General features: G+C 39.6%; 2 protein-coding genes, 2 long non-coding RNA genes and 1 other non-coding gene across 9 annotated transcripts; 3 read left to right on the forward strand and 2 right to left on the reverse strand.

Moving 5' to 3' along the window:
- Nucleotides 1-8,496: 8,496 nt before the first annotated feature.
- Nucleotides 8,497-69,701, reverse strand: LOC129649918 (uncharacterized). Of its 2 annotated transcripts, XR_008713432.1 has the most exons (5): nucleotides 68,754-69,701; nucleotides 42,299-42,396; nucleotides 25,808-25,929; nucleotides 10,457-10,599; nucleotides 8,497-10,279 (listed from the first exon to the last, which is right to left on the reverse strand). It is a non-coding gene; the product is annotated as an uncharacterized LOC129649918 (long non-coding RNA). The 2 variants fall into 2 exon arrangements; XR_008713433.1 differs by lacking the exons at nucleotides 42,299-42,396; nucleotides 68,754-69,701 and adding an exon at nucleotides 26,367-26,529.
- CDKN2B (cyclin dependent kinase inhibitor 2B) lies at nucleotides 65,541-68,768 on the forward strand. The gene is made up of 2 exons (XM_055577913.1): nucleotides 65,541-66,042; nucleotides 68,292-68,768. Exons 1-2 carry the CDS (start codon nucleotides 65,908-65,910, stop codon nucleotides 68,550-68,552), a joined length of 396 nt encoding a protein of 131 aa, XP_055433888.1. The 5' UTR covers nucleotides 65,541-65,907; the 3' UTR covers nucleotides 68,553-68,768.
- A 10,596-nt stretch (nucleotides 69,702-80,297) lies between the features above and the next one.
- LOC129649916 (cyclin-dependent kinase inhibitor 2A-like) lies at nucleotides 80,298-104,909 on the forward strand. Of its 3 annotated transcripts, none has more exons than XM_055577911.1 (3): nucleotides 80,298-80,534; nucleotides 101,576-101,882; nucleotides 104,525-104,900. In XM_055577911.1, the coding sequence occupies exons 1-3, from the start codon at nucleotides 80,346-80,348 to the stop codon at nucleotides 104,548-104,550; spliced, it is 522 nt and encodes a 173-aa protein (XP_055433886.1). In that variant the 5' UTR covers nucleotides 80,298-80,345; the 3' UTR covers nucleotides 104,551-104,900. The 3 variants fall into 3 exon arrangements, with proteins under 3 accessions (XP_055433886.1, XP_055433887.1, XP_055433885.1); XM_055577912.1 differs by having other exon boundaries at nucleotides 80,330-80,439; nucleotides 104,525-104,899; XM_055577910.1 differs by lacking the exon at nucleotides 80,298-80,534 and adding an exon at nucleotides 97,902-98,393 and having other exon boundaries at nucleotides 104,525-104,909.
- Nucleotides 104,910-110,709: 5,800 nt separating this feature from the next.
- On the forward strand, nucleotides 110,710-135,600 carry LOC129651484 (uncharacterized). 2 transcript variants are annotated; one of them, XR_008714176.1, is made up of 3 exons: nucleotides 110,710-111,000; nucleotides 112,112-112,206; nucleotides 135,305-135,600. It is a non-coding gene; the product is annotated as an uncharacterized LOC129651484 (long non-coding RNA). The 2 variants fall into 2 exon arrangements; XR_008714177.1 differs by having other exon boundaries at nucleotides 135,371-135,600.
- Nucleotides 117,833-117,905, reverse strand: TRNAC-ACA (transfer RNA cysteine (anticodon ACA)). The gene has a single exon. It is a non-coding gene; the product is annotated as a tRNA-Cys (tRNA).
- Nucleotides 135,601-144,179: the final 8,579 nt, after the last annotated feature.

A 144,179-nucleotide genomic window follows, 5' to 3' on the forward strand; every position in this document is an offset into this window, starting at 1 on the left:
AAAAAAGAAAAAAACTGAAAAGCAAGCAAGTACAAACGCTAGAGACTGCATTAATAGAAGCACGGTATCTAGATCAGGAAGATGACTGCCCTACTCTACCTTACACTTGTCACATCTTATCTTAAGTGCATTCAGTTCAAGATAGTGTAATTCAGAAACAGAGACAAACGCAAGAACACGTTCACTTGACAAGAACCATGATAGTGAAATTAAAATAATGACCTGGGGAGGGGAAGGGGGAATTGTGGAAGGAATTAGAGTTGGTCGACTTATTTAAGAAAAGTTTGCATGAAAAAGAAGATCAAAAATATGGAGGAAAATCATTTGGCCTGTGGACAAGCTTTTGAGAACCAGCTATTAAGATATCTGAAGACCATTCAGACCCCATAAATTTGTCATTTAGGACTTCACTGGATCTTCAGAGCATCTTTTGCAAAACCCAACAAGGCAGAGAAGCAGGTGTCATTCGCCTCAAATTACAGGAGAGCATGATCAACAATGGAGCTTGGTCTAGAGCAAGGTTTTCTGAGCCTTTGTCTAATGTACTTTCATCACCCAGCTTGCTAAGAAATTCCTACTTTGGTAGTCATTACAGAAGAAAAGGAATGAAACATGACCCAAAAAGTTTATTTTGGTTTTTTCTTCTATGCTGTCCTCCAGATACAGTTGCCCCTGCCTCATGTGCCATTGTGTACCTGACACACGGAGAGTAGAACCGAGGCACTGACATTTTATTTTCTTTTAACTTAATTGAAAAACTATAATTATTTTATTTAAACTAATATTTAACTCAGTTTTGAGAAAACTTTAAGACATTTTAGATACATAAATTTAGTTTTTCAACATTACGAGATCTAAATATTATTTTCAATGACAATTTAGCACCTAATTGATGTGGGCTGTATGTGGAAAGTATGCCCCAGATATCAAATATTTACATGGAAAGAAATACAAAATATTTCAGTATTTTATATATTTTTATGCTAAAACATTTTAGATATATATTGAGTTAAAATATATTATTAAGATTAATTTCACTTCTTTCTTTTTACTTTTATGATGTGTTTATTAAAAACTTATAATGATCTATGCAGCTCACATTATATTTCTATTAGACACCCCTGTTCTGTGTCATTCTGAAAAAGTTTGAAAAGGAACTCAAACCTCTCTCTCCAAGCTAAGGCTGCCAGTAGTTGACTTTTCTACCAAACATGCCTGACTACATAAGAAAAGATGCAAACCCCACTGAGAAGAGCACGCTCTCCAACATTTGTTTCTCCATCACCCCTCCAAGTATTGCAGAGGTTTGAGACGAGTCCCTTAGGAATGCATAGTTTCCTTGCTGTGAGGCACTCTCAAACAATGAAATGAGACATTTCTGGAATGTATTAAATATAAGGAGAAATCCCTTCTCATTCCTGCTCCTTAATTTCAGGTGAGTGGTGATCCCTTAGATGATTCACCTCTTTTGCTACTTCCTTGTCACCCCTTGGGTGAAACTGGTCATAGAGGAGATCACCACCCTGTTCCATCCTCTGCAGGAGAATCAGTAAAAATCAAGCTACATACACTTGAATAACAGGAATGAAGTTACAGATAGCCCAACTCTTCCCATCTCCCCCAGACAAAGCCCAAAAGCTCACAACTGGGAGCTGTGACTTAACAAATAAGCTTAGACTACATCATTCCTTTCTTCTCCACCTGGCTAACTCCTGCTCATCCCAGTAAAGATTTCTTCTTTCAGTAAACATTTCCAATATCCCAACTGCTAAATGTCAGCGTCCTTTCCTCTACCCCTGTTGCGACTCCTTCTTTCATATTTATCACCATTCTCTATTGTCAAAGATCTCCTAGAATCTCCTGAGGTATATTTCCTCATCATTGCCTGACATTCTTAAGGTAAAGGCCAACATGCCAAGGACATGCTGATTTTTGAGAGAATCTGACTAGTTTATGGTCCTAAGGGTATGGGAATATATAACAGTGCTTCCCAAACCTCAAGTAGCTACATGCCAATTTCATGTTTTTTACCATACCTGAGATCTTATTAATAAATATCTTTAAATAACTCATTTTTTTCATTTAGATGTATTTAAGGAAGGAACTTTACATCACTGCCATAAACGGAAAACTAATATATTTATACACATTGATAGTATATAGCAATTAAACATTTATCTATTACCACCTAAAATTTTCTCTTCCACCATCAGTGGTATACCCATTGCATGGAGGAATAACGGTATAGAACCTCGTGGCAGAACAGACGGAAGTCTGAACTATGGATACGAGCTCATGAAAATTCCACAGAAAACTAATTTGGCTTAGGATATCAGCTTTTTCAGAACGAAGATTTTCTCTGAACCAAGATCCATAAGTATGAAGATCCTTTTTCTGAACTCAGAGCTGAGGACAGGATGGGGCATAGGGAAGTGCAGGAACCCAGTAAAGTCCAAGAAAAGCAAAATGGTCCCAAGAAACTCATTCTCCAACACATTCTACCCCCAGGGTCTAGCTCCCAGCAGTGGCATCTGGGTAAGCAGCAGCCTGCGAGTGTTGGCATGGAGAAAGAGTTTAACTGGGAGGCAAAAAGAAGCAAATAGATGAAGTCTAAAGTTTAGAGTGTGCCATGTATCCCAAAGTGACCAGACAGGTTTCTCAAGTGCTTCACTTCCTCCTCTATCAAATCCTTTTTTTTTTTTTTTTTTTGTGATAGTTTCATAATCTCCCTTAAACCAAGTTTTGCAGATAAAATAAATTCAGCTTGACTTTTTCTTCCAAGTTCCCCTTTCTTATTTGGGAGTTACAATTTTTACCAGCACAGTTTAGTTGTTCTGTATCCATGCACATGGAATGAAATAAAGCTTCTCCCTTCAGAAAAATCACCTTAAAATTCTAGGACCTCAAACTTTATTACAATCCTCCAGGTATGTATAATGACTTTAGATCTAGACTACATGTAGTTTTCTGTACATGATCTTATTTCAGCCAACTCTCAAATGGGAAAAAAAACAATGGTATTAAAAAAAAACTAAATAAACATGGATTTTACATAGTATATCCGTAGGGATTTAGGCAATTAGGATGGCAAAGAAAAAGAGCTTCTGATAGCTAAATGGGTAAGAAACAAGCAGTTTCCTTCACAGCTAATAAAACTAAGGGTGCTGCAGAGGTTATTTTGAAGGCAGATTTCCACGAACTGTCAATCACTTTCAGTTAACAGAAATTACACCCATATATTCTTAGAAATCTCTGTTTTCTTCTTACTACACAGTGCTAGTGTGATAACGTTCCTCTTTGAGGTGGTGTATATTAAATACACGTGGCTTGACATGAAAATGCTAGGGGATTTTTGCATACTTTCCTAGCCTAGATGCACATATGCTCTTAGAAATATTTTGCAGAGGGAAATGTTTTATGATTTAACACATGTTCCACACAATCTTTTTGAGTAGTAAAAATATTTTTCTAAAAATTAATGGCTCTTTAGAAAGAAAGGATTATTTTCTTGGTAGAAAAAACATATATTAATGATTGCTATGTTTAACATGTATAGCTATTCCCTTTTTACTCTTTTGCCTAAAATATCTGACAAATATTGCCTTTCTAGGACCCTTTATAAAGTATGAAAGCAATTTAGTCTCACAAATTGAGGCTAAATTTCTTATTACAGAAATTAATAAGCAGAGCAAATAATATTTTAATAAACAGTAGGGCCAACACATAAATATAACTTTTTACTATGCAAAAAATGAATGACCTGTAATATTATTAACTTTTAATGTTAATTGTACTAATAATAGCATGCACTTTCACATTTACATTTTCTAGTCTCATAGAGCGGAGAAGGCAATGGCACCCCACTCCAGTACTCTTTTTTTTTTTTCAACCTCGGAAAATTATTTATTTTGAACAAGATATTCATTCATTACATCAAATGAATTGGGTTAATATTAGTTTTATTGGCTTCATGAAAGTGAAAGTGAAATCACTAAGTCCTGTCCAACTCCTTGCTCCCCTGTGAACTGTAGCCCGCCAGGCTCCTCTGTCCATGGGATTTTCCAAGCAAGACACTCCAGTACTCTTGCCTGGAAAATCCTATGGACAGAGGAGCCTGGTAGGCTGCAGTCCATGGGGTCGCTGAGGGTGGGACACGACTGAGCGACTTTCCTTTCACTTTTCACTTTCATGCATGGGAGAAGGAAATGGCAACCCACTCCAGTGTTCTTGCCTGGAGAATCCCAGGGACGGGGGAGCCTGGTGGGCTGCCATCTGTGGGGTCACACAGAGTCGGACATGACTGAAGTGACTTAGCAGCAGCAGCAGCAGTCTCATAGAGACTTTCATATTCATTATCTTCTTTCAGTTTCTATGAAATAAGATAGCAATAGTATTCTCAATATAACTATGAATAAGTAAAAATCTAGAAAAGTAAAATGGGCTTTTCTGGTAGCTCAGATGTTAAGGAACCTGCCTGAATACTTTTCCCAAAGTAACAAAGCAAGGGAGTAATTAACTAGGACAAATTCTACCAGTTTATCTTATGGTCAAATGAACTTATCAAACTATGGTGCATCTTCATACTGTGTATCTACCTTGAAAATTAGACTGTCTCATGCTTCTGCCATTTTTCCTCTTTGGAACCTAATGTGTCACTTGAACACAGTCCCAAGAAAACCTCACTAATAATCTATTACCCAGTAACATCCAGGCTATGCTGTAAATGATCACTGTGTTGGACAGTCTTTTGAGGGAAATATCATTATTCCCATTTGACTGATGACAAAACTGAGGATTAGAGAGCTCAAGTCATGTGTGCATGGCCAGACAGGCAAGAATTAGACAAGAAATGGAATCTGACTCTAGTAAACTACAAAGCCAGCCAGCATCTTTGTCCCTCCCTATGACTCCTCAAATGAGGTCACAGAACTCCAGGGTCATCTTCCAGCCAATGGAATTGTTAAAATGGGGACAAGCTAAGAAACTGACTGAAGTTGGTCTTTATATAAGCTGGAAAATTACTTTGGTGAATCAAATGAATCATTATATTACACAAAGATTATCCAAAAGAATTCATCAAGCATTAAGTGTTCTTAATATCTTATAAAGAAAAATATTAGCAAGTTGTTGTTAACTTCACAGGCAACTGCTCTGAAAGTTATCCACAGTGATCACTGGTGCAGATCTGCGGAAGACTACAGGTAAAAAAAAAAAACACAAAAAAAAAACATTCTGTGTGGGCAAGAATGTGCTTTTGTACACATGTGTGGTTCCCAATCTGCCTGTGCTTCTTGGGACTCTGCTCTGTTCCTCCTTCTGACTGCTGAACACTGTGGCATCACCTTTCCAACTGATGCACAGTGATAGGTCTTTCCTCTGTCTAATACCACTCCTATCTGGAATCACACATTTCCTGGATTAGAAGGCATAGTTTAGTACTTTGAAGCTGCCAACAATATCAGATTGCATATGAGAATATGAAAGTACATAAGCAATACTGCTTAGAAATATTCTCTTTTGCAACACCTATCCCCTAATTAGTATTAAGTAAGTATCTGTGAAGCTAAACCCAGTAATATCAAAACAGTTCAAAAGGAAGCTTTCCTCAGGGAATAGAGCCATATGTAACATCCACAATGGATAATTGAAAATTGGGTGTATTTATGCTTAGACTCATAGAAATGAAAGAAGATTTAGAGATAATTACATCTCATGAACCACTAAGGCCCAGAGAGATAAGCCCAAGGTCACAAAGGTAATTAGTGGCAAAAGTGGGCCATGAACCAACAATGTCAGTGTCTTGGTTGAATGCTCCCTCTAAATCAGTTATGTAGAAATGCATTTTTAAAATAAACTCGGTCACACTCTCAAATATGAGGTTACTGCAAAAAAGATTTCTAAGTATATGCATATTGAGACCCTCACATTGCAGACAGTTTTTAAATGCTGGGTGTTCCTAAGTCTGACCTAAGTGAAGAGACCTGAGTTCAAGTCTCAATTTTTAATGAGGCCCTTAACAACAAGTGACTTTGCCATCCTGGGTATTAATCTCCTGAACTATAAAATGAAGATGCCAGGTTCATTAGGTAACAACTGACCAAAATGGAAAAAAAATAATAATAATAATAACTAACTTAAGCAAAAACTTCAAACTGGTTTGTGTCCAGGAGTAGACATGTTTCAGGTGAATCTTAATCCAGGGGTGGAATCATGTGGCCAGGACCTAATGTTCTCCTATCTGTCTGCTATGCTCCTCTGTATTGCTCTGCTTTCAGGCTCCATGTGTCACAAAATGATTACCAGAAACTCTAGGTCTATATCCTCCACAAGTCCTCTGAGTCAACAACTACCTTGGACAAAATGCCCTTAAGGTCACTGGCATTTGCTTTGATTCCTGGTTCTGTGAGATCCTACTAAGGTCTTACTTAGAGTATCAGGATATAGGAACTGTCTGGAGGATCTAAGTACCTCTCTGTACCCCACAAAGGAAGGAATCTGTTACACTTCCACTGCCATGGCCTTGACGTGGCTGGTGCTTCCTGGTGTGCCCCACACTTCAGCTCCTTCCAATTGTAGTTTCCTCCGTGTAGTTCATTGTCAAATGTCATTTTGCCTTTTAATACACTCTTCCCTCCGTCTGGGATGCCCTTCTTCCTTATCTGTCTGCAAAATGCTTACTCACTGAACAAAACATCATTTTTCCTCTGAAATCGTCCCTGATTACAATACTCCCCTCAAGTGAAATTGATCACTCAGTTGTACTTAGGCCTTCCTACCTACCTAGACTGGAATATATGCTATGCTATGCTATGCTAAGTCACTTCAGTCGTGTCTGACTCTGTGTGACCCCATAGACAGCAGCCCACCAGGCTCCCCCGTCCCTGGGATTCTCCAGGCAAGACCACTGGAGTGGGTTGCCATTTCCTTCTCCAATGTGTGAAAGTGAAAAGTGAAAGTGAAATCGCTCAGTCGTGTCCGACTCTTAGCGACCCCATGGACTGCAGCCTACCAGGCTCCTCCATCCATGGGATTTTCCAGGCAAGAGTACTGGAGTGGGGTGCCATTGCCTTCTCCGACTGGAATATATACCATATTGTATAGTATTCATTTATGTATATGTCTTCTCTAACGGGGCTTCCTTGGTGGCTCAGGGGTAAAGAATCCGCCTGTGAATGCAGGAGACACGGATTCAATCCCTGGGTTGGGAAGATCCCTTGCAGAAGGAAATGGCACCCACTCCAGTATTTTTTCCTGGGAAGTCCCACGGACAGAGGAGCCTGGCAGGCTACAGTTCATGGGGTCACAAAAGAATCAGACACAACTGAACAACAAATTCTCCAAGGAGTATTTCCACTGCTTTTTGCAGATGAGGGAGCATGCCTTATTTATTTTTATGTGCTCAGGGCCAAATACAGTTCCCAAAACATAACAATCATTCGATAAATTTTGATGAATCGATAAAATCTTGTTCCTTTGAACTAGAACATTACTGACTCTCATTCTGTCACCTACAATACAATTTAAAATAATGCATCTCCCTCCCACACTCCAATCCAACTATCAATAACAAATGATTTTACAGTCTTATGTGTTCATAAAGTAGAGTTAATCCTGCTTTCTAATCATTTTTAGGACAAATGTTTATTTGGTTTTCACATAATGAATGAGATTCCATCACTAAATCTGAGACATCTGAGCACTAGAAAAGGTGCTCCCTAATACCCATACAGTTATATAATGTATCTCAGTGTTGCATTCATTGTCCTAGGAGTTCTCTGATGCATATACTGAAGAATACTTTTCAAATTATTTTATTTATTTACTAATTTTTCACCTGTGCTGGGTCTTTGCTGCTGTGCAGGCTTTCTCTAGTTGCAGCGAGCGGGGGCTACTCTCATTGCAGTGGGCTGGCATCTCATTGCAGTGGCTTCTTTTGTTGCAGAGCAAGGGCCCTCAAGTGCCTAGGCTTCAGAAGTTATGGCGCACATGCTCAGTAGTTATGGGGCACAGGCTTAGCTGCTCTGCACCATGTGGAATCCTCCTGGACCAGGGATCAAACCCACGTCCCCTGCATTGGCAGGCAGATTCTCAACCACTGGACCACGAAGAAAGTCCTGGAGAATACTTTTAATGAAGTTTGTTGAGTGTACAATTTGTGTTTCCTATCAATATTGTTCAGCTATTGTGTTTAATTTGAGGAAAAATGTCTCTGTGTTTCGGGAATCTGTTAACTGATAATATTCCTGCTCACCCTCCGTAGCCAGAGGTTATTATGCCAGAGGACTCTAGGGTGCAAAACCTTGCTGTAGGGAGCTGCGGGACAGGGACCCGGGTGCAGGGTATTCACTCTATGTGCCACACCTATATTCCACTTCATTATTTTTATACAGGGAGAATTGAATTTTTTAAAACCTAGGAAAGGAAAGATAATGTTCAAAGAGGAAGGCAAGCCATTCCCCTTGTCTTCAGTTACAGGAATGATGACAGCTACTAGCAAGGGAGACCAAGGCCTGGGTCCCTGGAATAATTTGCAGGACTCACTGTAGCCCAGGAAAAGCTCCGCCTAATGGGTTGCAGTATCGACTTGGGTGTGGCTATTACTTCTTAGACCTCAATTATTAGGTTGACCATCAGTTTACTGCCAGCTTTGGAATTTAAGGAACTTAGTGGGAAGTATTATCTAAGCTCGATGAGGCTTCATTTACTTAACTCACTGACCATGACTTGGAAAAACAAGCCAACGAATGAGTTCAGAAAGCGTGTATGTTTACCAGAAGAGTTCACATGGTATTGCCATACTGATGTTATTGCCACTGCAAATCCACTTAGAGACCACCCACTACAGCACTGGAAAAGAGTTACACCCTCATGCTCCTGCTGTAGAAAGTCCACTTCTCGGGTTTCTTGAATGATTCATGCTCTCTCTCAAATCCTGTCTGCCTGGAATACACTTCTCTCACTGACATTCTGGTTCCCCAGTGTCATCTAGTCAGCCTTGTTTTCCTTCAACTCGCAAGTTCTCCAGGAATACTTCTCAAGATCTCTTGGACTCCATCATACCTCTTCACATGTAGAATTTTCCTTCCCTAGAGTTCAGTGCTGCCTCCTTTGGTTGAGGCATGTAAAGTCCTCAATGGCCAGGATCCTTTCTGTCATGTTCACAGATGTGAACAAGAAAATGGGAGTGTGGAGTAGTCTTATCAAATTTGGGGAAAATGAAGAAAAATTTCTTTTTATGTTTATACAAATGAAAAAAGGGGAATATCTGGGAAAGGAAGAGAAAATAAAAACCAAACTAACATTCCACTATATTTAAATTCCCTCTTATGTACCAGGCACTAGACTATGATGTGCATGGGGGCTACAAAGTCCAATAAGTCATGGTTCCTGCTCAATGAATTATAGTTGTCTTGAGTCAAAATACAAGAGGTTGATGAACCAAAAGAAAATTTGTTGGATTCCTGAAATAAGAAGAGGAAAACGAGAGAAAGAAGAATTGGGAGGTGAGGGGGAAAGTAGGCTTTGAATGTTTTCAAATTTCATTGATTCCTTTTATCTTCTTCACCTGCAACCCAGCAAATACTCTGAATTCAGACTTGTGTTTTGTAACCGAATATGGAAATGTTAAAGCCTGTTTCTTACACTTTATAAAGACATTTGGAGGCTCTTTGCTTTGTATGCTACAAGTACTATTTTTAAAAACAGCTCAATCAACAAACATTATAGAACCATTGCTATGGGGCCAGCACTGTGCTTACTGCTGTGGGCTGTATGCTTTAAAAGAGAGGCTTTATTCTTCCTTCATATCTCAGCTCTCCACATCCTTCCAAGATGCATAGCTGTTTACATTAGTGCATTCATCCTTTTCATTTTCCCTTTAAATCAGCACTCTGTAATTGCAGTAACACATTTTAGTGCTGTGTTAGGTGAGGAAGCTGAAATAGTTGCCTGTATGACTCAACCAAGCTCATGTTCTCCCAAGTTTCTTTTACTTGAAATTCCATCCTCATTCTGACCACACTGCCTTGGCAGAACCACTAAGTACAAAAGATGACAATGATTAAGTCCCATCTCCTAAACAGAAGATACAGTACAGATTTTCTTCTTACAGTAAAAAATTAATACTAGTCTCCATCTGAATGTTAGAGCCCATAAAATTATGCAAAGAATGCTCACATATTAAATTTCCACAAACTTACAAAAAAAGGAAGACAATCAAAAATATGTTTATCCTTGGCAATTGGGGTTTTCTTCCAGAAGATGACTCTGCAGAGGGCAACTGTAAAAAAAAAAAAAAAAAAGTCATCTCTTCCCTATGCATTGATGGGTATACCCCATGGAGCCTAGAGTAGTATGATACAAAAAAAAAAAGAATGCTGCAGGAAACCTGGGTTTGACCCCTGGTTTGGGAAAATCCCCTGGAGAAGGGAATGACTACTCACTGCAATATTCTTACCTGGAGAATTCCATGGACAGAAGAGCCTGTCAGCTACAGTCTGTGGGGTTGCAAAGAGTTGGACACAACTGAAAGATTAACACTCACTCATCAGAGAAAGACGGCAGTGGGATTTATCAGCCTTCCAGGGAAGCATTTAAAGCCTAAAAAAAAATATCAGTGACAGTTCAGAGAACTTCTGCATACAGGGTGTACTCCTAAGGCAGTTTCTACATGAAGTCAATAAAATGGCTCTTTTGCCCAATATAAAGGGATGGAGTACAAACAGATGCTGAAGAAAAAAGTATTTTCTCCTTCTATTCAATTCTCTGGAATGTTGTAAACTGTTGTAAACATATAGCTTAGTTTTTTCTCCCAAGACTGACTCACATTTTACTAAAAATAATTTGTACGCCTCTTAATAGTTGACCGAGTGTGTTATACTGCACTGAACAGAAAAGTGATGACACAACAAAGCTAATGAATTACTTGGGAATTAACACCCCCTTGCCTAAAAAAATAAAGCCTATGCCACCACAAGAGGTTCTTTCCTCTTCCAAGAAAATTTAACATCTAAAAAGTCAAGTACAGTCTCAGTTAAATTTCAAAGGGAGATAGGGGGTTTAATAAAGGAAGGACTTTTTCTTGGCTAGTATCATATCTGCCTCTCTCCAAGAAAGTCTGGAAGACATTGAACACTGTAAAACTGCAGTTCTCAGAATCTAGTACCACTTTCCTGTGGATGCCTTTCTATCAAATCATCAAGCAGTACCTCGAAAACTAGACTCGATTGGCATCCCTTGCTTAGGGTGTGTCAGTCAGCTCTGTTCTACAAATGAGCCTGGAGCTGTAGGCACCCTTAAGACTGTAGCAAAGAACTTGGTGGGTGGCCTAGAAGAGAGTCTGGGCATTGTAATAAAAAGACACAGAGATGGCGCATCTGGCCATGAGAAGCTGCTGAGGAAGATACTCAAAGGTCCAGGGAAAGATGCCAGTCCACATCAAGACTACATAAACACTACAGAGAATCAGCCCAGGTGCCAGGCTAACACTGTAAATAAAGTATCTTGGTTTTGTCCTTATTAGAAGAAAGTCCTTATTATCTTAAGGAATATGTTACAGTTACATGGAAAAACATAGAGATAAATACATCAAAGGTGTGGGGAACACTAAAACTCAGCAAACTTATTGTGATTATATTTGTTAAAGCGCTTTCCCCAAATGATTGTGTTGAATCTTCACAACTCCACGGATACAGGTTTATTGTGAGGCTGGAAATGAGATGTTAAATGACAACTACTCTGCATGTGGCCACTCGTCGCATCTTGAGACCACGCCAGGGAAAAGAGGCCGGGTCCTCCATCCTGCACACAGAAGGGGGTCCATGTTCAGATGCTTGATGACCCCAGTCCCCACACAGTGAGTTCACCCACACATGACTGGGCCAGACCCCACCTCAGACCCGACATCTTTGTTATGACTAATTCCACCTTTGGAATGTCTGTGGTCAATTAATTCCAATTAAGGCTTCCGTCCCTATAATCCTCACATGCCAAAAGGAAGTCAGTTTCCCTCCCCTGTTTTTAACCCCTTCATGCTCTCTACCTCTTCTCTCTGGCTTCTCTCCTCAAACCACTAAACCCTCTGGAATCTTCATCCTTTATGTAAAAGAAAAGGAACCAATAAACACAACATCTCCCCACACTAAACTGTACATTTCACCTACCATAGAACTAAGGATAGGGGTGACAATTTATTAACCCATTAATGCCACCTTAGAACCACCACAGCTCCATCCTGGCATCTTTGACATCTGACAATACTACTATGTACACTTACATGTTTCTATCATCTACTGACCTCTGGTCACATGCTTTAAGACAGAACACTCCTCCCCTCAAACCCAACTTCTGCCATTGTTCCAGAAAACTTCAGTGTCTTTCCAGAAAACTTCAGTGTCTTCACCTAGTACCTTCAATCTGCTGTTCCTTGGCCTCAAATACATAATAACAATTCTCACCTCCACTCCAGTTGACTTCCCCATACTGCCAGCATACACCCCGAGACTTGTCATCAACCAGAATGGTTTCATACCATTAACTACAACCACTGTAATTCTCTAACCTAGCCATCTTTCCCCCAAAGCTCTCAGGACCCTCACTTGAAGATATCTGCTCTTCAAATTCATTGAGTCCTCCAGCTCCTGGGTCTTCATCTCCTCAGAGTCCATGAGCATTCCCCTAAAAGGACTCTAAGTAGTTGGCTATCTGAACTACTCACCACCAGCACCTTCAGATAGATGTCTCTTCTTATACTGCATTTACCTGGCAAATTCCCAACACAGGATCAATGCCATCTTGGTACCTAGAAGGTTGAACCCTCCCAAGTAAAATGTTAAGCCATTCAGATTATTGTCATAACAAACATATGGTCTCTGATCTTAAAACTTTAATACATCTCAATCCTTTCACTTGATTAAATTTCCTCCCTACTCTCCTATACATCTCTATTGAGGCTATAATCTTTTTCTTCAACTCCCCCCACCTCCCAAAAAAAGATGTCCAGAGACAGAAGAGGAAAAGGAGGGGATATGGTGACATAAAAGCTAACTTTTGAGGGAAGAATCCTCTACTCTCTATAGAGTATTTATTTATTTCTTAAATAAAGAAATTCTTAGGGCTCACCCTGAGCTCTCTACTCTGCTCATTTTGAGAAGTATCTCTCACCTACTTCTACAGTTTCAATTATCTTCTTTATGCAAAGGACTTTGAAACCTCTATTATCAGTCCAGGTCACACACCTATGTATCAATAAAGTAAGCTTTAATATATCTAGAGAATATCTCAAATCCTTATGTTGAAATTGATCTCTCTCTGTCTCTGTCACACACACACACACATACAAATTGCTTCTCTTATCTCCTCAATAAAATGCATCGCCACCCATTTGTCAAGATAGAAACCTGGTAGACATCCTTGCCTCTTCTCTCTGCCTCACCCAAGTCATCAACAACTGCTACTAATATCATCTCCTGGCTTTTTCTCAAATGCAGCCACTTTTCCCTGTTCAAATAATGAACAATAGCCCTGTTCAAACAAGGAAACTAAAGTTGAGACAGGTGAAGACATTGTACAATGCCACACAAGTAGTAAGTGACCAAGCCTACTCATCTGCCTCCAAAGCCCATGATAGAAATTGGAGAAGAATTTTGGAGGGGGCTCTCAGAGCCAAAGAAGCACAAATTAGACCATTCCAACTGCAGAATGGCCCAAAATCAAGGGGAAAAAGGCACTGGGGGTAACCAGTCTTCCAAGGAAGCATTTAAAACCTCAAACAAAATCAATCAAAGAACTTCTGTGTGCAGGGGTTTCTCCTGAGGTAGTTTCTACATGAAGCTAAAAAATGGCCCTTGTGCCCAGAATGAAGACATAGGGGTTCAACAGATGCTGGGTAGATGGAGAATATATCATAGAATGTGGCCGTTGATGGCGTATGTCATGAGTGAGTGAGCACTCTTTAAGGCACTGAGATTTTGAGGGTGTTTGTCACCATAGCATAACCTGGTTTATTTTGAGTCAATCTCGTTTTGTTTTCATTCAGGCTTACGTGGTACTCTCACTGTCAAGTACAAAGATCGAAATGGCTGCAATGAATGTTCTTCCTCTGAGAAACTTTTCTAATAATTCACTTCATCCTCTCATTAGGTTCATGTTTCACCCTGGTTTCTCCCTTTACAGTTTTGAAGTCAGTGAAGTTGTCCATTAGAGAGACTGAGAAGAGATGAATGTTAAAGGAAAAAAATAAATGAATGGCAATTTTTCAGCACCCACAAAGTGAAGTTACCTTGCAAATTATGTAAAAATAGACCATGAGGCCTATAGAAAAGTGATGTAAAAAGGTCTATTTTATTATATTATATGATCTTTCTAGAGCTAATCTTTATATCTTACTGAGTGTGGCAGACAAAATATTCTTTGCATGAGAAGATTCAGTGGTTCCAAATTTTAAATTATTTTTGGCTAAAAACATGGGCTTTGGAGTCTGGCAGAAATAAGTCTGTATCCAGTTTCTCTGCCACTTTCCATCTGTGTAACCTTGGGCAGGTCTAAGATGAGGACAGTGATAGTATCCATCCCAGTGTCACTGTGAGGGCTAGACCATCAGTGAATCTACAGTGCTTTCTGCAGTGCCCACAGGTCTTAATAGGTGCTAATTATTAACAGTATTATTAATACTATTGTTGTCATCATTATTGTTATTTTTACTATGAAACAAATTTTTAAAAAGGACATATAGGTCTGTATCTAATCCACAGCAGCTAGGTCCGAAGGGTAAGAAAATATGAAGGCCCTTAAAGAAATTGGGAAAAATAAATTCCAATGCATGTGCAAACTTAAGAACACATGGGTCTTCTGGGTAATTTAGGAGCTAATTGCTAGAAAGGAATCAAGAGACAATCTCTATAAAAGTAATATTTTAATTTAATGCTTATTTTTATCAAGATAATTCATGTGTGTTTCGAGTCAAATCTTACTAACATAAAACATGACAAAAAACAACAGTCACTTGTTTGGTGTGTGGTAGAAGTGGACTCAAAATACTTGTTAGTATATGGTGAAAGGGAGACAAAAGTCTGTCTCTAGAACAAGTCTTCGTTTGGGGGTGGGGAGGAGCTAAGCAACTAGGTGGATGGCAGGCCCATTAACTAAGATGGGGAAGACTAGTAGATGAGCAGGATTGCCACAGAGGGGGCAGGCAAAGAACCAAGAGACCTGATATTTAGCCTCAAAAGTGAAGATGCTGAATAGACAATTTGATATACAGCCCAGAGGGCAGGGCATGGGTCATGGGGAAAGTTAATGAATTGCAGGTTACTGGCAAGTAGATGTTAATACTTAAATGATAGCAAGTGAGGCAAAGACCCGGGTTTGATCCCTGGGTTGGGAAAATCCCCTTCTCCAACCTGGAAAAGGGAATGAATACCCACTCCCGTATTCTTGCCTGAAGAATTCCATGGACAAAGGAGCCTGGCTGGCTACAGTCCACGGGGTTGCAAAGAGTCAGACACGACTGAGTAACTAACACTTTCAGTATTACTAACCCAGACGAAGAAAGCTACAAAAAATTGATGCTGACACCTTTCAACATGTAGAGCTCAGGCTGAGGAAGGACAGCCAGGAAGGGTAACTGAGAAGCAATGGCTGGTAAGATTGTCAAAGAGCCAGGGGGCACTTTGACTCTGGAGCAAACAATGGTTCAAGGAGGAGGGCTTAAAATACCCGATCAAAAAATGGGCCAAAGAACTAAACAGACATTTCTCCAAAGAAGACATACAGATGGCTAACAGACACATGAAAAGATGCTCAACATCACTCATTATCAGAGAAATGCAAATCAAAACCACAATGAGGTACCATCTCACACTGATCAGAATGACTGCGATCCAAAAGTCTACAAACAGTAAATGCTAGAGAGGGTGTGGAGAATAGGGAACCCTCTTACACTGTTGGTGGGAATGCAAACTAGTACAGCCACTATGGAGAACAGTGTGAAGACTCCTTAAAAAAACTGGAAACAGAACTGCCATACAACCCAGCAATCCCACTGCTAGGCATACACACTGAGGAAACCAGACGTGAAAGAGACACATGTACCCCAATGTTCATCCCAGCATTGTTTACAATAGCTAGGACATGGATGCAACCTAGATGTCCATTGGCAGTTGAATGGATAAGAAAGTTGTGGTTCATATACACAATGGAATATTACTCAGCTATTAAAAAGAATGCATTTGAGTCAGTTCTGATGATGTGGATGAAACTGGAGCCTATTATACAGAGTGAAGTAAGTCAGAAAGAAAAACACCAAAACAGTATATTAACACATATATATGGAATTTAGAAAGATGGTAACGATGACCCTATATGCAAGACAGCAAAAGAGACAGATATAAAGAACAGATTTTCGGACTCTGGGAGAAGGTGAGGGTGGGATGATTTGAGAGAATAGCATTGAAACATTTATATTACCATATGTGAAATAGATGACCAGTCTAAGTTCAATGCATGAAACAGGGCACTCAAAGCCAGTGCATTGGGACAACCCAAAGGGATGGGATGGGGAGGGAGGTGGGAGGGAAGTTGGGGAGGGAGGTGGGAGGGAAGTTTGGGATGGAGCGGACACAGGTACACCCGTGGCTGATTCATGTCAATGTATGGCAAAAGCCACCACAATATTGTAAAGTAATTAGCCTACAATTAAAATAAATTAATTAATTTTTTTAAAAAAAGGAGGAGGACATGGACAGCTGTGTGCACGCAGCTCAGAAATCACGCTATAATCCTGCTGCTGCTGCTAAGTCACTTCTGTCGTGTCCAACTCTGTGCGACCCCATAGACGGCAGCCCACCAGGCTCCCCCATCCCTGGGATTCTCCAGGCAGGAACACTGGAGTGTGTTGCCATTTCCTTCTCCAAAGCGTGAAAGTGAAAACTGAAAGCAAAGTCGCTCAGTCATGTCCGACTCTTCGTGACCCCACGGACTGCAGCCTTCCAGGCTCCTCCCATGGGATTTTCCAGGCAAGAGTACTGGAGTGGGGTGCCATTGCCTTCTCTGCACTATAATCCTAGCCACCCTTTATTTCCCTGCTTCTGCCCTTAATGGACCACTGTGCTTTTTCTATTATTATTCTCTTGCATTAGAATGGCTCTTCACCTGCCAAAATCCTACCTGTCTTTTGTGACCCAGCAAGAATGCCATCACCTTGGTAATGCATTTCCTATCTCCATTAATAAAAAATGCCCTCTTGCTCCACAATATTCCATAGCCTGTTGTATATTATAATTTATTCTGCTTTGTGCTGTATGTATAGGTGTTCTGTCTTTATCCTTCTTGTCTTCCAATTAGAGAGTAGTCCCCCAACCCCTATTATTTCAGCAGAGTGCTGTGCATGTGCTAGGTACTCAGTAAAGATTTCCACTGAGTCAAATCCAGAAATACAGAACTCAAGCCTGAAAAAGTATCTCCAAAGGACAATCTGCTTTAACACTATAGATATGTTTGCCAGCATATGTATCTTCTGCACCTAACCCAGAAATTACTTATACATTTCCTGGACCCTCTATAGAAAAATAGTGGGAAGAATCATTTCCAAAAAACAAACTTTTTAAATGACACCTTAAAAAAACATGTGATCAAAAAAGTGTAGTGTAGGCAAAGTTCCTGTCACACGCATGTCTCCTGTCACATAGTTTCTGTCGGCTGTGTATCTCCTGAGCTAATGGCTATTTTAGAAACTATTTAGACTAAGCTTTCCTCCAGATCTCAGGTATGAAAATAACAAGTTGCAAAAGTCTCGTGAATGAAAAAAAAAAAATTGTGATCCCTGAACTTCACACTAAAAAGCTAAAAAGATTGTTCTAATCCAAGTGCTGGGTTAGCAGGCAGCAATTCTTCAATCTTCTTGCTTCAAACATCACATGCTCGTCCTCTTATTCTAAGGAGGAGGAGTGTGGTAGAAAGAGGGTATCTGGAAGGTAGTTCTGGCTAAGAGCTGGAGGAAGAGAAGAGAGAAAAACAGGTAATCCATGGTAAACACAGTCACAGTCACAACTTGATATACCAAACAGAATTTCTACAGACCTAGTTTCTCCTGAGGGAGAATTATTTGCCAAGCTGCCATGTGCAACCTGCTATTAAAAACAACTGGGACTCAATGGCAAAAATGTTAATTTTTATGATTTCCTTTATCATCTCTTCTGTTTCGTACCATGTCGCAAAACAGTTGTCTTTTGAAACTAATCATTCTTTCATGGCCAATGGTGATTTACAAATTAGACCCTCAGACCTCCCCTAAAAAACTTAGGCCTTTACAGATAATCGAAGATAAACAAATAGCCTGGTGATTAATAAGAATACACATTCTTTTTCGTTTCATATGCCAGATCTACCACATATTTGTGATCATCCAAACTGGTTGTTTTTTGTTAATATTTCTATTTCCTGTACCTTCAAACCCACATATTCAGGGGGATAAAACTTTTTTGAGAGTACTAGGTGATGATTTGCAGACGCTCAGCAGTAGACCAAGTGGAGTCACTCAGTCATGCCCGACTCTTTGCAACCCCATGGATAGTAGCCTGCATCAAGCTCCTCCGTCCATGGGATTTTCAAGGCAAGAGTACTGGAGTGGGGTGCCATTTCCTTCTCCAGGGAATCTTCCCAACTCAGGGATCAAACCTAGGTCTCTCACATTGTAGACAGATGCTTTACCATCTGAGCCACGAGGGAAGTCCAGCAGTAGACTACATAAGAGTAAATAATCAACCTAGGGACTACCCTGGTGGTCCAGTGATTAAGAATCCACCTTCCAATGCAGGAGATGCTGGTTCAATCCTTGGTCAGAGAACTATGATCCCACATGCCACTGGGCAGCTAACCCTGCACGCCACAGCTAAAGAGCTGGCACCACAACTAAGACCCAATGCAGCCAAATATATAAGTTGATTTTCTAAAAGAGTGTGAGAATAATCAACCTAGCCGCCCTTTGCTGCAACATTAAATAGTCCAGTAACCTCCTTTTCTTAATGGTGGCACCAGTTCAACCACACTCTGGAAGGTATTGGTTTCCTAAAGTACAATGTGGAAGCATCAGAATAAAAGGACAGTGTGAGGAAAAGTGACAGTGGGGACTTTGTGGTCTCTAGATTCAGTTGCTCATACAAGAACCTAGGAGGGGGAACCCCCAAAAGATTAGTCACTTCGTTTTGTGTTGCAGAACTCAATTCAGGTTAACAAAGCATTTGCCAACAAAGGAGATGGGAGAATGGCAGTATTCACTTGCTCTGGCCTGAATAAACAAATGTGGAATTTGTGGGCTGACTAATGTCCTGGGATAAACCAGGCAGTCAGCCAAATCCTAGGAGTTCTGATGCAAAGACAGCAAACCCACACTTTTCTTTTTCATGGAAAGTGCTCCATGGGAGTATTAATGTCCACAAGGGCAGCCTGGGTCTTCAGCTTGCCTTAAAAATTCACAGTATTCATCCACAGGGAATTCTCAGTGCTTCCGAAATTGAAAACCTAGATCAAGTGATAGAAGCAGAATCCCTTCTCGGAAAGTGTTAAATATGCCATTTAGCTCCTTTTAGAAATGTGTTATCATGGTCCCTTTTTAAATACATTACTCGGAAAATATATAATTAGGCTACTAAAATATGACTCTGGTTCTATCTTTCCTTTCATTCATTCATTTTATTCATTGAGTACCTTCATTCATTCATTGTATACTCCCAGCATACAGAAACAATTTAAGTTTCTATGGATGAAACAGTCTCTGAGTCAGACCCAGTCCAGCTCTTGGGGAATCCTTGGGCAGTCTTTGACAATTTCCAGGGCATTGGAAGAGTATTACATTCTTATCATTTTGTTTAGCAGAAAGTATTAAAAGTTGTAATTTTTTAGTGAGAGAAGCAATAAGCTCTTAAATTAAGGTCACAGCATAAGTTTGTGGGGATGTCAGAAAAAAAGAGTAAGGGGTTTCCCTCTATTTGCCCACCAGGGTCCCTCACTATGCTATGAGGACCAGATTTTATTACCAATGACAGCTACTGGAATATCAAGGACTAAGTTTCACAGGTTCCTAACTAACTCAAGAAAAACTTCCCAGCAGCAGCTCATGCAATCTTCTTTAAACCTATAAGGCTGGTTTATCTACCCAGATCAGACCATACACGGTATATGCAGGCTAAAAGCAAAATCGCTGGAATGACTCAATGTGAATATAACACACACTAGAGGGAGAAATTTCACTGCAGTAAGTGATACAAAGGGAGTGTTTTAAGAGTCTTCAGAACACCTCCAGCCTTCCTTGTGATGTGGGGTCTTCTTAAGTAGTATTTACCCACATTGGGGCCTTCCTATTTCCCACATGAACGTGTAATCTCCATGACTTATTATTAATCCTCCAGAGTCCCAGGAGGAACCTGCCTGCCAAACTGCAAATTTATATAGATGATTCCTTTTAAGCGGCATTATATGTAACTGCCTTAAGAAGGAAATTCAGGTAGATTAGCAGAGATTCAAGCCAGCTCATTCACACACACACACACACACACACACACACACACACAAGCTGTCAAGGAGTCTGGGGTTTATGAAGTCATCGAATCAATACCAAGTTTAACATGTTTTGGTTAGTCTCTTGAACATAACTCTTTAGGAAAAAAAGTATTACAAAGTCAAAGTGTGGAAAGGGAGCATTATTTCTGCTTAATTACTATGAAGAAGGGAAAGAAGGTGGAAAGAGAAAGCTATAGAAAAATTCGGGAAAAGTGCTATTTCAGGTATAAAAAACAAGGAAGGAAAACCTGAGCCTGGGATTGGATGATAAGCAGATGGCAGAAGCCACCACAGAAACTGTTTGACCAGCAGCTCAGTCCTCGCCTTGAAGGAACAAGACGAAGTACACAGCCCACAAACCAGAGGAAGCCTGCACAGGAAGCGGAGAGGAAGATAGAGGCTAATGGACTTGGGGACAGGATGAAGCCAGTCCATGTGAGGTTCATGAAAACCAAGTAGGCAATACAAGCAGCAAAGTGTTTCCTTGTGTCATTCACTCAGGACCACAACCCGATTTCAAAACACCATGGGACCACAGATGGGAAAACTGGGTAAAATGGGGTCATTTAAAAATTTTTCTCTCTTTGCTGTTTGCTTGTCAGAAATGACCACCTTTGACAACCCCATGTGCAACTCCTTTGACAACCCCATGTGCAAAGCACATTTCTCTGGTGGCTCAGACGGTAAAGGTCCAGCAATGTGGGAGAGCTGGGTTAGATCCCTGGGTTGGGAAGATCCCCTGGAGGAGGAAATGGCAACCCACTCCAGTACTCTTGCCTGGAGAATTCTGTGGACAGAGGAGCCTAGCAGGCCGCAGTCCACGGGGTTGCAAAGAGTCAGACACGACTGAGTGACTAACTCATTTTTTCACTTGTGTAAAGCACACACTGAATCCCACTGTGGTGAGCTATTTGACAGACAGTGTCATATTTACCAGAAAAATTAGACAAGCAGTTGGACTTGACAAGTAGCATAAAATAACATAAAGAGCTTCCCTAAACAGTGCCAGAGAATTCGGTGCCAAAAGCCTGAGGTGGTTATTAGAAAATGGTAACCACCTCTGATTGTCTGCCTACAGTCTCTTCATCACCAAGAAACGGCTACAGCAGAACCCAGCCAAAGCAATCACAGCTCCCTTAGGAAGCATTCACCGTTCACTGCTAGCTCTTGCTAACATCCCCACTGTTTGCAAAGTGGCTAGACAGGGATGTGACAGCAATTCCTGTCGTCAGTTAAGAACTGCCCAACGGGATTTTAACTTTTAACTGGATTTCAGCCATGCTGTTTCCTTTGGTTACCTATCAGCTGAAACATCTCTGGCAGCCAAGCTCCAGTGCATTTCGTTTCCATGGTCAATGGAGCAGTACAAAGGAAAAAAACTGGAAAGGGGTCAGGACACACCAGCTCTATCCCTAATCAGCTGCAAGGCTGTGGCCTGGCCAAGTTGCTTCTTTTTTCCTTTAATCATAAAATAGAATAATATAAAACCTACCTCACAGGGTTACAGTCATTGGAGAGAACAGATGAGCAAAATGTTACAGAAAGTATATTCATATATTATATTAATACCTAAGTATATGTGTGTATATACATGTTTTTAAATGTTTCCCATTGCATAAAAGTGAGGTATAGATGTGGCAAGTCCCTGGATAAGTAAAGTGACATGGACCATTTGGATATTTAAGAAAAAAAAATGCCTCTCTTGATCCTAAGGAGAAAGATAATTGTCCAAATTGTTCAGACCATTTTTCTTCGCCAAGTCCTAGTCATGGGATCTATACAAAGACTGACTTTCATGATTGCTGACAAACAAAATATTTTGAGGAAAATATAATAATGGCTACTGATTACTAAATGTTTACTATATGCTGGCCAATCTACGAAGCTCTTTATAAATATGACTTCACTTCTTCTTCATTATGATCCCATGAAATATGTATCATTTAATAATATTATACATTATGCCTAAGTTTAGGAAGAAATTCATTGTTAGAACTAGTATTTAAATTCAGGTCTGTCTCACTTCAGGGCCCTTGGTCTTAGTCAGAGCCATTTTAGTCCTGTAAAGGAAATCATGTTTCTCTTTTGCCCCAGCTTTTTGCAGTTGCTATTAAAAGTTGGCCCACGTGCTCTGGCTGGTTGGTGCGCCCTTTGTATTAGAGCTGAAGGTTCCTGGAGGCCCACATGGAGGCCCACAGAGAGGGGGTGGTGTGAGGGAGTGTTTTAAAAGGAAACGGCAAAGAAGCTTCACGAGAAAGGACCTGTGGGGTTCACACTCATATCTGAAAGGCTATATTTCTTGAGTAAATGCCACACGGGTTTGCATTTAGACAGAACAGGAAAGAGTCCCAGAAACACACACACATAAACAACCTGCACCAAAGGAGGCAAGACTACACAGTGGGGGAAAGACAGCCTCTTTAATAAGTGGTGTTGGAAAAACTGGACAGTTACATGCAAAAGAATGAAACTGGACTACTTTTTTACAGCCTATACAAAAATGAATTCAAAATGGATTAGAGACAATTATAAGAACTGACAATAAAACTCCAAGGAGAAAACATAGGCAGTATACTCTTTGACACTGGACTTAGCAATATTTTTTTGGATCTGTCTCTTTAGACAAGGAGGAAACAAAAGCCAAAATAAATAAATAGTATTACATCAAACTAAAAAATCTGTTGCTCAACAAAGGAAAGCATTGACAAAATGAAAAAGCCACCTACTGAGTGGGAGAAGATATTTGCAAAACAATTATGTCCAATATAGGACTTCCCTGGTGGCTCAGATGGTAAAACATCTGTCTACAATGTGGGAGACCCGGGTTCAATTCCTGGGTTGGGAAGATCCCCTGGAGAAGGAAATGGCAATCCACTCCAGTACTATTGCCTGGAAAATCCCATGGACAGAGGAGCCTGGTAGGCTACAGTCCATGTCCAATATGGGGTTAATATTATATATATATATATATAATTCATACAACTCAATAGCAAAAGAATAACCTGATAAAACATGGGCAGGGTATCTAAATAAACATTTTTCCAAAGACTACATACAGATGGCCAATAGACACACGAAAATATGCTCAACATCATGAGCATCAGGGAAACGCAAATCAAAACCACTATGAGACATCATCTCACATGTGTCAGAACAGCTGTTATCAAAAAGACAAAAGATAACAAGTGTTGATGAGGATGTGGAGAAAAGGGAAACCTTTAACACTGTAAGTGGGATTGTTAATTGGTACAGCCTCTACGGAAAACAGTATGGAGGTTCTTCAAAAAATTAAAAATAGAACTACCACATGACCCAGCAATTTTACTCCTGGGTATTTACCTAAACAAAAACACTAATTCAAAAAGATATAAGCACCCCTGTGTTCATTACAGCATTATCCACCAATGTGAAAGTGAAAGTTGTTCAATCATGTCCAACTCTTCGTAACCCCAAGGTATTATGTTAAGAGAAATGTTAGAGAAAGACAAGTACCCCACGATCTCAGTTATATGTGAAATCTAACAAACCAAATGAAATGAAAACAGACACATAGATGCAGAGAACAAATGGGTAGCTGTAAGAGGGGAAGGAATAGAGGTTGGGCAAAATAAGCATAGGTGAAGAGGATGAAGATGTACAAATTTCTACTTATAAATAAGCCACAGGGATGTAATATACAGCATGGGGAATATTGTCAGTATACTATGATAAGCTTGTAGGGGTACAGATGGTTACTAGAATTGCCAGGCCGATTATTTCATAACCATTTAAAATGTAGCATCACTATGTTGTACACCTGAAACTAGCATTATATTGTACATCATCTATATTTCAATATATAAACAAATGTTTTTTAAAAGAGCAGGAAGGAACTTTTTCTATAATCTCTGGTCATTCTCATTTAGACCAATACTGTTCCTCAGATGTGGCAATGAGCTGTTCAGGAATTTTATTCAACTAAGATTAATTCAGTTTAGATGTCTAATAGGTTTTTGTGTCCCATCTCCCACCAGTTATCTCAGATAGTTTCTTTGGAGTTAAATACATTTCAAATATGTATCCCAATTTTATCCTCAAAAGTAGTACTGACTCAGGAAAGGTTTCTATCTTTTATAATAACACTTGAACCCTGGAAGAACCATATAACATATTAGCCTAATTATTAGATTTTATTTTAAGAGAAAGGTTGACCAATAGAATTTCAGAATTGAGAGTCATAATAGCTGTACAGCTGATATTGAGTTCTTATAGAATGGAAAGCATAGTGCCATACCTCTTATACAGATTATTTCATTTAAACCTTTACAATATCCCTATAAGGTAAACACTGTTAGGATTTTCATCTTCAAACAAAACTATATTTGTCATTAATATTTCTTATGATCCAATGGCCACCAAAACAACAAAGGGGTAAAGTTGGGACAAGAGTAACAGAGTATTTTAGCATATTCCCCTGCAACCTGCCCACTTCCCCAGCGTTCTCTCAAACACCTTATTCAGTCAACCAAGATGATTCACAATCATTTGTCCTACTGCTTCCCTGACATGGATTGGTTACTAGAAATATCCCCAAAAATTATCCAGAGGGAAAAAAACAGTAAAACCAGAAAGAGGCAATTAAAGACATTTAACAGTTTAAAGGACCTAAGAATAAACTATGACTTCGAGAAAACAGTATATGCAAATTATGAAATTGTGAAAGTTAAATATCCAATGGAGAACTGCCAGCCTAGCCCCATGAACAGACTCTTCCATGTAATTCAATGGAAATGATTCCACTGGACTTATGCAATAGAAAAGGAGAAAAAGATATATGGCGAGAAATGTAGGATCAGGAGAGTTGGGCCAATATAATGAGAAGCTTTGGTTGCTATGCACCCTTTGGCCAGCTCCCTCCCTCCGAGAGAAAGTCACAGCTGAGAGATGTCTTAGAGAGGCACACGACTGCCTGGGGCAATGGAGTTAGTACAGAGAGACATTTATAGGATGCAGTGACAAGTGGTTGTTGAACAAATCCAGCTCTAAAATATACCCAATGACTTACATCATCTTTGGAGTTTCCAGCTTAATATTTTCTTATCCAGAGTCTAACCACAGAAAAGCTGGATCTCAAAATTTCCTTAAAGGGAAAGTATTTAGGAAGGCATTACATAGTAGGTCCTTGTTTCTACTTTTGTTGTTGTTGATGTTATTAGTTATGTTTTACAATGTATCTTCTTTAATGGAGACACAATGGATAAGCTTTTCAACTCACCAGTTCTTGGAAGCATGAATTTGCAACAGTGGTGAAAGGATATCTCTTCAGTGCTCAGGTCAGGGGTAAAATAAGTGCTTTTTGTCACCGATCCACCAGCATCCAGAGCTCCCCTCTAAAACCTGTGAAGATGAGACACTTATATTAATACATAAACACACGCAAAGAATCAGGGTCTCCCTTTATACAAAATTGTAGCAACAATATACATAGACAAAACTCGGGCTTGTGAAACACTGCTACAGAAAAAATAAGAGAAAGAAAAGAAAAGGGAGGAGAGGGAGAGAAGAAGAGAAGGGAAGGGAAGAGCTCTTAGACAAATAAAAGAGATGAAAAGACTTGTTGTTTTATGTCTTTTAGGATCATGAGTTTATCTCTATTATATGCATTATATCTTTACTATAACTCTGGAGGTAATTTGGATCACCCTCAAATTTCAGAAAAAGATATCAGTGCTCAAAGAAGTAAAGTAGGTTTTGCTACTAAAAAGCATCAACCCCAGGATTTGATCCTAGGTGTCCATGATTTTAAAAATATTCATTTTCTTTTATCTCATTACCTTTCTTCCGAAGAGAATGCTCCTTTGAGGTATACTTTCAATTCTGTAAGTGAAGATAACATATATCTGCTGGCAAGAAGACAGAAGTCTTTTCATTGATTCAGAATGCGGCTATTCTTCCTCTCATCAAAAGAGAGAATGATTGTAGGAGAAAGAAGAGGCAAGTGTTCACAAATCTCGTGGCTTGGCCTAAACACAGGAGATATTTCTTAATCCCCACTTCCTAAGCCCCTTTATCACCTGGACAGTGTGCAGAGTAGAGAAATACATTGAATATAGTATATTTCCACTCAATAACTAAAATACAAGAGTTCCATCTTCCAATTTCAGCAATTTCAGCTAGTTTAAACCCATGAACAGCATGAAAAGGACATGATGTTAGGAGACTAAAAGATAGGACACTGAAAGATGAACTCCCCAGGTCGGTAGGTTTCCAATATGCTCCAGATGAGTGGAGAAATAACTCCAGAAAGAATGAAGAGACAAAGCCAAAGGAAAAACAACACCCAATTGTGGATGTGACTGGTGATGGAAGTAAAGTCCAGTGCTGTAAAGAGCAATATTGCATAGGAACCTGGAATGTTAGGTCCATGAATCAAGGCAAATTGGAAGCAGTCAAACAGGAGATGGCAAGAGTGAGCATCAACATTTTAGGAATCAGTGAACTAAAATGGACTAGAATGGGTGAATTTAACTCAAATGACCATTATATATACTACTGTGGGCAAGAATCCCTTAGAATAAATGGACTAACCATCATAGTCAACAAAAGAATCCAAAATGCAGTACTTGGATGCAATCTCAAAAAGGACAGAATGATCTCTGTTCGTTTCCAAGGCAAACCATTCAATATCACAGTAACCCAAGTCTATGCCCTGACCAGTAATGCTGAAGAAGCTGAAGTTGAACAGTTCTATGAAGACCTACAAGACCTTCCAGAACTAACACACAAAATAAGATGTCCTTTTCATTATAGGGGATTGGAATGCAAAACTGGGAAGTCAAGAAATACCTAGAGTAACAGGCAAATTTGGCCTTGGAGTACAGAATGAAGCAAGGCAAAGGCTAATAGAGTTTTGCCAAGAGAATGCACTGGTCATAGCAAACACCATTTTCCAACAACACAAGAGAAGACTCTACACATGGACATCACCAGATGGTCAGTACCGAAATCAGATTGATTATATTCTTTGTAGCCAAAGATGGAGAAGTTCTATACAGTCAGCAAAAACAAGACTGGGAGCTGACTGTGGCTCAGATCATGAACTCCTTATTGCCAAATTCAGACTGAAATTGAAGAGGTAGGGAAAACCACTAGACCATTCGGTTCAGTTCAGTTCGGTCGCTTCTGACTCTTTGTGACCCCATGAATTGCAGCACACCAGGCCTCCCTGTCCATCACCAACTCCCAGAATCTACTCAAACTCATGTCCATTGAGTCAGTGATGCCATCCAGCCATCTCATTCTCTGTAGTCCCCTTCTCCTCCAGCTCCCAATCCCTCCCAGCCTCAGAGTCTTTTCCAATGAGTCAACTCTTCACGTGAGGTGGCCAAAGTACTGGAGTTTCAGCTTTAGCATCAGTCCTTCCAAAGAAATCCCAGGACTGATCTCCTTTAGGATGGACTGGTTGGACCTCCTTGCAGTCCAAGGGACTCTCAAGAGTCTTCTCCAACACTACAGTTCAAAAACATCAATTTTTCAGCGCTCAGCTTTCTTCACAGTCCAACTCTCACATCCATACATGACCACTGGAAAAACCATAGCCCTGACTAGACGGACATTCGTTGGCAAAGTAATGTCTCTGCTTTTCAATATGCTATCTAGGTTGGTCATAACTTTCCTTCTAAGGAGTAAGCATCTTTTAATTTCATAGCTGCAGTCACCATCTGCGGTGATTTTGGAGCCCAGAAAAATCAAGTCTGACAGTTTCCACTGTTTCCCCATCTATTTGCCATGAAGTGATGGGACCAGATGCCACAATCTTCGTTTTCTGAATGTTGAGCTTCAAGCCAACTTTTTCACTCTCCTCTTTCACTTTCATCAAGAGCCTTTTTACTTCCTCTCCACTTTCTGCCATAAGGGTGGTGTCATCTGCATATCTGAGGTTATTGATATTTCTCCCGGCAATCTTGATTCCAGTTTGTGCTTCTTCCAGCTCAGCGTTTCTCATGATGTACTCTGCATATAAGTTAAATAAGCAGGGTGACAATATACAGCCTTGATGTACTATGACCTAAATCAAATACCTTACGATTATACAGTACAAGTGACAAAGAGACTCAAGGGATTAGATCTGATAGAGTGCCTGAAGAACTATGGATAGAGGTTTGTGACTTTGTATAGGAGGCAGTGATCAAGACCACCCCCAAGGAAAAGAAATGCAAAGAGGCAAAGTGGTTGTAAGTAGCTGTGAAAAGAAGAGAAGCAAAAGGCAAAGGAGAAAAGGAAAGATATACCCATTTGAATGCAGAGCTCCAAAGAATAGCAAGAAGAGATAAGAAAGCCTTCCTCAGTGATCAATGCAAAGAAATAGAGGAAAACAACAGAATGGGAAAGACTAGAGATCTCTTCAAGAAAATTAGAGATACCAAGGGAACATTTCATGCAAAGATGGGCACAATAAAGGACAGAAATGGTAGGGACCTAACAGAAGCAAAAGCTATTAAGAAGAGGTGGCAAGAATACACAGAAGAATATACGAAAAAAATCTTCATGACCCAGATAATCACGATGGTGTGATCACTCAGCTACAGCCAGACATCCTGGAATGTGAAGTCAAGTGGGCCTTAGGAAGCATCATTACAAACAAAGCTAGTGGAGGTGATGGAATTCCAATTGAGCTATTTCAAATCCTAAAAGATGATGCTGTGAAAGTGCTGCACTCAGTATGTCAGCAAATTTGGAAAACTCAGCAGTGGCCACAGGACTGAAAAAGGTCAGTTTTCATTTCAATCCCAAAGAAAGGCAATGCCAAAAAAATGTTCAAACTACCACACAGTTGCACTCATCTCACACGCTAGCAAAGTAATGCTCAAAATTCTCCAAGCCAGGCTTCAACAGTATGTGAACTGTGAAATTCCAAATGTTCAAGCTGGATTTAAAAAAGGCAGAGGAACCAGAGGTCAAATCACCAACATCCATTGGATCATCAGAAAAGCTAGAGAGTTCCAGAAAAACATCTACTTCTGCCTTATTGACTATGCCAAAGCCTTTGATTGTGTGGATCACAACAAACTGTGGAAAATTCTTAAAGAGGTGGGAATACCAGACAACCTGACCTGCCTCCTGAGAAATCTGTATGCAGGTCAAGAAGCAACAATTAGAACTGTACATGGAACAACAGACTGGTTCCAAGTCAGGAAAGGAGTACATCAAGTCTGTATATTGTCACCCTGTTTATTTAACTTATACGCAGAGTACATCATGAGAAATGCTGGGCTGAATGAAGCAGAAGCTGGAATCAAGATTCCCAGGAGAAATATCAATAACCTCAGATATGCAGATGACACCACCCTTATGGCAGAAAGCAAAGAAGAACTAAAGAGCCTCTTGATGAAAGTAAAAGAGGAGAGTGAAAAAGTTGGCTTAAAATTGAACATTCAGAAAACTAAGATCATGGCATCTGGTCCCATCACTTCATGGCTAATAGATAGGAAAACAATGGAAACAGTGACAGACTATTTTTGCACTCCAAATTCACTGCAGATAATAACTGCAGCCATGAAATTAAAAGATGCTTGCTCCTTGGAAGAAGAGTTATGACCAACCTAGACAGCATATTAAAAAGCAGAGACATTACTTTGCCAACAAAGGTCCGTCTAGTCAAAGCTATAGTTTTTCCAGTAGTCATGTATGGATGTGAGAGCTGAACTAGAAAGAAAACTGAGCACCGAAGAATTGATATTTTTGAACTGCGGTTTTGGAGAAGACTTTTGAGAGTCCCTTGGACTGCAAGGAGATCCAACCAGTCCATCCTAAAGGAAATCACCCCTGAATATTCATTGGAAGGACTGATGCTGAAGCTGAAACTCCAATACTTGAGCCACCTGATGAGAAGAACTGACTCTTTTGAAAAGACCCTGATGCTAGGAAGGATTGAAGGCAGGAGGAGAAGGGGATGATAGAGGATATGATGGTTGGATGGCATCACCAACTCAATGGACATGAGTTTGAGCAAGCTCTGGGTTTGGTGATGGACAGGGTGGCCTGGCGTACTGCAGTCCATGGGGTCACAAAGAGTCAGAGATGACTGAGCGACTGAACTGAACCGAAACCTATGCTCCAAATCCTCTTGCCTTTTTCCTCTCTTGAAGCAATTGTCTATACACAGTCAAGTCTCCATGACAACCTTAGCTGTTCTTTTAGAGGACAGGGGGACAGTCCAGTGGTTAAGTCCATGGGGTTTGGCATCATGTCTAGGTTTAAATTCAGGCTCTGTCATGGATGTGGCCTTGGGGCAAATTGTTTTACTTCTCTGATCTTTCTGTGGTTTCTCAATCTCTAAAATGGGGATAATAACATCTTATGGAGTTGCTATTAAAATTTTTAAATGATGTGCACAATATCTTAGCATGGTGCCTAAGACATTGAGAGTCAGCACATTTTTCTTGAATCATTAGTCTGATCTAGCTCAGTAAGCTGTCAAGGAGACAAATTATAGTACTTTGAAGTTGCTTTAAGGTGTAGGGAATTATTCTGATGGCTTCCATTTGCCACAGGGAAAGTTATCTGGAGGTAAAGAAGCTGTTCAAAATACTTTCTCAAGAGACCTGAAATATTCAGGTTGTCCCAATTTTTTTCCCTATGTCTTAAGTCTAGTGCAAACAAAATTGCATCCTATTAAATATTTAGTATTTAATATAGCCAACAAATTAATTTTAGGCTCGATTTTGTGATATTGCAGTATGGTATTATATTTGTGTGTATGTATACATATATAGATAGATAGATAGTGTTTAATGAATGTGCATGGTGATTTATGAGATTGTAAAGAGCTTTAACCACAATTTTGAGCAATTTACCTCATAGTAGAATTTTTTAGTGTTGTATCTTCACATTTACAGCATATGAAGGAAAACGTGTTAGACGCTCAGTTGTGTCTGACTCTTTGCGACCCCATGGACTGTAGCCTGCCAGGCTCCTGTCTTCATGGGATTCTCCAGGCAAGAATACTGGAGTGGGTTGCATTCCCTTCTCCAAGGGATCTTCCCTATTCAGGGATCAAACCCCAGGCTCCCGCGTTGCAGGCAGATTCTTGATGGCTGAGTCCTTATGGTTTATTTAACACCAATATCTTGGTGAAGAATACAGCCTCCAAGGATAACATTAGTCTTTAAATGATCTACTTTTTGACCTGCACTACAGGAAAGAGCAGGGCAACCTGTGTATTTTACTACTTCCTCCATCAAAACCACAACTACCACCAGTACCCAACAATTACTGAATCTCCAACCTATTGTACTTCTTAAGCATTAACAGTTATGGAAAAAAATTGACTGATTTAATGCGGCTAATTTATTTGTATATTTGCTAAGATAGTATGGTGTATCACCATTACTAATAATAAATACCTCTGCAAAAAAGCAAGCCATAGATTGCTTTGGATTCAAAAGCCTGTTTCCACCATTAATTAGCAGTGTGGAGTTCAATAAATCAACCAGCTCAAGCTTCAATTTCTACGTCTACCAAATCTAAACAGATTCAAAACAGTGGGCACATATTATATTAGACTGCATATTTTGATTAGATAGTGTTGTGTTCTACTTATAATGAACACTAGACAGCTGATAGCTACTCTGTGCTAGAATACAATTTACTTTCGACTTAACAATTCTCCTATTTTCCTTTTCTCTTTTTGAAAAATATACATATTTTTTCCTTTCCACTCTTGATCCTACAGTATTATTAGTGTTTGTAAAACCTCCTTAAATTCTTTGTGGAATTAGAAAAATGCACACACACAAGTAAATCAATAACATTTTTCTTATTCTTCAAAAAAAAACTTTCTAAATTGAGTATTGATCTTGTGATTTCAAGATCAGGTGATTTTTCTGCACAGTGGCAGATGATTTGGTGTTTTCCAACTTGAATATAAAGTGGTATTCTCAGGAGAGGGTCAGGAGGGTGGTACGAAGAACCTAATGAAGCAAATTCAAGCATCTTTGCCTTCAAGCCTCTTTTCCCAGCCAATAAAGAAAATGCAGGTTAAAATTTTCCACTCTAACTGACTCATCTGGCAGAAAAAGTCTTCCAAGTGCCAAGAAGACTAGGAGAAAAAAAAAAACTGGTAGTGAAAAGGGCATAGGAAGAAGGGGGAGATAGGAGAAGCATGTTATATTCCATCAAGCTATTTTTTTAAAAGAAAAGCAGTTTTGAGGATTAAAAAGGAAGATGCATTGAACTTTAAAGGTTAAAACAGACCTCTGGAAATGCAATACTTCTTATAGTACATTTCACACCAAAGTATCTCTCAAATACACATCTTTTACACTTTTATAAGGAAGATAAATAATTGAATGAGGTTTAAGTATCTAGAAAGCTTATGTCAAAGAAGAATTAAAAAGCAAGCTTTATGGGGTATATTATACAATTTAGCTAACCAAAAATAAATTCTTTCAGACCCACTAAATACAAGGAATTCTGCTGAAAATTCAGGTAAGAAACAAGGATGGTTTGTGCTGGGAATTCACAATATATTAGAAATTCAGGTATGCAAATAGAACATGTGTATGTTATAAGAGGATGGAAATAGCAATTATGCAAACACGGGAAATTTTTTCTAATTATTGCCAGGTTTGAACTTTTTTGCCTTCCATAAAGTGAAGGAGTTGTCTTAGTCTCCTCAGGTCTCCTTCAAATTTAATATTTTGTAATATGTTTATAAAAAATATTTATTTCACTATTTTTTAGCAGAGAGAGAGAAGAATTTTGCCTTTAATAAGTTAGGCACTGTACCAGAGAATGCAGAGGTTTTTGAACAAATGCCTTGGTTCAGTACGACAAAAGTATTCTCACTGGAGCAACTGGAGAAACAAAAAACTATTAGCCAAAAAAATATATATAAAGAAAACTGTTTTAATCTGATTTCTCCCTGCATTTGTAGAATGGGTTTAATTGACACTAACACCCTTTTTCTGTGATTATTATTCCATTTGACTAACAAACATAGCAAATATATTTGATTAAAAGAGTTTTAATCTACCACCATCACACTCCAATTTTCATAAAATAATCAGGTACGAAATCTCATCTAAATAAAGAATAAATACTAAAATATTATGATGCATATTATTAGCTATAGCTGCTCTAGGCAAAATGAAGCTTCACTTCCACTATTCTCTCTTTCCTGCCTTTTTATTTCACGTTGTGATAGACATGGCTGTGAGAATTGCAGAGATTAAGTAAAATAAAATTAAATGACCATGTAAAACCTTTAATAAATAATAGCTCTTGTTACCACTGCTATGGTTATTATCATTATTTATGCATTTTATTTTTTTCTGCCATTCCTCACTTTCAAAGGTAATTCCTACATGTAAAGCTTCCCAAGGTACAACACATCTAGTACTAAGAGCCCTTGAGAAGATCTGGGGATACACACACACACACAAAATTCAATTTAGAAGTCCTATTAGGGCTTCCCAGATGGTGCTAATGGTAAAGAACCTGCCTGCCAAGGCAAGAGGCATAAGAGACACGGGTTCGATCCCTAGGTCGGGAAGATACCCTGGAGGGGAGTATGGCAACCCACTCCAGTATTCCTGCCTGGAGAATCCCATGGACAGAGGAGCCTGGTGGGCTCCAGTCCATGGGGTCACAAAGAGTCAGACACAACTGAAGCAACTTAGCTTGATATATATTAAAGTACATTTGAAAATTGTACAGCTAGCACATTAACCTAGTGATTTAACAATTATTATTATTATTAAATAAATTTCATTAAGTAAAAAAACAGTATTTTCAGAAGCACAATTGTACAGGTGGTATGCGGTATGTGAATACAGCAAAATTATGAGCAACAACTGAAGTTTGGGAAACAATGCATAAACAAGAACTTTCACAATCTGAGGAGTGAGGAAGGAGTGTCACATTTTGAAAGAAACAAATCTCTCATATCCTAGATTACAGACCTCTTGAGGGAAAATTCAGTCTTCATCTATGTCAGTACATTAATATGTGCTCAATGACTGAAAGCTACCTAAATTGGAAGATAATTAAAACTCTGTGTGTGTCTTTGATCAGACCATTCCGCTTATTCAGATAGCTCTTACTGGAGAAAAATAAAAAGGCAGTGAATATGGAAAGGGCTTAAACTGTGAGTCATACCTTATTCAACACCAAGGATTTCTTACTATTGAGAAAACCTGTGAATAGGAGACAGTCTTTACCATTGTTTCCCTTGTGGCTCAGCTGCAATGTGGGAGACCTGGGCTCAATCCCTGGATTGGGAAGATCCCCTGGGGAAGGGAAAGGCTACTTACCCCAGTATTCTGGCCTAGAAGGTTCCATGGACTGTATAGTCCATGTGGTTGCAAAGAGTCAGACACGACTGAGTGACTTTACTTTTCACTTTACCAATGTTTAAAATGCATGGGATAAAAAAATCTTAACTTTCTAATACATGTAGGGAAACTTTTAACCACTCACTCTTCACAACATTGGAAAAGTCTAAGCACATTCAGTTCAGTTCAGTTGCTCAGTCGTGTCTGACTCTTTGCGACCCCATGGACTGCAGCACACCAGGCCACCCTGTCCATCACCAGCTCCCGGAGCTTGCTCAAACTCATGTCCATCCTGTTGGTAATGCCATCCAACCATCTCATCCTCTGTCCTCCCCTTCTCCTCCTGCTTTCAATCTTTTCCAGCATCAGGGTCCTTTCAAATGAATCAGTTCTTCGCATCAGGTGGCCAAAGTATTGGAGTTTCAGGTTCAGCATCAGTCCTTCCAATGAATATTCAGGACTGATTTCCTTTAGGATGGACTGGTTTGAAAAGTCTAAGTACATAGTAGCATTCAATAATTTTTTGTTGAATGAATGATTAATGTGGATATTATACCAACAAATAACCTAAGGCTTCATAATCATAATGCAGACCTGATAGCCCTGCACAATTGGTCAGGGAGGAAGCTAAAACTGAAAGAAACAGGCTGAATTAAAACCTCTATATAAAGAGTGTTATAATAGTATTACAATGAGAGCCTATTAATAGGAATAGCATAAAAACTCTATTGTAAATAGATTTTCAAAGCATGTATACATGTCATAAGAAAGGCAACACATTACCCAACCATAAAGACTATGATTCAATTGATTAGGGGAGTTTATAAACATATCATTTAACATCAATCCTTATATGCTTATGCAACAAAAGAGACTTCAGAGACTCTTGCTGAAACATAAAGGCTTTTTGAGAAGTTCAATCATAACCTCTTTTCTATTCTTTAACATGATAAGGTCAAAGTGAATATCATAGTAAAATTCTTTAATCTTACTACTGGGTCTGAGTACTTGTGGGACAACACATGGAAGACACTCAAAAACAGTGTGGGTGGAGCTTGAGAGTGGTGCTTCCAGCAGCAGCCTCTGAATATAGAAGGCAAGGTAGGGCTTACCCTGAATGCACAGTGGAACGGAAAAACAGGTTCACATATCTGTAAATTTAATGAGTTCCCATCTATAAATACACTTCTATGCCATACCTTTGTGCACTTTCTGCTTTTTAAAAGACTTGAATTATTATTTTTCACTGAGTATTGCAATTATTAATTTATAAGTCCTTAAAGGCAGGAAATGTCTGATTATATATATATATATATATGTATGTACATATATATATTATATTTCTAGAGCCTAGATCAGTGCCTGACACATTATAGATTCTTAGTAAATATTTGTTGGATGAATGAATGCATGCATTTGTAAATGAGTGCTTCAGTCCCTAGAGAGTTGGCAGAAGAAAGGGTTTGGGAGAGGAAATAGGAAAGAGAATTTCTGAAATCCAGAGCCAGTCCATTTATTTCATGTCTTCTTCCGCCTACCAGGCCTGGCAATGAGAGAGCCAAGCAGTGATCTCACCTTCAGAACCTGCTGGGCTAGTCCAGTCAGCAAGTGAGGAGAGTCCAACTACTCATGTCAAACACAGTAAACTTGGCTCATAGATTACCAGAAGTACAGTGTGACTGCTCTCTTCCCTCAAATCTGCCCTGCTAGGCTAGATCTAATTATCCACCATGGAATTTGGCCAGCTACACTGAGATTATGGTATGTTGAGAAATTTGAACTTTAACCATACATAAAAAAAAGCATGGGGATCAGGGTCATTGCTTCTGGGTGATTTTTGAATTTTTTTCAAACAGAAAACAGTTGCTTTGGAGCCTGTGAGTTTAAGTCAAATTGAACCGATTTTTGAATGTAAATTGTCCTCAGATGTCTTTATTAAAATCGCTCAAATTTATTGAATAACAATATCTGGATATTATTTCTAAATATAAATAATGAAATAAAATACAGCACCCTTTATTAATCATCACACACACAAAAAAAACATTGTTAGGTAGAGAGAATGATACAAAATAAGTAAGATATAGTCTTTGGTGCTGCCTTTTTCAGTTAGATTTCAACTGAAGTAAGTTCAAAACCCTAAGAAAACGCTTTCCTTCCTGCCTGAGCAGAAGATGCAGAAAGGTTAAGTCTTGCCAGTCTACAATAGAAAGTCATCATGCACTCATCACATGTTCCTGCAGCAGAATTAAACAAATTTTATGTTTCTTAATGTTTCTCTTTAAGAAAATCCCCTTGGTAAACACAATTTGTCTCAGGGTTGTGCTGGTATGATATTCTTAAGTTTTCTGGGTATAGCTGGGCAAAGTCCTCTCCATAAACAAACTGGAGGTTGATCAGAGTTTTCTTTACTTTGAAAAATGGTTCCCAGTAGAATCTCAACAGCTAGACAATTTCTACAATTACACTTTTGTTCACCTTAGATGCAACTCCTCCAGATGATACCTGTTTTCAGATATACAAATAACATTTGTTCTCCTCACTACTTCAGAACTAATTCAGAGGTTTTCATTTTCTCTCTTTTCCTTTCCTCCCAATATATCCATTTTCTCCTTTGCAGCAATGGACACCACTTCACAGCAAGCCTTCTCCTTATCTCTGTTTTATCTCTTGTAAGGCCAGCCTTTCTAGTACACTGTTTTCTGTTTTCATGAGAATTTCTGCCTTGCCTTTAGAGTTATTTAATGACAAGGAGGGAATGGTATAAAACCACAGAAGTGACTAAGAAAAGTCAGAGAAAGCAAAGCCAGTTCTACTGGCGATGAGAAATGATAGAAATATGCCGGGTTGACCTCAAAAACCTAGGGACTGGTTCCAGCACCAAGGATTATCTGGTGCCAGAATTGAATTCGGGGAACCTCTTGTATTTCAGTTTCCACATCTACATAATCAGCATGGCCTGTCTACTTGACAGAAATGATAACAACATTGAATCAGACAGCAAAAGAGCTTGATGTTTTATTCATTTATAAAGTGTATATCTCTATATTGCATGAGATGTGGTTTTTAATGATATTAGATACCCAGCTCCAAAGGGGGTGATCATGCACACCAGCTGTCACAGCCTTCTATTTACTTTGGCCTAGACTGGACTAACTCAGGGATATTTAGAAGTTGATTATTTGGAATGAACAAGGAATCTATTTATATGACCAATATATATGAGCAATCCTACCATCTATATTCTGACTAGTTCGTTGACTTCATCAAGCTTCTCCCAGCTTGCTTTCTTGACAGTCCAATGCTGGCCATGATCTCCTTTTCAACCCATAAGCACTGCCCACACCCCAGATACAATCTGATAGTTTGTGAGCATCTGGATTGGACTAGAATTGAGCAGGGTGATGTCACTCTGGAGTCACACTGGCACTATAATGAAACAGCTGTAACACTTTAAACTTGTTATTTAATTTCTCTCAGGCTACATTTCCTAATTTGTACAGAGAAGCCACCAGTATCTACACTGTAGATATTACAGTGGGATGAGTAAAAACCAATAAAGATATCCCAAGAGCTAAAAGTAACATATCACAAATATGATATTTGGGGTTGTCCAGATATTTGAGTTATAGTCTTAAAAATATAAGACTTTAAAAAGAAGCAGCCATGCAATTAAAGTAAGATGCACTTTGTGGCTTCTTTGAGCTCATAACTCTTTAGAAGCTTATCAAATATGTACTGTCACAATAATTAAACCTGCTGCTGCTAAGTCGCTTCAGTCGTGTTCGACTCTGTGCGACACCATAGACGGCAGCCCACCAGGCTCCCCCGTCCCTGGGATTCTCCAGGCAAGAACACTGAAGTGGGTTGCCATTTCCTTCTCCAATGCATGAACATGAAAAGTGAAAGTGAAGTCGCTCAGTCGTGTCCGACTCTTCGCGACCCCATGGACTGCAGCCCACCAGGCTCCTCTGTCCATGGGATTTTCCAGGCAAGAGCACTGGAGTGGGTGCCATTATTAAGCCTAGTAGATACTTATTTTCTGATAATTAAATGAGTAAATAATTAAGGAATGAATTCGGCTGAAGTTGTTTGCAGGACTGTTGTTTCATATCTCTCCTCTAGGTGGCAAACTATTACCTCCTACAGTGTATTGCATTTCTTTGTCTCAACAATTGACATGAAAATTGTATTTTAAAAAGTACTCAATTTTATGTCTGTCCTAGTGTAGAAGTACACAATCATAAATCTATTTCCTTCTAAAGTTATGTCTTTGTACATCGTTAAACTTTTTGTCCCCAAATAATTGTTTCTAGAAAATCATTCAGAAATATGACTAAGTACTATAAAGAAATTGAGCTGTGCAAGAGACTTTTCAAAGCACTTGTACAAGATTGTTTTGGGTACTTTCAATTTTCATGGAGTACTTACACTTAGGAAAACATTGTTTGTCCAAAGTTCATTATTATTTTTCTGGGGAATGCTTTTTCCCCTAAATAAGAAAAAATTAATAAAAGTAATTCTACTAAAAATGACTTTTATAAAACTAAGCTCCAAATATATGTTTTTTTCTTCTAGATTCATTGTGACAGGAACAGATAAAATTAAGAACTGAATGTAGTATCCTGTAAATTGAATACAGAACAATTAGATAAGTTCATCCAAATACTTTAATTTTTCTTAAATCTAGGACATGAGTTCCCTGAATGATTTAAATACTGTTCCCCAAATTCCACTCCCCTTTATAATGACATAGTCTATATTTTCTTACACAAGAAATACAACTGGAAAATATGTTGGAGTGCCAGGAAATCTAAAAGGCAAAGCTAAAAGTCACCTGGGAGCACACCAAACAGGAACAGCAGGAACTGAAGATGCCTGTCTGTTTCTAGTACAAGGGGAGGGGATAAGTAAAAAGAACAATGACATGTTATAGCCCAGGAGCTAAAATTAAATGCATGTAAACAATTCCTGTTGAAACTAGAAGCCAATGTAGATTAGGCAAACCAGGTGAAGAGTTCTTTCCTGCCAAAACACGCCAGGATAAGAGTCACCAAGCATTGAGACATGGCTAGTATAGAAGTGAGGTTAATTCTGGAAAGCCACAGGGGATTCTGAGCTATATGTAGCAGCTCTTAAATTCTACATTAAAGTGTAGTGTGTACCAAAAAGCCATATTTCTTCTTTATCCCACCCAAAAAACCTGAAAGCTGTTCAGATATGGAAATCTGAATGAGAAATTCTATCTGAGTAGTAAATTTTTAATAAAAAATTTTTTGAGTGTTTGGATTATATTACCTACCAAAAATAATTTTGTTTTAAAGTACAGTGTGTGAAAACTTTTACTATTATCCTTAAGTATTACTAGGTTGTTTTAGACACTTTCTCTGGAGTCACTTTTGCAAGCTTTATCTCTATTAATGTTTAAAGCCTTCATTCAATCTAATTAACCCGTGCACACTATAATTTTAATTCAAAAAGAAAAGTGAACTTTGACCCAACTTCAGATGTTAAGTGTGTATCTAGCCTCCATACCAGCCCACAGCATATTTGTTATCATTTGTCTTTACTCTTCATTATAAGAAAGGTAAACAAAAAGGAGAGAACGGGGAAAAGGTCAAGAAAAAAACAGAAAAGAACTGATTATCCTTTCAATAATGGGAACTGAAAGTCATCTGTTAAATATAGCCCCTACATTCATGGTGATTCAACATCCCAGGCTCCATTCTATGATTTCTGCCTTACTGTACAATTTTCTCCTTTGACAAAAAATTCTCTTTGAGTATTGTGATGACTCAAGACCCTCAGCTGTGATCACCACTTTTCCTCCTTCTAGAGAAATTCACAAAGATAAAAAGCCAGAGTCTCACTTTTATGAGCCCAATTCACCTCTAGAAATGAGGCTGCACGCCACAGAGAGAAAGCCAGTACAGCATGTGTACAGGATGTGGGATCCAGACCAGCAGCTCAAATCAGTCAATGATGTTTCACCGAGAAGACAAAGGCAAATACACAGAGAAGCAGCCACTTGGTTAGCGTCCACGTTACACAAGTAGAACAGGCATATCCACCCTCCCTTGGTGCCACAGCCCAAGCCAGACACACCCAGACTCTCTCACTCACAGCCACCAGGGCTGGTCTGAGTTCAGCCACTAGAAGCCTGCAGTACAAGGAGAGCTGAGAGCTATGTTTGGTGTCAATTGACATATACATGATTACCCAACAGGGAAAATAAAGGGGAAAAAGCACATCTATACCCATTCCTATACAATTGTTTTCAAAGATCTTGAGGCAGAGAAACTAGAACTAAGAGAGAATGGTATTAGCTCAGTAAGTATGAAATAAGCACCAACACTCTCTTAAGCAACATTCCAGTTCCAGTAGAAGAATTTTCAATGGTGAACAAGCAAAACACAGTTCCAACTGCCCTCAACAGCATTTATTGGTTTGCTGTAAATACATTAGTTAGACTGCTGAAACAACTGGGAAAAAAAAAAAAACTAAGAGAAATTAAAATAATAGTACTGTGATGATGATAATAATTATAGTTACCATTTATTAAGCAGTTATTAGGTGCCAGTTTGCTGTATTTAGCTATGTAGCTTAATCTTCATAATAGTCTGTGAAGTAGGTTTTATTTTTCCAATTTTACAGGTAAGAAAGCTACATCAAATCTAAATTAAATATCTTTCCCAAGAATACTGCTGCTGCTGCTGCTAAGTCACTTTAGTCGTGTCCAACTCTGGGCGATCGCATAGACAGCTGCCCACCAGGCTTCCCCATCCCTGGGATTGTCCAGGCAAGAATACTGGAGTGGGTTGCCATTTCCTTCTCCAATGCATGAAAGTGAAAAGTGAAAATGAAGTCACTCAGTCGTGTCTGACTCTTAGCGACCCCATGGACTGCAGCCGACCAGGCTCCTCCACCGTGGGATTTTCCAGGCAAGAGTACTGGAGTGGGGTGTCATTGCCTTCTCCCCCTAGTTAGAGTGAAAGAGCCATACTCAGATTCCCCCTGAACTGTCTCCACTATACCAGGAGTCAGCAACCTGTGACCCTTCTGTCCAATCTGTCCTGCTGTCTGTTTTTGTAGATAAAGCTATACTGAAATGCAAACATTCTCATTCATTTCTGTATTATCTATGGTTGCTTTGGTGCTGTAACAGCAAAATTGAGTATCTGGCCCACAAAGGGTAAAGAGTTTACTATTTGGCCTTTAAGAGAACAATTTGGCCAACTTCTGCAATGCAGTATGCCATTAAGTATTTTTAAAAGGTTGAGTATAATAAATACTTTTGGAGAATTATGAAATTCTAAGAAATGGGAGTACACTGCAATCAATTTAGGGCATTCTGCCTGTGCATAGATCTTTCTTCCACTCCTTAAAAACTCAGTTGGGGAAAGCATATTTGTGTTTCCAAAATTTAGAACCTGAATTTTATCAAGGAATTCTTTCACATCCTTCCCAGACCCGCTTTCAGCTCCTTCACACTTCAGGTTCTCACAGGACATCTTACCACACTGGGCACCTAGAAGAGAAAGAGAGAGAGAAACACAATGAAAAAATAGTGCTATAGTTTCAGGGAACTTCCATCCATTCTCAGACACTGACCCCCTGCCACAGGGCAACTCCAAAGGAACAGCATCCCACATTACAGGGTTCACTTGCCTTAGGCTTGTTAGCTTGGTGCACCTGAGTAGATGAATCTATAGACTAGAAGAATAATATTTAAATATGAAAGGCATATTAGCTAATGACTAATTGAGATGATAGTGTTTGTCAATTTGAAAACAAAAACTCAGCAAACCTGGGTGACTTGTCAGAGATTATGTCCAGTTCTAACTGTTGCTTCCTGACCTGCATATAGGTTTCTCAAGAGGCAGGTCAGGAGGTCTGGTATTCCCATCTCTTGAAGAATTTTCCACAGTTTATTGTGATCCACACTGTCAAAGGTTTTGGCATAGTCAATAAAGTAGAAATAGATGTTTTTCTGGAACTCTCTTGCTTTTTCAGTGATCCAGCAGATGTTGGCAATTTGATCTCTGGTTCCTCTCCCTTTTCTAAAACCAGCTTAAACATCTGGAAGTTCACGGTTCACATATTGCTGAAGCCTGGCTTGGAGAATTTTGAGTTGGACTATAAAGAAAGCTCAGCGCAGAAGAATTGATGCTTTTGAACTGTGGTGTTAGAGAAGACTCTTAAGAGTCCCTTGGACTGAAAAGAGATCCAACCAGTCCATCCTAAAGGAGATCAGTCTTGGGTGTTCATTGGAGGGACTGATGTTGAAGCTGAAACTCCAGTCCTTTGGCCACCTGATGCAGAGAGCTAACTCATTTGAAAAGACCCTGATGCTGGGAAAGATTGAGGGCAAGAGGAGAAGGGGACAACAGAGGATGAGATGGTTGGATGGCATCACCAACACAATGGACATGGGTTTGGGTGGACTCCGGGAGTTGGTGATGGACAAGAAGGCTTGGCGTGCTGTGGTTCATGGGTTCGCAAAGAGTCGGACACAACTGAGAGACTGAACTGAACCAAACAGAGAAAAGGCCTTTTACTCCACCATTCTTGCCCAGAGAATCCCATAGGCAGAGGAACTTGGCAGGCTATAGTCCATAGGGTCACAAAGAGTCAGACACGACTGAAGTGACTTAGCACGCACATCCAATCTACAGTACATTCAATAGGGTCTGGTGTAAGGCCACAGCCATATGCTATACATATATATTCACTAATATATTCACTAATTTCATGTCCTTTATCAAGGCCACAACTTGGATGGAAAGAGTACCTTTGAGGAATCAGGCAGACTTAGATCCAAACCCTGACTTGCTCACTCATTGCTTGTGTAAACTTAGCAAAATCAGTAAACCACTTTAAGCCTCAGTTTTATATAAATAAAACATGGTAAACTGTTCTCTGACTTTAAAGAAGATAAACTGAGATAGCACATTCAATGCCTAACAATGTATCTGGCACATAGTAAGAACTTTATTAATATACGGCAAACACTAGTATTGCTCTTAAAAGATGAGTAAAACTGCATCACCTCAGTCTCTTTTTGGAACAAGGTCCATAGGTATTAGCATTTGGACCAAGTAGCATCTCACTGTTCAAGTATAGATGATAACTGCTAGTTGCCTATGCTCGAGTTGAAGAATTCACCTGAGAAAGCTAACTTTTAGCTTTCTAATCAAGTCTGGTACCAGTGCATATAATTGTTGTTATATGTGTTATAATTTATGGACAACCTTGTTTTTAATTACAAGGTTTTTATTAGAGAAACAGGTTTCGGGGTGAGTCTGCCATCTGACTTGCCAGCACTTGTTGGAAGTTTTTATGTGATTCATTTACATGTGTGTGTGTATTTAGGAGTAGTGCTATTATTAAATTTTGCTGACATACAGTGAGGAATCTATGATTCAAATTTGTCTGTTTATACACCTTCCCCACCACCCACTCTGTCCCTTCACACAACTAACCCCTCCCCCATTTATCAAGGACTACTTTCAGATTATTTTCAAGGATGTATACAGATAGAATCACTTGGAATGGTCCTTGCCTAATTCGCTTTAGTAACTCGTGCATATGCTGCTGCTGTTGCTGCTAAGTTGCTTCAGTCGTGTCCGACTCTGTGCGACCCCATAGATGGCAGCCCAGCAGGCTCCCCCATCCCTGGGATTCTCCAGGCAAGAACACTGGAGTGGGTTGCCATTTCCTTCTCCAGTGCATGAAAGTTAAAAGTGAAAGTGAAGTTACTCAGTCATGTCTGACTCTTTGCAACCCCATGGACTGCAGCCTACCAGGCTCCTCCGCCCATGGGATTTTCCAGGCAAGAGTACTCGTATGAGATAGAAGTAAACACTGCTTAAAAGTAAAAATCTTTCAAAAAGAAAAAGGAGGGGAAGGGGATTTCCCTGGTGGTTCAGTGGTTAAGACTTCACTCTTTCACTGCAGACAGCATGGGTTTGATCCCTCGTGAGGGAACTAAGAACCCACACACTGCACAGTAGGGCCAAGAAAAAAAAAAGTGAAAATCTTTTAGGTAATGTGGTAATAGAAAATCCAAGGGGACTCATTATGATGTAAAGCAGGCAATGTCATTTCCTCATTCTCAACGTTGTTAATTTTGTATAAAGGATACCTGCAGAAAAAACCATCTTCACATCAAAGTCAGCAAATGATACTGACAGGCCAGTGCTATAAATCTCACACAGAGGAAAAGGGAAAAGATGATTATACAAAACCCGCAAGGAATAAACACACTCTCACAAATAGAAAACTGAAAACAAAATGGAATGGACAGTAATGAAACAACTCCATGATGATTAAATAATAGCAAGAGTTGAAGCTTTGTCAAGTACTTCCCACATAGGCGCATGAAACCTGCATATGAAGCCCAGGGCAAGGCACTGTAGCAAGGTTACATGATAATGTTTTACAGATGGGAGTTCTCTTTAGTGTTACTATTGTCTTTAAGCTTCCAACTGCTCTATTAATTTAAAACATAGGAAAGAGTAGAAGAAATGAAGATGAGGGAAAAAGAGAGGGCAAAGAGGAAAGAATGGGAGAATAAAAGAGGTAGAAAAGGTGTCCAGTGTTGGGTATCACAATCCATTAGAACTGCAAACACTTGGGACCCACACACATCCCACCTCATTGAGTCACTTCTAAAAAGGACCCCAACGGACTCATGTTACATGTTGCTGAATAGTCAATTAAATCACCCCCTCTCCAAAATGAATGGCTTAAAATGCCTGTGGGCCAGGATTCTGGGGATGGTGTGACAGGTCCTCCTCTTCACAGTTTCTCACCAGCCCACAGTGAAAGTGTCCAGCAGGGCTAGGGTCTCATCTGAAGCCTCACCTAGGGAAGGCGCTGCTTCCGAGTTAATATACCTGACTGTTGGCAGGATTAATTTCCTTGAGAGAGGGTGAACAAAGGCCTTCAGTTCCCTGCTGGCTTTAGCTGGAGACTGTCCTCAGTTCCTCTCTCCTGTGGCAACTTTTCTTCATCAGACAGAAGGAGAGAGAGTCTTCTAGCAAGATAGAAGTGACGATCTTTTGTAAACTTTTGTAATCAGGGAAATGATATCTTCTCTAAATTGCCACATTCTATTGGTTCAAAGTAAGTTATTCAAGTGGAGGGAATTACACAGGCATGACTCCTAGAAGGCTGAGCCAATCTGAAACGATCTGAGATGCTGCCGACCACCACTTGGCAATCTATTCTCAGTATTTCTGTTTGCTAATTATTTTCTGTCTGGTTGCTATTCAAATTACCACCAAATTCCAAAATAGTCATATCTAAATAAAAAAAAAAACTTTTAGTTCTAAATTTGTCTTCCTTAGAAGCATTCGCAGTACAGTAGATGCATTGGGTTGATATGGAGAAACCATGAGTTACCAGGCCAATTTCTGGAAATTTACTGGCTGTAAAATTTTATCCATGAACCTGATTTTCTCATCTTAGAAATGGGAATAATTATGCCTTCTCTTTTTGCCTCAAATAATTGTTACAAGGACTAAGGAAAATCACATGTGTCAATGTTTTCCAAACTACAGTAACAGAGCACTGGAGGTGCTTGAGATGATTTTAAGTGGCCCATGGATTATAGGAGGAACTTTCCTCAAGTGTATGTTTTCAGAGTGTATTAAAAAAATATAACATGCATAGCAAACCCATGATTTTATAGCTAATGTTGCCTAAGTGAGATTTAAAAGAAGTTGAGGAAAGTGTGAGTCAAACTGAAGAAAAATATTAAGAAAAGCATATACTAGATGGTCTAAGAATAGGACAAACATTGTGAAAATGGTATACAAATGATTGCATAAAATTTAGAATGCTCAGTAAATACACTGAATCTTATTCATTAACTTGTGCCCCTTGACTCTGGTTGAAGAAGGTAACTAGATATATCCTTATTAGTAGCAGAGCAAACCTAACTACACCTGGTAAAAGAGATGACTCCTTGAAAATCCAATCCTAAATTGTTTGCCCACAAATAATCCATCTATTAATATTTTTTAATGAAACATTTTTCATTATCTATGCCTTTTTTCTTGTCCTAGGATGTATTAATACTAACTTCCACTTAGTAGGAGCTCACTATGCTAAAAGTTGGTGATGGACAGGGAGGCCTGGCGTGCTGCGATTCACAGGGTCGCAAAGAGTCGGACACGACTGAGCGACTGAACTGACTGACTGATGCTAAAATGTGCATATACAATTTCAACTAATACTTATCCTTGAGGAAGGATATATTAATATTATCATTTATTCGAATGAGGAAATGGAATGTTAAAGAGGTTAAATAACTTGGCCAAAGTAACTCAGCAAAATAATAAAACAAGTAGAATTTATTTTTTAAATTTATTTATTTTAATTGGAGGCTAATTACTTTACAATATTGTAGTGGTTTTGTCATACATTGAGAAGTAGAATTTAAACTCAGGTCTATCTAACTTTAAACCCTGTTTTAAGTCTACTTCTGCCAGTAATGTTTTAAAGGACTGGACCTCCACTTAGTATGCCCACACCTCATCTTTTTTGACTTCTTACACTTTTACTTTTTAGCATTCTAATTTTTTTCCTCTGGAATGTGGGAAAATATATCAACACCAGGGCATTCAAAACAAGGTCAGAGAATGAGGTTTTTTTTTTTTTTTTTTTTTTTTGCCAAATCCCCAGACAGGACATACAAATGAAGGAGAATAAAATAAGCAATTGCTTCCTGGCCCAAACTCTTTCTCCCCACTTACTCCACAGGGAAGAGGAGCAAACAGAAAGGTACAGTTCAGGCACTTCTTAGGGCTCCTTCCAGGCAGGGATGTTACCACTCACCACTTCCTCTGCATGTCCTTCCAACCAAGAACAATTGTACAAACAAAGGAGAAGCACATTACTCATGGGCTTCAAATACCTGGTGGGTTGTGTAACTGCAAAGAAATCTCTCAAGAGCAGACAGCATCTGAGTTTTGCTTTTTCAGTATGACATGTAAGTTTTGACTGACATGTGATTTTCTAAGTGATAAGGGTAACTAAAATGTTTTTAATTCTCTTTCCAAGAAGAACTTTGAGCTTTATGTCTTTAGATCAAGAAAAATAGACTTGCAAAATCTACTTTGAGAAAATATTACTAAAGTTATAGCCCATGAACAGGTGGGAATTAGAATTCAAGAGACTGTACAAAATGGAATGGTCCTATGAGGAAAATATTACTTTTCTATATTATTCACTCCCCATTTTGTAACAGGAAGCACGTTTTTGCTCATTTGAATCATGGAGTATTAATACCACAAGATTCAGACCCTAGTAACTACAAACAAAATAAAATTAACTTGTAAATATACAAAATCAGAAGTAAATACATGAAAATGGAAAATTATTTTTAAAAACCTGAAAGCAAGCCATTGTGATATTCTCTAAGAATGTTCAGATTGAACTTAGAAGAAATGTCTTCCCATTAGTCTTCTCTTCCCACATAGCCCTGGAAGATGACCCCAAACAGCAGTCCGAGTGTGCCTCGCGGGCACATGTCACCCTGACTACCACAGAGTCTTATGGGTTGGGTCAGAGACAAGATGGGAGGTGCCATCAGAGCATGGCCACCTACATTCTCTCTTCTCCGTATCCTTTAAAGAGTCCTGCCAGTATTTCCGGAGAATATTCAACAATCTGAATTGGTTAGACCATCTCCTCTATGACTGGATTCATATCAAATGTTCCATCAGGAACCCTACATAGATGAACCTCAACCCGTACTCACAAAGTATACATCAAAATCAGTAACACTGTTTTATAAGCATGTCTAATACTTCACTGTTAAATTTCAAGTGCTAATTTAAAATTAGGTGCCAAATTTTAAAAACCTAACATTGCCTTTATATTGATTATGTTTCTGATAACTCTTTGAATTTGTTCTGAAATTTTCAGTTCAACACTGCCTTGGTTATAACCACATCAAACACAATTTGAGACTAGAGTGTCAAATTAAAATCCTAAAACCGCCATCATAACGATACTAAATTTTGGCTTATGATGCTTTTATAAAACTTTCAACTATGCCTTAGTATATAACCACATCTAGCTCTCCAACTGTGAATTAGGGTGACTCATTTAATATGGGAATAGCAAAATTAGTAACCCAAACCTGACATGCCTTATTCCGGTGTCTATGTCTGTTTCTTGAAACTTTTACTTTAAATCTACCAAGCTTTATTTAAGATGAAAATAACTCTGCATTCAGTTTATGATTTTTGAGGAAATGGTCTCATTATTGATTCATTCATGTAACAAAAATTTTTTTAGAAGTCTTTATATGATGGGGTATTGATTTCTCATAAGCTAAATCTTGTGTTGGAGAAGGAAATAACAACCCACTCCAGTATTCTTGCCTAGAGAATCCCATGGACAGAGGAGCCTGGTGGGCTACAGTCCATGGGGTTGCAAGAGAGTTGGACAAAACTGAGCAACTCAACAACAAACCTTGTATATTTGAGGGTATAGTATAAAATATGAAATATGTTCAATTTTAAAATAACTTCTTTTACATGTTATTTCTATAATATGATTAACTTTACAACAAAAATTGCTACCCCTCCTAGAATATAGCAGCCATGAGGATGGGGATCTTTTACTATTTTGTCACCAATACATCTAGAGTGTAAAAGAGTGCCTGTCACATAACAGACACTCATTAACTATTTGTTGAGTGAGTGACTATTCAGTTCAGTTCAGTTGCTCAGTCATGTCCCACTCTTTGCAACCCCATGAACTGCAGCACGCCAGGCCTCCCTGTCCATCACCAACTCCTGGAGTTCACTCAAACTCACATCCATTGAGTCAGTGATGCCATCCAGCCATCTCATCCTCTGTCGTCCCCTTCTCCTCTTGCCCCCAATCCCTCCCAGCATCAGAGTCTTTTCCAATGAGTCAACTCTTTGCATGAGGTGGCCAAAGTACTGGAGTTTCAGCTTTAGCATCATTCCTTCCAAAGAACACCCAGGACCGATCTCCTTCAGAATGAACTGGTTGGATCTCCTTGCAGTCCAAGGGACTCTCAAGAGTCTTCTCCAACACCACAGTTCAAAAACATCAATTCTTCAGCACTCAGCTTTCTTCACAGTCCAACTCTCACATCCATACATGACCACTGGAAAAACCACAGCCTTGACTAGACGGAACTTTGTTTGCAAAGTAATGTCTCTGCTTTTCAATATGCTATCTAGGTTGGTCATAACTTTCCTTCCAAGGAGTAAGCGTCTTTTAATTTCATGGCTGCAATCACCATCTGCAGTGATTTTGGAGCCCAAACAATGAAGTCTGACACTGTTTCCACTGTTTCCCCATCTATTTCCCAAGAAGTGATGGGACCAGATGCCATGATCATTGTTTTCTGAATGTTGAGCTTTAAGCCAACTTTTTCACTCTCCACTTTCACTTTCCTCAAGAGGCTTTTTAGTTCCTCTTCACTTTCTGCCATAAGGGTGGTGGCATCTGCATATCTGAGGTTATTGATATTTCTCCCGCTAATCTTGATTTCAGCTTGTGCTTCTTCCAGCCCAGCGTTTCTCATGATGTACTCTGCAAATAAGTTAAATAAGCAGGGTGACAATATACAGCCTTGACGTACTCCTTTTCCTATTTGGAACCAGTCTGTTGTCCCGCTCCTCAGGCCTTCCTATTAACTGAGATAAATTAAAACTACGCCAATTAATCACCTTACAATAGCCTCTGAGCTTTCAAGTAGAAGGAAGAGTTGCAGGTCTCTCACTTTAAATCAAAGCCAGAAATGATTAAGCTTAAAGAGGAAAGTACGTTGAAAGCCTGGATAGGTCAAAAGTTAGGCCTTCCCCACCGAAAGAAAGAAAATGAAATCGTTCAGTCATGTCCGATTCTTTGCAACCCTATGGACTGCAGCCTGCCAGGCTCCTCTGTCCATGTGATTCTCCAGGCAAGAATACTGGAAGCAGTAGCCATTCCCTTCTCCAGGGTATCTTCCCAACCCAGGGATCAAACCCGGGTCTCCCACATTGCAGGCAGATTCTTTACCATCTGAGCCACCAGGGAAGCCTTGTGTGCCAAATAGTTAATTTTTTAATGAAAAGGGAAAGTTCTTGAAGGAAATTAAAATTGAAACTCCACTGAACACACAAGTGATAAGAAAGTAAAAGAGGCTCATTGCTGATATGGAGAAAGTTTCAGCGGTCTGAATGTAAGATCAAACCAGCTACAGCATTCCCTTTAGACGCCTAACCCAAAGAAAGCCCTAACTCTGTAATTGTGTGAAGGCTAAGAGAGGTGAGGGGAAAAGCTTGAATGTAGCAGAAGTTGGTTCATGAGGTTTATGTCTCCATAACGTAAAAGTGCAAGGTGAAGCATCAAGTACTGATGTAGGAGCTACAGCAAGATATCCAGAGATCTGGCTAAGATAATTAACAAAGGTGACTCTATTAAACACAGATTTTCATTTATACATAAAACCTTGTATTAGAAGAAGTTACCATCTTGGACTTTCACAGCTAGAGAGGAGAAGTCAAAATTCAAAGCCTGGGGTTAACGTAGCGATGACTTTTAAGTTGAGGCCAGTGCTCATCTACCATTCCAGAAATCTTAGGATCCTTAAAAATTATGCTACATATACTCTGTCTCAGCTCTGTAAATGAAACAACAGACTCTGTATGACAGTACATCTGTCTACACATGGTTTGCTAAATATTTTAAGCCTGTTACTGAGACCTACTGCTTAGGGGGAAAAAAAGATTCTTTTCAAAATATAACTGCTCACTGACAATGCACCTGGTCACCCAAGAGCTCTGATAGAGATAAACAATGAGATTAAGATTGTTTTCATGCCTGCTAACACAACATTTCCTCTGCAGCTCATGCATCAAGGAGTAATTTTGACTTTCAAGTCTTATTATTTAAGAAATACATTTCATAAGGCTATAGCTACCATAGATAGTCATTCTTCTGGGTGAAGTCAACTGAAAATCTTCTGGAAAGGACTCAGTATTCTAGATGCCATTAAGAACATCCATAGTTTATGAGAAGAGGGCAAAATATAAACATTAACATGAGTTTGGAAGAAATTTATTTCAATCCTCATAGATGACTTTGAGGGATTCAAGACTTCAGTGGAGGAAATAACTGCAAATGTGGGGGAAAGAGCAAGAGAATTAGGATTAGATGTGCAGCCTGAAGATGTTAACTGAATTGCTGCAATCTCATGATAAAACTTTAATAAATGAGGAGTCACTTGTTATGGATGAGCAAAGAAACAGTTTCTTGAAATCGAATCTACTCCTGATGAAGATGCTGTGAAGACTGTTGAAATGACAACAAAGAATTTAGAGTATTGCATAAACTTAGTTGATAAAGCAGCATCAGGATTTGAGAGGACTGACTCACTCCAATTTTGAAAAAAATTCTACAGTGGGTAAAATGTTATCAAACTGCATTGCATCTACAGAAAGATCGTCCATGAAAGGAAGAGTTCATGAATGCAGCAAAGTTTGTTTTATCTTATTTTAAGGAATAGCCACACTCTCACCAGTCTTCAGAAACCACCAACCCTGATTAGTCAGAAGCCACCAACATGGAGCTAAGACCTTCCATGAGCAAAAAGATTATGACTTGTTGAAGAATCAGCAATGTTTAGCATTTTTTAGTAATAAAATATTTTTAATTAAGGTATGCACTTTGTTTTTTTTTAAGACATAATGCAATTTAGCACTTAATAGACTACAGTATAGGACTTCCCTGATGACTCAGATGGTAAAGAACCTGCCTCCAATGCAGAAGACCCAGGTTCAATCCCTAGGTCAGGGAAGATCCCTTGGAGAAGGGAATGGCTGCCCACTCCAGTATTCTTGCCTGGATAATTTCAGGGACAAAGGAGTCTAGCAGGCTATAGTACATGGGGCCACAAAGGTCAGATACAACTGAGCAAGTAACACTTTCACTTCACTTTCAGACTAAGTATGATTTCCCAGGTGGCACAATAGTAGGGAATCCTCCTGCCAATGCAGAAGATGCAGGAGACATGGGTTCAATCCTTGGGTCAGGGAAGATCCCCAGGAACAGGAAATGGCAGCCCACACCAGTATTCTTACTTGGAAAATTCTGTGGACAGAGAAGCCTGATGGATTAGAGTCTATGGGGTCGCAAAGAGTAGGACACAACTGAGAGACTGAGCATATATCCACTCACAGACTATAGTATAAATATAACTTTTATATGTACTAGGAAACAAAAAAATTTCTGCAAATGCTTTATTGTGATATTTATCTTATTGCCATGGTCTGGAACCGAACTGACATTTCAAAAGTATGCCTGTGCATTCATATCTTGGGAACTAGTCCTTACATATAACCAATCAAAAAAATGTTAAGCCTAAATTTTTAAAAATAAACAAAAAATATTATCAATGTAAAGAAGTATAAAAAATGTCTTCAGAATGATCAAGCAAATTTAAAATTGGAAGAGGTGGTTTCGATGTATTTTATAACTTTTTTGCTGGAAACGTTTCAGAATTATTTGCTATAACTTTTACTATTTTCTGAAAAATAAACCTTCCATGCTAAAATTGTGACATAAAATTTCATTTCTATATTTGTCAGTATAAATTAGTTTGCATTTAAAATTTGCACTCCTCTCTGAGCTCCAGACCAATGTTTTTAATATTGGACATCTCCACTCTGGATACACCACCATGTCTCAAGTTCAAGCTCTCTGAACGCAAACTTGTGATGTTTACCTCAAACTGCATCCTCCTCCAGTGTTCCTTATTTTGATGACCATGATCACCAACTTCTTCAGTTGTACAAATCTGAATAATATCTTCCTCTCTCTTATCTGCTATCTCAAATTTATTGCTAAACTCTGTTGAAGTTAATCCTTAAATATTAAATATACCTTATAGCATTCTATTTCTTTCCATGTTGGGTACAAACACTTTACTTCAAGCTACCATAATCTATCTGCTGAACTGCCAGCCCACAGGTATCCACTCTTGCTTCTTCTCCAAACCATTCTCCAATGTGCATTTAAAGTCATTTTTTTCGTCTTTTATGTAACTGAAAATCTGATCACATCACTCCTCTACTTAAACACATCAATGGCTTCTCCTTTTCTTAATATAAAGAAAAAATTCTTAACATGGCCTATACTGCCCTTCCAAGATTTTGCTGTACTTAATTTTCCAACCACAGTTAGCCATACTCTCCTCCTCCATCCCTATGCTTAACTATTGTTATTGTTCAGTTGCTAAATCATGTCCTTCTCTGCAGCCCCAAGGACTACAGCACACAGTCCTTCACAATCTCCCGGAGTTTGCTCAAATTTATGTCTATTGAGTTAATGATGCTATGCTTATGTGCTTAACCATAACTCATTCAGTATGTCCATACTTACCCCCACCTCAGAGCTTGCCACATGCAGTTCTTTCAGCCTGGAATGTTCCTCCTTGCAATTACTGCCCCATTCCTTTGATTAATTAATACCAACGTTATCTTACAGATCTCAACCCAAATATCCCTTAATTTTCTTGACCACCAGACCAGATCAATTCCCTCATTATGCATTCAGATAGCATCCAGGACTTTTATATAATGGCAGTTACCAAGTTTTGTAGTTAATACTCTCTGATTTGCTCATCACTTATACCTAGCCCATAGTATCTGATATTTAGTAGGGACTCAATATAAAATTTCCTAATGGGTAAGTAGATATTTAACAGATAGCTAATAATTCAAGATTTCACTTTGGTGTTATCACTAAAAATATGGATGGGTTAAATGTAAAATAAGAATATATTTTAGGGGACTTCCTCAGCAGTCCAATGGTTAAGACTCCATGCTCCCAATGCAGGGACCATGGGTTCGATCCCTTGTCAGGGACCTAAGATCCCACATACCACAGGCACAAACAAACAAACAAACAAACAAAATATATATACACACACACACATATATTTGTAGGAAGATGTGAACATGTTGGTATTATTTACATCACACACATGACATATTGTATATATGTCATATATTTATGAGAGGATGGTTTTGTGAGAGGCAAGAAATTTAAAAGCCACAAGAAAAGAGAATTAATCTGGATACAAAGCTGTAGGAAGAAACTATAGTCAAGTGAAGATTATAAGAAATTATAGTCAGATTATTGAATTAAGTGACAAGAAAATCATTGATTACTTTCACAAATGGTTACCTAGATTCCGAATGAAAGCCAGATTGCAGAAGATTGAGGAGTGAATTAAAAGAGAAATAACATTCCTCTTCCAAAGAGCTTACATTCTGAATAAGTAGCTTCTCACAGAGAAGGCAATGGCGACCCACTCCAGTACTCTTGCCTGGGAAATCCCATGGAACAGAGGAGCCTGGTAGGCTGCAATCCATGGGGGTCGCACAGTCAGACACGACTGAGTGACTTCACTTTCATTTTTCACTTTCATGCACTGGAGAAGGAAATGGCAACCCACTCCAGTGTTCTTGCCTGGAGAATCCCAGGGACGGGAGCCTGGTGGGCTGCTGTCTATGGGGTCGCACAGAGTCGGACACGACTGATGTGACTTGGCAGCAGTAGCAGCAGCAACAATGTAAAGAGTAATGATTTGATTGTGTCTGTGCTAGATCTACAAGAGCAACATTTTCTTGCTCTTGTAGATGAGAAAAAGATCCACTTTTCATTTCACAATAACTCATAAAGATGGAGGCTTGAATGTAGAGCTGGATCCACCACATATCAGATTAATAAAATCTTCAAGCCAGTTCATTCTGCTGAGATATGTGTATATATGCTTGTATATGCACTTGCATTTTTTAAACAAATAAGCTTTGTAATTTTTTTAAGTTTTAAAAAATCACTATAAAGTTTTATGCCTTTATATATAAAGAGTACTTTATATATACCTGCCAAATATATATAAAGAAAAAATATACTTTATCAGAAATGTATAACTATCCCTAATGAAAATTAGTACTACATATAGCTCAGAAATAACACATTTCTGAGAAAAAAAGGTTAAATATGTAATTTATGCTAAATAACAATATTCAAGAGAAAATGAAGATAAAGTAAAATTCTCAGTTCATTGATTTTTTTTTTTTTTTTAGCATATTTCAAGAAATTTAGCAACTATCTCTACTTTGAGAAAATGCTTTTCAGGTAACTCAACCTTTCATTCCCTTTCCTGATATTCCATCTACAATAGTAAGAGCTGTGAAATTCACTCGACAGTAACATTAAAACTAGACAGTCAATATAAAAGAGAACTTCATGTCACAAATAATTACTGACTCCTATACTGCTGTATTATTCATCATGTCTAACTTGAGCAGTAAGTCCTCTGTAAATTCATGTTGGTGAAAATGTATGTAAATATTCTGATCTAAGAAACTATGTTTAATGTATAAACACAAAGGCCTAAAAATATAATCACTGGCTGGGTAGCAATAAAATCCCCAGAACTCAGACTGTGTTTTTAAAATTCCATTTCCCACTAAAAAATAATCAGTGCTCCTTTGAGAAATGGTTGATACCATGTATAGTGAGGGAAATATACAAGATAAAAGTGGAATATATTATCATGCCAGAAATAAAGGATTCTGTCAACGACTACTGAAGTCATGTTAAAAAGACTCAGGAGCCAACTTTCAGGAGCTCCCATTGGCCAAAGATAGGGCTTGAGCATCAGTAGGAATGATAATTATAATAAACTGAAACATACCAATTATGTTTAAATGCCTACATCTACAATCATTTAAAAATCAGTAATCACCTTTGGAAGAGGTTAGGGACTCAACACATCATTTTGAAAACTTGAAAATAAAATATTCACTCTGTCTCTTATATGTACCTGAGGGCAACCAAGTAGATAATAAAGAAAAATATCTCTTTATAGAAGGAGCCCAGCTAGTAGATGAAGAAGTATTGAAAGGACTAAAATACCACCATTTTGCAACCCCTAAGGAAATTACAGATCTAAGAAATAATTATTAATGACTGTCGAAGTTGTAGAAAAAGAGACAATCAGATTATTTGCCTCTTGGTGGAAGTTTATAATTCTACTTACGAAATATTTTTGCCAAAATATCAGGCCTGAATGACACCCAAACTCTGGATCTAATAACAAATGATAAGAAATACAAGTGACAGAGAAAAATTGTTAAATGTCATCATGAAGAAGCATTCTGCAAAGTCCAGACTTCAGAAAACTACAAAATTAGCAACCCAATTACCACAATAAATTGAAAGAGGAAAAAAAGAAGAAAGAAAGAAGGGAGCTGATAAATTAGAAGAAACAAAAGAAACTAGTAAAAACTTCAACCAATTTCAATGCGTTGATTTTATTTTCATCCTTATTCAAATAAATTACTGACAACAGTTTTCTACAAAGCAATGAAAAGTGATATGTGTAAAACTTGGAAGAGACTACATAGGAACTGAATTGTTCATATGTTAAATCTCTAACCCCCAGTATCTCAGAATGACTGTATTTGAAGATAGCGCATTAAGGTGATTAAGTTAAAACAAGGCTCCTGGGGTGGACTATAATACAATCTGACTAGTATCTTTATAAGGACAGGATTTTTGGACACACACAAGAGATACCAGGAACTTACATGCACACAGGGTGACTACGTAAAGCAGTAGTAGGAGAGAGACCATTTGCAAGGCAAGAAGAGTGAACCAAAACTAACAAAATAAAACCCTGTTGTTAAAGCCACCTTGTCTGTGGTGGTGCTAGCAATAAAGAACTTGCCTGCCAATGCAGGAGACATAAGATGTGCAGGTTTGATCCCTGGGTCAGGAATATCCCCTGGATATTGGCATGGCAGCCCATTTCAGTATTCTTGCCTGGAGAATCCCATGGACAGAGGAGTCGGGTGGGGCTACAAGTCCATAGGCTCCCAAAGAGCCAGACATGACTGAAACAACTTAGAATGCACACACAGCCCCAGAAAACTAATACTGATGCTAAAATGATACATATGCCCATTATTCAATTAAACTTATAACCACATATGGGGATATAGAAGGAGCTGCACCGTGGGTCCTGGGGCAATAAATCTCAACTGGTGAAATAGAATTAAGTCTCCTGGTGAGATGTGGGTCATATACACAGTAGCTTGAAAAAGCTGTGAATATGATTCTGAATTTCTTTCTCTCCCAACTTAGAAACACTGTCTTAGATTAAAAAAGAAAGAGACAGTTATGAGGGCATAATTATGTCACTACTTCTCTTGGTCACGCAACTGATTTTATTTATACTTCTAAAGTGAGTTCAAAAAAAATAAAGTGAGTTCATATATAGTGTTGCTTCAATCATGTCCAACTCTGTGGGACCCTGTGGACTGCAGCCTGCCTGGCTCCTCTGTCCATGGGATTCTCCAGGCAAGAACACTGGAGTGGGCTGTCATGCCCTCTTCCAGAGGATCTTATGACCCAGGAATCGAACCTGCATCTCTTATGTCTAACTTGCATTGGAGGCGGGTAGTTTACCAGTAGCTCCACCTGAGAAGCCCTGTAGTTTCACAAACTAGAATACAAGTATCTTCACTAGGGATCTGAATTGTTTACAATATTGGAACTGATTCTACTCCTTCCCTTCTAGTAACTTCCAAAATTCTATGCCAACTTACTGTTTACTTTCTCTCCCTTCTCACTTGCAAATAATCCACTCTATTAAAAGGCAGAGATATTTCAGTTCCCAATTTCAGTTGCCCACTCTGTTCCCATCCATTTCATCTCTTAAATGTGTTCAAAGCATTAACAACAGGTTATATTTCATCCTAGAGACAGCTGGGTTTCAGGAAGAGGTAAAATGTTTCATTATCTCCCTCTATTGCCCAAGACAAATGTGCTACTGTATTATGTGTGAAATATCATCTTTGAAGTCTATTAAGGATGTGTTATGAGGTGAACCATCTGGAAAACACAGTGTAGACGGAAAAATAATTATAAACCAGTTTGTTGTGCTTTCTTTCCAGTTAAGCCTATCATGACAGCTGCAAAAAACCCTATATAGTGAAAATGGTAGAGGCTCTGAAGCCACACAGGTTAGACCATACCTCCAATGATTAGCTAGTATGCAAGTGACTTAACTTCTCTTTTGTCTTTCCTGTAAAAGTGAGACACAAGTGCATGTTGTATAGGAATTTTATGAGGATTGAATAAAATAATACTCATAAAGCATTTGCAACATAGTACACAATAAGTATAATTTCTCCTCTCATCTTTCAAGTATCAGATCAGATCAGATCAGTCGCTCAGTCGTGTCCGACTCTTTGCGACCCCATGAATCGCAGCATGCCAGGCCTCCCTGTCCATCACCAACTCCTGGAGTTCACTCGGACTCACGTCCATCGAGTCAGTGATGCCACCCAGCCATCTCATCCTCTGTCGTCCCCTTCTCCTCTTGCCCCCAATCCCTCCCAGCATCAGAGTCTTTTCCAATGAGTCAACTCTTCGCATGAGGTGGCCAAAGTACTGGAGCTTCAGCTTTAGCATCATTCCTTCCAAAGAAATCCCATGGCTGATCTCCTTCAGAGTGGACTGGTTGGGGCTCCTTGCAGTCCAAGGGACTCTCAAGAGTCTTCTCCAACACCACAGTTCAAAAGCATCAATTCCTCAGCGCTCAGCCTTCTTCACAGTCCAACTCTCACATCCATACATGACCACAGGAAAAACCATAGCCTTGACTAGACGGACCTTTGTTGGCAAAGTAATGTCTCTGCTTTTCAATATGCTATCTAGGTTGGTCATAACTTTCCTTCCAAGGAGTAAGCGTCTTTTAATTTCATGGCTGCAGTCACCATCTACAGTGATTTTGGAGCCCAGAAAAATAAAGTCTGACACTGTTTCCACTGTTTCCCCATCTATTTCCCATGAAGTGATGGGACCGGATGCCATGATCTTTGTTTTCTGAATGTTGAGCTTTAAGCCAACTTTTTCACTCTCCACTTTCACTTTCATCAAGAGGCTTTTTAGTTCCCCTTCACTTTCTGTCTACATAGAATTCTCTGTGTAGATTATCCAACAATACTTGGAAACCAGGCTGAGCAGGTTGGTTTTGTAAAAGATGTCCATTGAGCTTCCATTGGTTTCCTTTAAATTTCAGGGGAGCAAGGGACTTTGGAAAACCAAGTTTGCAGCTTCCTCAGGAATTCTCAGTCTGGAGTGGGTTAGGACCACCCAGATTTTTCTTAATGGAGAAGTGCTGTCCATGGTGCTAGTAACTGCGCATACCCCTGGCAATATTTTCCCTGTGCAAAGTTCTTTTCCAGTCAATCTGTTTAGTGCACATATCTGCTTATCGGAAGATTATCAGTCATTCTGCTCTTTGCACTTTTCCTGTCTTAACATTCTTTATCTACACCTCCTTCAACAACAATTCTCTTCCATCTTATCAACTTCAAATAGTTTTTATTTTTTAGACACTTTGACCGTGACTTACCATTTAAGAAGATGGCTCAAAAATTGGCTCAGGCTATATTTTACTAATCTTTTGTTAAATTTTAGAGAAATCCGAGGCTTGAAGCAGGAATGCAGGAAACAATCAACTTTCAATGCATTTTTAAAGACTCTCTTCAGCTGCAACATCTCTAAGAAAATTCCCTGTACTTCTTAAGTTCCCCTATTCCTAACTCCCAGGGTACCTTATATAGATGCATCTCTCAGTAAAGTTATCACATTAAATGGAAACTCTTTGTTAGTTTTGAGTGTCACTAAAAAGAGTGTCTTAAAATCTAGGAGCCTTTTTTTATTTTTTTAAGCTCTGGCCATCTTGTACCCACTTAACTCTTCCTCTGTTCTCCACATGTCATATCTACCTATTCTGATGAAGCATGCAATTTCAGAAGACTAGACTAAGAAAGTTTATCCAGTTTAAGGAAAAGTTTTTTAATATAAATTTATTTACACGTGTACAGTTTAAGGAAAATTTATGAACTGAGCTATCGTGGTCAACTGGGTTTGTAATTTGCACCATATTTTTATGCAATCATATTAGCATTTATTTTAGAATAGAGTTAAAATTGTATACTTATATAATAGCAGTGATAGTAATAGTAGTATATTCAAGCACTATTTTCATCCATCCCTACAAAGGAAATCTGCAAGTAATCTGTTGTTCTACATCTGAGTTCTTGAGTACCTGAATAATCATATCCATCACTAGTAGCATTTCCTTCAATTCCTCAATCCCAATGCTTCTTGCCCAGTTCCATGTCATAAGACAAGCTCTCATAAGAATAAATTCTATCCTGAACTCATTTTCATTGGGAACCCTAAAACTTTGCATTGGTTTCCTCTATTGTTCTATTCATGAACTAGGATTCTATTTCATCCTGGATGGCCCTCCTCTGAAACCTAGACATTGCTACCTCTCTGACCATTGCCAGAAGTAGCTTATCACATTTTGTAACCCACATGAGAAATTTATATTTTCCACCCTTACAATTCTAATACCTATGGCCTGGAAATCTAGGTTCATAGGGAGAGAACAATTTCACCATGAGATGTTGGAAGAGTCCCAATTAAGCTCCAGATGCTGCCCAATCACTTCAGACCCTTCATGCTAAGAGACCAGTTAGGATGTAAAGGAGTCATCTTTCCTACAGGGGATAATTGATCATGTTTATCAGAAGATGGGACTTCTGAATCTAAGAAAAGGAAAAAAGCATTTGATATTCAGATAATCCATTGGAATATCTCTTGATATTTATCTGCCCAACTGTGACAGTAAATATACAAATATACCAACCATGATCTGAAAAGAGCGTGAGGACTAGTCACAGCTCTCAGGAAAGGGGGGGTCTACTTGACTTGCTAAGTTAGACACCTAGATCACCAGATGTGCTAAGAGGGAGGGAATCTAGAATGGGTACTTGAAGAAGGAAACAAGGATTATTAGTAGTGGCTGGGCAAACAGCTGCAGCAAGAAGGGCTGGATTTTGTCCCCCTAACTTCACAAGTATTCTAACTTGCTGTAGGAGTAAACAAGACTTCAAACAAGAAGCTATACCAAAGGAGAAATTGTAGAGCTGACAAAGATGAGACTGCTGTTACAATAAAAGTGAGAATATATTTTTTACATTTATTTAAACAATTTATTCAAGCTAAAAAAAAAAGTTCACCCATTTTTCACACAGCCCCCACTCCCTGTCTCTTGCAACCAACAATCTGTTTTCTGTATTAATGAGCTTGATTATTTTTATTTTGTTTTTTTGAGGGAGGGATTGTGTTTCATTTTAGACTCTAAATATAAAAGAGATCTTGTCTTTGTCTGACTTATTTCAAACTTACCATAATGCCCTCAAGTTCCAGTTATATTATCACAAATGGCAAGATTTAAATCTCCTTGTAGCTTAAAATATATATTTGACAAGTTGCTTATCCATATATCCATTAGTGGACACACAGGTTGTTTCCATATCTTGGCTATTGTAAATAATTCTGCAGTGAACATGGGGGTTTATGTATCTTTTTGAGTTAGTATTTTCATTTTCTTCGGATAAATATACAGAAGTAGAATTGCTGGATCATATGGTGGTTCTCTTTTTAGTTTTTTGAGGAAGCTCCATGTTGTTTTCCACGGTGGCTGCATCAGTTTATATCCCATGAACTGTGTACTGGGGTTGCCTTTTCTCCACATCCTCGCCAACACTTGTTATTTCTTGTCTTTCTGATAATAGTGATTTTAACAAGTTTGAGATGATATCTCACTGTGGTTTTGATTTGCATTTTCCTGATGATTAGTGGTGTTATACATCATTTCATGTTCCTGTTGGCCATCTGTATGTCTTCTTTGGGGAAAATGTCTATTCAGACTTTCTGCCCATTTTCTAATTGGATTGCTTGGGGTTTTGCATGGGTGAAGTTGTATGAGATCTCTATATATTTTGGATATTAGTCCCTTATCAGATAAATGGTTTGGAAATATTGTCTCCCAATCATAGGGTGCCTTTCATTTTGTTGATTTCCTTTACTGTGAAGAAGCTTTTTAGTATGATGTAGTCCCACTTAGTTATCTTTGCTTTCGTTGTCAGAGTCAAAAAATCATTGCCAAGTCCTGTGTCCAGGAGCTTACCACTTATGAGTTTTACCACTCCTTACCACTCCTTTACCACTCCTTACCACTTCTAGGAGTTTTTTGGTTTAAGGTCTTACATTCAAGTCTTTAATTATCTTGAGTCAATTTTGGGGTATGGTGCAAGATAGCTGTCAAGGTTGTTATGTATGTGGCTTTCCAGTTTTCCCAACAGCATTTTTTAAAGAAACTTTCCTTTCCACATTGTATATTCTTGGCTCCCTTGTCATAAATTAATTGACCAGATAACTATGGATTTATTTCTGGGCTTCCAATTCTATCCCACTGATCTTTATTTCCTTATTTATGCCAATGCCATTCTGTTTTAATAACTGTAACTTTGTAATGTAGTTTGAGATCAGGAAAGTGTGATGCCTCTTGCTTTGTTGTTCTTTCTCAAGATGGCTTTGGCTATTTGGAATTTTTGTGGTTCCATATCAATTTTGAAATTATTTGTTCTATTTCTTTGAAAAATGCCATTGGGATTTTGATAGAGCTTGCATTGATTCTCAAACTCTCTATTTGTTGGTTTAAAATTTAGGACCAATATCTTGTTCAACTGTGAAATGTAGTATAGCATATGCTGAACTAAGTATTCTTGAACTAAATTTAATTGCTGAATTCATTAGAGGGAAGATCCAACACTCTTCCCTCTAATGCCTTGTTGCATCTGGCTGTGCACTAAATTTCAGAGTAATCAGGCTGTTCTGATGAAGATATTTTTGTCTGAGCCCATTTGCCACCATATCTGCCAATATCAGTTTAGTGATTCAGCTCCTCAACGTAACTTGCGGAGACCCAATGCCATTCATTTCAAAGTCTCTGGCTTCCTATTGTCCATCTTTTCTCTTCCTTCTCCCATTCAACCTGCACACCTGTAATCTCAAATACACTGTGCATGGGAACTGGCCTCTAAGACAAAAAGAGTTATTCATGTTTTTCATCCAGTAGCAGACTTCTGTTCTTCTGGCCAGACTAGGAATAGAATCATCACCAACAAATAAAAGGACAAGGTTTGTTTTTGGATTTTTTCCCCTAGATAAGGGTAGAGGTTCAAATAAGAGTGAAAGAGGTATTAAAACCGTGAAAACTAAGAAATGAGGGTGTGGTGAGAGAAATTAAAAAAATGTTATTTAATGTTGCCCCCTCCCTTTCCCCATCCAGGTGAATTTCAACCCTGTTGAGACTCCGTCAGCAAATCTATAGCCCTAGCCACCACATTTCCATGCCACCCCACCCTGTCCATAAAGAGCTCTTCTTTATTCTACAGTGGATTGAAACCAAGAGAGTCCAAAATAAGATACACTACAGAAGAAACATGTGGAGTCTCTTACTTCAATTGTCCTCCCTTTGTGTTTCTCAGCAGTCTAAACCAAAAAGGATGTTCAAGATAAGAGCTGTTAAATGTTAGGAGCATTATAATGTAGCTCCTCACCAAAGTTTTCTGTGAGGAAATACAAATACAAATAACTTGTGGTTCTCTTATTTCAATAGCGCATCAGCTGTAATTTTTTTTAATCTTTAAAGCAATGCATCTGTTAATACAAACTCACGAAGATTAGGAAGAAAAGCAAAGCACTTGGCCTTTAAATCTTCAGAAGCGGGTTTAATGACAGGTTCAGCCTGTTTAATGACAGGCCCAGCACCACACCCCTGTTTTATTATGTTTCATTATTACTGCATAATTTCCTTTATTACCCATGATAAATGGAAATCAAATACTTGCTGAGGTGGGTTTAAATAGGTAAGAGTGCAAACAAAAATAGACAGTTCAAATATCATGAAACTGAGATCTCAAATTCTTAAAATGTATATTTATATTTTTTAAGTGTCCGACGTACCAAGCTCTGCAACTCTCAAACTAGGTGTATGTGAGTGTGGCGGGAAGGGGGGGGGGGTGGGGGAGGTAGTTGGCTAAGTTTTTTGTTTTTGTGGGTTGTTTTTATTTTTTAATATTGCATCCATAAAGATGAAAAGAATAAAAAGCACATTCAAAATATGATTCGCGGGATTTTTCAGTCAGACCCATTTTTGGCTGAGTCAAATAGACACTCCCTTCGCAATTGCTAAATTTGATGGAAGATGTGAAGCAAGTGAAATTCAAGTACAGCCTGGGGATGAATTTTAACCTGCCCGAGAGGGGCAGAGCTGTCTCTTTAAGACATCTTGAGACAAGGTTATTTCAAATGCCCGGCCTTTTGATTACACAGAGTGACTAAAGTCTCCAACAGAGAGCGGCTGGGCCGGGACTGAAGAACTAGAAATCCTCTGCTCCGCCTGCTGGAAGGAGATCAGGAGCTGAGTACATTGCTTCAATTGCTCCAAAAAACTTAATCTAGAATTGCTGGATACCCCACAGGCAGTAGCACAACGGGCTCCGCTCGGCGTTGTCCGGCGCATGCGGCCGGGCACTTTCTGGACTGCTCTCCCCCGCCCCTACCCTCTTGGGCTGTAACGTCAGCCGCGGGCCAGGCCTCCACTCCGACACAGAGGGACGTGTCCAGACCCGCAGGGGGCGGAGCCTAAGGAGGTTGGAGAGTGCCTCTCGACAGCCCAGCTGGGAACGGGTTCAGTCCCGGCTGGCTCTCCGCTCCGCCGGAGGGAAGCTCCGCGGTGAGGACTCTGACGCGCCCGCACTGTGCAACCAGAGCGGGTTCGCGCAAGGTTGCTGCTGCGCCAGGCGCATTTTCCTGGGAGCCATCCGGGAAAAGCCCGGCTTTAACTACGGGCCGTTGGGCCATTGTACTGACCCCTCTAGCCGCAGAAAGACGGCAAAGAGAGGCTGAAGTTGAGCTGAGCTCTTCCCGAGTGGGGAGAGCCCTCCAGGGCGAGGTGGGAAGGGAGGGTAGGGTGTTGCGAAGTTCACGGCTAGCGGTGGATTATCCTGGACAGTTTGCGCTTGGGGGCTGCGAAGTGAGCGAAGAGGACAAGGGCATGCTCAGTGGTGGTGGCGGTGATGCGGATCTGGCCAACGCCGCGGCGCGGGGCCAAGTGGAGGCCGTGCGGCAGCTCCTCGAAGCCGGTGTGGATCCCAACAGACTCAACCGCTTTGGGAGACGCCCGATCCAGGTAGCTGGGGGCCCCGGGCCTCGCCGGCAGGGGGCGCACAAACACGGGGCCGCCGCCTCCGCGGACGCGGCTGGACGTGAGATCTCCACCAACAGACCTGAGTCTCTCTTTGCTGGAGTATGGAGCAGCAGGTTTTCACTCATCAAAAATTCTAAAGAAAGGGACTGGAAACCCCACTACTTCAGTTTGCTTTTCTTTTTAATAGGGTGGGGGTAAGGCCAGTATTCCCTCTCCCATCTCGTAAGAGATGCATGGGATAGGTTCAACTGGGCAGGAAAGGGAAAAATGAGAGGCTATTTGGGGAGAACTACTTTGTCTTATCTGTTTGTCTTTCAACAAATAGCGATCAACTTCCAACGATAGAGATAATTAAATTACAAGTTATGCAATTGGGATTGGATTTAAGGAATCCTACATGACAGCATATGAAAAAAAATCATCCTGAATTTTTAAGCTGCGATGTGAAATGTTGTATTCTTTCCTCATGCAGGCGAACTGAATACGAAGTAATAAGTCAGGATTCCTCAACCACAGTACTTAATTCCTTTTACGTTAGCAGTGTTTCTTGAGTGTTACATAAGAAAAAATATGCTTCTATAGATTTTATCATACTGAATGCTTGGATTACATAAACATTCCTTCAGCTCTGTTAAATGGCAAAGGGTCTTTATAATTAGCCTCTTCATTGTTAAAATTCATTTATTCGATATGTTTAACTATTAATCCCACTTTAATCAGTGCTGATATTTTTTTAATCTCTTTAAAATCTAAGGTAGTACTTTGTGTTTTACTGTTATCATGTAGTCAGCAGTATTAAATACTAAAAATTAGTATTCGCCTACAATCATCTTCCAGAACCAAGTTATTAGTAAGAAATCTTGTTAATCGTGCAATTTTTAAATATGTATTCATTCATTTTGAATTAACAGAAAATGTTGGAAGAAATGAGGGATTATTTAAAGCAGCAAAAATATTTTAAAGTAGTCCTTAAAGACTTCAATTATATTAGTAACTGTAAAAGGGGGCTTTTATTTGTCATTTTAGTTCACCATATTCTGAGATATTAAGAGCCACTTTTTCTCCTCTATATATGAAATGCCCTTTACATCACTAATAGAAAATATATCATGGTTTTTAAGGGAGGAGATGGATGTTTTCAATAACCATGGAACAATGAAAAAAAATTAGCATACTATATTTTGATTCCATGGTACATTTTAAAGCATAAATTCACAAGAACATATAATTTCATATTGAATATTTATCAAAAATTGTTAAAATAAAGTAAATGCTGGCATAATATACATGTACACAAATGGATACTGTAGGATTACTGCTTCAAAACATCGTTTTTCTAAGTTATGCATTGATCTGATTTGACTGCTAAAATCCAAGCTCCTTTTTAGACAGCAAAATGTTTACTATTTAACAATATAAAATCCTAGCACATTATAAAATCCTGTACAATGCAAATATAGTGTCTATTTTATATTACATCCAATGTATTATCCTCTAAACTTTATCCCTTATCTATAATGTTAAATATTAAAAGTGGTGAATCATTGATTGAAAACAAATAGTTGTTTTCATCGTCTTATAAAACTATGCACGACTTTACTTTTCCCCCCTCTATCTCCCATTGTGGCTCAAATTATGAGACCATATATACGCCCTTTATGAGCAGAGACATATAACAGTGAAAAGCAAATCCCCTTCCCACAGGGGATTTACTACAAGAAATAAATAAAGTAAACCTTGTTTTAAACGTAGTTTCTTATTTTATCTCCTAAAGCATTACTCTAACGCCTAAAATAAATATATCAGCTGACTGCCTAGTAAATTTTTTAGATGGGGATTATGGCTGGGGGAGAGGGGAGAGCAAGGGAAATAAATTTAAGACTCTAAGTCTTTAAACTTAACTCTACCCATACATCATTTAACAGCATAGATTCCCGTTTCTATGGAAATTTTTTTAAAAATTTCCCACAACAGCTATAAGCCCTTTGTTATCAGCTCTTCCGTGTCCTCCCACGTTAGGAGAATAAAACTGAACTAATTAGGTCTGAGTAAAAGTATAAACTGGGACTGCTGAGGGGGGAGAGGGGCCGGGGTGGGTGGCGGGATTTGCGTCAGCAAATTAAGCTTAACTAGACTTCCGAGGCTTGTAGGGGCCTGGATGAATAGGTATTTTTTGGAAAAGACTCTACTTGCCCCCACCCGCGTCCTGACCACTCTGCTCTCTCTGGCAGGTGATGATGATGGGCAGCGCCCGCGTGGCCGAGCTGCTGCTGCTCCACGGCGCAGACCCCAACTGCGCGGACCCCGCCACCCTCACCCGACCAGTGCACGACGCTGCCCGGGAGGGCTTCCTGGACACGCTGGTGGCCCTGCACCGAGCCGGGGGGCGGCTGGATGTGCGCGATGCCTGGGGCCGCCTGCCAGTGGACCTGGCTGAGGAGCGGGGGCACCGCGACGTCGCCCGGTACCTGCGCGCGGCCGCGGGAGACTGAGGGCGCGCATACACAGCCGCCCACAACGACTTTTTTTCTCTCCAGTTCGCCACCCAAACTTAGTTCAAAGAGGGCTGGAAACGTGGAGCAGCGGAAGTCTTCCTGGGCGCCTAGATTCCAGGCAGCGAAGGAGGAGCTGACTGGGAATAATTTTTTCTCCCCACTCCCCAGGCCCCCCGGATAACCGCCCTCGGCACTCACCGTGAAGCAAAATGAATAGAAGTGGGGCACATGGATTTCCAGTAGCCGCCGAGTGTGGAACTCCCAGGTTTGCTTTTTAGGGTTTTCTGGTGAAAAGCGGCATGTGAACAAGTCCATGAACAAACCCAAGTGCTGTGAAGCTTCGCACAGAAGGTGCTGGGGCGGAGTGGGAGGCGGCGGCAACTAGCCTTCAGGTGGTAGGCAGGTGAGAACGATCGCCCCACTGACCTTGAAGGACCTCCCCTGTGAGTCCCCACGTCGGGCGTCGGGCCCTGAGGGAAAATCTGGAGATGGAGGACCAGACAGTGATGTGGACGAAGATCGACACGGGCTCAGTAGGCGACCAACGCTTTCTTTACAGGCTTGCGGAGCGGGGCAGGTCGCGAGCAAAAAGCTACCGACTGAAAGCCTTGGAGCCTCTTGCCCAGCCCCATTAGATAGCGATGGGGAAGAGAGGACCCGGAAGTTACCTCAATTTTGCCAGCTTATTCTAAAGTGCCCAGGTCGAGGTGATGCTGAACAGCTCTCCGAAAGGGGCGCTCATTTGCTGTTGTTACGGCGAGATTCCTGCGGTGTTCCCTCCTCGCACAGACTTAAGTCCGGGTTGTAGCGAGAGCGATTGTAGATAGGCTGTTAACTGTAAAGATTTGTTTGATCTCTATACGATAGGATTCAGAGAGCCCCCTGTAAATTGCTACTTGAAAATATCTCGTGATATTTTGTACTTCTGGGTTGTTCTTCAGTAGCAGTCTTAATTCGGAGACTTTAAATAACAAAGTAACTCGCGGCCCTTGGGATGGAAGTGAAGAACTACAGCTTTTACGCGAAGCTGTGGCACAGTGCCATCTCCCAGGTTACTTCAGTCCATAACCTATTTATTTCTTTGTTAAAGTTTGTTTCCTTCACTAGAGTGTCTCCAGGGTCAAACTATGAAATATTACTAATGTTTTTTAGAAGATCCATGCCCTTATCCAGTAAATGATCTCAGGATATTTCCCAAAGGGTTGCTGAAAGAGTAGACGGAGTGTGAAACTGTTGAAAATACATAATGATGGCTCGTGAAATGTCTTAATATCTGCTGAACAAACTAAAGGTGTACTGTTTGGGGATTTAATTTCCAGTGTTGCTTGATTCATTACAGCATTGGAATAACTGGTATTTCACTGTTTTAATGTTAAAAAGAAAAGTTGAGATTGAACACCAAGGTTTTGGCTTAAAACATGTGAATTCCATTCCTAATTTAAGGGAGTTGTGGAATCTGGTGACAACCTTATATTAATAGAAAATAAATCAAGAAAATATGGTTGGGTACTACAGGGTACTGTGAGATTCATATATATATATATATGCCAAAACATCATACATTATTGGAAAATCAAGTACCACCTGGTTGCACTGAAATATTTATGATGCATGTAAAAGTAAATTCAGTTTTCAAATCCACCTGTTAGGCAGGTATGGCCAATGTGTTTTATCAGCCACACAAGAAATATATATGTTAAATCTGTTTAAGATTTTACTTTGAAGGATACATGCAAATAAATATAGCTCTATATACATGAGCCCTGCTTCTGGCTCCGTTTTACAATTACAGAAAAATATACATGTTAATTTCTGTGTCTAAATCTAAAATATTACCAAGGTTTGTAAAAATCTTATCACCTGACCTTCACTGCAAGATCTGGAAGTAAAATAAATTTATAATTCAATAATATATTCATTTGGCTTCATTTTTATATTTCTTTTTTCAGCTGAGTGAATGGATGAGAAAACGAGGATGATTTACATGAAAGAAAAATCTATTTATAATTTCCTATGTTCTAATGGCTAAAATTAGTAATTTCAAATATAAGGAAATGAAATAAATTCTGAGAGCTCAAGATCCATACAGCTCCTAACAGCTTTGGGAAAGTGTGTTCATAGGAATGCCTTAATGATACTTTATTTCTGTGTTATGACAAAAACAATATGAATATGGTGTCCAGGACCAAATAAGTTCATTTTATAAAGCTAGGTAACTGACCTTCAGCAAATAAATAAAACTAATTTAACTTACACCAATCACATTGAGATTCTATACTGCCCTTCCTTTATGGGAAATGTTAAAAAACAAATTACTTGTGTGTTACTATGTAATAGTCAATAGGGATTTTTTTTTTAACCACCTCTCTAATTTTCAAGTATTTTAAAAACCAAGACATGCTTATTTTTCTTTTCCAATGTTCAAGATGTTGCCACTCTACCAAAAAAAAAAAAAAAAAAGAGCAATTAGAATTAGTGATTTTAAAACCTTAGAAACACTCTTATGGACTACTTTCTGAAACATGGAAAAGCTGGTGTCATCTACAGTATAAGAAGACTGCTTCGGTATTTACGTCAGTAGCTAATCATAACCAAAATCTGATATGAGTACTAGGTTTTCACTATTAACAAACTATTTCATTATCTTGTGAAAACCTAGGTTGGTGTAATTTCATTGCATTCAGTTACCAATTTTAAAAAGATGGGGGGAGGTAAATACATGAGAAAATAAGAACATTTTAATTTTTTTAATTACTTGAAGAAGCAACAAGAGTTGAATCACAATACTTTCAACATCTTTTCCTGTTCTATTTAAAATTCCAGGGAAGAAAGAGGGAATGAAGGAAAGACAAATTAGGACTTGAATGGAAGGTAGGAGACCTGGATTCTGATATTGGTTCTTCAACTAATTCAATATATGATCTACTAAATCAAATGACATGATTAGCCCCAATTTCCTCATCTATAAGAAATGGGAGTGATACTAGATTATTTTTTGGCTCCCAACCATCACTAACATTTTATCCCTTTATAAGTTTGTCATATACATGACTATAATGGGGTCCTATATTTTATTAGTAATGATTTTGCCATGGTCTGTCTGAGCCAAGAAAAGCTATATAAGGGAAGAGAGAGAAGAGATATACATTTTTAAATTCTGGAGCCCTGGGAAATGGGGGATCTTTATAAGTACCACCTCTACCAGTTAATTGAAAAGTTAGAGACAAGTTTGTGGGAACTAGCACAAAAAAGATGCTTTGTAAAATAAATATGTAGTTTAATTTCAAGCTCTTTCTTACTCCATATTACCTGATTTTTTTTGTTGTCACATTGTGCGTTTATCTCATGTCACTCAGAGCGACCAAAAGAACTCAGTTCTTTAAGTGAGATAAGTAAACCCAATAAATTTATTAAAATAAAGCTGAAGTAGGTATTTACCAACTAAATGCTCTGAAAGGAATGATGTTTTTTAAGTACGCTTATAACAAGTGATTCTGACCTAAGAGGAGTTGGTATAGGAGTTAAAACCAAGAAAAAAGGTTGGGGATTTTGGAAGGAATAGAAAGTGTGAAGCATGAGAATGCTAAAATATGTAGAAATGTCATTAGAAGATGAGTAACTGTAAATAGCTGTCACGGATTTTACAAACCCATTTCTAAAGGTCTGCACTTTCTCATTTATACGAAGTTTTAGGTCCCTAAGTGTTAGTGATAGTAGGAACCAGCTGGTCAGGGAAGAGCTTAGTATCACCTGAATAGGTACAGTTCAGTTCAGTCATTCAGTCCTGTGCCACTCTTCAACCTCATGGACTGCAGCACGCCAGCTTCCCTGTCCATTACCAATTCTCACAGCTTGCTCAAACTCCTGTCCATTGAGTCAAGGATACCATTCAAGCATTTCATCCTCTGTCCCTTCTCCTCCTACCTTTAATCTTTCCCAGCGTCAGGGTCTTTTCAAATGAGTCAGTTCTTCACATCAGGTGGCCAGAGTATTGGAGCTTCAGCATCAATCCTTCCAATGAATATTCAGGACTGATTTCCTTTAGGATTGACTGGTTGGATCTCCTTGCAGTCCAAGAGACTCTCAAGAGTCTTCTCCAACACCACAGTTCAAAAGCATCAATTCTTAGGCGCTCAGGTTTCTTTATGGTCCAACTCTCATGTCCATACATGACTACTGAAAAAAACCATAACTTTGACTAGATGGACCTTTGTCATCAGAGTAATATCTCTGCTTTTTAATATGCTGCCTAGGTTGGTCATAGCTTTTCTTCCAAGGAGCAAGCGTCTTTTAATTTCATGGCTGCAGTCACCATCTGCAGTGATTTTGGAGCCCAAGAAAATAAAGTCTGTCACTGTTTCCATTGTTTCCCCATTTATTTGCCATGAAGTGATGGGACCAGATGCCATGATTTTTGTTTTGAGTATGTATGAGTCAACCATTTCAGGAGGGCAGAGAATGAGATGAAAAGAAAGGACTAGAAGGAGGAGAGGCATGTGGTGTTTTGTGGAAGACTGATCAGTGATTATTGATTTGATTAATCAAATCAAACCAAAACAAACTGTATATGATCTACACGCTGGTAGGGTTTGTGAAATATCTCCAGGCCTAAAATAATGGGAATCTGCTCATATGCTACTGTCTGGATTTTCTATAAAACTTTTCTCAGGATCAGCTTTTACAAATGGTATGTGTGCTTGTGTTAGTCCCTCAGTCATGTCCAACTCTTTGCAACCCCATGGGCTGTAGCCTGCCAGGCTCCTCACTCCACGGGATTCTCCAGACAAGAATACTGGAGTGGGTTGCCATTTCGTTCTTCAGGGTATCATTCCGACACAGGAATCAAACCCAAGTCTCCTGCATTGGTAGATGGATTCTTTACCATCTAAGCCACTAGGGTAGGAGTCCTTTTTACTTTATGGAAATAACTTGTATATATCACCCCTTTGTTAATTATGTAATATAGGAAATTTTGCTTTGAAGCCAGTACTACTGATGAAATAACACATAACTGGCATGGATTACATATTAAGCACAGTAATATAAATAATGTATTTCCCAACTGAGCACCCAATTCTGATTTTCTAATTTGAAGTTTTAAATCAATATAAACCAAATATTTTTCTGGGGGTAAAAGAAATGGAGAGAGAAGTATGAAGATGATTCAATGACTGTCTCACAGACATCTACATTTTCTTTGAAGTTTACAAAGAACCCCAAACACCTGTTAATCCCCTTCAGAAGCCCCTGACATTAGACCTCCAGTAGATCTATATAGTCAGTGCTGGCACGTAAAATGTTTTACCACAGAGTTAAGGTGAAAACTTTTAAGACCAATTACAGTAATTAAAACATGCCTCATTTCCATTTCAAATTTGGCCTTCTCCCAAAATGCATAATCTGTTTTCTCTTTGGCATACTCTATATTCTGACAGGATTGGAGCTACTTCCTTTGAACTCTTTTCTTGTGTGACCTCTGAGTCTCCATTTCATTTTAACCAAACTCCACTCTACTTCCCTATCCCATCACAAATTTCTTCATCCCTTTGCTTTAGTTGAAAACTGCATGTGACTGATAATTCCCTTTCTTCTGACAAGATAATAGGTGTGGCTAAGAGTGGGAGTTAGAACCAGTCATGAGTGTTTGCTGTTTGAGTGGTTTTTAATATACCCCTAAACCAGATAGGTAAAAATTATCCATTGTTCTTCAGTTTTCACTCATCTCTTAATATAAATAATTGCATTTTGTTTTATCAGATTAAGCTGTAAATAATTTTAGTATGTGTCATTATATATTTAATAATATGTTTATAAGAGATAACATATAAACATAAAATAGTAAGCACGTTTTCTATTAACAAAACCACAGGTAGGTCAACAGATTATCAATAACACACAGAGTTTTCTGTGAATTCTGGGAAATTGGCTTCTCATTCTGTCTGTGGGTTATGAGTTACTAAATTCTATCACCTTTCCTAGGACACAAAAGTAAGTACCTTGTACAGTCTTATGTATCTGCTTCCAACATGCCAATTTAGAATTATAAGCTATAACCTTGCCTAAAATATTTTGTCATCCTCTACTGCTCTCTAATCTCTGGACTGACTTTGATAGTTAGAGATATTATATATGGATCTATTCCAGAGCTTCAGGAGCCTTTTGATCTGTTTAAATTCCATCTTGAACAGAAGACTATGCCATCCCCTTTCTAGGGAAAAATTATATGACATTTCATTTTATATGTGCCCCAAGTATTTATTGTATCTGTATAAATGATGGTGTTTTCCCCACCAGTCATTTGAGACCAACATGTAGGGAAGTGATTCTCAACCCTGACTCTCAATCATTTGTGTTCCAAATTTTGAAGTCACTGACAACTTCAGGACTACAAAATTAGAATCTCTAGTTTTGAAGATGAAAATTTCTGTAGTTGTTATTTAAAAATTCTGGTTCATAGTAAACTTTCAAACAGTACAGAAAATAAACAGAATTAAGTAAATACCTCCTGAAATTCTCCTACCCACCATTCTCACTACCCAGGCGTAACTACTTTTTTTTTTAATTAATCAACTTTCCAGAAATATAAGTACATATAATTGTAAACACCCCTTCCCAACACACACATTTAGAAAACCATTCTACAATTTGTTTTGTTTGGTAGTAGATCTTTGACAACCTGCATTAGGAAATAAAGATGCACTTTGTTTTTTGTATAGTTGCATAGTTTACATTTTATGGATAAACCCAAATTTTTAAAAATCAGTTTCTTATTGACAAACATGTAAATTGTTTCCTGTTTTTTTGCTACTACATATGATGCTACGAAGAACCTTTTTTTCACCCCATATGAACAATCTGTAGCAATTTATAGAAGTGATATTGCTACGGTTAAAGGTAGATCTCTCTTTTTCCTCTCACACAAAGAAACACGCATACAGTATATGTCTGCACATATGTGTATAAAATCTTTCCATACTTATGTTTGTATACATGTGTGTATATCTTCAATAATATATACACATATATATGTATATATACTTCTCATACTTAAATGAGTTATAGGAGTGGAATTGCAAAATCAAAGGTTAGTACATGTATACATGTATATGTAATACGTATTTCTTTCATACACATATAAACCCTACACAAATAGTATACATATTTCCATACCTATATTTATGTATGTGTATATGTGCATACATAAACTCAGTGGGATTGCTGAGTCAAAGAGTATGTATATGTATGCAGTTTTAATAGATACTATAAAGTTGCCTTCCAAAATGAATGTACCAAGTTACAACAGTATGTAAGGATGATTGTTTTCTAACAACTTCCCCAATGTTATCACTCTTTTTATTTCTGCCATACCTTTAGGTATATGTCAGTGTTTTTGTTACATTTCTTTACTAATCAGTAAAGTTGAATATATTTTCATAGTTTTTTACCATTTGACTATTTTAATATCTTCTAAACTGCCCATTATATTATTTGCTACCATTCCTCCTGGGTTATTTTTCTAACTCACTTATGTATTCATATATTCTAAGAGTTAATCTTTTGTCATATATGTTCAAATAACAGTTTTAAAATCTTGCTTATAGTGTCCTGTGTCTTACATCTTTGGGGTTTTTAGTTTGAGCATGGAAAATTTCTCACAGAATTTTTATAATCAAGAGATACCTGAGGGAAAAAGCTAGTTGTCTCTAGGACATCATGGCTGTGGGTAGTAGGGTTGGATGGTACAGACAAATCATAAGTAAAATGCCCACTCCTATCTCTGCCTGTGGAATGAATTTGCTGATCCAAAATAGAAATCATTTTTTAAAATAAAACATCATTTTCCTCCATTCAAACACTCAGATCTGCGAAGTCCAGTTTTAGGCCAAAAATGACCCATCAATAGCTCACTTCCTGTTGACTCTAGCCTGTAGAACATCAGAAAGGGAACAAGGATTTTAGTCCAAAGACTTTCTTAGTAAGTCCAGCCTTGGCACTTGCAGATCATAAAGTATCCAAGATTTTAGTCTATCTAGGCCTCAGTTTTCTCACCTGTAAGATAGGGTAGTAATCCCAAATTCAAAGGGCCACAGTGAGGATAAAATAAGTAAAAGAAGCCAAAGTGCATACAAATAACACTGCCAAGCTTTTGGTCATACTGTTTTTGAAGAACACATAGCCAAAGTCATGTGAAACTCCAAACGTCTTTGGAATGCCACAAATTAATTGTATTGGTAAAGATTCATCTTCATAATTATATTTTGCTTAGTCTGAACATTAAAATTAGATAGAATTCCCCATATACCACAACTAAAAAAACACAGGTGTTGGGCAGCAAGGGAAAACCAAGATGGAATTTAAGTTTGAGTTTTTAATTTTATATTCATTGAACTGTTCATTCACTACTAAATAGAGCTTATTGTATAGCTTATCATTTTATCCCATGCTGTCATTCTAATGGCATTCCTCTGAAGTGGGTAACTCTCCTTATCCCCAGAACAAGTTTAGGTGGAGAGGAAATGGTTATAGGTGAAGCTATACAGGCCAAATCAATACAGACAAGTCCCTAAATTTAAACTTGGGATCTGAAGTCTAAAACTTCATTTGGGAAACTGAAGCTCAGCAGACCTTTTAGGAATAATAGGATAATGTGAGGTTTAATTTTATGTGTCAGCTTGGCAAGGCTATGGTATCCAGTTGTTTGGTCAAACACCAGTCAAGATATTGCTATAACGCTATTTTTAATATATATAATTAACATGTAAATCCATAGACTTTAAGTAAAGCAGATTATCCTCCATAATGTGTGTGGGCCTCATCCAGTTAGTTGAAGGCCTTAAGTGAAAGAGAGGTTGCCCCAGGAAGAAAGAATTCAGTCTCCAGGCTGCTGCCTTCTAACTCAAAACTGCAGTATCAACTCTTCTCTGGGTCTCCAGCCTGCCTATTTGTCACGCAGACTTCAAGTTTTCCCAGGCCCCACAACTGGGGTAAGCCAATTCCTTAAAATAAATCATAGAAACACACACATTTGGTTCTGTCTCTCTAGAGAACCCTGACTAATAATTTCAAGAAATGATAATACAGAAATGTGTAATACGGGTCTTCTCATCCTCACGCACCACAGTTAACTGCCACAGATAATAACACTACCTGGGTTCACTCTTCCACTTCTCCAGGGTTCTTAAATGATACTAAGCTGCAGTTGGGCAATATTTCTCCTCCAGGATTCTTTCTCTCATTCCCCATCTCCTAAAGTACCCCTCCTCTGTTTGCCATAAAACGAAATTCCCTCATTATAATTGTAAGTTTTTACAAGTCCATCTCTCCTACAAAGATTTTTTTGGGGGGTGGGGGAGGTGAAGGAGGAGATCATGGGCATAGTGCAAAACAGAGCAAGATCCACCTTCCATGGAGGTTGCATACTGAGAGACAAATAATTACTTATGATAACTTCTGTAGGGTAAGCACTCTAGGGGAAAAAAAAAAAAAAAATACAGTGCCTAGAGGAAGAGTCTCTGAGGGCGGATACCTGAGAAGAGACCTGAAGAAGAACGAGCTAACCTTGTGAAGAGAAAGCACATTCATTCTGTCACAAGCAGAGAAAGCACATTCATTCTGTCGTAAGCAGCCTCAGCATGGAGCCTGGATGGTCAGGAAAGTCTGAGGGAGTCCTACAAGAGAGAGGAGAGGTGTTTAGAGTGGCTATTTGAGCCTGGGGCTTCCCTGGTGGCTCAATCCTAAAGAATCCTCCTGCCAGTGCAGGAGACGCAGGAGACACCCATTCGATCCCTGCGTCGGGAAGATCCCCTGGAGATGGAAACGGTAACCCTCTACAGTATTCCTGCCTCATAAATCCCATGGACAGAGGAGCTTGGCAGACTCCAGTCCACGGGGTCTCAAAGAGTCAGACGTGACTTAGCAACTAAACAAAAACATTTAAGCCTGGCTCCTGAGTCTCACTTCAACTGGCCAGTCAGGAGGCTGCGTCCTGTGCGGAAGTGAGGGATGGGGAGTGGAAGCAGCCCGAGTGCAGCTGGACCTGGTCTCACCGTTACAGAGCGGTGGCTCGCACCATCCGAGTCCCACTTGCCTCCTCCAGATAGTGAAAAGCTCGGCGTTTGCTCCAGAGGACCTGTCGGCTTTCTCACTAGGGATCCACTTCTGCGGCTCGGGCACTAGGCTCGGGCACAAGCAAAAAAAAAGAAGCCACTTCAATGTGGTCCACCTTTCAGGCTCCGAAGGCTGGGCCTAGTCCCACACCCTCTCTTCCACGCCGAGCGACCAGGCCGCGCCTCCAGCCCGCGAGGTTCAGGGCCGATCGAGAACGATTTCGGAGCCGAGGAGCTGGGGACATCGGGTCAGCGCCGCCCGCCTGCAAGCGGCGTCCTGGGCTGGACCACTCGCCTTCAGGGAGCCGGCGAGCCCGCGTCAAAGCTCTTTCTAGCCCGGGAGCCGGACCCGACTGCGCTCCGGAACCGGCTCTTGAGTGTCCCCAGGCCGCCTCGGTGTCCTCGACTCAACCTCCCCCCAACCTCCTTTATGCGGCTCTTTCCTTTCCTTCCCCCCCGTTCCTGTGCCGGGTGGACCACAGCGGCACAGAGAGGGGGTGGGGGGGGGTGTCTAGAAAGAAAGGATCAGAGATGTGGAAGAAAAGATGGGGGAGGGAGGGGGGGGAGCGAGGAGAGAGAAGAGGGACCGTGCTGGGGAGTCGGGCAGCGATAGGGAAGCGTGTCCGAGCGTGGGGCCGAAGGAGGAGAGGGGTAAGGCTGCGGGAGGAAGGAGCGGTGGACGCAGGTCACCCGGAGAACGGGGAGCAGCCGTGGGGGAGGGGAGCACGGCGGGAGGAGGAAAGAGGAAGAAGCGTTCAGATGCTTCGCTGAGCGGGATGTCAAAACCGAAAATAAAATTTGCCTGGTGAATGGACTCTTGGCCTAGCACAGAACCCTCCGCAGCGCGTGGAGCTGGGAGGGGAAGGGGCGCCCCGACCCAGGGGGAGTTGGGGTTCGGCTCCGCCTACCTGGTCCGGCGCGGGGCCCGCCGCTCCAGCGGCGCCAGCGCCACGCAGTGTCCAGATGTCGCAGCAGTTTCCTTTAATTCCGCTGGTTTCCCAAATCTAGAAGTGGAGCGTAGCGCCATTTCTTTCAAAAACTGACATCCAGCCTCGTGAATGGCGGATAGAGCCAGGAGATGACTTTGCGGTTTTTTTTTTTCTTTCTTTTTGTTTTTTAAATAATCCGGTTTGAAGAAAGGGAGGACCTCCCGACCCCAGCGAGGGGCGCGAGGAATAAAGGAAGGGGGTCAGGGAAGCAGGGACGCGAGCCGGACCGTGGCGGTTCCTGATATGGCCGGGTCAGGTGACGGATGTTGCGAGGGGGGCGGGCTGCCTGGAGATGCGTTGTGGCGTCAGGACCCGGAGCTGTCACCGCGTGGCGCTCCCGCGCGCTGGGTGGGAAGGTGGCGGGGTAGGGGAGGGGGGCAGTGTGGACAAGGCGGGAAAGGAGAGGTGCGCGGGCGAGAGAGGAACCTAGGAAGCTAGCCTCCCGCGCGCGCGCCGCCCGGCGCCTCAGCCCGCCTTTCCCGCGCGCGCTGAGCGCAGAACGGTTCTCGGCTCCCAGGAGGTTGGGGGCGAGCGAGCGCGCGCCGGCCCGGGCGGGGGCGCGCCTGCGGGGCGGGGATGAGCGGGCGGCTGCGCGTGGGTCTCAGTTTGCGATCCTCGGGGGGCGGGCGCCGAGCTGCCTACCTCTGAAGTCAAAAGGCGGCGCAGCGGTCGCCGAGCTCCGAGGCGGCGAGAACATGGTGCGCCGGTTCTTGATTACAGTGAGGATTCGGCGCGCGGACGGCCCACCACGAGTCAGGATTTTCGTGGTGCACATCGCGCGGGCAGCGGGTGAGTGGGCAGCGCCGAGTGTGCGGGCCGCTGTGGCCCTCGTGCTGATGCTAGTGAGGAGCCAGCGCAGAGCGCAGCGACGCATCCTAGACCAGGTAGGAAAGGCCTCGAAAATCCCGGGGCGCAGTCGGCCCTTGGGTGATTTTGTTTGATGTAATCTATTGCACAGATAAGTCACCTCCGGACGAGGTTGGAGGAGGCTGTTACGGGGGTGGAGGCTCCTTCCACTTTCTCCCCATACGAGTTACAGTTTCTCCTAGGTGCAGTTCTCCCAGCATGCTGAGTGAGCCCGGAGCCCCCTTCACACACCTCATTAAGTTCCTGAAACTCTGGGGGAAACTGGGAGATTCTAAACCTACTCTAGAAGTCAGTCACTACTGAATTTCCTGACTGGGAATCAGTAAACAAACACACACATCCACACACAAGGTGTATTTCAAAAGCACTTTATTGTACCCTGAAGGAAAGTATTACTAACGGTCTTAGATTTCTGGAGGCCGCCTTTTTTCTTCCTGCCGGGTCAACCCTCTCTTCTTGCAGTAGTGGAAGAGGTTTGAGGGTGGGGGCTCGCACCCTCAAATATTACTATCACTCTCAAAATAGTAATATTGATCGCAGGATCAGTAACTTCTAAGAGGAGCAATCACTTGCTTTTACAAGTCAAAGGAGAGATTGACTTTCGTAGTGAGATGGAGATTTCTTTTTTAGCGGCCTGGTGTTATCTAAAGGAGTCGGGACAATGCCCATATGTTTAGAAGAAGCCAGAACTGCAATGCGGAGCCCAAGGATGATATCGATCATATTTTAATCATCTCAGGCCCCAACTAAAAGGCCCAAAATGAGGCCTACTTCTTGAAAAACAGAAATCTAGGTAGTTGTGTCCTCACATCAGATAATTCTTTACACAGTCGATGTAATTTCCTATGACCAGAATAGTTGAAAAATATATATATAGTTACAATATAGAGAGTCCTAATTAGAACCAGGATGAAAAATCCAAAAACAATTTAATGAGGCTTCATTTTTGTGGCCTGCTTTGTGGCGTTATTTCCCTGGAAATATGTGTTTTGAAAAAAGCAAAGGCCAACATAGGGGGGAATTATTTTTTTATTTTAACGTTAGATTTTTTGACATGTAAATGTAAAACTGTTAACACTATCCGTGTTTAATTAGGTGCCTCAATTCTATTGGCGAAAATCTACAAACAATTGATAGGGAAAGTACACATTTTCTTTTTCATATTTTTATTAAAGTTCAGTTATTTTTGAGCATTAGTAGAAGTAGCTTGTAAAAAATTTCAAGGGGTGTTGCTGGATTTGATTTCAGTTCATTTTAAAACACTAACAGGATCCCATTTTTCAAATGGTGCTTTATCTGTACCAGCAAGCATTTAGCCATTATGATATGTTTTTTAATATCTTCATTTTTAATATTATTCTCTATATTAAGCTATTTTATTTAAATTATTAAGTTGCATCCAAAAACTTATAGTAACGAAGTAGAAATTTTTAACCTATGTAAATTCTGTAATTACTTGATTTCTATTTTAGGAGTACATAGGATAATATTGCGATTATTTTAAGTTAGAGAAATATTCATTTTATATTTGTTGTATAAAGAGTTAAAATATAAAAATGATAGGTTCATTTTAAATAGCCATTTATTTCTTGTTATTTAGGTATAAGTCAATTTTCAGGAGGAAAGCTATTTAAAAATGCATTGATCATATGATATTCATATGAAAAGCCCAATTTTCAGCAAATATCTGATGTCAGAACACATGGCTTAGAAAAAATAGAATATTTTGAAAATATGTGCAATTCTCCAACTTCTTATATGAAATTTTACACATATATAAAAAACATCTGGAAGTATTCATTATAAATGGCATGTTATTCTATATTTCACAATTATATATGTCTATGGTTGTGCTGATTTAACAATATATGTGGATGGTAATTATGTTGGGACTCATACAATTCCTTGTGAGCCACAGTGCTAAAAATATAACTTGTATGAATTATTTAACATTAATGCTGACCGGTATGGTGTTGTTAGTTTAACATAGTTTTATAGTTTTGCAAATATATTCATTATGACTTTTTTATATGACTGGAAACTGTATATAATAAAATTTCATGTTACTAGTTTCTTATCCATACATGCCTAATGAATTACACTAATTGACTTGTTACCTCTACCTTGGTGTATTTATAAAATAGTCATACTTTTCTGAAATTAAATATTTATTTGTTTACTGCTATCTGGGAACTCTTAGGGCTTTTCCCCTCCTTTAACGGCATAGTGTTCTCTCACGGTAAGCACTACAGTTAGTAAACCATTATTCCCAATGTGTACATGATCTCTAGCTATCAGAAATAAGACAATATTCATTTACTTCTTTGGGGACTCGAATTTTAAAATGTCCATTCTTAACACAGCCTATTGCTGTCTGCATCCACAATATTTTACAGGTCTGCTAATTACGTATTAGTTTATCACTAGTAACTACCATGATAGAGTTAAGCTAAACCATTTTCCCAACATGTGAGTGACTCCTGATAATAAAGTGATCTATATCATCTCAAAAAATACTTTCTTCAAGGAAGGCTGAACATTTGGCCCAGTGTTTTTGCTTCTAAAACCTTTAGTTCTTTTTGAAAAGCATAACAACCTCACTTGCCCTACTCTATCCTAAAACACTCTAGGCCAGAGAATCCTCTCTGCTCCAAAATCCAGCCTGATAAAAAGTTTTAGTGGTGTTTTATTTCTGTAGTTTAAATTATGTAAACAATGGGTATAGTTTCATTTTCTAAACATAAAATTCTAATATTGAATAGCTTAAAAAAAAAACCCTACAGCTCTCTAGATTCTGATTTTCACATACCTGATGATTAATACTGTGTCTGTTTACTGACTGAAGATTAATGCACTTTCCTAAACACCTCACTGGCAAGAACGTTTTTTACATTGTAGCTTTTCTATAAGTAGGCATCATCTTAAGGAAAGAAAAATTCTGACAAAAATTGATACAAATAAATAGTAGCAAGAAATTGAAAATTGCCTAAAATTCTAGCAATCACATTGTTAAATTATTTTTAATTATACTCTGGAATTAGGTCTGAAATATTTCAGATCTGGATCATTATAGGCAATCATGTTTTTGAAGAATATTTAATAGAATGTAAAATTATTATATTATAAAGTTAAGTGATTTTTTTAAAAGCAAGATTTAAAGCAGTAACAGTAAACAATTCCTATTCTTCTCTCTCTACACACACACACACACACACACACACACACACACACACACACACAGAGTAACACAATATTTATAGTGGCTTCCTCAAGATGGTTGGTGGTCTTTTGTTTTTTTCATTATACTTTTGAGTTTTCCAAAGTACTATGACCATCATCAGTTAAAAAAAAAAGAAAAGATAAAAACCTTATTTTCCTACAGTTCAGTGAACTAAGACCTTACTTAGAAAGGATGAGGAAAGTATTCTATTGTACAAATATTCTATATAAGAAGGTGCCTTTAAGGTCTGGAGAGAGTCTGCGAGGGTTCTGACTCTAGGGAACGCTGTCCCTATTCACAACGTAGTTCGTTTTTAAATAATTGATAAATGGATGGCTCTACCAGTTTTCAAGGCGCCTGGGTGTTAGGCCTCTCCGGTTCTAGGCACTTGCCCCCTTCTCCGGATCCCTTCTCCCAAGTCCTCTCTAGACGACTTCAAGGTGGGGCTTGCCACTTCCCAAAGCTAGGCTGGGGTCACCACGGTTGTTGCCAGGACCTCAACGTGAGGTCTAGAAGGAAGTGAGACTGGAAGTTGCTCTGAACCGGCCCCTTCGCTTCTCAACCCCAGCCACCCACCTTGACTCATATCCCCACCGAATCAATTCTTAGAGATGCTTCGGATGCTATTGCCGCTGGGGTAGGACCCTGCAGCTAGAGCTAGACGCAGACCCTCACCCAACTCCGCCCTTTCGCACCCTTTCTACTTTTAGCCTTCCCTGGGCCTCGCTGATCCTCCTCGCCGCAGCTATTTCCGCATGTAATATTTCATCAAAGTAACAGAGCAGAGCAAGGGTTAAACGCAGAGCAGGACGCAGGCTGACAGAGGTGAGAGAGGCGTGGGGGCAAGTGGAATCTGAGTGGGCTTCGTGGCTTTCAGAGGGGTGAAAGTATGACAGGGGACATCTCTGGGTCACCTCTCCATCTTGAAACTGACTAGGCCTCCCCGCCCCCACCCCCAAGAGTGGGAGCGGGATGGGACAGGTTCACTCCGAGGTGCACTTCCAAGTTTTGGCGACTATTCCTTTACCTTACAGGCTAGGGGGCGACCAGAGTGTTGACAGGCCTGGATTTCTTTGTTTCTCTGTCTGGGATGCAAGGTGGTATAAAGAACGGTCCGTAATATTCTTCTAGTGATACCGTCTCGCAATAGGTTTCTTCTTATACTGAAGCTTTCCTCATATTTGAAAACTTTTCTCCTTCAGTTAAAACATTAAAAAGATATCATTTATCAGAGTGAAAAAAAGTAAGTTTGAAAATAAGGTCAACTTCTATGTCAGCAAGCCAACTGATGGAGACAACCTTAGTAATAAATATTTTGTTTAGTAGGAAAAGGGAGTTCTTTTTAAAGACTTCTCCACCTTAGAAAATGCCCACCAACTGGGGGCCTCCGCAGAGGCTCCGAATCCTAATTCATGGTCTTTCAATGTTTGTTCAGAAATCCCATGTGTATTGACAATTGTTGAACTTACTATATGTCAATAACATTTGCTTTTTAAAGAAAGAAGGATTGAAGATAATCTCTGCTTGTCGGTGTTGTTTGCATAAAAGCTAGAATGATTGTTGCAGTTGGGCAGGACTACATAATCAGAAAGAAGTAATAGAAAGGAAGAATTAGTGTCAACTACAAGATTGAAAATTACAGTGCCTCAGAGGTCCTTTGGAAAAGAATAAGTTGATTTTTAAATTTTTATTACAAATGACTTTTTAATTCTTCTTCAACTAGCTCTCAGTTTCCCCCTTTACCTTTAAAAAGAAAATCTCAGAATTTATTTAATGGTTGCACAGCCAGTAGGTGTTTTTTTCTCAAGGAAGGAAAGTTTTGTAGATTGTAGAGGTTCAGCACTGTATGAACAAAGATATGTAATCTCTTAAACAAATTGAAACTAACAAAGCTATGCCATCAGAGTGGTGTAAATAAATATGTCTTTTCTTAAATTAATCATGAGAATAATTAGTGAAGTTAAAGAAGTAAGGCAAAGGTTATCAGCAGCATCATTACCTGGACTGCTCTTTAAGATACATATTTCTGGAATTCACTCTCAGAATATCCAACTGAGCAGATTTGCTGTGGAGTCCCAATAACCTGCATTTTAAAGCGTTTAAGGGGGATTCTGTTAAGAGATAGCTCCTTGGGACAAATATGGCCAACATTGTTTTGTTTTTTTTTAACTTATTTTTTATTATTTACTTTTAAATTGAAATTCAGACTTTTAGGTAAGATTTAAAACTTTAGAATCACACTTTGGGTCCCAGGTAGGACATTGAGAATCTAAATAAATCATTGGAGGAGCTATTTTACCAAATGAAGGGGACCCTTTATTAGTATTATGTGATTCTTCATGTGACTTGGAGAAGATTGTCTCTTAGATGCCAGGTCTCTACAATCAGAACACATTTGAGGGCAAAGGATGTAATAAGATATACTTGTGCATTAAAGTTTGTAGCACCAGACAGAAATTTTCCACAAAAGACATTAATGGTATCTTTTTGAAGCACTATATGTACTTACTGTTGTTTACATAGGATGGATAGTGCTAGATAGATAGAGTAATAAGTAATAAGGGTTTTTTTTTTTCATTTTATTTTATTTTCCAAATCAGAAATCAAGCAGTAAACATAACACACTAAAATTATGTAAGAGAAGGGAAAGAAAACATAGAAGTATTTTACAGGTTTAAATTATATTTATTTATGATCAAGGCAAATTACAGTAAAATGTACCCATAACAGAATAAAGCACTTATAGACAAAATGATGGGTCTTTGTGTCTGTAAAAACACATTGGTGAGGAGAAAATATATTTACAAATAATGTAAGCTTAAAAAGAATTTGCAATTATAGGTAAAACTACAATATTATGCTTTCCCAATTATAGTCATAATTTTTCCGCTTTTAAACTACATTTTTCTAATGTTACACCTAATAGTTTGCTGGTATTACGGGGGGGAACTTACGTTTTACTTTCTTTTTTTGAGTGCCACCATTTTCTTGCTCTGAATCTCTCTGGCTGCCAGATCATCTGACTCAGCAATTGTACAACTCTTTCACCCAATTTAAAGAAACAGCAACTATCCCAAAACAGGGTATCCCCCCAGTTGCAAATCTTTACCAGCCTATAGAACTAGCAGTATATTTTAACTCTGAAATAATTGTTACATGTACATGCAACATGGACACTTTGAATTTTACTCCATTCAATTTACATACTGAATAGTTGAAACTGAATTTATTTTGTGTAACACAATTTTTGAAAAGAAACTTGTTGAAACTTTCTTCTAAAAGTATATAGTCAAGTTTGCTTTCTCTTTTCCCTCAAATAATTATGAGGAGATTATTAACAGTAATAGAGCACATCAACTTATATTATTTCATTTAATGGTCACATTTTCCTTTTGTTTTAGGGGTTTTATTCTCTCATTTCATAGACTGGGTTGCAAATGGTCTGTCAAAAGTCATTGGCTAGTAACATGCCAAATTCAACTAGGTGTGCTTCTTGCACCAAATGCCCTAACTTAGCCCTTTATAACTGCCTCTTAAGTGAATACATTTATATATATAAATGTATACATATAGTGTCAGTTCCATCTCTTATGGTTAGTTATTTTGTAAATTGCTTAACTCTCTTGGATCTACATTTTATTCAGCATTAGCTACATATATTCTAGCAAATATATATTGATTAGGTGAATGAAAAAGTTCTGAAAAATAAGGCAGTTTAATAACTGAAGTCCCTTCTATGCTCTAAAAGCCATTCAATCTCATAATAAAACAAGAAGATTAACGTTTTAGAAATTTGTATCTTGCCCAGAATAAAACTAACTCAAAACTTCTTTATAAATTAAATTACTCACTTCCACTTCAATTTAAGATCAATAAATAGGAAACCTATGCACCAGCATAGGGGTCACTTGAAGCACAAAGTAGAAATGTCACTTTCTTGGAATATGTGGTCTGTGATTAGATTCCATTTCTTTTACTTACTAGCTGTGTGGTATTAGGACTAAATCCGTAAAACTCTCAGTGCTTCCATTTTCTCATCTGTAAACCTGAGGTGGTACCCTCCAGTACTCATCCAGTAAGAACTAGTACATGTACAAATAGCATATGTAAAGAGGCATTGTAAACTTTCAACCCATCACATACATTTGTCAGTTATTATTAAAGTGCCTAATTAAACTACATCCTTAAAAGCACATTAGTTTACTTTTACAGTAAATGCCTTCTTAAATATAATTATTTAGAGTAGCTAGGAATTCCTGAACTCCGTTTTAAAGAATATGCATATCATAATAAACATATATTTATTTATTCAAATCACTGATGTATTCCAAGGTGTCAGGTAAGTTTGTGCAGAAAATCAGTATAAAGTTTTAAAGAATCCCTACATGATGGCCTTTATAGTGTGACCCCAAACGTTTCTAGTATTCATAATTATTAAATAGGTGTTAACAATAGTCATGAACCTCTGTTTTCTAAAATAAGAAATTAAATTGGTTTTAGAAAATTGAAAAAAGTTATTAACTTGCCTTTAACTTATCAAAAAATTTAATAACCCCAAATAATAATTTTTGGAGGGAACACACATAATGGGTTCTTGATTCTTTCAGAAATGTTGCTGAAGTGTATCTGAATCAATAGTTTTTGCACAGATTTTCCTAAAAGTTCTTTGGTAAAAAATGTGCATGCATAGGTTTGTGTGTGTGAGTGTGTGTGTGTATTTGAGCGTGTGTGTGTGTGTGTGTGTGGTGGACAGAAAGTGGGGAAGAAACGTTAAAGTCATCCTCAAAACCTTCAAAATGTCTGCCTTGGAAGATAACCTCCAACTATTCTTATTCACGTTTAGTAGGATATCAAAGAGACAAAATATATTGAATATACTTCCTGGGGCAAAATTGACCTAGGTGTATAAAATTAGTGTAGCATAAACATAAAAAATATCCTGTTATCATTTTTTTTGAAAAATGAAGTCTGAGAGTTATCATCTTAACCATAAGATAGAGAACTATAAAAGTATATCTTCAATCTAGAGTCTCAAGGGAAAAGCATAAGTGGGAATGTTAAATCTGTAAGTGAAAGGTGCTAAAACACAAATAGAAAGCATTTTATGATTCATTCAGAATTGACCTATGTGATCATGAAGTTGATTCCATCCAGAGCAGTTTAATTCCATAGTGGGTAAAGAATGTGACTCCAAGAAGAGTGATCCAACACAGAAAATTTTCTTATGATCTTTTACAATATCAGAGGGTAGTTTGGCTTCAGAATTTTCAGAAGTCCAGGAAAGGAAAAAAAAAAAATGAAGATAACAGTTAGACTCTAGAGCCCCAAGAAGACAGTCTGCTCTTAAAGGATAGTTGTGGGGAGGGTGGTAACTAAGTCTCCCTTTGAAGAAGAAAGCTTCAAAATAGATGTATTAGAATACTCGAGTATTAGGCTACTGGAAATTAGAGTATCCTAAATCATCGTTAAACCCTATTGATCAACCATGAACACTCAACTTCCACCAAGAGTAAAAACTAAACACAATGTTACTTTTCTGTGAGTTTCACTTTTTCAAGTTGATACTAACACCTACAAGCATCGGCATACTATATGCTGGAATACTATATGTCTTCAAGGTTAGCAATTAAGACAGCAACACATATTTGAAAGGAGAAAATCTATCCCATCAAGGAGGAAAAAGAGGGAGGTTGGGAATAGAAGCTTAGAGAAGATAAACTTTACAATTTTGCCTATAGTTTCTCCATTGTACTTTCAACTTGAACTGCAATCCAAGGAATGGTGGTAGGTGGCAATGAATGCAGAGGAAACACTGAATGAATGTAAGTAACACACTCCTTTGTTACTTCCCATGATTTAATGAAAGATTTTGTGGACATACTTTTATTATAATACAGCCAACGTGATTACAAAGAAGCTCTGTTTTCATGGGATTAGAATTCAAAGAGGACAGAATTAATCACACCTTTTGGAAAGGAGTTTGCTTGTTCAATCCACAGATACCTGCCAGAATGTACAGTAATGAGAAAAAAAATTGACAGATGGCCTAAATAAATAAGATGATAGTAAATGTCGTATCCTTTAAAAAAAAGAAAAAGAAAAGAAGTTCCGTTTATTGAGAGCCTACTGTGTACCTGGATTTTTCTATATCTGACATTCTATATTCATTATAATAACCCTATGAGATATGTTTTATTCCCCACTTTGAGAGGTAAGGAAATGGAGGCTCAGAAAGTTTGTGTCATTTATTCAAGTCCGCAGAACTGGTCAATGAGGGATGCGGGCTACCTGAGTATAAAAACTAAGATTGTCCCATTACCTATGTTGCATTTGTGTCTTCTCCAAGATCATTATTTAAGGGTGTGGCTGACATCCTCACCAACCACATTTGTCACGGTCAGAGTAAGTTGCTGTGGCCCAAGAAAGAACATAAAGGAGGATTGGGTTTAAGATCTGCAGGAAACATTTACTAGCTGAGTAACCATGGCAATGCACTACCCCTCCATTTATAAATCAAAGGGGTAACTTTTTTAAAAACAATTTTTTAATATGTATCACAAGACTTATACTTTTTGAAGACCTGCAATACTATTTATTGCAAAAATTTTGAAAAACCTTAAATATCTGACAACAAGGGGCATCAGTAGTAAACATTTTCCCCCAAGTAGAGTATGTTGCAGCAAATTAAAAGTAGTGTTTATAAAGTGATTTTGGAGAATTTGGGAAAATGCTCTAACGATGAGTAAGAGGAAAAGTTCATTTCAAAACTGTGTTATATCCACAAGAACTGAGCAAAGATAAAAGACAGGAAGGAAATATTTCAAAATGTTGTTCTTATTTCTATGTAGTATAATTTTTCATTTTCTTTATAAAGCTCATTTCTTACTTTTTTTGCATACGTGAACTATAATCAGGAAAAAGTCATTCAAAAATGAGAGGACTGGATTAAGTGACTTTGAGGGGACTTCAAGATCCAAATTTCTGTCACCATGTGTATTATTAGCCAGGAATAATCACACAGAAGCATGGTAATTCCCAAAAGTGGAGATCCTGTCACCTTGGTCCAGAATTCACAACCTGCCTGATGGCACAGTTCTCAAAGAAGAGAAAACACTGCTGAGTTGTCCACTACATACTGTACAAATCAATCAGCAGGGAGACCTAGTGGGGAGAGTGTGCATCTCTCAGATGGAACTGGGAACCTTGAACATGAACTGCATCTCCTTGTGCATTGTGAGTTAAGCACTCCGAGCTTCTTTTTTTCTGTTTTATGAAAGAAGGATAATACTCTCTATCCCACAGGATAGTGGTGGGATTAGAAATAATGTATCTAAAGCTGCTTAATGCTTATCACATAGTTGGAGTTCAATAATGGTAGCCATTATGATTTTCTTGGCAATTTGGAATTAACTTTCTCTTGTTTCTATTTTCTTCTTTCTCTCTCTTCTAATTATATGCTTTACTTATTTTGTCCCTCAGGATGAGGCTAATTCTAATTCTCCATATTCTGTGCATATAAATAAATTATTCATGTATGCACACAAATACATATTATATATTTATATATACACATACTGTATATATAAAAAGATTCATACACACACATACAGTGCTACCTTTTAGTTTTTTCAACTTGCTAAGTAGCTACAGATAAGTATAAGTAATTCAACAAAAGAAACTTATCAACAAACAAAAACAGACATTTATAAAACAATTTAGTTAGAGATTAATCATTTTCATGATTTATAGAGTCCTCATATCACAAGAGTCCACTCTAGAAATAGTTTTAATAGTAAACTCCTTATATAGATTTAAAATCACATATGTTTTGCACACACTTTGGGGAAGACAGCTGCTGTATAACATATACTTAGAAGTTATCCTCAAAATCATCTTGGGAAGATGATGATAGGTACTGCAGATTCTACACCCAATTAATACTTTGGAAACCAAGACTGAGAAATTGGGACTTATCTATAATTATGCATTAGGTTTATAATAAGTTAAAGAGAATTTGTGTTTTGTGCTCTTTGCCCACATCCTGTTTGAGCAGGAAGATAAATTTTACAATAATTAAGAGTACAAGTGAAAAATCATAGAGTCCCTGAAAGAGTGCCCTATTCATAACAGATACTCAGTAATTGTGCTGTATTGAATTTAACTAGAGAATAGTTTAAAAAAAAAGCGGGGGGAGAAGAAAACGTGCCTCTGTCTTGAATTTTCCAAAGATATAATTTCTGGGGTCACATTCCCTATTTTTAACTAACCTGTTACAGAGATCTGCTTTGTTTCTCAGAGATCTCCCCTTCTACTAAAGTTACATTTTATCCCTGTGGGGAAATAAATAAATAATTAAAGGAAAACCTTGTGTTCTTTGTCATTTTTTACCCAAGAAGGTTCTTCTTTCCCATTTAAAATGCCAAGCTTGGACACTAAGCTCTTAGAATTCTTACCCAGGGGCACTTTGAGGGGAGTTTTCTTGGCTGAACAAGTCTCTTTTGAGGTACAGCTGTTATTGTTCCCACTTTGAAGATATCAAAGCCAGAATAAAGTATTACTTTCTCAAGGTGATAAAGTTGGTGGTAGAGCTAGGCCTGGGCTCTTCTTTACTTTACTATCTCTTTCTATATTAAAAGAGGTGACTGAAATTATTCTTCCATTGCTTTCAGTTCAGTTCAGTTCAGTTCAGTCACTCAATTGTGTCCGACTCTTTGCGACCCCATGGACCACAGCACGCCAGGCCTCCCTGTCCCAGAGTTTACTCAAACTCATGTCCATTGAGTCGGTGATGCCATCCAACCATCTCATCCTCTGTCATCCCCTTCTCCTCCTACCTTCAATCTTTCCCAGCATCAGGGTCTTTTCAAGTGAGTCAGTTCTTCTCATCAGGTGGCCAAAGTATTGGAGTTTCAGCTTCAGCATCAGTCCTTCCAATGAACACTCAGGACTGATCTTTAGGATGGACTGGTTGGATCTGCTTGCAGTCCAAGGGACTCTCAAGAGTCTTTTCCAACACCACAGTTCAAAAGCATCAATTCTTTGGTACTCAGCTTTCTTTATAGTCCAACTCTCACATCCATACATGACTACTGGAAAAACCATAGCCCTGGCTAGATGGACCTTTGTTGGCAAAATAATGTCTCTGCTTTTTGATATGCTCTCTAGCTTGGTCATAACTGTCCTTCCAAGGAGTAAGCGTCTTTTAATTTCATGGCTGCAGTCACCATCTGCATTCATTCAACCCTAGAGCCCATTTATTCAGGCTCAGCCCAGATATGTCTAGAAGCACTGTTAACTGAGTATACCTGCTCTGATAAGCTGTTTCCTAAGGAGATCACCTTAATTATTGGAACCTCTCCAGGCCCTGAAACACAACATCTTTTTCCTGATAACACGGGTCTGAAGTGTATTACCACACTACAGCGTGCACACTGACGTGCACAGATCAGAGTGCGTCTTCCTTCTCCTATACTGTGAATGTAGACTCCCTTAAAGGCTACATCCCAATTCCAGACCACCTTTCTCCTCGAGAGAATCAAACATGTTGACGGTTGTTGCCAATTCACCCTCTTGACTAAGGACCCTTCTTTTTTGTGTGTGTCCACAATTATAGTGTGTCCACTATATGCCAAGCGCCTGGCATATAGTACGAACTCAGTTAATCTTTGTCAAATAACATTATGAATAATGGCTTTCAGAAAAACAACTTTTATTTGTCTAATAAGATATTATTTACTTAATTAGATGGTTAATTTATGCATATAGTACAAAATTCCAACAATATAAGTCATAGAATATGAAAAGAAAATCACATGCTTATCCTCATACCCCTTTTCTTCTCCCCACAGTTAATAGGCTTCTTTGTTTCTGTCCAAAGGTATTCTCTATATTCTTTATTTTTAACCTCAAGCTATATATTGAATGGTTCTTTTATAACAATACTAATATTAAATACAGTAAAGAGATGTATGCTTTCATATATATTGCCTTACTTGATATAACAATCTCATGAGATAGAAAGGTAGAGCAAGATAGAGTCCGTTTTAGAGATGTGGACATTGAAGCTAAGAGTAGTCTCAAAAGATTTCACAGTGGAAAAGCATGTCATTACGTAGACATAGAGAACAGACTTGTGGACACGGTAGGGGAGGGAGACGGTGGGATGAATTGAGAGAGGAGCATTGGAACATATAGATTACCATACGTAAAATTACGTAGCCAGTGAAAATTTGCTGTATGACACAGGGAGCTCAAATCAGGTTCTCTGTGACAACCTAGAGGGGTGGGTTGGGGTGGGAGGTGGGAAGGAAGTTCAAGAGGGAGGGGACATATGTATACCTATGGCTGATTCATGTTGTTATATGGCAGAAATCAATACAATATTATAAAGCAATTATCCCCCAATTAAAAATAATTTTTAAAAACATGTCAGATAGTGAAATCAAGACTGTCAGTTGTCAGACAGTCCTGTCACCAAGTCAGAGTTATGTATCCAATAACCTCTATTTTCCTGATAAAATGATTTCAAATGATGTGTGTACATATCATGCATATCATACCCTGTGAATCCTGCAGTGGCTTGTAAGAACCAGAACCTAATTTCAGAATACTATTAACATCTTCTCAAATGTCTTTCTTTCTCTTTCTGGTGGTGTGTTGAGTTAATATTCACATCTAGAATTACTGTTCTTTGATTTGTAGGGTCACAGGAGCACCATCATCACAAGGCTTCCTTTAATTTAAATAAAAGAGTCACGCACTCCTCTGATAGTGTCGCCTACCCTCAGCTGGGTTCTCCAGGCTGAAGGAAAGGCTTCTCAGTTTCTAAGTCTGTCTTAGCCCATCCGTCTTTCTTCCTAACAGATATCCTAAATCTTCACCACTCTCACTTCCTAACCCACCATCTTATCATCACTGTAAACAAGCCAGGCTTCTTTGTTCACAGAAGGAAGTGTTTCAACTTCCTCCCTGCCCTGACCTTTTCTCCCTTGCCACATCTAGCTGAATCTCCTGCATCAAATTTATAATCACTCCCTGTGCTTTGTACTCCATTTCTTCCTGACTTTTTAGGTGCCTCAGGTCCCCAGAAATACCCTATCTTGCCTGTGTCCTCAATTTCTCTCTCTCTCTCTCTCTCCTCCTAACACTTCTTCCTGGCACCCGGCACTCTTGCTTTAGGGTACATGTGTGCTCAGGCCTCTCCCACCTCCCTTCTGCCTCCTCTTATCACACGCTGCCTTGAACTATTGCAGCCAACCTGTGAAAGAGTAGCCTATACTCCGTGTCCCCACTTCCTTGACGTCCCATTCACTCTTGGTTTTCCTTCTGATCCATGTAAGCAGCACTTAACAGACTCCTTTGCAGGCTTTTCTTTCAGGAGTTTATTTTTCCAGCTTCTCACATGCATCCCAGTAAATTACTTTCAGTTTTCCCAAACCTCTTTGCATTCACTTCTGCCTGGAACATCTTTATACTTTTATATCTTTATACTCACATTTTTTAAGACTAAGATGCGCTTTCAGCATCCATGGAGACCCCTAAGCCACAGAATGAGCTTGGTTCCGTTTTCATTTTCTTGTGTCATCCTCTGCTTCTCTTTGCTCTTCTACACATATTACATATAATACCTCATTTAATCCCTACCACAACTGTTTGAGGCAAGTACTATTATCCCAGTTATACAGATGAAGAAACTGAGCTCCAAGTGCATTAAGTTACTTTGTTATAGAGCGATTAAGTGAAAAGTCTAGGTTTGAACCCAGGCATTCTAACTCAAGCCCCATACATTTAATATTTTTTCCACCTCCCGGCCCCCGCCACACTCAGTGCTCTACCCTTAACCTTTGAGCTTGCTGAATGAACATTCATTTTTAGAGGTGAGTAATCGTGAAAAAAAAATGATCAGAATTGAGACAGATTTTTATTTCATAGTGTAGATTTTCAAAACTGCCAACACAGCACAAACCTAAATAAGGCCATGTCATACTCAGGGAAGAGAAGGAAATTTAAGAAGGATAATAACAGTAACCAACAAACTTTAGAATTTTTAAAGCTCTTGGACATGTATCATCTTATTTATCAATCCATAAAATATGACTCCATTTTACACATGGGGAATCTGAGACTAGCATAACCAGCACAAGGATCCTGGGTTTTATATTTTATTTCTTCTGAGATTTTCCTCTCAGGTCTGATCTAATATACATGAGTAAGTTGAGAGTTTGGTAGTTCCTTAAAAAACTAGGCAATCTTTCATATTATTACTAGCTACCTATTTATACAAGATTTCTGACTGAGTATGGGGTCAATTTCTAGAACAAAGGGGCCACACTCAAGGATGCCACAGTCTTTAGCAAACTCTACTGTAAGTGTTGGAGCTAGTGCATACCTGTCTAAAACCTGCTTTTGAAGAAAATAAACCTCTATGTCTATATATAATGCATCCAATGGATGTTTTTATACTGTTCGATCGCCCATTTCCTTTGTCAACAGTCCAATATATTGCATGAGAGTTTAAAGAGTTCCTGATGTAGGAATCTATAGTTGAATTTTAGAGGAATTTCTGAATTCCCTAAAAGTTACATGTGCCAGCAAACATACTTTTTAAATAAAATTGTATATTTTATTTTTGGAGGAGAGGGTATATAGCTTTCAACAGCTTATTCTCCCTGCCCTAAGATTAAGAACCATTATTTTAATGATGATAACTAATTCTGATATTAGTCTAAAAAGCCAAACATATTACAAGGGAAATCTGTTCCCTCCATCTCATTACCACAACTGCTGTTTTCCTCCCCATTATCATACAATACCTTAAGCAACATTGGAAGATGTTTACATTATGTTCTACCACAGTTTGAATTTTCCACATCATTGTTGCTCTAGTACTTGAGAGGTGCCTGGAGGAAAATATAAATAACACAGTGATGCACTGTGGACTTTATAATGGACTTGAGATCCCATAAGTGTTTTAACTGTCATTATTTAAAACCTCATGTGTTACCTAAGCTAACAGCCACTGAAAGTATAGTCAAGTATTATGGGTCTTCAAGAGGAGTCAAGTAGGAATTGAAATATAACTTTTAAAACAGAGCTGGGTTATCTAGCAGACAGATTAAGCATTAACTTTTCATTAAATATGTCGGTCGTTGGAAGATGTCCATCATTGTTTCAGTGATTAAGGTTTTCTTGCCTACCCTTTTATATGTAATACTGATAATTCTACCCAAACCATTTCCTTCTCTGTCTCCTAGATTACAAGAAAATCTTCAAAATGGATAATTTAAGAGCTAACAGGCATTAGCTTAGGATGTGTGATACTGTTCTAAATGCTTATGTGTGTATCAATTCATTTAAAACTCAAAACAGTCCTAGGAAGTAGGGACAACTCTTATCCCCCCCATTTTATAACTAAGAAAAGTGTAAGGTTTTTCTAATAGGAAGGAAAGGTGGACAAAAGTGGCACCAAGACAGTGTGTGAGCCTGCTTTCTGAATTATCTATGAATGCAGCCTTGTCCCTAGCGCAATGAGCATGTTTTCTGGTGTAGGAGGAATTATTGAGAACAGAGCCTACTAAGCCTAAGGACACCCTTGCCATGTTCCTATCTGCTTATAGGTAGAAATCTCCACCATCCCTTTTAAATTGACCTCATCTGCTCGGAGCCAGCCCGTATACTAGGCACTAGTGCCAGGCATTGTGCAAGCCTAGGAAACGCTCTCCCCCTACATCCGTTTTACATGTGTGTGGAGGGAGGGAGGCACAGCCTGGCGCGTGAGCCAGCTCTCCAGAAGGGATGTTTGAGCTAGAATTTCTGACATAATTGAGCCAGCGCTCGAAAACCTGGTGCTGAGCGTTGGAGGGGGAGTGTGTCCTCTCCAAGAAGGAAAGCCTCCACGCTGGAATGGCTGATACCTATCCTGGGCTCTCAGCGCCAGGACAAGCTGGCTGTTTCTTCTGATTAAAAGAGGAAACAATAACTTTGCCTATGACTCCAAACACACTGGTTCGAACTTGGCAGTTAGGAATCCTGTGCAGTTGTCTCTTGCCACGCAGGGTGTATACGCGAGGAATTTTCACTTGGCTGGAGTGAACTCGCTCGAAGCCGCGCGTGCGCCTCTGATGGGAGTGGGGAGACCGGCCGCGAGGACGCGGGTGGGTGGGGGAGGGGAGGAGGTCCCAGGGCGCCCTCCTTTCACGGTCCCGCCGCGCTACCGGAGCGGACTGCTTCCGGCCGGTGCCTCGGGTCGCGTGGGCGGCGGACCTGTGACCGAGGAGGCCCGGCGGGGGCCGACTTAATGTCTTGTTCGTTGGGAGCACAGGGCGCCTCCTGGAAGAGCGCGTGGAGTGCGCTCCCCGGGTGCAGAGACTCCGCGGGAGGAGTCGAGGGGCCGAGTCTGGGGGCCGCTTCCGCCAACCCGGGAGGAGGAAAGAGGAGGGGCTGGCTGCTCACGAGCTGCCTGGGCGGGCCGCCCGCGCTCGACGCAGGCGGGAGGAAGGGAGGGAGCGAGGGGCGAGCGTTGGGGAGCAGCATGGAGACCTCGGCCGACTCGTTGGCCGCTGCCGCCGCGCGGGGCCGGACTGACGAGGTGCGGGCGCTGCTCGAGGCGGGGGCGTCGGCCAACGCGCCGAACCGTTACGGTCGAAGCGCGATTCAGGTGGGTCAGCAGGTCTGCTGCAGAAAGGTGGGCGGCTGGGTGTCTGGGTGGCGAGGGCTTTGGAGGACGGGGTCTGCCATTGAGTCTGAACCAGGTAAGCGTTTCTTGGTAAAGGGGAGACTTTTCAGACCGAGTTCGGGATCGGAGACCTCCTCTCGGCGACTCTCAGGGGGCTCAGGACGGCCTCGGAGTTGGCTGAGAAGGCGCGTGGGATTCAGATCTCTAAAACGGTGTGAAGATCTAGAAGGGAGAACCTATGTGTGTTAATATAGACCGAGATGTGAAATTGACGAACGTCTGGAGTACGAGTATAAAGACAATAAGACATGCTGGACCACTTACCCCCGAACTTACAAAATTGTGAATGGAGCTGATCCACTTCTTTGTTGGGGTGGGGTGGGGGTGAGAGGGAGATTTTAGTGGAAATCTACTGCTGTGTAAGTTGGAATAAAGGTCTATTAGGTCTACTGAAATTATTCAGAAGCAACCACATACCGTGTTTATTATTTTTTTTAACCGAGTAAGGAACATATATGCTTGTTTAGGAAATATACATATATGAAAAAAAAATTAGTGCAATTATGCCTGAAATAATGCTGCCAATTTAGTTACCACTTGAGTGTCTCTTACCTTTTGGGGTATTTTAAACTTACTTGGTACAGATTAATTTCTTGGGGAGTTTTCAATTCCTCATAGTTTAAAAATGTCACTTCTCCTCTCCCCACTCCAGTTTTGTATGTGTGAGGATGTGTTGTGAGTTCGTTTTTCTGGTTTTTGTTTTTTTTTTTTCCTAAATCTGGGGCTAAAAATGAATTCTTCCTGGCCGTCACTCCAGTTTTATTCCAGGTATCGACAATTTCTGATTCTGAAAAATAATATTTATATGAAATGCACACTGCAAAAACTCCAGCATAACAAGACAAAGGAAAAGTAACTCAACCTGGAACTTCACAAGTGATTTAACAAGTGAATCGTCCTTTCCTCAAACTATGTATGCTACATAGAATAGATACATTTTATATACTTTTAGATACAAAAATAAAAATAAAATATCCTCAAATTTGAGATTATTTGGGATTTGAAATGTGGAGAGATTTGGAGATAAAAAGGTTGAATGGTTGTAGAAGAGAAGCATGAGTTCTTTTTTTTTAAAATGCATGCATGATTCATAATTGGATATCTCTAAAGTTTTGCCAGCAGTTTGCAGACTGGGCGTTACAGTCTTCTAGTTCTGGAAGATGTTATATTAGACTTTATTGTTTAAATACAAAAAGGATAATTTAAAATTATTTTTAAATAGGATAAGGGCATCAACAAAAGGGATATGATTTTAGTTTTGAACCCTAACCAAATTTGTGTTTAAAAATACTTATAGAAAAATTTTAATGACTAAATTAAATTTATATCTTCAATTTGACTTAAGTACCCTAGAAATATTCATTTGAATGATTAATTTTCTTTTTGCTTTGGATTACTAGTATGATTTAAATATTATGTTACTTTTCATACTTTAATACTGTAGCATATAATAAAACCTTTAACCAATTTAATGACTAAGACCAAGGACTTCATTTATCTAGTTCATCTAATATATTTTCACCTGCATTATATACAAGCATGGAGGGAGACATACATATAAATATGAGCTCTGGCACTTGTAGTAGACCTTCCAAAGGATTATGGTATCCTTGGGTGTGTCCCCTTTGTTTTGGAAATTAATTCATAATCCATTAGAAATCCAATAGTGTAAATTTCCCCAGTTTTTCTTTTAAAACAATTCTTTCTTCTAATGCACTATGTTAGTTTTTCTTTTTGTAGCTGCAAGTTGGTTCACTTAAATTTTCTCTGTGTTTTTTTGAAAATGAAATCAGTTTCACTTTTTCCAGGACAGAACTCAACAAGCATAGTATAACTTGTTAAGATTCCTAGGTTTGGACAAATTAATTCAAGTTTAATACAGAATTCAACTAAAAATAAATAATTCCTCAATATAGTGTAGCTAATGTAACCAAATAATGGTTACCCTAAAAAAGAATGGTCTATCACCTCCACCCACTGTAGAACACTCAAATTGCAAAGTTGCTGTGATTGTGAACAGTATTTCAAAATTCCTCTTTGGTAATGCTCTTGTATCATCAAAGATTATTTAGGAACCAAATGAGGTGAGCACCTCCTCTTTAATGAAGTCTCAGAGTGTGATCTTGGAAAGTGTCTTCCTATTTCTGCTATAACAAATTACCACAAATTTAGTATCAACATAAATTTATTAACTTATGGTTCTGTAAATCAGAATTCTAAAATGGGTCCACAGGGTTGCATTCCTTTTAGGAGTTCTAAGGAAGAATCCATTTCCTTGCCTTTCCCAACATTTAGTGACAGTCAACATTCCTTGGCTCTTGGCCCCTGCATTTTCTCTCTGACCTCTGCTTCCATTCTTATATCTTCTCTCTGACTGAGATCTTTTTATAAGGAAACTTGTAATTAAATTGTGCCCACCCTGACAATGCAGGTTAATTGCCCGCAAAATCCTTAATTTAATCACATCTGCAAAGTCCCTTTTTTCACATAAGGTAATATGTTAACAGCTTTTGAGTATCAGGAAATGGACATCTTTGGGGAACATTATTTAGCTTATCAGAAGAAGGAATTTTAGGACTGGCTAGACAAACTTTTTCATTTTATACTTCAAGAAATTGAAGTCTAACGTTCAGGGAAATCAAGGGTAGCTTAACATTTTACAAGAATTAAGTTTTTATGGTTGTTTTTTTTTTTCATTTTTGCTTTTAAACAATTACCACGTTCTGGGCTTGGACATACAGCAGTGAGCCATACAACGTCTCTGGGCCTTGCATAATTTCATATAAAAATAAAATACAGGAGGTTAGACTGTAGTCGAAGTCAGTTTGTTCCTCACCCTTTTGCTGTTATCTATGACACTGGTAGTGTTCTGTTCGTGGCTGGAACCCCGCAAAATGTTGGAGAATATAACAGTGTGTACAGAAAAAGAAAAAATGGAATAGGTAGGAGAACTGGCTAAGCGAGTCGGTAACTGAAAAAAAAAAAGTAGTAACTAGATACTTGCGAATTGTAAGCGCATCTGCAGGGAGTAGGGGTTCTACAAGTAGTTTCTTTAATCCTGCCCCTGCCCCCACCCGTCCTGACCACTCTGCTCTCTCTGGCAGGTGATGATGATGGGCAGCGCCCGCGTGGCGGAGCTGCTGCTGTTCCACGGCGCGGACGCCAACTGCGCGGACCCCGCCACCCTCACCCGACCGGTGCACGACGCCGCCCGGGAGGGCTTCCTGGACACGCTGGTGGCCCTGCACCGAGCCGGGGCGCGGCTGGATGTGCGCGATGCTTGGGGCCGCCTGCCCGTGGACCTGGCTGAGGAGCGGGGCCACCGCGACGTCGCCCGGTACCTGCGCGCGGCTGCAGAGGACACGGAAGGCGGTAGCCACGCCCGCGCAGACTCCGCGGAAGGTCCGGCAGGTGAGGTGGTGGATCCACGAGTTTGAACTCAGAGAGCTTCCGCTTCCCAGAGCATTCACTTTTAGAAGAGAAAGTTGGACTCAGGAGAGTAGGCTATTTGGTGTTAGCTCACCCTGCCAACCCGTGGGACAACCCCAGTCTTCGATCACGCCACCACGTTAGGGCTGCGGACGGGATGTCTCAAGATGGATTTCCGCACGTTAAAGCCCATCGCAGAAACCGGGCCTCCCATCCTTTACATTCACTGCACAACTAGACTAGATTGAGGAGAACTGAACACTCCGGAGGCTCCTGGTCTAGTGAGTGGCCCCTCTTCCCGCAAATGAGCTGCAGCCGCATCCATTCAATGGCTCTCAGTTTTCCCATTAGTTTGCCAAGATCGCTGAACCACCCTGGGATTTCCAAAGTCAGAGATTCTCGTGGTATCATCTGGCAGAGACCTGTCATTCCCTACTCTGTTGCAAAATGCGGTGGAGTTTTCCAGAGCTCCCCTAGTGGGTTCTGAGGGCAACTGGAGCGGATACCTCCCCAACTCTGAACTGGGATTTGCTACACTCTATGAGAAACGCTCTCTTAAGCTTTTCCCTCCCTTGAGCATTCTGTTATGATGGGGATGTGGTCCTCCTTGCCTTTTTCTACAACCACAAGAACTTCTTTTCCCTTGGTCCCCTTTCCCCCACCTCATTCCTACCTGCCTAAAATACCAACTTTACTCTTAGTTTTCTGAAGACAGAATTGTTTTATCTATCTATCTAAAGCATTATATTAATACGAAATTACACGAAAATTTAAGATAAACCATAACTTCAAAGAGACTGAAACCTATCCTGTTTTGGCTCAGAACTGGGATACTAGGCTCCTCGTGCTCTAGGGGGGCTTAGGAGGACGGAGTGGAGAGGCTAGCTCTGGATTTTGGGGAGATGTCTTGAGCGCAGCGCCTTGGGTATGAGAAGCATGCACATCTTTAGCCTGCTACCCTCTCTCTCCTGAAATTGAAGCTTGCCTAAGGCAGTGGCATAGGAAAGTGAAAAGAAAGTGAAGTCGCTCAGTCCTGTGTCCGACACTTTGCGACCCCATGGACTGTACCCTACCACGCGCCTTTGTTCGTGGGATTTCCATTCCAAGCAAGAATACCGGAGTGAATTGCCATTTCCTTCTCCAGGAGATCTTCCTGACCCAAGGATTGAACCCGGGTCTCCCACATTGTTGGCAGACGCTTTACCGTCTGAGCCACCAGGGAAGTCCAGAGACGGCATAGGATCAGGGGCCAATCAGAGGGCTGTTGAGCGGAGTAAGAACTGGGAGGAGCTGAAGAGGAGAAGGATTTAGATGATCAAATTGGGCCACAGGCAAATGAATAATCAAACCTAAGATATTTAACCCAAGTACGGATGATCCCTCCTTCCTCTCTCCCTACCATGTCCCCTTCTTCCCACCCTTTCTTCTTTCTTTCTTTTCTTTTTCAAAGTTCCTACTGTGTGATCAGCCCCAGTCTAGGTCGGGCACAGAAATGAACAAGACAAAACAGGAGTCTTGCCGTCATTGAGCTTATATTCCGGGAAACTAGACTTTTAAGCAACATAACAGTGTATTTCGAAGAGTGAGTTTGTAAAACTAATGTGGTGGTTAAGAGTGAAGTGTGAATAGGAGGCGAGGCTATCTTAAGAGTGATCAGAGAATCAGACTTATGAGAAGAGATTAGCCACTGGAGGTAGAGAAACTCTCAAGTGCAAAGACTTACTCCAAAAAGAACGTGGCCAGTTAAGAAGATGGAAAGGCCAGATGGAGAAAGCACACAGAGATCAAAGAGAAGGGTAGAGACCAGATAAGGTAGTGGCCCAGTAAATCCAAAAAAGGATGTTAGATCAACCCGGTCTCCCATTGGCTGAGACTCCCTAAGGCAAGACACCCCGATTTGATCCATCTCTGGTCAAGGAACTATATTCCATATACCACAACTGAGTTCTCATGCCACAGTGAAGATGAAAGATTCCACATGTCACAGCTAAGACCCTGGAGACCAAATAAATAAATATTAAAACACACAAGATTTTGTTCTACAAACGTTAGGAAGCTATTAGCCGCTTTGGGAAAGGGGTGTCTGGGAAAAAAGACAATAGGACTGGAACCGAAGATTCTCATACTGCAGAGCACCCCTGAGCCCGAGCACCCCTGACCTCTCTGGTTACGCCAGTTCGCTGAATCGCTCTGAGTTGCAAGAGCTACCTGGGGACGTTCTAAGGGCAAGGCGGCGACACCTTCGCCTCCAGTCGCCTGGAATTATGTGTGGTAAACAACTTGGCACTAGTAATAGACCCGCTTTGTTCTCTCAACCCCACGGGCTGTTCAAGGGCTGTCTCCCTGCCTCGTCGGGCGCCTCGGGAGCGGCTGGGGAGCCCGGAGCAGCCCAGACTGGCGGCGGACGCGCTGCGAAATTCCAAATTCCGGAGGCTAGTGAGTGCCGCGGCGGCTGGGAAGGTCCAAACGTCCTAGACAGACCCTGGATAAGGCGTCAGCATTGCCGGGGGTGGGGGGTGGGGGCAGAGAGGAGGAGGGAGGTGTTACAGTCTTTGACTTCCGTTTTCTAATGTCTCTCTCTCTCTCTCTCTCTCTCTCTCTCTCTCTCTCTCTGCCATCTACAGACAGCTCGGACCTAAAGAAAGATTGAAATCATTGGAATACGAGAAAGAACATCAGATCAGATCAGTCGCTCAGTCGTGTCCGACTCTTAGCGACCCCATGAATCGCAGCACGCCAGGCTTCCCTGTCCATCACCAACTCCTGGAGTTAACTGAGACTCACGTCCATCGAGTCAGCGATGCCATCCAGCCGCCCAATTCTTCCCAGGTGTCTTAATGCCAGTTTACAATGCCAATCCCCTGGAGGAGGGCATTGCAGTCCACTCAAGTATTCTTGGTGGGCTACAGTCCATGGGATGGCAAAGAGTCGGACACGACTGAAGCGATTTATCAGGCACACATCAAATAAAGCTTTTTAAAAAAAAAAAAAAAATGAAACAGCTTCGATTTCCTTTCCCTTAAATTTCCCATATACATTTTGCTATAAAAATTTTCTTAAAAAAAAATTGACACCGTTCTTGTCTTTTCATCGGGTTGGAGTTTTATGGAGCGAGTACTCGTGCCCTGGGAACAGGTAAAAAGGACACTTCCTCTTTCAAGCCTCGCACCCGCCAGGCTCTGGGTTTATTACAGCCATTTTGTGAACTAGGAAAACGAAGCTTAAATGGATTACATGACTCTACTTGTGTCAAACTGCCCTGTGAGGGGTGGAGCCAAGGATAAAGAAAAAAATGTTCTTTCCGTTCAGTCAACATTTATTAAGCACCTATTATGGCATCTTGCCAGGAGTATGGGTGGGAATGGAGGTGAGACAGACATCAAATAATAAGCACACAACACAACTAGAAATTTTTAGGCCTGTTTCCTTGAATCGTAGATGCAGCTTTGTTTCCGAAACTCACCATTGTTTCACGTACCTCTTAGGAAAACCGCTGCAGTTAATAGTGTGTACGTGTCTGTGCACCGCTCAGTCCCTTCAGTCCTATCGGACTCTTGGCCACCCCATGGGCTCCTCTGTCCGTAGCATTTTTCCTGACAACGAATACTGGAGTGGGTTGCCATGATACCATAGATCAATAAGAAATCCCTATTTTAGATGACGAAATCGCCAAAGCAGCAAATTTAGATTGATGAAATGGGGTTAAAAATTAATAAATGGAAACTCCAGGGGAGACCTCAGATTGAGATTTCCCTTACTTACCTGGCCCCAGAATCCGAGGCCGGTAAGGTTTTGGGTATTTTGCACAGTGTTACAGCCAATAGGTGGAGAAGCCAGCAGAACGTGACTCACAACCACCTGCCTCTTTCTGCAGTGCGCTGGGGACCTGCGTGAGAGGGCACTCAGTGCCCTCCCAGTGCTCTGGGATTGGCGGGGCCGGGGCGTGAGTCTGCTGCTCTGACCGCCACGCAAGCCAAAACCAGCTCGTCCTTCTCTGCCAGAGAAAGGGTGCTGCAGGAACATGGCTCGAACTTCAGCTAGGGCTGCCTTGGCCTCTGTGGCTTATTCATTTTTTATTGAGTTGCAATTCACATAAGATCAACAATTATAAATTTTATAATCCACTAACGTGGTATTTGGAGAAGGCAATGGCACCCCACTCCAGTACTCTTGCCTGGAAAATCCCATGGATGGAGGAGACTGGTAGGCTGCAGTCCATGGGGTCGCTAGGAGTCGGACACGACTGAGCAACTTCACTTTCCCTTTTCACTTTCATGCATTGGAGAAGGAAATGGCAACCCACTCCAGTGTTCTTGCCTGGAGAATCCCAGGGACGGGGGAGCCTGGTGGGGTGACGTCTCTGGGGTCGTACAGAGTCGGACACGACTGAAGCGACTTAGCAGGAGCAACATGGTATTGCTACTAAGTCACTTCAGTCATGTCCAACTCTGTGCGACCCAATAGACAGCAGCCCACCGGGCTCCCCCGTCCCTGGAATTCTCCAGGCAAAAACACTGGCTGCTGCTGCTGCTGCTGCTAAGTCACTTCAGTCGTGTCCGACTCTGTGCGTGTGACCCCATAGATGGCAGCCCATCAGGCTCCCCCATCCCTGGGATTCTCCAGGCAAGAACACTGGAGTGGGTTGCCATTTCCTTCTCCAATGCATGAAAGTGAAAAGTGAAAGTGAAGTCTCTTAGTCATGTCCGACCCTCAGAGACCCCATGGCCTGCAGCCTTCCAGGCTCCTCCATCCATGGGATTTTCCAGGCAAGAGTACTGGAGTGGGGTGCCATCGCCTTCTCCAAACGTGGTATTAGTACACTCATAATGTTGAGCAACATCACCATTTATCCAGTTCCAAAACATTTTCATCATCTTCATAGGATACCCCCATACCCAATAAACATGTTCTCTAGACTCTCCCTGTTCCTAGACCCTCCCTGTTCCTAGACTCTCCCTGTTCCCAGACCCTAGCAACCACTAACGTCTTGTTGTCTTTGTGGATTTACCTATTCTGGACACTTGGTGATAAGTGAGGTCATACAATATGCTGTCCTTTGTGTCTATCTTCTTTCACTTAGCATAATGCTTTTGAGGTTCATCCATGTTGCAGCATGTGTCAGTACTTCACTCCTTTTTATGGTTGAATAATAGTCCATTGTTTATCTGGTCATGTGGTAATGAACATTTGGGTTGTTTCCACCTTTTGGCTTTTGTGACTCGTGCTGTGAACATTTGTATACAAGTATTTGTTTTGAATACTTGTTTTCAATTCTTTGGGGTATATGCCTAGGAGTGGAATTGCTAGGTTATAATTATACTGCTTAACCTTTTGTGGAACTGCCAAACTGTTATCCACAACTGCACCATTAAATATTCCTACCAGCAATGTACAAGAAGTCCAACATCTCCACATCCTCCTTATTTTCTCTCTGTGTCTGTCTGTGTGTGTTTTAAGAAGGCATCCTATTGGGCATTAAGTATAACTCATTGTGGGTTTGATTTATATTTCCTTAATGAGTGCAGATGTTGAGTATCTTTTCATGTGTTTATTGATTACTTGTATGTTTTGAAAGGAGAAATGTCTTTTCGAGTCCTTTGCCCATTTTAAAATTGGGTTACTTTTCTTTTTGCTGTGAAGTTGTAAGAAATCTTTGTATATTATAGATCCTAGATTCTTATCAAATATGTGATTTATAAATATTTTCTTTCATTCTATCTGCGGTCATTTGACTTTCTTAATAGTGTTCCTGTGCACAAAACATTTTAGTTTTGATGAGGTCTAATTAATTTTGCTTTATGTTTGCTGTTTATGCTTTTGGTGTCATATCTAAGATCCCATTACCAAATCCAAGGTCATAAAGATTTACCTCTATGTTTTCTTTTTTACTTTTTATTTCATATTGAAGTATAGTTGATTACAGTGTTGTAGTAGTTTCAGGTATACATCAAAGTGATTTAGTTATACATATACACAAATCTATTCTTTTTCAAATTCTTCTCCCATTTAGATTGTTGCATAATATTGAGCAGAGTTCCCTTTACTATACAGTAGGTCTTTATTAAGATTTACCTCTATACTTTCTTCTACGACTTTTAGAGTTTTATATCTCTTAATTAAGTCTTTGATGCATTTTGATGTGTTTTTTTTTTTTTTTTTGGCATGTGGTACAATGTAGGGTTCTATCTTCCCTTCCAAGTGGATATCCAATTGTCTGACACCATTTGTTAATGAGGCTGTTATTTGTCAATTGAGTGGTTTGGGATTCTTGTCAAAAATCAATTGACTGCAACTACTGAAGCCTGTGCCCCTAGAGCTTGTGTTCCACAACATTCTCCACCACTTCGAGGAGCCTGCACATTGCAATGAAGAGAAGCCTCTGCTAACCACAACTAGAGAAGGCCTGTGCACAGCAATGATGACCCAGTGCAATAAAAAAAATTTTAAAGTACATTTAAAAAATCAATTGAGTATAGATGTATTGGTTTATTTCTGGATTCTCAATTATATTCCACTGAGATATATATGTATTTTTAATATCTGCTCCACACTGTTTTTATTACTTTAGCTTTGCAGTATGTTTTGAAATTGAGAAGTAAGTATTCTATTTCTGTTCTTCTTTTCAAAAGTATCTTGATCTCTTTCAAGTTTGTATCTGGAGTCCCTTGCAATTCCATGTATGTTTCAGGATCAGCTTTTTCATTTCTGCCAAAAAAACAAAAAAGCACATTGGGATTTTCATAGGAGTTTCACTGGATATGTAGATTACCTTAGGTACTACTGCCATCTTGACACTATTAAGTCTTCTAATTTATGAACACAGGGTGTCTTTCCATTCATTTAGGTCTTCTTTAATTGCACCTATTTGGTTAAATTTATTTCTAAATATTTTGTTCTTTTTGATGCTACTAAAAATTGAATTTTCTCAATTCCTTATCTGGATTGTTCATTGCTAGTGTTTAGAAATACAACTGATTTTCATGTTGATCTTCTATCCTGCAGTTTCACTGAATTTATTAGCTCTAATAGTTTTCTTTGTGTGTGTGTGTGTGTGTGTGTGTATATTCTTTATTTTCCATATATGATCATGTCATCTGCAAAGAGGGATAGTTTTACTTGTTTCTTTCCAATTTGGATGTCTCTTATTTCCTTTTTCTTGACATACTGCTCAAGTTATAACTTTCAGGACAATGTTTCTTATACAATTTTGAATAGAAGCAGTGAAAGCAGGCATTGTCGTTGTTGTTCCTGATCTTAGGCGTAACTCTTTCAGTCTTTCACTATTGATGTTAGTTGTAGGGTTGGTTTGTTTGTTTGTTTCCATAAATGCTCTTAATCAGATTGAGGAAGTTCTCTTTATTCCTAGCTTGTTTAATGTTTTTATCATGGAAAAGTGTTGGATTTTGTGAAATTCTTTTTCTGCATCAATTGAAGATTATATTTTCTTTCATTCTATTAATATGATATATTATAATTGATTGCTTCTTATTTGTGGAACCCCTTGTGAGATAAATATCACCTGGTCATGGTGTGTAATTATTTTAACATTCTGCTGGATTCAGTTTGCAAGGATTTTATTCAGAATTTTTTGCATCTATATTCATAGGGGATATTGGTCTGTAGTTTTTCTCTCTTGTGATGTCTCTGGTTTTGGTATCACATAATATTGGTCCCATCAAATAAGTTAAGAAGTGTTGACTGTTTTTCTATTCTTAGAAGAGTTTGAAAAGGATTGGTGTTAATTGTTCTTTAAGCAGTTCATACAATTCACTAGTGAACCACTGATCTGGTCCTGGACTTTTCTTCATCAGAAGGTGGTGTTTTTGTTTTGTTTTGTTTTGTTTTTTTAAACTACTGATTCAATCTCTGGTTATAAGGCTGTTCAGATTTCTTTTTTTTTTTTTTCCCTCTAATCAGTTTTGATAGTCTACATGTTTCTAAGAATATGTCCATTTTATCTAGGTTACCAAATTTGTTAGTGTACATTGTTCATAGTTTACTCTTATAATCTTTTTTATTCCCTTAAAATCGCTAGTAATGTCTCCATTATGCTGTGTTTAAATCATCTTTTTCTTGATTGAGGATTCACTTGAATGCTACAAATGATCAACTATTTCTTAGAGCTCCCATAAAGTCATTTCTGACACCATTTTGGTGTTTCTGTGTCGGGACGGCCCATGGAGCTTCCTATTCTGGCATTTCCACAGATAGCCCTTCTGTCTTTTTTTGTTTGTTTTGCTTTCCAGCCGAACGGCAAAATGACTCTGATGTGCTAGGTTCCGTTCTCTAATCATCCTATGTGACTGGGACTCAGTCTTCCCTGCCCCACCTTCCCACTTTCTGTCCCCCACCACGTCTCTGAAGCCCCGTCTAGCTCTAACACTCAGCTGTATCTGAGAACTCAGTCGTGTCCCACTCTTTGCGACCTCATGGACTGTAGCCCGCCAGGTTCGTCTGTCGATGGAATTTTCCAGGCAAGAATCTTGGAGTGGGTTGCCATTTTCCACTCCAGGAACATTCAGCTAGCCCCTTCCAAAATTTTCTCCACCCGCTCGCCTTCCTCTTTTTTGCACTGTAAAAGGAGGTTCTTCCTTCCTCAACTCTCTCCCCCCCGCACCCCCCCCAAAACACACACAGACACGCACGCACACCCTGTTCTTCTCCACGATTCCCGAGCGCCTTACGACGCTCAGCTGAAGGCCCCAAACAGGCTCGGGCCAACAGGAGCGGCTCTCGGGCCCTTTACGGAACCCGCGCTCGCCGAGCGGAGCGGAGCGTGCACGTGCGCGTCTCCCGAGCACTCACAGCGCCGCCCGGCAGCCCGCGCTGAAGGCGGGGCTGGGCGGCGGCCTCCTGCGAGCGGCCCGAAAAAAATCCGCGGCTTGCTCTGATTAAAAAAACCAAACGAAAGAGAGCAAGAAGGAAGATGAGAGAAAGGGAACGAGGAAGAGGAAAGGGAGAAGTTTTTAACTAGACGGGCCCCCTCCCGTTGGCTGGCTGGAGGCCGCGGGACCGGAGCTCGGCTCTGAGGTCGGCCTGGGATTTCCCCGTATAACGGACGAAACTTCGGGGTCATCCGGTCGTGGAGGAAAAAAAAAAGGTACTGCCGGACTGAGGCGTTTTTAGCGTCAGTGGGGAGCGCGCAGGGTGTGGCGAACCGAGAGCCCCAGGCTCGCGGAGAGCAGAGCACCCTGGGTTCGGCCGCGTCTCCCAGGTGCCTGCATGGCCCTAGCGGCCGGTGGGAGGGCCCCAGTTCAGCTCAGTTCAGTCGCTCAGTCGTGTCCGACTCTTTGCGACCCCATGGACTGCAGCACGCCAGGCCTCCCTGTCCATCGCTAACTCGTGGAGTTTACTCAAACTCCTGTCCATTGGATCGGTGAAGCCATCCAACCATTTCATCCTCTGTCGTCCCCTTCTCCTCCTACCTTCAATCTTTCCCAGCATCAGGGTCTTTTCAAATGAGTCAGTTCTTTGCATCAGATGGCCAAAGGATTGGACGGAGTTTCAGCTTCAGCATCAGTCCTTACAATGAATATTCAGGACTGATTTCCTTTAGGATGGACTGGTTGGATCTCCTTGCAATTCAAGGTTCTCTTGGGAATCCTCTGCAACTCCACAGTTCAAAAGCATCAATTCTTTGGCGCTCAGGTTGCCTTATAGTCCAACTCTCACATCCATACATGACTACTGGTAAAACCATAGCTTTGACTAGAAGGACCTTTGTTGGCAAAGTAATGTCTCTGCTTTTTAATATGCTCTCTAGGTTGGTCATAACTTTTCTTCCAAGGAGCAAGCAACACCTACCCCCAGAACTCACGTGCGGAACTTAAGCAATAATGGTCAAGCAGTAAACAAAAGGATATATGTGTGTGTGTGTGTATGTGTGTAGTTTTCCTGTTTTTTTTTTTTTTCTATTTGAATTTTCTTTGAGTGAATTGTTTTACAGTAATTTAGACTGTTTTCTGAATTCTCAGTAATCTTTTCCTTTAAATAGCTGACTGAATCGAGTGTTGCCCCAGTTCTGTCTGTAGAGGGCTTGGTCTTAGAGAATTGTTTCTATTGAGGCATCACAGTCGAGGAACAAGTCTGCATTTATGTTTTCTGCCCCATGTACAGCTACCTGAAATTATTTATCTTCTCTGTTTATTTATATCTGTAAGGTATTTCTGAGCAAACAGAATAATCATTCCCTAAACTCTGCTTCCATTTAGGTGGACAATGTACCTGCCCCAGACCCCACCAGTTTACTAAAAAAAAAAAAGATAGGTGAGATTTGAGGGGGAAGAATGTGAGGAGTTCTGCCTCTGTAAGTAGTCTTCTCTTTCATTAATTTATGCAAGAAATAATTAATGAGTACCTCTTGTATGTCAGGCACTGTGCCAAGCCATAGGACTACAGGACTCACCATTTCTAACAACAGATAAAAATAAAACATAAAGTACTTGTGTTGATCATAAATCTTCCAATATTATGTTCTGTCTACTTTCTGAGAAAATCTTTCCTGTTATACAAACTTCTTAACAGACTGAAATCATAACTGTTTCCAATCAAGCCGAATATCCTTGATTCGGTAAAGATTGCCCCAAAGTTTTTTTTAAGTGACTAAGAGAACAAATCAACATGTTAACTCTACCCAGAAGAAGTTACTGAGAGTACTATTTCTTTATTGGAGGAGAGAGAAATAGTGCTACCCTCATTCTAAATCATATAATAAAATGATTCTTCTTATTGTTAACAACTCAAGTGAGACAACTGTTGTCACAGATGACATTTGAAGTTGGCAATCTAGGAAGCAAATCTCAGGATCCTTCTACTTGATAATGTCTAAGTCACCATTAGTTGCTATATAATTTTAAAGCTATTTTGACATACAAAAAGATTTTCTTAGTTGCCATATTTTCAAACTTTGTATGAGTGTGCAAGCTCAGTTGTGTCCGACTCTTCGTGACCATGTGGACTGTAGTCCACCAAGCTCCTTTGTTCATAGGGTTTTCTAGACAAGAATACTGGAGTGGGTTGCTATTTCCTTCTCCACAAACTTTGTATAGGAAAGAATAAATGGATTTTCTATTGGCCCAGTAGTAAGGAGAAATAAATTTGGCCTTGGAAATCAAGGAGTCTATCTTTGTAGGTGGGGAATTGGGGAAACTATTTTTAATGGCGCGATAGTAAGAAGAAATAAATTTGGCCTTAGAAATCAAGGAGTCTATCTTTGTGGGTGGGAAACTGGGGAAACTAGTTTGCACAAAGCTAAATAATAATGACTATACAGTGGAAGTGAGAAATAGATTTAAGGGACCAGATCTGATAGAGTGCCTGATGAACTATGGACGGAAGTTCGTGACATTGTACAGGTGACAGGAATCAAGACCATCCCCAAGAAAAAGAAATGCAAAAGCAAAATGGCTGTCTGAGGAGGCCTTAAAAATAGCTGTGAAAAGAAGAGAAGGGAAAAGCAAAGGAGAAAAGGAAAGATATTCCCATTTGAATGCAGAGTTCCAAAGAATATCAAGGAGAGATAAGAAAACCTTCCTCAATGATCAATGCAAAGAAATAGAGGAAAACAATAGATGGGAAAGACTAGACACCTCTTCGAGAAGATTAGAGATACCAAGGAACATTTCATGCAAAGATGGGCTCAATAAAGGACAGAAATGATATGGACCTAACAGAAGCAGAAGATATTAAGAAGAGGTGGCAAGAATACACAGAAGAACTGTATAAAAAAGATTTTCATGACCCAGATAATCATGACGGTGTGATCACTCACACTCACCTAGAGCCAGACATCCTGGAATGTGAAGTCAAGTGGGCCTTAGGAAGCATCACTACGAACAAAGCTAGTGGAGGTGATGGAATTCCAGTTGAGCTATTTCAAATCCTAAAACATGATGCTGTGAAAGTGCTGCACTCAATATGTGAGCAAATCTGGAAAACTCAGCAGTGGCCACAGGACTGGAAAAGGTCAGTTTTCATTCCAATCCCAAAGAAACGCAATGCCAAAGAATGCTCAAACTAGCGCACAATTGCACTCATCTCACATGCTAGTAAAGTAATGCTCAACATTCTCCAAGCCAGGCTTCAGCAATACGTGATCCATGAACTTCCAGATATTCAAGCTGGTTTTAGAAAAGGCAGAGGAACCAGAGATCAAATTGCCAACATCAGCTGGATCATGGAAAAAGTAAGAGAGTTCCAGAAAAACATATATTTCTGCTTTATTGAGTATGCCAAAGCCTTTGATTGTGTGGATCACAACAAACTGTGGAAAATTCTGAAGGAGATGGGAATACCAGACCACCTGACCTGCCTCTTGAGAAACCTATATGCAGGTCAGGAAGCAGCAGTTAGAACTGGACATGGAACAACAGACTGGTTCCAAATAGGAAAAGGAGTACATCAAGGCTGTATATTGTCACCCTGCTTATTTAACTTATATGCAGAGTACATCATGAGAAATGCTGGGCTGAGGGAAGCACAAGCTGGAATCAAGATTGCCGGGAGAAATATCAATAACCTCAGATATGCAGATGACACCACCCTTATGGCAGAAAGTGAAGAGGAACTAAAAAGCCTCTTGATGAAAGTGAAAGAGGAGAGTAAAAAAATTGGCTTAAACCTCAACATTCAGAAAACTAAGATCATGGCATCGGGTCCCATCACTTCATGGCAAATATATGGGGAAAGAGGGGAAACAGTGTCAGACTTCATTTTTTGGGGCTCCAGAATCACTGCAGATGATGATTGCAGCCATGAAATTAAAAGACACTTACTCCTTGGAAGGAAAGTTATGACCAACCTAGATAGCATATTACAAGGGAAGTCCAGAATATTCAAAAGCAGAGACATTACTTTGCCAACAAAGGTCCGTCTAGTCAAGGCTATGGTTTTTCCTGTGGTCATGTATGGATGTTGAGTTGGACTATAAAGAAAGCTGAGCGCCGAAAAATTGATGCTTTTGAACTGTGGTGTTGGAGAAGACTCTTGAGAGTCCCTTGAACTGCAAGGAGATCCAACCAGTCCATCCTAAAGGAGATCAGTCCTGGGTGTTCATTGGAAGGACTGATGTTGAAGCTGAAGCTCCAATACTTAAGCCACCTGATGCGAAGAACTGACTCATTTGAAAAGACCCTGATGCTGGCAAAGATTGAGGGCAGGAGGAGAAGGGGACGACAGAGGATGAGATGGTTGGATGGCATCCCTGACTCAATGGACATGAGTTTGAGTAAACTCTGGGAGTTGGTGATGGACAGGGAGGCCTGGCATGCTGTGGTTCATGGGGTTGCAAAGAGTTGGACACAACTGAGTGACTGAACTGAACTGAACTGAAATAATAATGAAATAAAGTGTTTTCTTAAGGACCATTGCGGAGAAGGCAATGGCAACCCACTCCAGTACTCTTGCCTGGAGAATCCCAGGGATGGAAGAGCCTGGTGGGCTGCCATCTGTGGGGTAGCACAGAGGCTGACACAACTGATGCGACTTAGCAGCAGCAGCAAGGACCATTGAGATGAGATTGATGAAAGGAGGAGAGAGATGGCTACAGTGTGTTTCTTTTTTGCCAGAAAAAGTACCTGATGTAAATACTTACCAGGAAGGGGCAGTGGGTCCAGGCTAGAACCAAAGGTGGATGTTTCTGGAGAGTTCAATCAGAAAGTGACCCAGGGTTGAGGGGTTGATCACTTTGAAAGGAGAGTTATCTTTCAAATGGAAGAGCAGAATTAATAATTTCCATGCCCAGCCCTATATGAAGTAGATCAATCCTGTTTAAAGTAAAAGAGAGGGAAATAGGTTTCACAGTTTCAGTTGATAAGTAGTACCATTGCAGGAAATGATGGTTGATGAAACTGCAACTTGCCCCTGGGCAGGGTTGAAAGAGTTACCTTTGGGTGCCAAATGCAAATGAAGTGAATTTTTTCTTTTTTTTTTTTTCCTTTTCTTTGTATAAGAAAACACTATGTATGACAGAAAACAACAAAATTCTGTAAGGCAAGATTCCTTCAATTAAAAAATAAATTAATTTTAAAAAAAGAAAATATTACCAAGTGTTGGCGGAGGAGTATAAATAAACATTGGTGGGGGGGTGGGCAGTAAAATTATATAACATCTACAGAGGAAAATTATCAGTATCCATGAAAAATTTAAGGGGTATCTTTTGTATTCAGTAATTGCTCCTCTAGAAATTATTCTGCAGATACATTTACACATGTGCAAAATGGCCTATGTATAACAATAGCCACTGTAGCTTTGTAATAACAGAAGATATTAAACAACTGCAGTCGCTGCAAATGAGGGATTAATTAAGTTATGAGTTTTCCCTAAAATTAGTAATGTACAACTATTAACCAGAATGTAGCAGATCTAGCAAATATGAAATGATTTCCAAGGTACATTGTTGAGTGAAATAAGAAAAGTACCGGACTATGTGTGTAAAATACTTCAAATTAGATTTTAGATATATTTGTATGTGTGCTTGTATATACATGGAATATTTCTGAAAAGACACAGAAAAAGTTGCTGACTATTGTCTCAAGGGAGGGAGGTAGATGACTACAGGCTGTGTGGAGGGAGATTTACTTTGTACTGAATACAGTTTACTGCCAGTTTAAAAAACAAGGGTATGAACTATCTAATACAAGTAAAACAAACACCTAGTAAAGTAAATCAAGTACTGGTAGAAGGAAGTATTTTTGTTGAACTCACCACATTCTGTTTTGTAAGAATTCTGTTACTGTCAAAATTGCATTTACAGGAAGAGAACAAAGAAAACCTTAGGGTAAGTCATTTCAGTTGGTCTCTTATCTAAGCCTTCGTTTCCTTATTTGTAAAATGGGTATGAGGATGACTACTTTGCAGAGTTGTTGTCTGGAAGCATAAAGAATATAAATTATTATACATACAAAAGCACACACACACACACATATTCACTCACTCACTTTTGGCTCAGACTTCCAGTTTCCCCAAAGCAGTTTCCAAATGAAGACCAAGCTGGGCTTGAAGCAGAAAGAATTTAGGCATAACTCAGGCATATTCTCACCAGCACAGGATTTATCATTAGCAGTAAATCTCATCCCCTTGGATTTCATTCACTAAACAAACATTACCAGTCAAGTACTGTGCTGGCTGCTTGGATACAATGATGAACAAGATAAAATTGTGCTTTAAAAAATATTATGCAGTTTATACATGAGTGTGTCTGCCTTCAAATAATATAGAACAAAATTAATGTTTCCCTTTGGTGCTGCTCTTCTGCCCAGAGGTAACTGCTGATATCTTCATAAAAGTGGGGACAATACTTTATGATTTATGGTTTTGTTTGGTACATATTGTTTCCCCCCTAAAAATAGCATTATACAGTATGTACTGTTCTGTTACTGTCTAAAATATCAATGTCTTTGAGATTTTTGCAAAGAATCAGAAAAATTCTTGCTTATTCTTTTAAATTGTTGTAGGTAGCCTATCGTATGCTTCCCTTGTGGCTCAGCTTGTAAAGAATCTGCCTGCAACGTGGGACACCTGGATTCGATCCCCAGGTCAGGCAGATCCCCCGGAGAGGGTATGGCAACCCACTCCAGTACTTGTGCCTGGAGAAGTCCATGGACAGAGGAGTGGGACAGGCTGCAGTCCATGGAATCACAAAGAGTTGGATTACAAATCACAAAAAGTTAGTGCAACTAACTTTCTATTGTATGGGTAAATGCACCATTTAATCATTCCCTTACTGATAGACACTTAAGTCATTTTCTATTTTTACTAGTATAAAATGGGCTACTAATCCTTGGTGAAAGTGAAGTCGCTCAGTTGTATCCGACTTTTTGGACCAACTCTTTGCGAGTCCGTGGACTGTGGCTTACCAGGCTCCTCCATCTATCCTTGGGATTTTCGAGGTAAGAGTACTGGAGTGGGTTGCCATTTTCTTCTCCAGGGGGATCTTCCCAACCCAGGGATCAAACCTGGGTCTCCTGCATTGTAGGCAGATGCTTTTACCATCTGAGCCACCAGGGAAGTCCTATCCTTGGTTATATATGCTGCAAATGTTTTCTGCCAGCTTGTTGCTTGTACTTTTGCTTTATGTAATTTAGATTACAGAGTTTTAAAATTTTAATGGAAATAAATGTATCAGTTTTTTAAAAAGTAGTCTTAACAATATTGTTGTCTTAAGACCTTTGACACACCCAAGATTGTGATTACATTCTCCTACATTTGCTGTTAATACTTGACATTTACTTATTTTGTTGACCTGTACTTTATTTTCCCTTTATGTGAAATTGTGGTATAGGCATCATAATGCCCTTCCCCCAAGATGTCAATGTCCTAATCCCTGGAAATTGAGTATGTTAAGTTACAAGGCAAATGAAATGAAGGTTTCAGGTGGAATTAAGGTCGGTAATCAGCAGACTTTGAGATGGTGTATTAGTTTCCTATTGTTACTAAAATTTAGTAGCTTAAAACAATACACATTTATTTTCTTACAGTTTTGGATTTCATAAGGCCAAAATCAGTTTCACTGGGCTAAAATAAAAATGTTTGTATGGCTAATTTTTTCCTGGATTCTCTGAATGGAAAGTCCCTTTTTTTGTCTTCTAGTGGACACTTGTATTCCTTGGATAGGGATCCCTTCCTCTATCTTGGAAGCATAAATCTCTCTAATCTCTGCTTCTGTCATATTTCTTTCATAAAATCTCCTTCAATCTCCCTCTTATAAGGACACTTATAATTACAGTTCACCCAGATAATCTAGGATAATTTCCCTATTTCAAAATCCTTAATTTAATTACATATGCAGAAGTCCCTCTTTCCATATGGCAGTAATCATAGGTTCCAGGAATTCAGACTTGGATATCTTTGGAGGACATTAGTCACTCTCCCATGTATAGGGAGATTATCCAGATGGTCCCAATGTAATTATATAAATGGGAGAGAGGCATAACAAAGAGCCAGAGAGTTAGCAGTGGGAGTCTTAGTCTGATGTTGATGGCTCTGAAGATGAAATAGAGAGGGCAGTAAGCATAGGAATGTGGGTAGCCTCTAGAGAGTAGAAAAGGTAAGAAACGAATTATCCTTCAGAGCCTCAAAAAAGAATTGATTTAACCCAGTCAGACCAATTTCAGAGTTCTTTTTTAAAATTTAACTTTTAGAATGAGCACTTAGCATGAGATTTACCCTCTTAATAATTTTTAAGTGTCCAATACAGTCTGGTTAACTATAGGATAGATAACAGTATATTGTATAACACATCTTTAGAACTTATTCATCTTGCTTAACTAAAACTTTATGCCTGTTGATTAATAATTCATACCACCCCTCTGCCCCTTGGCAACCACCATTGCACATTTTGATTCTATGATTTTGACGATTTTAGATAGCTTATATAAGTGAAGTCATGTAATTCTTGTCTTTCTGTGACTGGTTTATTTCAGTTAGCATAAAATCTTCAAAGTTCATCCATGTTGTTGCATATTGCAGAGTTTCCTTCTTTTTAAAGGCTAAATAATAATCCATTGTATGTGTATAGTATTGTTTCTTCATTCATCTGTTGATAGACATTTATGTTGTTTTCACATCTTGGCTATCGTGAATGGTGGTGTAATGAACATGGAAGTGCTAATATTTCTTTGAGATCTTGGTTTCAGTTCTTTTGGATAAATACCTAAAAGTGGAATTGCTTGGTCATATGGTAGATCTATTTTTTTTTAAGAACCTTTATATGGTTTACCATAGTGGCTATACTGTTTTGCATTTCTACCAACAGTGCACAAAGGTTCCAGTTTTTCCACATCCTCACCAACTCTTGTGATCTTTTTTTTTTTAAATAAACCAGCCTTACAGGTATGAGACGATATTTCATTGTGGCTTTGATTTGTATTTCCTTTACATTTATAGACTGTGGAACATTTTTCCATGTACCTGATAGACATTAATATATCTTCTTTGGATAAATGCCTATTCAGGTCCTTCAGTTCAGTTTAGTCGCTCAGCCATGTCTGACTCTTTGCGACCCCATGAATCGCAGCACGCCAGGCCTCCCTGTCCATCACCAACTCCTGGAGTTCACTCAGACTCACGTCCATCGAGTCAGTGATGCCATCCAGCCATCTCATCCTCTGTCATCCCCTTCTCCTCTTGCCCCCAATCCCTCCCAGCATCAGAGTCTTTTCCAATGAGTCAACCCTTCGCATGAGGTGGCCAAAGTACTGGAGTTTCAGCTTCAGCATCATTCTTTCCAAAGATCTCAGGGCTGATCTCCTTCAGAATGGACTGGTTGGATCTCCTTGCAGTCCAAGGGACTCTCAAGAGTCTTCTCCAACACCACAGTTCAAAAGCATCAATTCTTTGGCACTCAGCTTTCTTCACAGTCCAACTTTCACATCCATACATGACCACAGGAAAAACCATAGCCTTGACTAGACGGACCTTTGTTGGCAGAGTAATGTCTCTTCTTTTCAATATGCTGTCTAGGTTGGTCATAACTTTCCTTCCAAGGAGTAAGCGTCTTTTAATTTCATGGCTGCAATCACCATCTGCAGTGATTTTGGAGCCCAACAAAATAAAGTCTGACACTGTTTTCCACTGTTACCCCATCTATTTCCCATGAAGTGATGGGACAGGATGCCATGATCTTCGTTTTCTGAATGTTGAGCTTTAAGCCAACTATTTCACTCTCCACTTTCACTTTCATCAAGAGGCTTTTTAGTTCCTCTTCACTTTCTGCCATAAGGGTGGTGTCATCTGCATATCTGAGGTTACTGATATTTCTCCTGGCAATCTTGATTCCAGCTTGTGCTTCTTTCAGCCCAGTGTTTCTCATGATGTACTCTGCATATAAGTTAAATAAGCAGAGTGACAATATACAGCCTTGATGTACTCCTTTTCCTATTTAGAACCAGTCTGTTGTTCCATGTCCAGTTCTAACTGTTGCTTCCTGACCTGCATACAAATTTCTCAAGAGGCAGGTCAGGTGGTCTGGTATTCCCATCTCTTTCAGAATTTTCCACAGTTTATTATGATCCACACAGTCAAAGGCTTTGGCATAGTCAATAGAGCAGAAATAGATGCTTTTCTGGAACTCGCTTGCTTTTTCCATGATCCAGCAGATGTTGGCAATTTGATCTCTGGTTCCTCTGTCTTTTCTAAAACCAGCTTGAACATCAGGAAGTTCACGGTTAACATATTGCTGAAGCCTAGCTTGGAGAATTTTGAGCATTACTTTACTAGCGTGTGAGATGAGTGCAATTGTGCGGTAGTTTGAGCATTCTTTGGCATTGCCTTTCTTTGGGACTGGAATGAAAACTGACCTTTTCCAGTCGTGCGGCCACTGCTGAGTTTTCCAAATTTGCTGGCATATTGAGTGCAGCACTTTCACAGCATCATCTTTCAGGATTTGAAATAGCTCAACTGGAATTCCATCACCTCCACTAGCTTTTTTCATAGTGATGCTTCCTAAGGCCCACTTGACTTCACATTCCAGGATATCTGGCTCTAGGTGAGTGATCACACCATCATTATTATCTTGGTCGTGAAGATCTTTTTTGTACAGTTCTTCTGTGTATTCTTGCCACCTCTTCTTAATATCTTCTGCTTCTCAAAAATGACAGAATGATCTCTGATCGTTTCCAAGGCGAACCATTCAATATCACAGTAATCCAAGTCTATGCCCCAACCAGTAACGCTGAAGAAGCTGAAGTTGAACGGTTCTATGAAGACCTACAAGACCTTTTAGAACTAACACCCAAAAAAGATGTCCTTTTCCTTATAGGGGACTGGAATGCAAAAGTAGGAAGTCAAGAAACACCTGGAATAACAGGCAAATTTGGCCTTGGAATACGGAATGAAGCAGGGCAAAGGCTAATAGAGTTTTGCCATGTGAACGCACTGGTCATAGCAAACACCCTCTTCCAACAACACAAGAGAAGACTCTACACATGGACATCACCAGATGGTCAACACTGAAATCAGATTGATTATATTCTTTGCAGCCAAAGATGGAGAAGCTCTATACAGTTAACAAAAACAAGACCAGGAGCTGACTGTGGCTCAGATCATGAGCTCCTTATTGCCAAATTCAGACTTAAATTGAAGAAAGCAGGGAAAACCACTAGACTGAGGTATGACCTAAATCAAATCCCTTATGATTATACAGTGGAAGTGAGAAATAGATTTAAGGGCCTAGATCTGATAGATAGAGTGCCTGATCAACTATGGACTGAGCTTCGTGACATTGTACAGGAGACAGGGATCAAGACCATGCCCATGGAAAAGAAATGCAACAAAGCAAAATGGCTGTCTGGGGACGCCTTACAAATAGCTGTGAAAAAAAAATTCAGGTCCTTAGCTCATTTTAAAATCAGATTTTGGTATTTGGCTATTGAGTTCTCAGTTCAGTTCAGTGGCTCAGTCATGTCTGACTCTTTGTGACCCCATGGACTGCAGCACACCAGGCTACCCTGTCCATCACCAACTCCAGGAGCTTGCTCAAGCTCATCTCCATCGAGCCAATGATGCCATCCAACCATCTCATCCTCTGTCATCCCCTTCTCCTCCTGCCTTCAGTCTTTTCCAGCATCAGGATCTTTTCCAGTGAGTTAGTTCTTCACATCAGCTGGCCAAAGTATTGGAGCTTTAGCTTCAGCATCAGTCCTTCCAATGAATATTCAGTTCCCTTAGGATTGACTGCTTGGATCTCTTTGCAGTCCAAGGGACTCTCAAGAGTCTTCTCCAACATCACAGTTGAAGAGCCTCAATTCTTCAGTGCTCAGCTTTCTTTATGGTCCAACTCTAACATCATGACTACTGGAAAAGCCGTATCTTTGATTAGATGGACCTTTGTCGGCAAAGTAATGTCTCTGGTTTTTAATATGCTATATAGGTTGGTCATAGGTTTTCCTCCAAGGAGCAAGCATCTTTTAATTTCATGGCTTCAGTCACCATCTGCAGTGATTTTGAAGCCCAGGAAAATAAAGTCTGTCACTATTTCTAATGTTTCCCCATCTATTTGCCATAAAGTAATAGGACCAGATACCATGGTCTTAGTTCTTTGAATGTGGAGTTTTAAGCCAACTTTTTCACTCTCCTCTTTCACTTTCATTAAGAGGTTCTTTAGTTCCTCTTCACTTTTTGCCATAAGGGTGGTATCATCTGCATATCTGAGGTTATTGATTTTCTCCTGGCTCTCTTGATTCTAGCTTGTGCTTCATGTAGTCCAGCGTTTCTCATGATGTACTCTGCATATAAACTAAACAAGCAGGGTGACAATACACAGCCTTGACATACTCCTTTCCTAATTTGGAAGCAGTCCATTGTTCCATGTCTGGTTCTTACTGTTGCTTCTTGACCTGCATACAGATTTCTTAGGAGGCAGATAGGGTGGTCTGGTATTCCCATCTCTTTTAAGAATTCTCCATCATTTGTTGTGATCTGCACAGTCAAAGACTTTAGCATAATCAATGAAGTAGAAGTAGATATTTTTCTGGAATTGTCTTGCCTTTTCTGTGATCCAGTGGATGTTGGCAATTTGATCTCTGGTTCCTCTGCCTTTTCTAAATCCAGCTTGAACATCTGGAAGTTCACAGTTCACGTACTACTGAAGCCTGGCTTGGAGAATTTTGAGCATTACTTTGCTAGTGTGTGAGATGAGTGCAATTGTGTGGTAGTTTGAGCATTCTTTGGCATTGCCTTTCTTTGGGATTGGAATGAAAACTGACCTTTTCCAGTCCTGTGGCTACTGCTGAGTTTTCCAAATTTGCTGGCATATTGAGTGCAGCACTTTCACAGCATCATCTTTTAGGAGTTCTGTGTGTGTGTGTGTGTGTGTGTGTGTGTGTGTGTGTGTGTATATATATATATATATATATATATATATATATATATATATATCAGCGAACTGAAATGGACTGGAATGGGTGAATTTAACTCATGACCATTATATCTACTACAGCGGGCAGGAATCCCTCAGAAGAAGTGGAGTAGCCATCATGGTCAACAAAAGAGTCCAAAATGCAGTACTTGGATGCAATCTCAAAAACAACAGAATGATCTCTGTTCATTTCCAAGCAAACCATTCAGTATCACAGTAATCCAAGTCTATGCCCCAACCAGTAATGCTGAAGAAGCTGAAGTTGAATGGTTCTATGAAGACCTACAAGACCTTTTAGAACTAACACCCAAAAAAGATGTCCTTTTCCTTATAGGGAACTGGAATGCAAAAGTAGGAAGTCAAGAAACACCTGGAGTAACAGGCAAATTTGGCCTTGGAATACGGAATGAAGCAGGGCAAAGGCTAATAGAGTTTTGCCAAGTGAACGCACTGGTCATAGCAAACACCCTCTTCCAACAACACAAGAGAAGACTCTACACATGGACATCACCAGATGGTCAACACCAAAATCAGATTGATTATATTCTTTGCAGCCAAAGATGGAGAAGCTCTATACAGTCAGCAAAAACAAGACCAGGAGCTGACTGTGGCTCAGACCATGAACTCCTTATTGCCAAATTCAGACTTAAATTGAAGAAAGTAGGGAATTGAGGTGTGACCTAAATCAAATCCCTTATGAGTATACAGTGGAAGTGAGAAATAGATTTAAGGGCCTAGATCTGATAGATAGAGTGCCTGATGAACTATGGACTGAGCTTCATGACATTGTACAGGAGACAGGGATCAAGACCATGCCCATGGAAAAGAAATGCAACAAAGCAAAATGGCTGTCTGGGGAGGCCTTACAAATAGCTGTGAAAAGAAGCGAAAAGCAAAGGAGAAAAGGAAAGATATAAGCATCTGAATGCAGAGTTCCAAAGAATAGCAAGAAGAGATAAGAAAGACTTCTTCAGTGATCAATGCAAAGAAATAGAGGAAAACAACAGAATGGGAAAGACTGGGGATCTCTTCAAGAAAATCAGAGATACCAAAGGAACATTTCATGCAAAGATGGGCTTGATAAAGGACAGAAATGGTATGGACCTAAGAGAAGCAGAAGATATTAAGAAGAGATGGCAAGAATACACAGAAGAACTGTACAAAAAAGATCTTCACGACCCAGATAATCACGATGGTGTGATCACTGACCTAGAGCCAGACATCCTGGAATGTGAAGTCAAGTGGGCCTTAGAAAGCATCACTACGAACAAAGCTAGTGGAGGTGATGGAATTCCTGTTGAGCTATTCCAAATCGTGAAAGATGATGCTGTGAAAGTGCTGCACTCAATATGCCAGCAAATTTGGAAAACTCAGCAGTGGCCACAGGACTGGAAAAGGTCAGTTTTCATTCCAGTCCCAAAGAAAGGCAATGCCAAAGAATGCTCAAACTAGCGCACAATTGCACTCATCTCACACGTTAGTAAAGTAATGCTCAAAATTCTCCAAGCTAGGCTTCAGCAATATGTCAACCGTGAACTTCCAGATGTTCAAGCTGGTTTTAGAAAAGGCAGAGGAACCAGAGATCAAATTGCCAACATCCGCTGGATCATGGAAAAAGCAAGCGAGTTCCAGAAAAGCATCTATTTCTGCTTTATTGACTATGCCAAAGCCTTTGACTGTGTGGATCACAACAAACTGTGGAAAATTCTGAAGGAGATGGGAATACCAGACCACCTGACCTGCCTCTTGAGAAATTTGTATGCAGGTCAGGAAGCAACAGAACTGGACATGGAACAACAGACTGGTTCCAAATAGGAAAAGGAGTTCGTCAAGGCTGTATATTGTCACCCTGCTTATTTAACTTCTATGCAGAGTACATCATGAGAAACGCTGGACTGGAAGAAGCACAAGCTGGAATCAAGATTGCCGGGAGAAATATCAATAATGTCAGAGATGCAGATGCCACCACCCTTATGGCAGAAAGTGAAGAGGAACTAAAAAGCCTCTTAATGAAAGTGAAAGTGGAGAGTGAAAAAGTTGGCTTAAAGCTCAACATTCATAAAATGAAGATCATGGCATCCTGTCCCATCACTTCATGGGAAATAGATGGGGAAACAGTGGAAACAGTGTCAGACGTTATTTTTCTGGGCTCCAAAATCACTACAGATGGTGACTGCAGCCATGAAATTAAAAGACGCTTATTCCTTGGAAGGAAAGTTATGACCAACCTAGATAGCATATTCAAAAGCAGAGACATTTACTTTGCCAACAAAAGTTCGTCTAGTCAAGGCTATGGTTTTTCCTGTGGTCATGTATGGATGTGAGAGTTGGACTGTGAAGAAGGCTGAGTGCCAAAGAATTGATGCTTTTTCATTGTGGTGTTGGAAAAGACTCTTGAGAGTCCCTTGGACTGCAAGGAGCTCCAACCAGTCCATTCTGAAGGAGATCAGCCATGGGATTTCTTTGGAAGGAATGATGCTAAAGCTGAAACTCCAGTACTTTGGCCACCTCATGCAAAGAGTTGACTCATTGGAAAAGACTCTGATGCTGTGACGGATTGGTGGCAAGAGGAGAAGGGGACGACAGAGGATGAGATGGCTGGATGGCATCACGGACTTGATAGACGTGAGTCTCAGTGAACTCCTGGAGTTGGTGATGGACAGGGAGGCCTGGCGTGCTGCGATTCTTGGGGTCTCAAAGCAACTGAGCAACTAATCTGATCTGATATAAATTATATAGTTTGCAAATGTTTTCTCTGAGTTCACAAATTACCTTTTCACTTTTTTGTTTCTGTTGCTATAGAGAGGCTTTTCAGTTTGATGTAGTCCCAGTTAACTGTTTTGCTTTTCTTGCCTGAGGTATTGTTGTCGTATACAAAAAGAGTCATTGTCAAGACCAGTATCACAAAGCTTTTCCCCTACATTTTCTTTTAGGAGTTTTACACTTTCTGTTCTTTAAATGTTAATCCATTTTGAGTTGATTTGTGTATATGGTATAAAACAAGGGTAAGGTTTCATTCTTTTGCATGTGAATATCCAGTTTTCTTAACACCATTTGTTGGGGAAATTGTCCTTTCCCTATTGTGTATTCTTGGCACTTTCAGTAAAGATCAGGTTGACCATATATGCATATGTTTATTTCTGGGCTCTTTAATCTGTTCCATTGGTTAGATCTCTGTCTTATGCAGGCACAGTACTGTTGTAATTTCTGTAGCTCTGTAGTATATTTTGAAATCAGGAAGTGGGGTGTTTTCAGCTTTGCAGGATTGCTTTTTCTATTCATGTCCTTCAGTGTTTCCATATGACTTTTAGGATTGTTTTTTATATTTCTGTGAAAAATACCACTAGAATTTTGGTAGCGGTTACATAGAATCTGTAGATCAATTTGGGTTGTATGGACATTTTAACAACATTAATTCCTCAGTTCCTGGACATGAATATCTTTCCATTTGTTTGTGTCTTTATCAGTGTCTTATAGGTTTTAGTGCACAAGTCTTTTACCTCCTTGTTTAAATTTATCCCTAAATATACTAAATATGTATATTTATATGTATATGTATATTCCTAAATTCCTAAATATGTTTTTATGCTATTGTGAATGAGATTGTTTCTTTAATTTTCTTTTCCGATAGTTCACTGTTAGTATATAGAAATGCAACTGATTTTTGTATGTTGATTTTGTATCCTGCAACTTTACCAAATTTGTTAGTTGTAACACCTTTATGGTGGAGTCTTTAGGATTTTCTGTATATGTATATGTGTGTGTATATATATATATATATATATATATATATAAAAGATCATGTCATTTGCAAACGTGGATAATTTTAGATCTTATTTTCCAATTTGGATGCCTTTTATTTCTTTTTCTTGCCTAAAGTGCTCTACCTCTAACTTCTAGTGCTATGTTAAATAGAAGTAGCATAGCAGTCATCTTTATCTGTTATTGATATTAGAGGAAAAGCTTTCAATTTTTTTTTTTTTACCATTTAGTGTGATGTTACCTGTGTGCTTATCATATATGACTTCTGTTATGTTGAGGTAATTTCCTTATATTGAGATTTTTTTAATCCTGAAAGGATATTTGAATTTTGTCAAGTGCTTTTTGTGTATCTGTTGAGATGATTCTATAATTTTTATTCTATATTCTAGCCTTATGATGTGACACATTGATTTGTATATGTTGAACCATCCTTGCATCCCAGGGATAAATCCAACTTGGTCATAATCTATGATCCTTTTAAATAGCTGTTGAATTTGGTTTGCTGGTATTTTGTTTAGGATTTTTGTATCTGTATTCATCTGGGATATTGGTCTGTAGTTTTCTTTTCTTGTTTGTTATCAGGGTAATTCTGGTACCTGGCTTTGGTATCAGGGTGGCACTGACCTTGTAAATGAATTTGGATATGTATACTTCACTTTGAGTTTTGGAAAGAGTTTGAGACAGACTGGCATTCATGTTTTTATTTTGTCATCTCTTTTTTTTTTCTAAGCCATCTAAGAGTTTGTCAATTTTGTTTATCTTTTCATGATATCACCTCTTAGTTTTGTTGGTTTTTTCACATTGTTAATCTGTTCTCTCTTTCACTTACTTAAGTTTTAATCTTTTTTATTGCCATCATTTTGATAACTTTAGGCTTAATTTGTTCTTTTTATAGCTTCCTGGGGTATAAAGTTAGGTTGTTTGAGTTTTTTTTTTTCTTTTTTAATATAAGCATTTATGTCAACAAACTTCCCTCTTTGTACTGCTTTTGTTGTCAGTCAGTTCCGTTGCTCAGTCATCTGACTCTTTGCAACCCCATGGACTGCAGCACACCAGGCTTCTCTGCCCATCACCAACTCCCGGAGCTTGTTCAAACTCATGTCCATCGAGTTGGTGATGCCATCCAACCATCTCATCCTCTTTCATCCCCTTCTCTTCCTGCCTTCAGTCTTTCCCAGCATCAGAGTCTTTTCCAATGAGTTGACTCTTTCCATCAGGTGGCCAAAGTGTTGGAGCTTCAGCTTCAACATCAGTCCTTCCAATAAATATTCAGGACTGATTTTCTGAATATTTTGTTGTACCTCATGTATTTTGATATGTTGTGTTTTTGTTTATCACAAGGTATATTCCAATTTCCTTTAAACCTAGTTGGTCAGGAGTATTATTGCTTAATTTCCACATTTGTTAATTTTCCCATTTATCATCTACTGTTGACTACTAGTTTCATTCCATTGTGGGCAGAAAAGATACTTGGTATAATTTCAGTCTTCTTAAACTTCTTAAGACATGATTTGTGACCTAAATATGAGCTTCCCGGAGAATGTTCTATGTGCACTTGAGAAGAATGTGTATTCTATTGATACAGTGTGGAATGTTCTTTATGTCTCTTAGGTCCATTTAGTCTATAGTTTTATTCAAGTTCTCTGTTTCCTTTTTGATCTTCTATCTGAATGTTCTCTCCATTATTGAGAGTGGAGTCTTTTACTGTTACTGTCTTGTCTTGTATTGCTTATTTCTCCCTTCAAATGCTCAATGTTTGCTTTATATATTTAGATGTTTTGATGTTTTATATATATGTATATATATACACACACATATATGTGTATACATATGTGTGTACGTGTATGTATATATATACATACATATATTTATGCATGTATGCCCAGTCATTCAATTTTTCCAACTTTTTTGTGACCCCATGAACTGTAGCCCACCAGGCTCCTCTGTCCATGAGGATTTCCCAGGCAGGAATTCTGGAGTGGGTTGCCATTTTCTTCTCCAGGGCATGCTACTCAGGATTGAACTTGCATCCCCTGTCTCTTGCATTGGCTGCTAAGTCATTTCAGTCGTGTCCAACTCTGTGTGACCCCATAGATGGCAGCCCACCAGGCTCCCCCGTCCCTGGGATTCTCCAGGCAAGCACACTGGAGTGGGTTGCCATTTCCTTCTCCAATGCATGAAAGTGAAAAGTGAAAGTGAAGTCGCTCGGTCATGTCCGACCCCTAGTGACCCCATGGACTGCAGCCCACCAGGCTCCCCGTCCATGGGATTTTCCAGGCAAGAGTACTGGAGTGGGGTGCCATTGCTTGCATTGGCAGGCAGATTCTTTACCACTAGGTCACGAGAGAAGCCCCATCTTATAAACGAGGAAGCAAAGGCTTAGAGAGGTGCTGAACCTTGCCCAGCCATATATATCCAGTGAATGGTAGAGCCAGAATTTGATCCTAGTTCTGTCCAGGAGAATGGACTATGCTCATTGAGCCTGATATTGCTCTACACTGGGAGGTCTTTAGGCCTTTCTCAAAAAGGCATTTGGGATTAAAGCCACCTTTGCTTCTTATTCCTGTTTTCATCAGTCAAAAACCTCAGTGTAAGTAAGCATTCCTGACCAATTTCCTCTCTCTGCCCTTCATGCTCATGCTGCTAAGTCGCTTCAGTTGTGTCCGACTCTGTGCGACCCCATAGACGGCAGCCCACCAGGCTCCCCCGTCCCTGGGATTCTCCAGGCAAGAACACTGGAGTGGGTTGCCACTTCCTTCTCCAATGCATGAAAGTGAAAAGTGAAAGTGAAGTCGCTCAGTTGTGTCCAACTCTTCGCAACCCCATGGATTGCAGCCTACCAGGCTCCTCCGTCCATGGGATTTTCCAGGCAAGAGTGCTGGAGTGGGTTGCCATTGTCTTCTCCATTCATGCTCATAATGCTCCATAATCCCTTGTCCTTAACCCAAATCTCTCCCACCTCCCAAACTTTCCACTGTGTTCCTAGTACTCCTACTCTGTAATCAGCTAATGCTATGTAGCCTCAATTTCTTTTTAGTTTCTGCTTCCTTCTTGAAGAGTATAAATGTAATCCAACTCTCTCTTGAGGATATGGAATTTCCTGAAGGTCTCTGATATGACAATTTTTATTCTCATTAGCAACTCATTTGAAGTCAGGAGGTGAATTTGAGACCCTTCTTTGTTCACCTTGTATCTTTCCCAACTGTTGTGAATTGAATTTTATACCTGCAAAATACATATGTTGAAGTCCTAGCCTCTAGTACCTCAAAAATGTGACCTTGTTTGGAAATAGGGTCATTGCAGATGTAATTAATTAAGGTGAGGATTAGGGTGAAGCCCTAATTTAATATGACTGATGTCCTTATAAAAAAGGGAAATTAAGGCACAGATATGAACATAAGGAGGATGCCATATGAAGATGAAGCAGAAACCAAGTCAAGGGACACCAAAGATTGCCAGCAAACGGCCATAACCTGGGGGCAAGGAATGGAACAGAGCCTGCCTCATCACTCTCAGAAGGAACCCATTTTACAGACACCTTGACTTCTAGCTTTTTAGAACTGTGAGCCAATATATTCCTGTTGTTTATGCCATCTAGTTTGTGATACTTTCTTATGGCAACCCTAGCAAATTAACAGACAAAATGTCTGGTAAAAATCTTGTTTCACTTTAAGGCTCAGACCATTCAACCCAGCTCATTTTTCAGATCTCAGTTAAATGGTTATTTCCTCCAGATTACTTCCTTTATTAGAATCTTTGGTATAAGTGCTCACAGAATGATTTTCATTCTTTTTGGAACACTTATTTACCTAAGTTTGCAGTTGTGCAAAAGTTAGTTGTTTAATTGATATTTGGCTTTACTCCTTGCTCCAAAACTCCTTGACTCCAGGAAAAGTTTCTGTTGTGCTCACCATCATATCCCAGAGTAGGTGCTCAGCAAATATTTGTTGAATGAATTAAAGCACTCCATTGTTTTAGAAGTTAATTCCTTTTTGAAATACAAATAACCTTTGGCAAATATAATCCACCAAACCTTATCAGTTAACTGATATTTAATATGTACATGAAGGTTAGGTCCAAAAGGACTCTGAGTTTTTGTGTTATCACATAATTGCTTCCTAAATGACACTTGGCTTCTTTGTGAGTCCTGTTTCTTGCTTTTGTCTACTTTTGATGACTGTTTTATTGACTTTTTTCTGGCTGATTTAAATTTTTTATTGACAACCCTGTGGTCTTTAAAATCTTATTATCTTTTAGCAGCAGTTGCCTCAGATACTTTTAGATTTCTAGGCAGTTGTTGTGGCATGTTCATTTGTTGTAGCCATTACGTGGTGTCTTGGCCATACTCCTCCATTTGGGCTTATTTATCTTCTAGTCAAGATTTTAGAACATTAAGAGATAGATGGCCTATCATTATTTTTAGCCCTAGATGTAGGAAACTTGCTCTTTTTCAAATGGTACTAATAATAGCTGGTGCTATCTTGAAACTAGCCAAGGATGCACCATTATGCAACTTGGGGCAGACGATGCCCTGGTGATGTCCACTAAAAAAATAGTCACAACGCAGAAGTTGAGAGTTATGTTTTATTTGGTGGGGATTTTTTAGGACTTCAAGCCTGGGAGTCAGTATCTCAAGTAACTGAGAGAACTGCTCCAAGGAGGTGAGGGGAAGAGTCAGGATATATAGATGTTTGCAACAAAGGGCAAGTAATCTAAACATCAGAAGTATTTTTGTGAATTAAAGAAAACCAGATATCTCAAATTAAGGAATTTTGTGCTTTTCTGTGTGTGAGAAGATGCAAGAATGTGGGCTCACTGAAATCATTCATGTGCATCTCAGCTATCTGGGACCAGTGTTTCTTCAGTGCTCAGCTCAAGGAGCTGCCCAGATAGCAGGTACTGTACTTCCTGGGTTCCCTTGGGGCTCAGAAATTCACATTTGGCGGACCAGAATTGCTGATGATTATGACATCCTTGTTTACTGATATGGCAGGAAATACTCTTAATTCTCAGTGATATAAAGAAAGCTGAGTACCAAAGAATTGATGCTTTCAAATTGTGGTGCTGGAGAAAACTCTTGAGAGTCCCTTGGACAGCAAAGAAATCAAACCAGTCAATCCTAAAGGAAATCAGTCCTGAATATTCATTGGGAGGATTGATGCTGAAGCTGAAACTGCAATCCTTTGGCCACCTGATGTGAAGAACTGACTCATTGGAAAAGACCCTGATGCTGGGAAAGATTGAGGGCAGGAGAAGGGGATGACAGAGGATGGATGGCATCACCAACTCAATGAACATGAGTTTGAGCAAGCTCTGGGAGTTGGTGATGGACAGGGAAGACTGGTATGCTGCAGTTCATGAGGTTGCAAAGAGTTGGACATGACTGAGTGACTGAACAACAAAATGACAAGGTAATACAAGAGAATGACAATCTATGAGGCATTTCTTGGGTTTTTTAAAATAGGTGTCTCTTCCCAGCTGGTGTGGGGTGGCAGGTATTGTGTAGATGTTTCAGAAATGATGGTGGATTAAAATACTAGACAAAATCAGAGGGAAAAGTATCAGAACTTAGCTGCATAATTAGTACATTGTAAAATTTTAGTTCCCAGGTAGTGCTAGTGGTAGAGAACACACTTGCCAGTGCAGGAGACTTAAGAGATGCTGGTTGGATCACTGGGTTGGGAAGATCCCTCAAGAAGGAAATGGCAACCCACTCCAGTATTCTTGCCTGGAGAATCCCATGGATAGAAGAACTTGATGGGCAATAGTCAGTCCATGGGGTTGCAAAGAGTCGAACATGACTGAAGTGACTTAGCACAGCACAGTACATTGTGGTATAATAAGAAATATATTCGGTCCTGCTGGCCCCACTTCCTTCTTAGCATAGAGCTGCTAAAACCCCAGGAATCCTGAGAGTTGAGTGTCTTCTGTAAGCTAATGAGAAGACTCATGACTGAGGCTTCTAGATAGCTTTAGATTCAGGGCTAGAAAAGATCAAGCCAGAGTAAGAGGGTTGGCCCTTCCAGTCCCCTATCCCCACTTCAGAGGAGAAGGGAACTATAGATTGAATTCACTCACCAATGGCCAATAATTGAACTAATCATGTCTATGCAATGAAACCTCCATACAAACTCCTAATCAGTGGGGTTCAGAGAGCTCAATTGGTGAACATGTTGAGGTCCTGGGAGGTGGTGTGCCTGGAGAGGGTGTGAAAACTTTATGCAACACTTCAGCAAACCCTTATCACCACCACCGCCTGTCAGTACCTTTCCCTATGCATCTTTTCCATTTGGTTATTCCTGAGTTGTATCCTTTATAATATATCAGCAAACATCTTTGTCATTTGTGTAGCCCAGTGCCAAATTAATACACCAAAATGTGGTATCATCCAGCCCCAAAATGTTACAAAGTACTAATATATGTATGCTACAGTGTGGCTGAACCTTGAAACTATTATGCCAAACAGAAGAATCCAGTTACAGAAGGTCACATATTTTATGATTCTTTTCATATGAGATGTCCAGAATAGGCAATTCCATAGAGACAGGAAGTGAATTAGTTTCCAGAATTAGTTTCCAGAGGCAAGGGGAAAGGTGAAATGAGAAACAGCTGCTAAGATATGGGGATTCCTTTGGAGTGATGAAAATCCTCCGGAGTTGGATTGTGGTGATGGTAGCACAGTTCTGAAAGTATTATTTAACCACTGACTTGTACACTTTATTAGTGTGAACTTTAAGGTATGTGAATTGTAATATAATCAAGTTGTTACTAAAAACAAAGAAAAAACCCACAAAGACACCACCGTCTCTGAAAAAAATCCCTGAACTTCTTAGTGACTTGCATTCCTATATCTGTCTCTTTTACCTCATCTACTGCTATTGTTCCACTGGATCGTTTTGCTTCAGCTGCACCAGCCTCCTTGCCAATCTTCAAATATGCCAGGCCCTCCCCAGCTAAGGGTCTTAGAAGTCCTCTCTCTGGGCTTCTCTTCCCCAGAGACTAATTTTCTTATCATCAGGTGTCATTTTCTTATGCTGACTGTTCTATTTAATATTGTTTACAACCTTCACCCTTCTCTGCTGAGCCTACACTAGTTTTTATTTTTCTCTAGTACCTCCACTTTCAGAATCTAAAGATAGACCTTATGGGTTTGATCCTGGTTATGCCACTGTTAAACTATGTGTGACTTGGTCAAGTTACCTAATATCCTTGAGCCTTAGTTTCCTCATCTACATAATGGGGAATTTAATAGTATCTGCCTCATGGATGTGTTGTAAGAATCAAAGTGTTTAATACTTGTTAAATGAATAGCATATTGTCTGGCACATGGAAACTGTAGAATGAATGTTAGCTTTTTTTATGCTTATCACTTAGTATTTTTATGCTTATTATAGATCCTTCTCCCCCTTGTAACAAGGGAGAAAGTGACTGATCAGTTACTCACAAATATAGAAGAAACCATTTATATTGTTGATGTTGAGGAATAAGTGAGATGTCCAAAGTTCAGAGAGAGTGTGAGAAATTGAAAATAATCCATAGTAGAATTAAGCTTATGTTATAATGAGGTACTCTATGATGGTTTTCCTATTAAGTATAAAACTTGGGAATATTTAGGTTTAATCATCTTGAAAGGGCCATATGAAAGATTCTTGTGGTGAAGGAAACCTTTGTGTTTTGACTGTATTAACGTAAACATCCTAGCTATGTTTTGTATTATAGTTTTGCAAGATGTTAATGTTGGGGGAAACTGGATGGAAGGTTCTCAGTATCTGTCTGCATTATTTTCTAGGGTTGCACGTGAATCTATAAGTCTCTCAAAATGAAAATTTTAATTAGGGCTTTCTTGGTGTCTCAGTGGCAAAGAATCTGCCTGGCAATGCAGGAGACACAGGTTCTACCCCTGATCTGGGAAGATCCCAGATACCGAGGAGCAACTAAGCCCCTGCACCGCAACTAGTGAGCTTGTGCTCTTGAGCCCTGAAGCCACAACTCCCGAAACCCGTGTGTCATGTGCTCTGCAACAAATGAAGCCACTGTAATGATGAGCCCGTGCACTGCAACTAGAGAAAAGCCCCCAGAACAAGGAAGACCCACAAGAGCTGAAAAATAAATTAAAATTTTTAATTAAAAAATAATAAAATAAGGTATACTTGAAATATTCTAAAAAACTGATAAATGTCTTCTTTGAGAAGATTAAAGGAAATACAAGTATTTTTTTCTTGCAGCTTATATCTTTAAAATTTTCTGCAGCATGCAGAATTTACTTTTGTAGTTTAAAAAAAATTGTCATTGATGAGAAAGAATAGCCCTGAAAATTTAATCAAACCGTTTGAAATACATTGATAGCTTTGTTTTATTATATACAAACTATTAAGCATTAAGATTATTGACAGCCTCTACAAGTCAGTACATTAGAACCTTATGTAAATTAAACACTGCTGACCACTATTGCATCTCTTGTCTAAATAGGCAAAATCTAGGATAGTTGACCCCAGCGTCTGGCATTGTACTTGGATACCATACGCTGTTTCTACAGTAAGTTTTTTCCACTTGTCCATTAACCCAACCACATTCCTTCATAGCCTTAATTAGCGGAAAATACTTGTGATTTAACATTTGTTTCAATTTCTGGGTTCAGTTTTTCAGTTGCCAGGCTTTTTTTCTGATTTACAGAATTACTGCTAAGCAATCTTTGACAGGAAAAGAGATGACTCACCTTTTTTCCTTCTCAAAAAGAATTTACTTTTTAAATCATAGGGCATAGTTCAGTTGTATATTCTGGTAATTTTTTCCACTGATTTCTGACTTACATTTCAGATGATTATAGGTCTGCTAGTATACAGATGAGTGTTCTTTTGTAGGTAATCTTTTATCTTTAATTGCTTTTAAAATGTTTCAACATTTTCACCACTGTTTGTCTAGGTATGAATTTAATTTCTCCATCTTGGAACTTAATTTGTTTCCTGAATCTAAATATTCATGTTTCTCTATAATTTTGGTCAACATTTCAGTCTTTTCTACTTTTCTCAGATATTGCCTGTCAGTCCTCTATTCTCTCATTTTCTCTGTTCTTTCCACCTAGACTTATATTAGATTTTATGTTAGTATTCCTGGATTCTTAATATCTCTTGAATATTCATTCTCTTGCTCTTTTGCTCTCTCTCTCTTATTCTGGGTAATTTATTTAAGTCTGTCTTACAGTTGACCCACTCTCTTCTACTGTGTTTACCTGCTGTTTAATCCTTCCAGTGATTTTTTTTTAAGAACTATATCTTTATAGCCTTCATTTCTATTTTTCTAAACTATATTTTAGAAATATAAAAATTTCTACTTTTCTAAAGTATATTTTAAAACAATTCTTTTTTAATAATTATAAATTAATTAATTATTTATTTTTGGCTGTGCTGGGTCTTTGCTGCTGCCAGGACTTTTCTCCAGTTGCAGTATGCAGGCTTCTGATGGCAGTGGCTTCACTTGCTGTGCAGCACAGGCCCTAGGGCGCGTGAGCTTCATTAGTTGTGGCATCTGGGCTCAGTAGTTGCGGCTCCTGGGCTCTAGAGCACAGGCTCAGTAGCTGTGGTGCACAGGCTTAGTTGCTCCAAGGCATGTGGGCTCTTCCTGGACCAGGGATCAAACCCTTGTCTCCTGCATTGGAAAGTAAATTCTTTACAACTAAACCACCAGGGAAGTCCCTCCAACTCTTCCTTATCTTTTATTTCTAAATTATCATACAGAAAAATTGATTTTTTGTGGGTGTACAGTATATTCACTTACACAGAGTCATGTGAATCATAACCATAATCAGGATACAAAACAATTCCTTCACTCCCAAAATCTTGCTTTGTAGTTACACCTTTCCCTCACTTCTAACCCCTGGCAGTTCACTGATCTGTTTTCCATCACTATAGTCTTTATTTTCTGCCCAACAACTGTTGGTTATACAGCTCTTTTTGATCTACATAATTAGTTTCTTTACAATTTAACTCCAGAAAAATCCCCCCCCATATATATACACACATTAGCATATTTTCCATTATGTTCAAAAATATTTTTATAATAGGATCTTTGTAATTAAGCTCTCCATTCTCTCACATTCTAAGGAATATGATCTGGCTCTCTTCCTCCCTGGTAGCTCAGTTGGTGAAGAATCCACCTGCAACACAGAAGACTCTGGTTCGATCCCTGGGTTGGGAAGACCCCCTGGAGAAGGGAAAGCCTACCCACTCCAGTATGGACTATATAGTCCATGGGGTCACAGAGTTGGACAGGACTGGGTGACTTTCACTTTCACTTCTCTTTGCTGACATTTCTTCATGGAAGATTGTTCCCTCTTGAGCTTTGTATTTTGGAAAATGAGTTCATTTTAAATGGGGCTTTACAATCTATAGATTCAGTGCAATCCCTATCAAGCTACCAATGGTATTTTTCACAGAGCTAGAATAAATAATTTGACAATTTGTATGGAAATACAAAAAACCACGAATACCCAAAGCAATCTTGAGAAAGAAGAATGGAACCGGAGGAATCAACCTGCCTGACTTCAGGCTCTATTACAAAGCCACAGGCATCAAGACAGTATGGTACTGGCACAAAGACAGAAATATAGATCAATGGAACAAAATAGAAAGCCCAGAGGTAAACCCATGCACCTATGGACACCTTATCTTGACAAAGGAGGCAAGAATATACAACGGAGAAAAGACAATCTCTTTAACAAGTGGTGCTGGGAAAACTGGTCAACTACTTGTAAAGAATGAAACTAGAGTGCTTTCTAACACCATACACAAAAATAAACTCAAAATGGATTAAAGATCTAAATGTAAGACCAGAAACTATAAAACTCTTAGAGGAGAACATAGGCAAAACACTCTCTGACATAAATCACAGCAGGATCCTCTATGACCCACCTTCCAAAATATTGGAAATAAAAGCAAAAATAAGTGGGACCTAATTAAAATTAAAAGCTTCTGCACAACAAAAGAAACTATAAGCAAGGTGAAAAGACAGCCTTCAGAATAGGAGAAAAGAATAGCAAATGAAGCAACTGACAAACAACTAATTTCAAAAATATACAAGCAACTCCTGCAGCTCAATTCCAGAAAATATAAACGACCCAATCAAAAAATGGGCCAAAGAACTAAATAGACATTTCTCCAAAGAAAACATACAGATGGCTAACAAACACATGAAAAGATGCTCAACATCACTCATTATCAGAGAAATGCAAATCAAAACCATAATGAGGTACCATTTCACGCCAGTCAGAATGGCTGCGATCCAAAAGTCTACAAGCAATAAATGCTGGAAAGGGTGTGGAGAAAAGGGAACCCTCTTACACTGTTGGTGGGAATGCAAACTAGTACAGCCACTATGGAGAACAGTGTGGAGATTCCTTAAAAAACTGGAAATAGAACTGCCTTCAGTTCAGTTCAGTTGAGTCGTTCAGTCGTATCCGACTCTTTACGACCCCATGAATCACAACATGCCAGGCCTCCCTGTCCATCACCAACTCCCGGAGTTCACTGAGACTCACGTCCATCAAGTCAGTGATGCCATCCAGCCATCTCATCCTCTGGCGTCCCCTTCTCCTCCTGCCCCCAATCCCTCCCGGCTTTCCAATGAGTCAACTCTTCGCATGAGGTGGCCAAAGTACTGGAGTTTCAGCTTCAGTATCATTCCCTTCAAAGAAATCCCAGGACTGATCTCCTTCAGAATGAACTGGTTGGATCTCCTTGGAGTCCAAGGGACTCTCAAGAGTCTTCTCCAACATCACAGTTCAAAAGCATCAGTTCTTCAGCGCTCAGCTTTCTTCACAGTCCAACTGTCACATCCATACATGACCACTGGAAAAACCATAGCCTTGACTAGACAGACCTTTGTTGGCAAAGTAATGTCTCTGCTTTTCAATATGCTATCTAGGTTGGTCATAACTTTTCTTCCAAGGAGTAAGCATCTTTTAATTTCATGGCTGCAGTCACCATCTGCAGTGATTTTGGAGCCCAATGACCCAGCAATCCCACTGCTGGGCATACACACTGAGGAAACCAGAATTGAAAGAGACACGTGTACCCCAATGTTCATCGCAGCATTGTTTACAATAGCCAGGACATGGAAGCAACCTAGATGTCCATCAGCAGATGAATGGATAAGAAAGCTGTGGTACATATACACAATGGAGTATTACTCAGCAATTAAAAAGAATACATTTGAATCAGTTCTAATGAGGTGGATGAAACTGGAGCCGATTATACAGAGTGAAGTAAGTCAGAAAGAAAAACACCAATACAGTATACTCATGCATATATAAGGAATTTAGAAAGATGGTAACCATAACCCTGTATGAGAGACAGCAAAAAAGACACAGATGTATAGAACAGTCTTTTGGACTCTGTGGGAGAGGGAGAGGGTGGGATGATTTGGGAGAATAGCATTGAAACATGTATAATATCATATAAGAAACGAATCACCAGTCTAGGTTCGATGCAGATTATAGGATGCTTGGGGCTGGTGCACTGTGATGACCCAGAGGGATGGTATGGGGAGGGACTTGGGAGGGGGGTTCAGGATTGGGAATACGTGTACACTGTGGTGGATTCATGTTGATGTATGGCAAAACCAATACAATAATGTAAAGTAATTAGCCTCCAATTAAAATAAATAAATTAAAAAAATAATACATGAGGCCTTATCCATAAAAATCTTATGTAGCCTGAGTTTTAGGTGAATCTTTCCAAAGCATGTTGCTTCTTTCTTTCTATTTATTAAAAAAAATTCTTTTGGCCATGCTGTGTGGCCTGTGGGATCCTAGTTCCCTGACCCGCATGCCCCCTGCAGTGAAAGTGTGGAGTCCCAACCACTGGACCTCAAGGGAATTCCTAACTTCTGTCTGTTTTTATCAGGTCTCACAAAAATGATTAGTCTGTAATTAGTTAATTTCTTTTTATGGAGGTACCCAGACCACACAACTAAGTAAATACCAAACCAACTTGAAGGCAGACTTCCTCACAAGATGTTTCTCTCGACTTAGAGCCACTAATGGCAGCAAATGGCACAATCTTATGCATTCTCATGCATATATTCTAGGACCTCTTGGCCATCAGTTTATAGCTGTTTAAGAGATCCAGTTCTGTGTGAGAATTTCAGTTCCAGTGTCTTGCTTTCTTAGTCTCAAAGTCTTATCTCCATCAGTGAGTGGCTATTGCAGAAATCCAAATCCTGATTGCTGATGTCAGATTGCTAATGCTCCCCTTCCCCATTCTATCACTGCTTTGTTTTTCTGTTCCTTCCTGTTTGGGGGCCTTTGGAAATTCTTTCACTATATTGACATCATATCTATGCACTTAACAGAGTGCTACCTTTGTCAGCATTTCTAACTTTCTATGGTAAAAAATTTTCACATCTTTTACTTAGTCTTCCATATTCTTGGAAAAGGCAAGTGTGTGTGTATGTCTGTATGTATTATAATCAGGAATACTAACAGAAAATTTGGGGAAAAATATGAGCAGCCTAAACCAGTATTTTTTTTGAAGGTATGTTGACTTTAACTTTGGTTTCTATTATTAAGAAATAGTAAGTAAATCAAAATTTCATATTGGCTCTAAGCGATTTTCCATTTCCTGTTAAATAACAACCTCTGAATAGTACTAAACCCAGCATTGTTCTAAGTGAATTGAGAAAATTGTATGTTGAAAATTTGACATTAAAAATAAATCCTTATTAATCAGCAGTATCAACCAAAACAATCTCATGCATTATCAGATAATTCTCTTTGCGCCTTGAAATTTTTTTCTCTGCTTCATCCTTACTATGATGTTTAATGTATATATTTTTTCTTTTTGGTGAGTCAGGATTGTTTGCTCAGGATGTTCAGCAGTTACCAAGACCTGTCTACATTGCTGGTAAAAGTGACTCACAGCATTTAGGTTTGTTAAGCAAGAGCAGTAGAGAAGCAGTTTTGATGAAGGTACAGAGGGAAGGCCAACTGCCCCTGGAATAGACAGCAGCTCTGTAAGCAGAAAACGGCTTTCTTCTCCCAGAAACTCAGCTTCATATTTTCCATCTCTTCTCTTTCCAGGAGCATTTCCTTCTACTTCCACATATTATCAGTAGAGGATATTTTAAATTCTGGTTCAGAGTTGGACCTTGAGATTTTTGAGAGACAGTCTTAGGTTACTTGTTTCAGGCTAATTTGTCCGTATAATCCAAGGATCATCATCCTGCAGCAAGCCTAAGCATGCCTCACCCATGCTCACTGGCAGTCATACTCTAAAAAAATATGCTGTCCCTGAATCCGCCTTTTGAAATAGCCTGCATTTGAAGTCACCTAGCAAAGCAGTACTCGTGCCTAGAGAATTCTGTGGACAGAGGAGCCTGGTGGGTTGCTGTCCATGGGGTCACACAGAGTCGGACACAGCTAAAGTGACTTAGCATGCATGCGTGCATTGGAGAATGAAATGGCAACCCACTCCAGTATTCTTGCCCGGAGAATCCCAGGGACAGAGGAGCGTGGTGGGCTGCTGTCTATGGGGTTGTACAGAGTCAGACGTGACTGAAGTGACGCAGCAGCAGCAGCAAAGCAGGCTCCACTCAGTGCCATGGAAAGAAACAGGCCATTATGGACTCCTCCTTAATCAGTTGCAATCACTACTCAGAAGAAGACAACAGAGCTCACTTTGTCTTTTGAGATGGTCATGCATGTAGTTGAATTAATCTTTTCCCCAGTAGCTTTTTTATTACTTCAATTTTCAATTCTTTATATGTATCTCTGTCACTTTTGAAATTCATATTTTGGTGGGAATTTCAGTTGCTATTTGGATAATGGCTAGTTTCATTTTAAGGTAAAAAGTGTTTATTATATGTTGATATTTTTGTTCTTAACCTAACCATTTGCTGTTTTAACTGATGGATTCAGTTTTATTAAGAGCCATTTGAGATAAGAAGAAGGATTGCTAGTATAGCCACTCCTGCAGGCATGCTGGGTTCTATGTTTTGATCAAATTAAATTGATTCACTAAAACTACAAACATGTATGTATTAAGAGCCTCCACTGAAAACAGTAAATAAATGCAGGATTATAATACATCATTGGATTGAGAATAGTTAGATCAGTAAGTCAGTATGAAACAAGGAACAATTAGCTGTCTCTTCGTTAAGCCCCTCCCAGGGTAGACTTCATTTATTCTAGAGCAAATTCATAAGACAGCTAGGGTTATTGTCTGGATTTATATCATCTGTTTTGGTGGAATTCCTTACCTCCAGATTATTTGATTCATAGGGTAGGGTATGCTATAGGAGCTAACAGTGCCAGATGCTTACTTTCCCTTTCTCTTTTGCATCTGGAGCACAGACATGTGACCTCGGGCCTACCAATCAGATGCTGCCAGATACACTGCACAGCTGCACTAGCTGTGCAGGTGGAAGTGGCAGTGTCCAGTGGCACTGGCAGGAGCAGTTTTATCTCCATATCAGTTCACAACTGAACTAAACTGAACTGAAATAATAAATAAATTAAATAAAATAAAAGTCTAAGCACATTCAGTTCAGTTCAGTCACTCAGTCGTGTCTGACTCTTTGCAACCACATGGACTGCAGCACACCAGGCTTCCCTGTCCATCACCAGCTCCCAGAGCTTGCTCAAACTCATGTCCATCCTTTTGGTAATGCCATCCAACCATCTCAGCAAAATTCAGCAGCACTTTAACAGTATCATCCTTTAGGATTTTAAGTAGCTCAGCTGAAATTCCATCACCTCCACTGGCTTTGTTTTTAGTAAAGCTTCCTAAGTCCCTCTTGACTTCACACTCCAGGGTGTCCGGCTCTAAGTGAGTGACCACACTATTGTGGTTATCCAGGTCATTAAGACCTTTTCTGTAGAGTTCTTCTGTGTATTCTTGCCACCTCTTAATCTCCTCTGCTTTTATTAGGTCCTTACCATTTTTGTCTTTTATCATGCCCATCTTTGCATGAAATGCTCCCTTGGTATCTCCAGTTATCTTGAAGAGATGTCTAGTCTTTCCCATTCTTTGTTTTCCTCTACTTCTTTTGCATTGTTCATTGAAGCAGGCCTTCTTATCTTTCCTTGCTATTCTCTGGAACTCTGCATTCAGTTGGGTTTATCTTTCCCTTTCTCCTTTGCTTTTCACTTCTCTTCTTTCTTCAGCTATTTATAAATCCTCTTCAGACAACGACTGTCTTGCATTTGTTTTTCTTTGGAATGGTTTTGGTCTCTGCCTCCTGTACAGTGTTATAAATTTCTATCCATAGTGCTTCAGACACTCTATCAGATCTAATCCCTTGAATATATTTGTCACCTCAGGTCATACCTGAATGGCCTAGTGGTTTTCCCTTTCTTCAATTGTAGCTTGAATTCTGCAATAAGGAGCTCATGATCTGAGCCACTGCTAGCTCCAGGTCTTGTTTCTGCTAACTGTATAGAGCTTCTTCATCTTCAGCTGCAAAGAACATAATCTGATTTCCGTGTTGACTATCTGGTCATGTCCATGTGTGGAGTCATCTTTTGGGTTGCTGAAAAAGGGTGTTTGTTTATGACCAGTGTGTTATTTTGACAAAACTCTTAGCCTTTGCCCTGCTTCATTTGTTCTTCAAGATTCAATAGTGGCCATATAACTGGAAAAGGTTAGTTTTCATTCCAGTCCCAAAGAAGG

This window comes from Bubalus kerabau, chromosome 4 (assembly GCF_029407905.1).
Source record: "Bubalus kerabau isolate K-KA32 ecotype Philippines breed swamp buffalo chromosome 4, PCC_UOA_SB_1v2, whole genome shotgun sequence".
NCBI classification, from domain to species: Eukaryota; Metazoa; Chordata; class Mammalia; order Artiodactyla; family Bovidae; genus Bubalus; species Bubalus kerabau.

Bases quoted from the DNA above. Each gene is read 5' to 3' on its own strand.
- LOC129649916 (XM_055577910.1), top strand. From the start codon at position 98,034: ATGTCTTGTTCGTTGGGAGCACAGGGCGCCTCCTGGAAGAGCGCGTGG. The intron at 98,394-101,575 runs GTGGGTCAGCAG...TCTCTCTGGCAG, and splicing joins ACGGTCGAAGCGCGATTCAG to GTGATGATGATGGGCAGCGC. The intron at 101,883-104,524 runs GTGAGGTGGTGG...TGCCATCTACAG, and splicing joins CTCCGCGGAAGGTCCGGCAG to ACAGCTCGGACCTAAAGAAA.
- CDKN2B (XM_055577913.1), top strand. From the start codon at position 65,908: ATGCTCAGTGGTGGTGGCGGTGATGCGGATCTGGCCAACGCCGCGGCG. The intron at 66,043-68,291 runs GTAGCTGGGGGC...TCTCTCTGGCAG, and splicing joins TTGGGAGACGCCCGATCCAG to GTGATGATGATGGGCAGCGC.